Genomic DNA, 123517 nt, shown 5'->3' with positions numbered 1-123517 from the left:
GCAAAAGGTACATTTTAGAGAGCTGTTGAAACAGCTGCATCAACAGAAATAGCAGACAGAGGCAGAGCCCTGCTGAAAGGTCTCAGCCCAAAACTTCAACTGTACTCTATTCCACAGATGCTGCCTGGCCTGCTGAGTTCCTCCAGAATTTTGTGTGTGTTGCTTGGATTTTCAGCATCTGCAGATTTCCTCTTGTTTGAGAAAGAGACAGTAAGGAATTACAATTACAAAATTACAATGTCTAGATGGAAACCGGCCTGCCTAGCAAATTGTGTTACTGTTGTGGCAGGGGCTCACACACACCAGACCAATGCAGGTTTAAAGGTGAAGCTTGCAGAAAATGCAACAAATTAGGACACATACAAAGAGCATATTGGGCATACCAAAACAAATGGACTGCACCGAGAAGAGAAAAAGATAAAATGTTAAATTTCGGTTTCAAAAAGAGCACTAATCTGCATGCTATTGATTAAAAATCTGATAATGATGAGAGCGACACAGGACTGGCTAGCCTTGAGTTTTACAGTGCGAGAACTAACAATAGACAAGCAATATGGCTCACACCAGAAGTGAACGGCAAATTAATTAAAATGGAATTGGACACTGGTTTGGCTGTCAATCTAAAAATGAGTTTGAATGACACTTCAATGATACTGAACTGAAGCTTACAGATTACCAACTAAGAATTTATATAGGATAAAAGATAACTGCTATAGGAATGACATTTGTAACAGTGAAATACAGCAACAACAAACTACATTGAGCTTGTACCGTATATGCTAAAAGCAGGCAGGTCAACATTGTGGGGACGTGATTGGCTGAGCCAACTGCAACTAAATTGGAGATCCATCCATCAAATTTATGCCACATCCTCTGTAAGAGATTCAACTGAAAGCGAATGAAGAAACATACTGGACATTACCACAACTGTCTCCATGCTGAACCCATGAACCTTCTCTCAACAGAGAGCAAACAGGTGTTGGTGTCAACATATGTGCCTCTGGTTGTAAGGCATATTGGACCATGGAAGGTTCATGCTGGTCCAAGTAATCATGCAAGTGTCGAAATCAGTGATCCGATTACAACAGTTTTTGTAGGCAACATATCTGAGAAAGTTTGTGATATGTTAATCAGGCAGTGGTCTGACTGCAACAGTTTTTATAGGCAACATATTTAAGAAAGTTTGCGATATGTTAATCAGGCAGTGGTCTGACTACAACAGTTTTTTTAGAGAATCTATCTGAGAAACTTTCTGATATGTTAATCAGGCAGTTACTGTATTTGCAAAATGTGGCTTGGTTTTAAGTAGGAAGAGAGTTCAAGGAGCTTCAGGAAAGTTGCAAGCACTCAGCTTTTGTGAGTATAAAGAACCAGAATCTACCCTGTGCGCATTAAGACTGTTGCATGCACTTCAAGTGGGAAACCAAAAGCTGCTTGTAAAAGTAAATGCAAAGACCAAAGCCCCGCTGGATGAATGGAAGGCCAAAAGGAAATGAGTCAATTGAAATACAAAAGCAGAGGATTCATCAGATGATGTTGTGGATGAGGAAACCAAGATGAGAGATCAGATCATAAAGGGAGCAATAGAAGGATTAGTAAGAGAAACTCCAGTGAACTAAATGGACCCTCCCAAGATCAAGATGCACAAGCCAGAAGAAGAAAAAGTAAGAAGAAAAGTGTCCAGAGTTGTCAGAACCACTTCCAGCTATTTCAGAGTCAACTCCTACAGCCACCATGGAGGAGGTCCCAGAATCTGAGATTTTTTTCACAGCCACAAGTCTTGCCTGCCAAACAGAGTGACCTCCTTGACACAAAATATGTTATCCCACAAGGGTAAGAAATCCTCCATAGCGAATAAATCTTTAGGCCTGAATGGGACAATTTAAAATTTTCTATGCTGTGGATGTCTGTATAGAAGTTGCATTATATAGTATAATGTGTATATAGTTGTGATGCATTCTCTATTGAGTTGGAGTTTATAGCTAAACAGGGAGGAGTGTTGTGTATTTAATAATCAGTGATATTTGAATAATCTTATAAATATTCTGTTGAATAAGTATTCTTTGTTTGTTTAAGTAATTCATTATGGGTTATATGTAAAAATAAGTGAATTGCGTACGTCATGACTCCACCACGTGATAGTGCACACCTCACTTACAGTACAGAACCAACTAAGACTTGCATCTCTCACCTCCTTGTTTTTCTTCCAATTAGTTTCATGTTTTGGAGTTACAAAATATAACAGTAAGTGAATGAATAGGTGCGATGGGTAACCTTGAGGGGATCAATGAACTCTGGTGATGTTCAAAGGCAGATCTTGGAAGGACAGCCAGATATGGTCCCCAGGATGGAGTAGCCTGGCTGGGCACTGCTGACAGTTGGCCAGGTGGCAGTAGGTGCAGTTGGCAGCTAGAATGGCCATTCATGCCTCTTCCAAGTATAAATTATAGGACAGCACAACCCAGAGCATATTCTTCTTCTATTTGGAAGGGTTAGAGGCAGCAAAAAATTGCAGTAACTTCTCCACTTGCTGGTTCACTCTTTCTGACTGCCTGTTGGTCTATGGATGATGGTGAGTGAATAAACTCACTGAGGTGTGGAGGAGGGACCAGAAGGCTCGCCAGAAACAAGAGACACTATGGTTTGACCCTATGTACTGATGGAAGCCATGGAAGTAAACTATATGATGGAGACCCAGGTCTGCTATCTCACAGCTGATAAAATGTTTGGGAAGGCAATGAAGTGGGTTACCTTGAAAAACCGGTCCACCACTATCATGATAACCATGGCCCCATCAGAAGATGGCAAACCTGTGATAAAGTCCACGCTGATGTGGGACCACGAGCATCGAGTGACCGGTAGGGGCTGCTGGTTGGGGGAATTGAACTGGGCGCCTTGGGGACAGGCGATGACAAACTGATGTACATCTGCGATCATGGTGGGCCACCAAAACCAGCATTGCAGACAATCCAGAAACTGTAATGTGCCTGAATGGCCAGAGGGGCTTGAGGACTGGGTCCATTGGAGTGCCTCAGCGCACATGGCCACCAGCACGTGCATGTGGTTGTCAGGTACGTCAGTAGGAGCAGGCTTATGTTGTTACGCCTGGCAGATCTGGTTCTTAAGATCCCAGGTGATCGGGATGAGGAACTCAGAGGATAGAATGATGGGCTGAGGGGTGATCTCCATTTCTGCTGGGTTGAATTGCTGTGACAGGGCATCCGCCTTCGTGTTCTTGGAGCCCACTTGATAGGGGAGGTTGACGTTAAATTGCTTGAAGAAGAGGACTCAGCAAGCCTGATGTGAGTTGAGTTGGTGGGTCTGTTGAATGGATATGAGTTTCTGATGATCAGTCCAGATCAAGAAGGGCTCTCTGTTTCCCATTAGCCAATGTCTCGATTTCTCCAAGGCCCATTTAGTGGCGAGCAGCTCCCTGTCTCAGACTCCGTAATGACACTGTACAGAGTTCAGCTTGCTCAAGAAGAAGGCACAAGGGTGTGTCTTTCTGGCCGGTCCTCACTGGCAGAGGGTGGCCCTGGCAGCCATGTCAGATGAATCCACTGCTACCACAAACGGTCTGGCGGGGTCCGGATGGCAGAGAATGGGAGTGGTGATGAAACGTCTCTTGAGTTCCCTGAAAGCATGGTGCATGACAGCAAACCATGTTATCTGTGAGGAAGGTGAATTGGTGCGGGAAGTGCGATGGACAGTGATTTGGCTGTAGTTTCAAATGAAATGGCAGTGGAAGTTAGAGAAGCCCAAGAAATCCTGTTGCTGCTCGACAGAGTGCAGTTGGAGCCATTCAGTGATTGGTGTGCACTATCTCTGGGTCTACGGTTACGTCCTGGCATGAAGTCACGTAAGCCAAGAAGGAAATAATTGGGTTATGGAACTAGCATTTTTCTAACTTGTCGTGGAGTTGGTTTTTGAAGAGATGCTGAGGAACCGAATAGATGTGATAGATGTCGTCTTGGGGGTCCTTGGAGAAAATGATTATATCATCAAGATAGAAAAACACATACCTGTGTAGCATGTCTTGGAGGATTTTGTTAATGAAAGCTTGGAAAATGACTGGGCTGCTGGAAAATCCGAAAGGCATTCCCAAGTCTGCAAAGTGACCAGTAGGTGTTAGAAATGCCATTATCCACTCATTTCCCCTCTCCCGCTCCCCCCAGGAGATGCAGATCAGGTTGCATGCACTCTGTAGATCAGTTTGGTGAAGATCTAGGTCCTGAAGACTGTTTTGCATGTGCAATCCATCAAGGGGAGAAGGTAGTGTTCATGACCGTGATTTGTTGAGTCCATGGTAGTCGATGCAGAGACAAAGACCCCCTCCCCCCTATCTTCTTTTATAACAGAATATTCCTTCACTGGCTGGAGACTAGGATGGGCAAATTAATCTGTGCTGTAACACTTTGGGGATTGGCGATGTAGTCATTCATAGCTTGAGTCTTAGGAGGGAAGAGGGAGAAAAGACAACCTAGGGGAGGGGTGGTGACTGGGAGGAGGTCGATCGCACAGTTGTGTGGTCTGTGAGGCAGTAGGGTTCCCTCTTACTGAAGGCAGTGGCAATGTCGTGGTCTTCATGTTGGAGCTTGGTGAGGCTGATGGCTTCTTCTCTCTCCACAACGTTATAAGATGAAGTCAACTGAGGTTGCAGTCAGGTAGGTCCCAACTCAGCAGTGAACTGAATGACCAGGCGAAGTGAGAATCATGAGTCAAATGAGAATCATGAACCAGAGGTAAGCCAAGATGAGAGGAGTTTTGGGTAAGTCGATCAGAAGGTATTCAATAGACTCGTGGTGCTCTCCAATGCTCATACACACAAACTGTGTGCGTGCACTGACTATGTAGTCCTGTAAGGCCATAAACCCAGCACATTTCAGTGGTGAAATCCTTGTATATATTGCAAATGACGGTCCTGTTGTCTCAGGTGGAGGCAGTCCAATTCAGAGCTAGCCCAGTCAAAAGAGAGACAGTGAATGCAAACCTGGCTTGTTCCATAAAATACAGAGATAGCTGGAGCTTATAGTGCAAGAGGCACTGGGACAGGAACATACAGCATCAGGATGGGGAGTCATCGAACCGTTCGGGTACTGGAATTCAGGGCTTTGAGGGTGGAAGTTGACCAGCGCAGGGTTGCTGTATCGAAATGGAGAACTGGTTGAGAGTAGAGAGCAGATAGTTCGTGGTTTTCTGCTGCTTCGTGTGCTCATGTCGAGGATGACTTCCTTTAGGCGAGCAGACTCTGCTGGGTCAATTGCTGATTCCTCATCCTGTCAGGAAAGGTGGAGCAGGCTTGAAAACCACAGCAGTGGAGATGATTTAGCAGTGAGTGATAAACTTAATAATAAATTGCAAAATAAGGGGCCCTGAAACAAGAGAGAACAGGTTCTAAATACCATATGTAGCAAGGGAACTGGAGACTAGGAGCCACTGATTGATGCTGGCTGGTTCGATGAATGAACAAGGGCAGTGGATAACAGCTTGGTTTAAATAGGCTGCAGGTGATTCATTTTACCTGAGTGGAGACTGGGAGGTGCTTGGGGGTGCAGGCCTGACAGAACCATCGAGAATCATAAACTGCCATTATAGAGAACATCCTCATATCAGCTATTACAGTCTTGCTTGGTTCAGCGTCCTCTCACAGTATGTAAAAATGACAGAGGACTGTCAGGATTACTGGACTTGTACGTGTCCAGGACAAACTAGCTGTCGGGAAAAATCATTGCGGACGCTCTCCACCCAGAAAACTGCCTTTTCCAAAACCTCCCTTCTGGAAAGCACCATAGGGTCATTAAAACAAAAAAATTGCCATCTTAAAAGTTCCTTCCCCAGACAATTAATCTGATCAAGCAACCCAGTTAGCCCCCCCCATCCCCCTCTGTGTATTCCAGTCTCTGCATTGCACTGTAAGCACGTAAGCACTCCAAACTACTTTTCATAATGCTGTTTACATTACAGGAAACAGAGAGTGGGAATAAAGGAATCCCATTCTGTTTGGCTGCCGGTTACCAGTGGTGTTCCACAGGGGTCCATGTTGGGGGCCGCTTCTTTTTACATTGTACGTCAATGATTTGGATTATGGAATAGATGAATGCACTTTGGTAGAAGAAATAAACGGGCAGACTATTGTTTAAATGGGGAGAGAATTCAAAGTTCTGAGATGCAATGGGACTTGGGAGTCCTCGTGCAGGATACCCTTAAGGTTAACCTCCAGTTTGAGTCACTGGTGAAGAAGGCGAATGCAATGTTGGCATTCATTTCTAGAGGAATAGAGTATAGGAGCAGGGATGTGATGTTGAGGCTCAATAAGGCAGTGGTAAGACCTCACTTGGAGTACTGTGTGCAATTTTGGGCTCCTTATTTAAGAAAGGATGTGCTGACGTTCGAGAGGGTTCAGAGAAGATCCACCAGAATGATTCCGGGAATGAGAGGGTTAACATAGGAGGAACGTTTGACCGCTCTTGGACTGTACTCCTTGGAGTTTAGAAGAATGAGGGGGGCCCTCATAGAAACATTTCTAATGTTGTAAGGCATGAACACAGTGGATGTGGCAAAGTTGTTTCCAATGGTGGGGGAGTCCAGTACAAGAGGGCATGACTTAAGGATTGAAGGGCGCCCATTCGGAACAGAGATGCAAAGGAATTTTTTTAGCCAGAGGGTGGTGAATCTGTGGAATTTGTTGCCATGGGCAGCAGTGGAGGCCAAGTCATTGGGTGTATTTAAGGCAGAGATTGATAGGTATCTGAGTAGCCAGGGTATCAAAGGTTATGGTGAGAAGACAGGGGAGTGGGACAAAATGGGAGAATGGGTCAGCTCATGATAAAGTGGCGGAGCAGACTCAATGGGCCAAATGATCAACTTCTGCTCCTTTGTCTTATCGTCTTATGGTCTAAATACATAATGGTATTTATGTATTTATGCATGTTTTATTCCATATCCATAGTTCCAACTTTATTTTTATATAATTCTTAATACAGTACATGTAAATATATATGTGGCGAAAAAAGTTGATTCTTGATCCTTAGCACAATTTATCTTCTTTTGCATATTGGTTGTTAGTCTTTATGTACAGCTTTTCATAAATTCTATGGAAGTCATTATTTTTCTGTAAATGCTTTGCAATAGAATGAATCTCAAGGTGGTAGATGATGAAGTATACATGCTTTGATAATAGGTTTAGAAACACAGAAACCCTACAGCACAATACAGGTCCTTCAAGGTTACTTTGAAACTTTGAGCTTCAGGTTTTTAAGCTGAGAAAAGGTGTTGCATGCACTTTGCGCTAGGTAGACTGAAAAGAGGGAAAGCGCATTTTGTAAATTAAAAGAGAGTGCAGGTCTGAGCAAAGATGGATTAGGGATAAAGGATCTGTCATCTTCAGCCTCACCATCATGCTGAGACCAACGGTAGCCTAACCAGCAGCGGCTGGCATTTTCTCTGGCTTGGTTAATGTTATTTGCTGTTGTATTTAACCTTCTCCTGCAAGAAAGACATGGATTACTCAAGATCTTGCAGTGCAATTTATAAACTTGGCTATTTGGGCTGTGACCAAACTTAACAGCAGATCCTCTATTTATTAATAATCCTTTCCCAACCAGCTCGTGGACAAACAAGCAGCCAGACCAGAGCTGAATGGGAAATAAGGGAAAGGGCAGGAAGGGAATTTTCCTGGAAATAGGACTTCACTTCCTGACCCTAGCAGAGAGTTGTCAATAAGGAGGAACAATGGATCTAATTAAACTTCTGGAAAGAGAAAATTCAGTTCTGGGCCTGGCCACCAGATGGTGCCTTCGGATCAGTTTATGTAATTCAAGATGATTTACTATCATTTCCAGTGTAAGTGTAAAGGAGAACAAAATGTTTGTTACTCTAGATCCAATGCATTATAATAAGATAAAGAACTCAATAACAGAAACAATAAATAGAAAAAACATAAGCATGGTGGCTGGATAGTGGAAGGGTGGGTTATTGGGTGGGAGTGTTGATCAGCCTTACTGATTGGGGATAGTATCTGATTTGAGCCTTTATCCCTAGCTTTCCTTACACTTATGTATTTTAACACAGGTGAGAGAGCTATCTTATAAAAGATTAAGATTAGCTCTATTTGTCACATGTGCATCAAAACATTGAAATATTATTTGTGTCAAACCAAATGAGTGCTTGGGGCAGCCCATAAGTGTTGTCACACATCCGGCACCAGGGCTGCATTCCTGCAATCCAGTAAACCGAACCATATGCCTTTGGAATAGGAGAGGAACCTGGAGCACCTGGTGGAAACCACAGATTCAGAATCAGAATCAGGTTTAGTATCACTGGCATATGTCGTGAAATTTGTTAACTTAGTGGAAACAGTACAATTAAATGCATGATAAATATAGAAAGAAAAAATAATAAAATAAAACAATATAGAAATAAATTAATTTCAGGAAGTATATATGTATATATTAAAACGTTAAATCAAAAATAGTCCAAAAACAGAAATAATATAAAAACAATAAAAAAGTGAGGTAGTGTTCAATGTCCATTTAGGAATTGGATGGCAGAGGGGAAGAAGCTGCCCCTGAATTACTGAGAAGAACATAAAAATCCTTCCTGGTGATTGGCACGTGAACTATGGGGATGAAATTTCTCTATTTGCAATATCAGAACCTGTTTTCTACCAGTGTGCATTGAATTGATATTGCCCTTTCACCAGCATCTTAATGATTATAATAAATATAAATACTTTATTAATCCCTGGTGAGAAATTCTTTCACCACAGCAGCAACATTTAAAAACACACTTAGCAGTGTGCAGACATTAACTAATAAAAAAGTACAGAATAATAATATACACAATAATATTTTACCAATTTGCAATAATATGCAACAACAATGAATGAGATAATAGAACAGAGGATACTATACTATCAACACACACAAAAAATGCTGGTGAACGCAGCAGGCCAGGCAGCGTCTCTAGGAAGAGGTACAGTCAACATTTCGGGCCGAGGTGAAGGGTCTCGGCTAGAAACGTCGACTGCACCTATTCCTAGAGATGCTGCCTGGCCTGCTGCGTTCACCAGCAACTTTGCCGTGTGTTGCTTGAATTGCCAGCATCTGCAGATTTCCTCGTGTTTGCGATATTATACTATGATGTGTGTTTAACTGTCACACAGAGACGAACTGTTGTATATGCTTATTACATCTGGTAAGAAAGATTGTCTGTGACAATTCTTAAGACAACGGAGCTGAAATTAGTCTATACAAAAGGTATTCACTGCTTATTCAGTAGGTCATGGGGAGGATGTGCCAGATTGTCCATAACTGATAACAGTTTGTTCAGCGACCTCCTCTCCTCCACTAACTCAGAAGAGTCCAGTTGTGGCTAAGGATGGATACAACTTTATTAATGAACTTACTTAGACTTTTTGCATCACCAGCACCAATGCCGCTTGCCCAACGTAAAGCCACGAAGAAGACTGCACTGGCTACAACAGTCTGGTAAAAGATCTCCAACATCCCATTTCTTCCTGCTTCCTCTCCACAGCCCATCATCAAGGGCACCACCATCCGGGCCATGCTCTCTGCTTGCCGCCACCATCAGGCAGAAGGTACCGGAGCCGTAAGTCCAACACGAACAGGTTTAGAAACAGTAATTTTCCCCCAACTATCACGCTGCAGAACCAGAGTGCATAACTTCACTCACCTCAACTCTGAACTGATTCTTAAAGACTCACATTCAAAGACTTTACAATTCATATTCGCAGTAATATTATTTTTATTTCATTTGCAATAATTGTTTTCTTATGCACTTTGGTTGTTAGTCTTTCTGTATAGCTTTTCATAAATTTTGTTATATTTCATTATTTTTCTGTAAATGCCTGCAAGAAAATAAGTTTCAAGGTATAAATAGTGACATAAATGTACTTTAGCAATGAATTCATGTTGAAAATTTGGGCTTCAACTTTTTCAATGGAGGAAATGGGATGGATACACTTCCCTTCCTCCGCCATCAACACTGTCCTCAAATGTATCTCTTCCTTTTCACGAATCTCTTAATCCATCCTCCCACCACCCTACCAGGGCCAGGGCTCCTCTTGTCCTCACCTACCACCCCACCAGCATCCTCATCCATAATTCTCCTGAACATCCACCATCTCCAATGGGATCCCACCACCAATCACATTGTTTCTCTCACCTCCCTCCCCACTTCCTACTTTCGGCAGGATCATTCTCTACGTGACTCCCTTGTCCATTTGCCCCTTCCCGCTGATTTCCCTCTGGCACTTAGACTTGCAAGCGGAACAAGTGCTACACCTGCCCCTACACCTCCTCACTACCATTCAGGGCCCCAAACAGTCCTTCTAGATGAGGCGACACTTAGCTGTGAGTCTGTTGGGGTCACATAGTGTGTCTGGTGCTCCCGGTGTGGACTCCCACATATCGGGGACACCCAACGTAGATTGGGAGACCACTTCACTGAGCACCTACACTCCGTCCACCAGAAAAAGCGGGATCTCCCAGTGGCCACCCATTTTAATTCCACTTCCCTTCCCCATTTTGATATGTCAATCCATGGTCCCTTCACTATTCCCCATCCCCTTTCCCCTCTCTCACCTAATCTCCTTGCCTTTCCATTGCCTTCCTCTGGTGCTCCTCCCCCCCGCCCCCAACTTTTCTTTTCTCTAAGGCCTTCTGTCCTCTCCTATCAGACTCCCCCTTTCTCCATCCCTGTTCCTCTTTCACCAATCAATTTCCCAGCTCGTTACTTCATCCCTCTCCCTCGCGGTTTCACCTATCACTTTGTGTTTCTCTCCCCTCACCGCACCTTTTAAATCCACTCCTCATCTTTTTTCCCCACTCCTGCCGAAGTGCCTCAGCCCAAAATGTCAACTCTTTACTCTTTTCCATAGACGCTGCCTGGCCTGCTGAGTTCTTCCAGCATTTTATGTATGTCGCTTGGATACACTTTGCACTGGTCAGGAAGCAAGGAAGGATGGTTCACCTCTGAAAAGAGTGTGTGGGTGTGAGAGAAGGTGGATTAGGGGTAAAGATTCTGCCATCTTCAGCCTCACCATCATGCTGAGGCCAACAGTAGCCTAACCAACAGTGGCTGGCACTTTGTCTCCTTTGGTTAATGTTATTTGCTGCTGTATTTAATTGTGTGTCACCTTCTCCTGCAAGAAAGACATGTATTACTCAAGATTTTGCAGTGCGATTTATATACTTGGCTATTCAGGCTGTGATCAAACTTAACAGCAGAGCCTCCTTTTGTTAATAATCCTTTGCCTACCAGCTCGTGGACAAACAAGCAGCCAGACCAGAGCTGAATGGGAAATAAGGGAACGGGCACTGTGAAAGAGAAGTGGGGATAGACAGGAGGGCAATTCTCCTGGAAATAAGATTTTACTTTCTGATCCAATTCATCTATGGATTGTTCTTGGTGCTTTGCAGAGGTGTTATCAATAAGGAGGAATAGTGGATGTAATTAAACCTGTGGAAAGACAAAATAACAGTTTTGGATCTGGCCACCAGATGGTGCATACGGATTAGTTTTATGTATGTTTGTAATTCAAGAAGATTTCCAGTTCAAGTGTGAAGAACAAAATAAGTATTACTCTAGATCCAATGCAACACAAAAAACACAATAACATAAGGAACACAATAATAAAAATACAATAAATATAAAACAGAACATATAAATAGATCACGCAGACACGAGGAAATCTGCAGATGCTGGAAATTCAAGCAACACGCACAAAAATTGCTGGTGGAGCGCAGCAGGCCAGGCAGCATCTCTAGGAAGAGGTATAGTTGACGATTCAGGCTGAGACCCTTCGTCAGGACTAACTGAAGGAAGAGATAGTGAGAGATTTGAAAGTGAGAGGGGGAGGGGAGATCCGAAATGATAGGAGAAGACAGGAGGGGAGGGATGGAGCCAAGAGCTGGACAGTTGATTGGCAAAAGGGATGCCAGACTGGAGAAGGGAGAGGATCATGGGACAGGAAGCCGGGGAGAGAGAGAAGCGGGGAGGGAAGCCTAGAGGGTGGAGATCAGGCAAGGAGTTATAGTGAGAGGGACAGAGGGAGAAAAAAGAGAGAGAAAAAAGGGGGGGGGGAAATATATTAAATAAATAAATAAGTGATGGAGTGTGAAGGGGCGGAGGGGCATTAACGGAAGTTAGAGAAGTCAATGTTCATGCCATCAGGCTGGAGGCTACCCAGACGGAAAATAAGGTGTTGTTCCTCCAGCCTGAGTGTGGCTTCATCTTTACAGTAGAGGAGGCCATGGATAGACATGTCAGAATGGGAATGGGATGTGGAATTAAAATGTGTGGCCACTGGGAGATCCTGCTTTCTCTGGCAGACAGAGCGTAGGTGTTCAGCGCAATGGTCTCCCAGTCTGCGTCGGGTCTCGCTAATATATATAAGGCCACATCGGGAGCACCAGATGCAGTATACCACCCCAGCCGACTCACAGGTGAAGTGTCACCTCACCTGGAAGGACTGTCTGGGGCCCTGAACGGTGGTAAGGGAGGAAGTGTAAGGGCATGTGTAGCACTTGTTCTGTTTACAAGGATAAGTGCCAGGAGGGAGATCGGTGGGAAGGGATGGGGGGGACGAATGGACAAGGGAGTCACGTAGGGAGCGATCCCTGCAGAAAGCAGAAAGTGGGGGGGAGGGAAAGATGTGCTTGGAATGATGAAGTAATGGTAAAGATAGTGGAAGGGTGGGTTAGTGTGTGGGAGTGTTGATCAGCCTAGATGCTTGGAGATGATATCTGGTGGCTTTATCCCAAGCTCTTCTTCCAGTTATTTTAAGGTAGATGTGAGATCTATCTTATAAAAGATTAAGATATGCTTTATTTGTCATATGTACCTCAAAGCATTGAAATATTGTTTGTGTCAAATCAAATTTGTGAGTATTGTGCTTAGAAATCCCACAAGTGTTGCTACACACCCGGCACCGACACTGCGTGCCCACAGCTCACTAAACCTAACCGCACATCTCTGGAATATGGGAGTAGACTGCAGGAAACTCATAGATTCATGGGAAGAATGTAAAACTCCTTTTTGGAATATCTGTGCTCGTATTTGATGTGTGAACTATGGGGATGAGACCCCTCTATTAACAATATAAGAACTTGCTTTCCACCAGTATGAATTGGGCTGCTATTACCCTTTCACCCGCATTGTTTTGCTTTCTCTCTACTGCCCGACATCAAGGACATCCACCATCCAGGCCATGCTCTCTGCTTGCCATTACCAGAAGGTACAGAAACATTGGGTCCAACACCAACAGTTTCAGGAACAGTTATTACCCTCCAACCAGCAGAGTGGAATGATATTTGCAATTTTCCAGTCATCTGACTCCATTCCAGAATTGATTCTTGGAAGATAATTAATAATGCTTTCACAATCTCTTCAGCTTCCTCTTTTGGAACCGTAGGACGTGGTCCATCTGGTCCAAGTGACTTATGTACCTTCAGACCTTTCAGCCTCCCAAACACATTCTGTCTACGAACAGCAACTGCACTCATGTCTGCCCCTGACTCTCTTAAAATTCCAGCATTCTGCTAGTGTTTTCCACAGTGAAGACTGATGCAAAACACTTATTCTGATCATCTGCCATTTCCTTGTTCCCCCATTACTACCTCTCCAGTGTCATTTACTGGTGGTTCAATATTTACTTTTGTCTCACTTTTACTCGTTATATATTTGAAAAAAGAACTGTTGGTATCCCCTTTAATAGTATTGGATAGCTTACCTTCATGTTTCATCTTTTCACCTTTTATGGCCTTTGAGTTGATTATAAAAAGCTTCACAATCCACTAAATTTCACTAAATTTTGCTCTTTTTTTATACCCTCTCTTTTGCTTTAATGTTGTTGTTCATTTCCCTTGTCAGCCACCGTTCCATCATCCTGCCTTTATTGTACTTCTTCTTTGGGATGTGTCTATTCTGCAACTTCTGAATTTCTCCCAGAAACATTGCAGCTCTGCTGCCATCCCTGCTAGTGTCATCTTCCAATCAACCTTGGCCAGCTCTTCTATCATGCCTCTGTAATTCCCTTAATTCCACTGTAATGCTGATAATATCTGACTTTAGCTTCTCCCTCTCAATTGCAAGGTGAATGCTATGATATTATGTTCACTGTCTCCCGGGGTTCCTTTACCCTAAGCTCCCTAACGAAATCCAGTTCATTACACAACACCCAATTCAGAATAGCTGATCCCCCATTGGGCTCAACCACAAGCTGCTCTAAAAAGCCATCCTGTAGGCATTCAACAGAGTTTTTCTCTTGGCATCCAGCATCAATCTGATTTTCCCAATCTATCTACATATTGAAATTCCCCATGCCTATTTCGACATTGCCTATCACACAAGCCTTTTCTCTCTTCTGTTGTAATTTGTAGCCCACATCTTTGCTACTGTTCAGAGGCCTGTATATAACATCCCTCAGGGACATTTTACCCTTGCAGGTTCTCATCTGTACCCAGAAGAATTCTACATCAATCCTATGTCATCTCATTCTAAGGATTTGATTTACATTTTTACCAAAAGTCCCACACCACCCCCTCAGCCTACCTGCCTGTCCTTTTGATACAATGTGTATCTTTGGATGTTAAGCTCCCAAATATAATCTTCTTTCAGCCATGACTCACTGTTGCCTACTATGTCATAACTGCCAATCTCTAACTGCACTACAAGATCATCTAACTTATTCTGTAGACAGTACTGCATGCATTCAGATCTCACACCTTCCATCCTGTGTTCGTCACCCTTTTCAGTTTTGTCCCCTTGTTACACCGGCTCATTCTATTGACTGCAATTTTGCGCTATCGTCCCCATGTCCTTCCTAACACTGCCTTCACTACACCAGCTGCCTCCATTTGTATACCAACAGTATACCAACAGCCCCATCCTCAGCACTAACACTCTATTTCCCATCCCTCTGTCAAATTAGTTTAAGCTGCACCCCCCCCCCCCCCGACAACAGCTCTAGAAAACCTGTCCACAAGAACATAGGTCCCCCTTGAGTATGGGTGTAACCTGTCCATTTTGTACAGGCCATACCTTCCCCAGAAGAAACCATAGAAACCATAGAAAAACTACAGCACAGAAACAGGCCTTTTGGCCCTTCTTGGCTGTGCCGAACCATTTTCTGCCTAGTCCCACTGACCTGCACACGGACCATATCCCTCCATTCACCTCCCATCCATGTATCTGTCCAATTTATTCTTAAATGTTAAAAAAGAACCCGCATTTACCACCTCGTCTGGCAGCTCATTCCACACTCCCACCACTCTCTGTGTGAAGAAGCCCCCCCCTAATGTTCCCCTTAAACTTTTCCCCCCTCACCCTTAACCCATGTCCTCTGGTTTTTTTCTCCCCTTGCCTCAGTGGAAAAAGCCTGCTTGCATTCACTCTATCTATACCCATCATAATTTTATATACCTCTATCAAATCTCCCCTCATTCTTCTACACTCCAGGGAATAAAGTCCTAACCTATTCAACCTTTCTCTGTAACTGAGTTTCTCAAGTCCCGGCAACATCCTTGTAAACCTTCTCTGCACTCTTTCAATATAATATCCATTCTAGTAATATCCATTTTAATTATTTTTTTAAACCATCAATTTTAGACAAGAGATCCCCAATGATCCAGAAATATAAAACCCTGCCCCCTGCACTAGTTTCTCAGCCACGCATTCATCTGCCATATTACCCCATTCTTACCCTCACTGGCATTTGGCACAGGCATTAATCCACAGTCTGCTACCCTGGAGGTCCTGTTTTTAAGGTTTCTACACAGACCACTAAATTCTTCCTTCAGGATCTCTTCGGTTTTCCTACCTATGTCATTGGTGCCAATACGTACTATGACTTCTGGCAGCTCACCCTCCCCCTTTAGAGTGTCATGAACCTGATCCTTACACCGGCATCTAAGAAGCAACGTACCATCTGGGTGTCTCTACCGCATCCACAGAACCTCGTGTCTACCTGAATAGCTATAAAATCCCCTATCATTGCTGCAGTCCTCTTCTCCCCCCACTTCCATTCTGAGCTGTGGCTCCTTCCAGGTAGGTCATCCCCCTCAATGGTATCCAAAACAGTAGCTTATTATTGAGAGGAACAGCCACAGGGATTCTTTGTACCGGCTGCCCATTTTCTTTCCCTGTCCTGACAGTTACCCATTTTCCTGCCTCTTGCTACTTAGGAGTGACTACTTCCCTGTAGCTCCTGTCTGTTTTCTCCTCAGTTTCTTGTATGGGCCAAAGGTCATCGAGCTGCAGCTCCAGTTCCTTAACACATTTTCTGAGGAGCAGCTCAGTCCACCTGGTTATCAATGAGGCTGGAGGTCTCCCAGATGTGCCTCCCACATCTCACACAAAGAACACAGCGCAGCTCCTGGAGCCATCCCCACTGCTCTAACAATGTACTAACAGACAAGAAGCATGAAGAAGTAGAAACTTAACAGATACTTACCTCACCCAAGCCAGATGAGCCAAATCCTCCTCACTCTAACACTGACCCACTCACACAATGGCTGCTCCACTTGTCCCTGCCTTATTTTTATTTATCATTGCTAATGTGTGCGTCCCCCGCACCAACTCAACTGTGACTGCGACTCCCAAATCCCGCAAAATCTTCTTTATTTAATTCTCTTGCTTCCCAGCCTGCGTATCAAGAGGACATGGCCACAATCATCCCGAAGAAATGTTGGAGAAGGATTGGGCATGTGATGAGAAGAGAGGCCAACTCCGTCATCAGGACAGCACTTCACTAGACCCCTGAAGGGTGGAGGAAACATGGGAGATCCAAGACAACTTGGCACCATACCGTGGAAGCAGAAATGAGGACCCTGAAACACACCTGCAACAAAATACAAGATGGCTTAGGGCAGACAGAGATGGAGGACCTTCATTGCCACGCTATGCGCAGTAACTGAGAAAGTCCCTGGCCTGCATGTGGCCTCCTACATTGATTCAAGTACAACTATGCTGCCTGGTAAGCTGCTGTTAGTACAGCATTATAGCAACACTGAAAAAAAAAACTACGAACACTCCTTGGCAAGGTTTTACATATTACATCTACTAATGGCACAGAACATTACAATTGATAATTCCTGAACTGAAGAAGAATGTTTGACCCCAGAGAGAATTCAGCTCTGTCTACTGTTTGAACATCTTGCCACCAGCTGGATATATCTAATTTAAAGGCCAAGTCTCTCTGGCAACTTCTGTTGCAACACAAGGCATGTTTGCTTAGAAATCACAGAGGGTGGATGATTATTAGCATTTGGAACAGGTTCTCCTGCAATTAAAGTCTTCTTTGTCTTTGTTGTGGCCCAGAAGAACATCTGTCGGTAGTATTGGAACTAGTGAGGGTAAGAAGAGGGTCCATGCGAATGTAATCATATCTATTTTCGACTGGATTATAGCTCCAGGTTCCTCTGCATGACAACCCCTCTAGAAATTCACAGGCACTTTGGATGCATGAAATACCAGAGCATTAATTCCCTGCCCAGGAGAGAACATCTGGATAGAGACACAAAAGATGCTGCAGATGCCAGAAACCTTCAGCAACACACACAAGATGCTATTGGAACTTAGCAGGTCAGGCAGCATCTATGGAGGGAAATGAAAGTCAAATGGGGGCTATAATTAGGCCATTCGGCCCACTGAGTCTGCTCCATCATTCCATCATTCTGCTCTCCATTGGACACTAAATTGCACTACATCCAACTCCAATTAAATTCTCGGCGGGAGTACAGAAACAGACGGAATCCCGGACGCCACCATTCAGCTGTTTATTTATGTAACAGTGTTCCCCCCAAGCCACCGGACTACCAACCTACTGCCCTCTGCTTTATTGTAATGCCTGCACTGTTCTGTGTACCTTATGCAGTCCTGTGTAGGTCTGTAGTCCAGTGTAGTTTTTGTGTTGTTTTACGTAGTTCAGTGTAGTTTTTGTATGATTTCATGTAGCACCATGGTCCTGAAAAATTTTCTCTTATTTTTGCTGTGTACTGTACCATCAGTTATGGTCGAAATGACAAAAGAAGTGACTTGACGTGACTTGACTTGATCATGGCTGATTTATTCTCCCTCTCAGCTTTGTTCTCCTGCTTTCCCCTGTAACCTTTGACACCCTTACTAATCGAGATCTTATCAACCTGTATGTTGCAATGAATTCCAAAGATTCACCACCATTCAGAAACTCCTCCTCAACTCTGTTCTAAAGGGATGTCCTCCTACTCTGAGGCTGTGCCCCTTGGGTCCACTACTGGAAATATCCTGTCCACATCTACTCTATCTAGACCTTTCAACATTTGATAGGTCTTAATGAGAATTCCCCCCCGCCCCCCATTCTTTTAAACTCCAGTGAGTACAGGCCCAGAGCCATTAAATACTCCTCATTTGTCAACCTTTTCATTCCCGGGATCATTCTTGGAAACGTCCTCTGGACCCTCTCCAATGCAAACACATCCTTTCTTAGATACAAACTCTTTTGCCAAGTCGTAGGATTTAACAAGGATCCTTAATCCTGTCAATCATGGTTCTACATGGGAAATTCGACATCCATCACTTCCAGAAAGTGGTGGACACTTCAGTGCAGGACATGTGAATGTGCTTTATGTGCAGTGGTCAACAACCACAAATGCGGTGGATCAGGGACAGGCTGACTTTAAACAGCATTATAGGGTACTTAATGGTCCACAGAATTCTCTATATCTGCACCCTGTTTTAAATGCCAGAGGTAATTCTGGGGAGAAGCCACTGAACAGGTAATGAAAGGCTGTAACTTTCATTAAACTATGTAAGTCAGTCAGGAACCTTCAACTGAACACTTTGACTTTCTAACCTTGCAGAGTCGTAAAGTCCCAGAGGCATTGTCACTGACAATTACAGTACAGATACAGGCCTTTCAGCCCATTTAGTCTGTGCTGGTCTGTCACTTCTGCCTACCCCCATCAACCTCCCCATGTGGAGCATAGCCCACCATATCCCTCCCTTCCATGTACTTACCCAAAGATCTCTTAAACATTGAAACCGAACCTGCATCCACCACCTACATTGGCAGCTCATTCCACACTCTCACCACCCTCTGAGCAAATAGGTTCCCCCTTGGGTTCCCCTTAAATATTTCACCTCTCTCCCTTAACTGTTGATCTCTCGTTCTACTCTCATCCAACCTCGGCGGCAAAAGCCTATTTGCCTTTACACTCTCTGTATCCCTCATAGTTTTGGATACTTCTATCAAATCTCCCGTCATTGTCCTGCCACTCCAGGGAAAAAAGTCATAACCCATTCAACCTTTCACTATAACTCATAGTTATAGTGACAGAACTGCTTCTTATTTCTATGGCAATATTGTTTGATGACACAGGTAGGTCCCCAATATCCAGCCCTTAAAATACTGCTACTGCTTCATTGATGTTTCTTGTATACTCCTGGCACGACAGTAGAAATGATACGTCAGGATTGACGTGGTTCTGAAAACATCTGTACTTGATTTTGCAGTCACAGGCTAACAAGTCAATACCCAGTACTGTTTTCTCAGTACTGTTGTTACTGCTGACTTCAGGCCAAGAATTGTTGAGAGAGACGTGCAAACTTTCAACAACGCAAATTCTTCGTCAAATTTTTGTACTCCGTGATTTATTCCTTTTTCAATTTGAATATGATTTTGCTTAGAAATGTTGAGGAAGTGAAAATGATTGGTAAATTAGCTTATTATTGCCACATGTGGAGACCTCACAGCGAGGCCAGCCCGGACACAGGGCTCGAATGGGGGGAGGGCAGTGCCGGTATGCGGTGTCTGTGAGCGTGGCTTTGCATCTGACAGCATCATCACTCCAGCAGTTGAATGATCTCTGGAGCAAATCTCAATGAGACTAGTATTGCTTCTGGAGGTTACGGAGGAACAGCCAAGGGGATTATCACCAGTGGCACCATCAAAGCTATGGGCAAATAGTTGCATTGCCTTGTGTGTGCCTTGAAAAAGGCAAAGGCTAAGGGATTAAACCCTTACAGAAACTCCGGAGTGGAATCCTAAGGTGGATGGTTTACTGCAGCACATTCCAGCAACTCCTGTGGTTGCGCTGGCATCAACTGTATTGGCTCTTCCTATCGGTTGGACTCTGCCAGCAGCATTGGTGGGTGGGGGGGCTCCTGACATCAGAGTAGCCCAAGACCTCCATATCCCGTTGCCCAGGTCTATGGCACTATGGAGAGTTCATTCCATCGATGTCACAAGATATTGGCACAACATGGGAAGTGGTAGCTACCGATTGGCGTAGGAAATGAGTGGCAGGGGCCACTTCTGATGGCAGGAGAGGTCATCGCATCTCACTGGATAACTACCGCCTGCCTCAAGTTGGGCAGCTCCCAGCCAGTAGGGCTCTGTCCTGTCACTGCTTGCCTGGCCTCACTGGGTGCGTGGGGCTCGGAGCTCGCCTCGAGAAGCAAGCTGTGAGTCTGCACCAGGTAGGAGGATTAAAACTATGAAGACACCAGCTCTTCGCCCCGCAAGCTGGAAAATCTGGACCATGTTCCCCGGACTGACTGACAACCTCCTACAGATCAACAATGCTGCCGAAGCAGCAGTCATTGACAGAGAGCTCACTCGGCTGAAAATCGACATTGCCTGCCTCCAGGAGACCTATTTGGCAGCTAGCAGTTCCATGAGAGAGTCCAATTACATCTTCCTTTGGCAGAGTCTCCCTTGTGAAGACCCATGGCAGCATGGGGTTGGTTTTGCAGTGAAGATCTCTGTCATCACCACCATGAAACCACCAACAAGCGGATCAGAAAGGACCTTTGCTCTCTGCTTATTTGGCCCCGTAAACCTCCTGAGCATTTGTGCCCCAACACTTTGTTCTTTACCAGAGGTCAAAGAGCAGATCTATGAGGCTCTGGATGAGGCAATATCCAGAATCCCAAGCACTGAAGAATTGTACCTGCTGGGAGACTTCAATGCTCAAGTTGGAGTTGATCACAAAGCATGGCCTTTTTGCCTTGGCCACCATGGCATTGGCAAGATGAATGGTGGTGGGCAGAGACTGCTAGAGCTGTGCTGCCGTCATGGCTGTGCATCACCAACACGTATTTTCAGGGTAAGGAACAGCACAAAGTCTCCTGGAGACCGTCCACAGTCCCACCACTGGCATCAGTTGGACCTTCAAATTACCAGGCACAGGGATCTGGTCAGTGTTCTTGGCACTCATAGTTAACACAGTGCAGAATGTGACTCAGACCACTCCCTTGTTGCAAGTAGACCATAGTCATAGTCATAGTCATAGTCATACTTTATTGATTCCAAGGGAAATTGGGTTTTGTTACAGTTGGACCAACTGGGAATAGAGTATAAATATAGCAATATAAAACCATAAAAAATTAAATAATAATATGTAAATTATGCCAGGAAATAAGTCCAGGACCAGCCTATTGGCTCAGGGTGTCTGACCCTCCAAGGGAGGAGTTGTAAGGTTTGATGGCCACAGGCAGAAATGACTTCCTATGACACTCTGTGTTGCATCTCGGTGAAATGAGTCTCTGGCTGAATGTACTCCTGTGCCCACCCAGTACATTATGTAGTGGATGGGAGACATTGACCAAGATGGCATGCAACTTGGACAGCATCCTCTTTTCAGACACCACCGTCAGACAGTCCAGTTCCATCCCCACATCACTGGCCTTACGAATGAGTTTGTTGATTCTATTGGTGTCTGCTACCCTCAGCCTGCTGTTCCAACACACAACAGCAAACATGATAGCACTGGCCACCACAGAGTGGGACTAACACCAAAAAGAACCCATCGTTCCAAGACTAAGGGCCGATCTCGCATCAACGCCTGCTGTACAGCGAACTCTGACTGAATACAACAGTTTGCAGACGCCTTTGAAGCCGCAATGAAGAACAGCTCTGGTGACAGTACCTCTATTGAATCCAAGTGGTTGCAACTCCAGGATGTCATCTACAGCTCAGCCATAACAGCATTTAGAAAAAAAAGAGCACAAGAACGCAGACGGGTACGAAGCGCACTGGGAAGCAATGGAGCAAGTGACTGAGGCCAAGAGAAAAGCCCTGCTGGCCTACAAGCAAAACCCCTGCCCCAGCTCACAGGACGCCCTCAGAGTTGCTGGAAAGAAGGTGCAGCCCGACATCATGCTAACAACTACTGGCTGAATTTGTGCAGCAAAATCCAATCAGCTGCTGACAGCGGGATTGCAAGAGGGATGCTTGATGGCATCAAGTCAGCAACAGGCTCTTCAGTCACAAAGACATTGAAGTTGAAAAATGGGGTAGTCCACACGGACCAGAGCGAGCAGCTTGACCGTTGGGTAGAGCACTACCTGGAGCTGTATGCAACCCGGAATGTGGAGACTGATGCTGCCCTGGAGGCACTGCCTGACTTGCCAGTCATGGAAGAGCTTGATGCGTCACCATCAATGGAGGGGCTCAGCAAAGACATCGACTGTCTCACCAGTGGGAAAGCTCCAGGGAAAGATGGAATTCCCCCCAAAGTCTTGAAGAGCAGGAAGCCTGTCTTGCTGCATCATCTGCATGAGCTTCTGTGTCTTTGCTGGGAGAAAGGCCACATCCTGCAAGACATGTGAGATGCCAACATTGTCACACTGGACAAAAACAAGGGTGACCGTAGTAACTGTAACAACTATCGTGACATCTCTCTCCTTAGTATTGTGGGGAAAGTGTTCATCCGCATTGTCTTGGCATGACTTCAGGGCCTTGCATCTAGAGTCTACCCAGAGTCCCTGTGCAGGTTCAGAGCAGGTCTACAGTGGATATGATCTCCTCACTGTGCCAGCTGCAGGAGAAGAGTCGAGAACAGCAGAAGCCATTGTACACAGCCTTCATCCGGAGTCTACCCAGAGTCCCAGTGCAGGTTCAGAGCAGGTCTACAGTGGATATGATCTCCTCACTGTGCCAGCTGCAGGAGAAGAGTCGAGAACAGCAGAAGCCATTGTACACAGCCTTCATTGATCTGACCAATGCATTCGACCTCTTCAGCAGAAGCAGACTCTTCAAACACCTGCTAAAGATTGGCTGTCCCCCAAGAGTGTGCATCATCAAATCACCCTTCCATAAGGACATGCACAGCACTGTCTTCTTCAATGGAGCAACTTCTGATGTCTATCCAGTGAGCAGTGGGTTGAAACAAGGTTGCGTCCTGGCACCGGTCCTCTTTGGAAACTTCTTCTCTATAGTCCTTCACTAGGCTTTCGCAGACTTCATTGAAAGCATCTCCCTTCGCACAAGAGCTGATGGCAAGCTGCCCAACATCCCTCACTTGCGCTCGATGTCCAAAGTTGGAACAGCCCTCATCCTTTTCCTTTATTCTTGAGAGAATAGGGGGTATGCCTGCAGAGCCAGTGTTCTATCCCGGGGGTCAGATGTGGGACTTCCAGGAGACTACCATCCTTCCTGATGGAGGCACCCCTGTGGCTGTCCTCTCTACAATAAGTACTGCGGGAAGCAACAGCGGCCGTGCCTCTGGCATTGACTATGGCCCTGTGGCTAGAGAACTGAGGAGGATGGCAGCAGTCATTAGGGACCATATAGTTAGGGGGACAGATAGGCGATTCTGTGGGTACAAGAAACAAACACAGATGGTAGTTTGCCTCCAAGGTGCCAGCATCGGCAATGTATCTGAACACATCCACAATATCCTGAAAAGGGAGGGTGAGAGGCCAGAAGTTGTAGTACATATTCAGTACATATTGGTATCGACGACATAAGTAGAAAAAGGGAGGAGGTCCTGAAAACAGAAAACAAGGAGTTAGGAAGGAAGCTGAGAAAAAAGACCACAAGGGTATTAATCTTGGGATTGCTGCCTGTGCCACACGACAGTGGGGATAGGAATAAAATGAGATGGCACATGAATGTGTGGCTGAAGAATTGGAGAACAGCCAGGGATTCAGATTTCTGGATAATTGGGACTGCTTCTGGGACAGTTTGCGCTTGAATCCAAGAGGGACTAATATTATTGCGAGCAGGGCTACTAGAGCTGTTGGGAGCGGTTTAAACGTATTATGGCGGGGGATGGGAACCAGTATGGTGGAGCTGAGGATGAGCCAGCAGCTTACAAGTAGATGATGGGGGAATCACGAATGTAAGGCAGGACAAACCAGTGACTGGGTACAAATGCAGATAGAGCAAAGAGTTCAATTGTACCACAGAGGCAAATTTTAAAAGGCTGAAGAATGCAAGATTGAAGGTGCTGTATTTAAATGCATGTAGCATTTGGAATAAAGTGGACAGCTTGTGGTGTAATTAGAGATTGAAAGACATGGAATTACATCTTTAGAAAGAGGTGAATGAGGGTCAGAGAATGTAGAATCTTTGAGGGTGGAGTTAAGAAAGGTGAAAAAAAAACAGATATAGGCCTCCAAGTACAAACGTAATAGCCAAGATGTGGGGTTGCGATTGCAAAGGGAGCTGGAAAAGGCATGTAATGAGGATAACCACACAATTGTAATGGGACTTCAATATGTAAGGGGATTGGGAAAATCAGCTTGGTGTTGGATTGCAAGAGAGGGAAGTTGTTAAATGCCTACGAGATGGCTTTTTAGAGCAGCTTGTGCTTGAACCTACCGGGGAAAGGCTGTCTTAGATTGATGTTATCTAATAACCCAGATCATATTAGGGAACTTAATGTATAGGAACCTTTAGGAGGCAGTGATGAAAATATGATTGAATTCACACTGCAATCTGAGATGGGGAAGCATAAGTCACATGTATCAGTATCACAATGGAATAATGGGAATTACAGAGGCATGGGAGAGGGTCTTGGCCAGGTGAATTGGAGGAGTATCCTGGTGAGGATGACGACACAGCAAAGATGGCCAAAGTTCCAGGAATAGGTCACAGGGTGCAACACCCCACAGAAGGAGTTGTTCTCAAAAGGCAGAGGGTAGGCAACCATAATTGACAAGGGAAGTTAAGGACTGCATACAATTCGAAGAAAGGACATATAATGTAGCAAAAGTGAGTGGGAAGTTGGATGATTGGGAAGCTTTTAAAATCCAACAACAGACAACTAAAAAGCCATAATAAGGGAAAAGATAAAATATGAGGGCAAACTAGCAAATAATGAAAAACAAGATACTAATTTTTTTCAGTTATATAAAGAATAAAAGGGAGCTGAGAGCTGATATTGGACCACTGGGAAATAATGCCAGTGAGGTAGTGATGGGGGCAAAGAAATGGCAGCTGAACTTAATGAGTACTTTGCATCAGTCTTCACTGTGGAAGGCACTAACAGATGCCAGAGGTTATTGAGTGTCAGGGAGCAGAAGTGAGTGCCATTGCTATTGCAAAGGAAAAAGTGCTAGGTAAACTCAAAGATCTTAAGTTGAATAAGTCACATGGACCAGATGGACAACATCCCAGAGTCCTGAGAGAGGATGGTGAAGAGATAACAGATGCATTGGTCATGATCTTTCAAGAATCACTTCATTCTGGCATGGTCCCAGAGGACTGGAGATTGCAAATGTTACTCCACACTTTAAGAAGAAAGGAAGGCAAAAGAAAGGAAATTGTGGGCCAGTTTGACTAAATGCAGTTGCTTGGAAAGTGTTGAAGTCCTTTATTAAGGATGAGGCTTCGGGGTACTTGGAGACTAATGATAAAATAAGTCTAAGTCAGCATGGCTTCTGTAAAAGGAAATCTTGTCTGACAAATCTGTTAGAGTTCTTTGAAAAAGTGACAAGCAGGGTGGATAAAGGAGAGGCAATGGATTTCATTTTCATTAGATTTTCAGAAGACATTTTGATAAGTTGCCGCACATGAGGCTGCTTAACAAATGAAATCCTCTGGTTTCCTTGGCTGCAGAAGTCTAGGGAATACACACTCCGGTCCCGCCAAACCCGTGAGATTGAGATGACTCTCCCATCCCAAATGCCAGTTTGTGTGGATGCTGTGTCATTTGCTACCCTGTTACAAATTAGTGCCACGAACTAACAAGCAGTGCACTGAATTCGATTAAAGGAATTATATTTATGAAACTTAACTAAAGGGTTAGTAAAGAAAAACAAAAAGAAAAGGTCCCATGTTAATTAAGGAGTCAAATGTGACAAGTTGGGGCTCAACGTTTCACCGATATTCACCAATTCTAACTTGATCTCGTCACGTGGCTTCATCAAATCATGGTCTCGCACTGGGTCGAATCCTACGACCTGTTCTCTCCAAGTAACACACATGAAATGGTGGAGGAACTCAGCAGGTCAGACAGCATTTATGGAAAAAAGCACAGTTGATGTCCTGGGCCAAAACCCTTTGGCAGGACTGGAGTAAAAAAAAACTGAGGAGTAGATTTGAAAGGTACCCAAAGGGTTTCAGCCTGAAACGTCAACTGTGTTTTTTTCCATAGATGCTGCCTGGCCTTCTGAGTTCCTCCAGCATTTTGTATGTGTTGCTCAGATTTCCAGCATCTGCAGATTTTCTCTTGTTTGTAACCTCTTCTCTCCAGCATCTTCTGTCTTCATCTCCCACTGAACAAAAGCCCCAAGACCAACCTTAGTGTCCCTCACCAAAAAAAACTTCCTCCAGTTCCATCATCCTAATTGGATGATATACATTCTTCATCATCCTTTATCTTCAACAAACACCCAAACAGGCTGAAAGCAGAACAGACCGCTCTTACAGAACTGCAAAAATGAAATACCTACAGCATAGCAGTCAGAATGTGAACCAGAACATTACACTCTCCCCCCACCAAAAATAGTCATGTCCTCATGACTTTGAAATAATTTGTCATCTCATAATTAATAACACCATTTTCAAAGGAATTTCATGATTTCAGAACCTCCGATCCATTTGGTAGTGACATATCTCACTAGGGGGATAGTTGCAACACTCTGTTTCCCTGGTGCTACATAGGCCAGCCTATCTGGGAATCTCCTGACTCTTTGAGACTTCCTTCTCCCATCATCTACTTCTTTACTTTCAGACACTCCTTGGGATACTTCTGGTGTGCATGGTGAGGCCTCCCCCAGACTATTACTCCTGCCTTCCAGGAAGTCAGATCCCTCTGCCACTTGGCTGAGCTCAGCTTCATTTCCAGTTACTTTAGAGCCCAGCTTCCCTTCATTGTTCAGCTGCAAGCCTGCCTATCCACTGATAGTCCCCTCCATTTCACCTGCCTTAGCGTGAAAGGGGTTGGGAATCACTTCCTCAATTAGTGGGGAGTTAGCAAAAGGTAGCATATACCACACCCCCATTTCCTCATCCTCCGAGTCCGTTTCCCATTCGGGGGTGGGGGCCAGACTAATCCTTCCCATGGTCGGTCCTTCAGTCTCCCCACATTAGTGCAGAATCCTCTTACTAGGTGTACGGTCCAAATCAGGCTCTAGGTCAACACCCTCCTCTTGTCCGAGAGGTAGAAGGTGGTTCTAATGGAGAATCTTGACAGCCCCATTTCCATTCTCTGGTTTCACCTGGAAAACTGTACATTTTGCATCTGACTCTCCACAACATAGGGCGTAGCCACCTAGTGGTCAGCCAAATCATGCATCACAGGTAACCCCAAATTCTTTATGAGGATTCGGTTTCCAGGCATGACCTAACCTTTTGATCATACCTCCTCTTCTTTCCTTGATTCTGCTTGGTAGCTGAGACCTCAGCTAATTTATAAGCTTTTTTCAGCCCCCTTCTCATAGCAGACACATACCTCAGATGTCTTCTGTGGTAGATCTTCCTCACCAGTCCCAAACACAGGACAAGAGGGCACGACTTCAAGCTTGAAGGATGTCCATTTAGAACTGAGGTGCAGAGAAATTACTTTAGTCAGACGGTGGAAAATCTATGTAATTTGTGGCCACAAGCGGCTGTGGAGGCCAAGTCATTGGTGTATTTAAGGCAGATATGTTCTTGATTTAGCCAGGGCATCAAAGGGTATGGGGTGAGGGCAAGGGAATGGGGATGACTGGAAGAATTGGATCAGCCCATGATTGAATGGTGGAGCAGACTCGATGGGCTGAATAGTCTACTTCTGCTTTTATATCTATGGTCTTAAGGTCTTATGGTCAACGGACAATCTCACCCTGCGCCCAAAACATCAGATAATATGGTGAGTACCTGACAGTTTCATTCTGTGTACAGTTGTAGCAGTGGACCAGATGTTCAATATATTGACTCTACTTGTTCTTTTTTCTGATCTCCAAGTTTCTGAGCATGTCTAGCAAAGTCCCATTGAACCTCTTGAGCTGGGGATCACCCTACGGGTGATAAGACATAGTCCTCGACTTCTTGACTCCAAGCATGCTGAGTAACTCATGCATGAGCCTACTCTTGAAATCCGGTCCCCTCAGGAGGTCTGCCTCCCTATCGGCTTTGTCATATGGGGTGGCCACACCTGTTGATATCAACTGGGACATCTCAGTTCTTAACTGTGCCACAAGCTCCTCTACCACTCTCCGGGGTGGGCTATCTGTGGTTACTTCAGTCAAGGGGGCTACTACTGAGGATGTACCCTGCTGACACATTCTCCTCCTCTCTTACTTCTCTGATCAGCTCAGCAAATGAGGGAGGGGGCGGTGCGTCTTACGAGACATTCAGAGACCCCAAGCAATCAGGTCCTGAGACTGGGCACCTTTTGCTATTTGGTCCATTCTTAACTGACTCACCTCAGCCGTTTGAATGGCCCCTGTATGCCATGATCAACTCAGCTGCCTCTCTAGCTGAAAAATGTAGGTGGAAAGTTTCTTCCCCTTCTCCTAAAACACGTTCCTAAACCCCGCCTAGTGCATGTAACCCACAGAGGTAGCAAAGGGGCTCCGTGTCTTTAAGGGTCTCATTATGTCAGCAGGCATTCCCCTCAAACTTTCTATCAAGCACTGCCTTTTTAATTCATCAGAGTACTGCTACTCATTCAGGATCTGAGAGGTCTGCTTTGCCCAACTCTCATACTTCTCCTCCCCCTCAGGGGGTGGGCTGCACTCCAGGGAATATTCTGAGCCTGCGGTAGCTGGGACTTTGAACCTGGGCATCTTGTCATTTATTCAGCAGGGAGGTAAGGGCAGATACCAACACAGAATGCTCACCCCCTCGCTGGAGGACTCATTAGACCTTCCAAATCAGGCCACTCCTTCCCCTTGCTCACAGAAATGACAGCAAACTGTCTTTGAAGTCTCCGCCCCCAGCTACGGGAAACTCAGCTTCCAATTCAGCATGCTCGCCTACACTTCCCTCCTCCAAGAAAGTATGGACAGCCCACAACCCCCTCTGTCCACTGCCATTACATCAGCACTAGTCTGAACTAAAACAAAGTCTTTGCCTGTCATTTGATCAAACCTCCGCTCCATAATCTTAACTGCTCCTACTGCTTTAACAGTACTTGAAGTCCGAATTAACAATTCATTGGGACTACGAATGTCTACCCCACTCAATACACTCGCATTTGTTACAGGTAACCCCATGGATTCACACCCCCACTCAACCCCTGCGACGTCCATACCAACATATCTCACACTTTACCAGACAATTGTTTAGCACAGGCTTAAACGCACGACCCACTGGCTCAACACTCAGGGCAATCACACAGCATGTAACAAAATCGATACTGGATGAGCCCCCACAACGAAACCCACTGGTTTCCTTGTCTGTGTAAGTCTAGGGAAGACATTCTCTCATTCCGTCAAACCCGTGAGATTACTCTCCCACCCCAAACGCCGGTTTGTGTGGACACTGTGTCATTCGCTACCCTGTTACAAATTAGTGCCATGAAATGACAGACAGTACACTGCATATGTTTAAATGAATTATATTTATGAGTCTTAACTTAACTAAAGGGTTAGTAAAGAAAAACAAAAAGAAAAGGGCCCATTCTAATTAGACAGTCAAATGTGCGTGAGTTGGAGCTCAACGTTCACTGATTTTCAGTCATTCTCGGCACCTGGCTTCTTCGAATCATGGTCCCACACTGGGTCGAATCTTATGACCGTTCTCCCCAGCATCTTCTCTCTTCATCTCCTGCCGAACAAAAGTCCGAAGACCAACTTTAGTGTTCCTCACCAAAAAAACCTCCCCCCTATTTCCACCATCCTAATTGGATGGCACACATTCCTCAGCATCCCTTATCTTCAACAATAACCCAAACAGGCTGACAGCAGAACAGACTGCTCTTACTGAACTGCTAAATGAAATAACTACAGCATAACAGTAAAGGTGTGAACCAGGGCATTACATATGATAAAATCCTATGGTGTTACAGTAAATATACTGGCATGAATAGTGGTTGACAGGGAGGAGGCAGAGAGTGGGAATAAAGGGGGCCTTTTCTGGTTGGCTGCCAGTGACTGGCAGTGTTCCTTAGGTGTCAGTATTGGGACTGTTACTTTTCACATTGTTTGTCAATGATTTAGATAATGGAATTGATGGCTTTGTGGCAAAATTTGTGAATGATACAAACATAGGTGGCGGGATAGGTAGTGCTGAGGATGCATTACCATTGCAGCAGGACTTAGACAAGTTGGAAGAATGAACAAAAAAGTGACAGATGGAATACAGTGTTGGGAAATGTATAATGATGCATTTTGATAAAAGGAACAACAGTGTGGACTATTATCTAAATGGGAAGAAGGTTCAAATATGAAGTACTTAAGAGTTCTCGTGCTAGACTCCAAGAAGGTTAATTTACAGGTTGAGTGTGGTAAAGGAGGCAAATGCAATGTTGGCATTTATTGCAGGGGAATAGAATATAAAAGCAGGGAGATAATGCTGAAGCTTTGTTAGACACTAGTCAGGCCATACTTGGAGTATTGTCAGTAGTTTTGGGCCCCATATCTCAGAAAGGATGTATTGTTTTTGGAGAGAGTCTAGGGGAGGTTCACAAGGATGATTCCGGGAATAGAGGTGTTAACATACACTGCTTATAAAAAGTACTTACCCCCTTGGAAGCTTCCATGGTTTATTTTTTATAACAGTGAACCTCAGTGGATTTAATTTGACCTTTTGACACTGATCAACAGAAAAAGATTCTTTCATGCCAAATTGAAAACAGATCTTTACAATGTGATCTAAATTAATTACAAATATAGAACACAAAATAATCGATTGCATAAGTATTTACCCATTTCAAGTCAGTATTTAGTAGATGCACCTTTGGCAGCAATTGCAGCCTTGAGTCTTTGTGGATAGGTCTCTATCAGCTTTGCGCATCTGGACACTGAATTTTTTCCCCATTCTTCTTTACAAAACTGCACAAGCTCTGTAAAATTGCATAGGGATTATGAGTGAATAGCCCTTTTCAAATCCAGCTACAAATTCTCAATTGGATTGCGGCCTGGACTCTGACTCAGCCACTCCAGGACATTAACTTTGTTGTTTTTAAGCCTTTCCTGTGTAGTTTTGGCTCCATGCTTGGGGTGATTGTCCTGCTGGAAAACAAATCTTCTCCCAAGTTGCAGTTCTCTTGCAGACTGCATCAGGTTTTCCTGCAGGATTCCCCTGTATTTTGTTGCATTCATTTTACCCTCTACCTTCACAAGCCTTCCAGGGCCTGCTGCAGTGAAGCATCCCCACAGCATGATGCAGCCACCACCATGCTTCACGGTACAGATAGTGTGTTTTTGATGATGTGCAGTATTTGACTTACACCAAACATACTGTTTAGTCTGATGGCCAAAAAGCTCAGTTTTGGTTTAATCAGACCATTGAACAAACTTCTACCCGAGTTTAGAGTCTACCACATGCCTTCTGGCAAACTCTAGCCAAGATTTCATGTGATTTTTTTTTTCAACCCTTGCTTTCTCTTTGGCTCTGTTCCATAAAGCAGCAACTGGTGAAGCACCTGGGCAACAGTTGTATGTGCAGTCTCTCCCATATCAACCACTGAAGCTTTTAACTCCTCCAGAGTTGTCTTTGGTCTGCTGGTGGCCTCCATCACTAGTCCCTATCTTGCACGGTCACTCAGTTTTTGTGGACAGCCTGCTCTAGGCAGATTTACAGCTGTGCCATATTCTTTCCAGTTCTTGATTATTGACAAACTGAACTCCAAGGGATATTCAGTGACTTGGAAATTTTCTTGTAGCCATCTCTTGACATTGTTTTCAATAACGTTCTTGTTGAGTTGCTTGGAGTGTTCTTTTGCCTTCTTGGTGTGGTTTTTGCCAGCATACTGACTCACCAGCAGTTGGACTTCAGAGGTGTATTTTTACTACAAGCAATTAAAACACCTTGACTGCACACAGTTCTCCAAAAACAGATCTCTATTTAGCTAATTATGAAACTTTTAAAGCCAATAGGCTGCACCAGTGATAATTTGGTATGTCATATTAAAGGGGTTGAATACTTATGTAATCAATTTATAGAGATATGTTTTCACTTTGACACAAAAGAGTCTTTTTCTGTTGATCAGTGCCAAAAAAGCCAAATGAAATCCACTGTGATTCAATGTTGTAAAACAATAAAATATGAAAAATTTCAAGGAGTGGGGTGAATACTTTTTATAAGCATGAAGAGCATTTGGCAGCTTTGGGCCTATGCTCACTGGAATTTAGAAGAATGTGAAATTTAGAAGAATTTCTCATTGAAACCGGCTGAATATTGCAAGGACTAGATAGGGTGGACGTGAAGAGGATGTTTCCTATGATGGGGATATACAGAACTAGAGGGAACATCCTCAAAATGGAGGGGCGACCTTTTAGATTTAGCCAGAGAGTAGCGAATCTGTGGAATGCTCTACCACAGGCTGCAGTGGAGGGCATCCGTGGGTATATTTAAGGCGGAAGTTGATATGATAGTTTCCTGATTGGTCAGGACATCAAAGGATATGGCAAGAAGGCAGATTATGGGGACGAGTGGGATCTGGGATCAGCCATGATGAGATGGCAGTACACACTCAGTGGGCTGAATGGCCTAATTCTGCTCCTATGTCTTATGGCCTTATGGTCTCATAAATTTGCTTATGACACAACTATTGCTAGCAGCATATCAGATGGTGATGAGAAGATATGCTGGAGTAAGATAGATTAGTTGGTTGAGTGTTGTCACAGCAACGACCTCGCACTCAACATCAGTAAGACCAAAGAATTGATCGTGGACTGCAGAAAGAGTAAGAAAAGGAAATCAGTCCTCATTATGGGATCAACAGTGGAAAGTGTAACCAATTACAAGTTCCTGGTTATCAACATCCCTCGGGATCCATCCTGGGCCCAAGATGTCAATGCAGTTACAACGAAGACATGACAGCAATTATATTTTATTTGGAGTTTGAGGAGATTTCATATGTCTCCAAAGATACTCACAAATTTCTACAAATGTACCATGTCGAGTATTCTAACTGGCTGCATCACTGTCTGGTATGGGATAAAGCACTGCGTAGGATTGAAATAAACTGCAGAAAATTGTAAACTCAGTCAGCTCCATCATGGAACAGGTCTTCTCAGCATCCAGGCATCTTCAAGGAGCGACGTCTCAAAAAGGTGGCATCCATCATTAAGGACCCCCATCACCCAAGACATACCCTCTTCTCATTGCTACCATCGGGGAGGAGGTACTGAAGCCTGGAGACACATATTCAGTGATTCAGGAATAGCCTCGTTCCATCTGCCATCAGACTTCTAAATAGTTATTGAACTCATGAACTCTACTTCACCTTCTCTTTTTCTCAGTACTTACTTAATTTAATTTTTTAATGTACTTACTGTAATTTACAGTTTTTTGATTAAATATTGCAATGTACTGCTGTCACTTAACAAATTTGATGACATATGCCAGTAATATTAAACCTGATTCTGATTCTCATTCTGACAATATGGTACAAGGTGTTAATGAGGTGGATTGTGAGGTAAAGAATCCATCTTATCATACCTGGGAACCTCTCAGTAGTCTTATATCAGCAGGGTCCAAGCTGTCCATGAGTCTGGTGGTATATGTTGAGAGCCATGTGTGGTGCCGACTGCTGGACCGACCACCGCCTCATTGCGTCCAAGTTCAGGCTTCGCATTCTGCCCATGAGAAGACCCCAAGGGCAGAAGACTGCAAAGAGGCTGAATGTCTCCAAGCTGAAAAGCAGCAGGGTTGCAGAAGAACTCATCAATGACCTTGAAGGCAGACTGCCAGACACACCACAGGATGACGGGACCAGCGTTGAGGAACAGTGGACGGCCTTCAGAGACGCTGTCTACACTACCGCCCTTAAACATCTCGGACCAGCAACCCAAAGAAACCAAGACTGGTTCGATGAGAATGTTGAAGAAATACAGGCACTACTAACGGAGAAACATCAACATTACAGAGCGCATCAGAACGACCCCACGTCGCTAGCCAAGAAAGATGCCTTTACCAACACAAGAAGAAAGGTGCAGAAAAAACTTCGCAAGATGCAGGACAGCTGGTTCAGCAAGAAGGCTGATGAAATCCAGGGCTATGCAGACAGCCACGACATAAAGCGCTTCTACGATGCGCTTAAGGCTGTATACGGACCCCAGTCCTCCGGCTCCTCACCCCTCCTCAACGCAGATGAGACGCAGCTGCTGACAGAGAAGAAGCAGATTCTGGATCGGTGGGCTGAGCACTTTAACAACGTCCTTAACCGCCCTGCCGACATCAACGACGAGGCCATTGCCCGCCTGCCCCAGGTAGAGATCAACAAGAACCTCGACACCCTCCCCACAGTAGATGAAGTCAGGAAGGCAGTGAAGCAACTCTCCTGTGGCAAAGCACCAGGACCCGATGCAATCCCTGCTGAGGTATACAAAGCAGGAGGCCCTGTCATGATGCAAAAGCTGACTGTTCTCTTCCAGTCCATGTGGAAAAAGGGACAGGTCCCGCAACAGCTGAAAGATGCCAGCATAGTCCACATCTACAAGAGGAAAGGCAACCGCCAGCCTTGCGACAACCACCGAGGCATCTCCCTCTTGTCCATTGCGGGGAAGATTCTGGCCCGCGTCCTGCTCAACCGCCTTCTCCAACATCTTGAGCAAGGTCTGCTCCCAGAAAGCCAATATGGTTTCCATGCTGAACGTGGGACCGCGGACATGATTTTTGCTGCGCGCCAACTCCAGGAAAAATGCCAGGAGCAACACAGCGACCTCTTCGTGACCTTTGTCGATCTAACCAAGGCTTTCGATACGGTCAGCAGAGAAGGCTTGTGGAAGATTATGGAGAAGTTTGGCTGCCCCAGCAAGTTCATCACAATCGTCCGGCAGTTCCACGTCGGTATGATGGTGAAAGTTCTGGATGACGACGAGTCAGAGGCCTTCCCAGTGACAAATGGCGTCAAACAAGGCTGCGTTCTTGCCCCGACTCTGTTCAGTATGGTATTCTCTGCCATGCTGACAGATGCCTTCTGTAACTACGAAGAAGGAATCCACGTCAGGTACAGGACTGACGGCAGGTTGTTCAACCTTAGGCGCCTGCAGGCAGTTACAAAGCTGCGAGAGACTGTCATCAGAGACTTGTTGTTTGCTGATGACTGCGCACTCAATGCCAGCACAGAGCAGGAGATGCAGCGTGAAATGGACTGCTTCTCACAAGCCTGCGACAACTTCGGACTCACTATCAGCACCAAAAAGACCGAAGTTATGTACCAGCCTGCCCCAGGAAAGCCATACCAGGAGCCGCGCATCACGGTGAAGGGCCAGAACCTCCAGGCAGTCGACAACTTCACCTACCTGGGCAGCATACTCTCTCGCGCAGTGAATATAGACGCTGAGGTCAACAACAGGATTGCCAAAGGCAGCGTCGCCTTCGGGAGACTCTGTGAGAACGTCTGGGAGCAGAGAGGACTCAGCCTTACCACCAAGCTGAAGGTCTACTGTGCAGTGGTCCTTACCACCCTCCTTTACGCCAGCGAGACCTGGACTGTCTACAGCAGACACACCAAACAGCTCAACCACTTTCACCTGAGCTGTCTCCACAGACTCCTCCACATCAGGTGGCAGGACAACGTCCCCGACACGGAAATCCTGGAACGAGCTGGGCTCTGCAGCGTCTACACCCTCCTGCTGACAGCCCAGGCCCGGTGGTCTGGACATGTGGTCAGAATGCCAGACAGCCGATTGCATAAGCAGCTGCTGTACGGAGAACTGTGTCAGGGCAAGCGCTCAGTCGGGGGGCAGAAGAAACGTTACAAAGACTGCCTCAAAGCGTCCCTCAAAGGCCTGGGTGTCGACATCAACACGTGGGAGACGCTTGCCCTCGACCGTCCAGCTTGGCGCAGCAAGATCACCACAGGAGCCCGTGCAGCTGAAGTCAGGCGCATCATCGAGGCGCATTGAAAGCGTGCTGTGCGCTAGGCCCGAGCAGCATCCACTGCCACGACAGCACCCACCCACTTGTGTCCCACATGTGGGCGAGCCTTCAGGACCCGGATTGGCCTCATCAGTCACCTCTGGACCCACAGCCACCAATCTCCCATTTGACTTTGAATCCATGGTCATCTTCAACTACGAAGGACGAATAACAACAACAACAACAACAATATGTTTTTAGGCTTTTGTAAATTCTGCCCAATGGGAGGGAGGAAAATGGCCAAGGTGGGCGAGGTGCTTTGATTTTGTTGCCTTCTTTACGAAGGTAGTGAGAAGTGTAGACAGAACTCATGAAGGGGACACTGGTTTCCATGATATCCACACCTCCGTAGTTTCTTGTGGCCATGGGCAGAACAGTTGCAATACCAAGCTGTGATGTGTTGGGATAGGATAATTTCCATGGTGTTGATGGTTAAAAAGACTCATGCCAGATGTCTTTAGCTTACCAAGGAATTAGATGCACTGTTGAACTTAGCCATGTCATCAACACAATTGGATCAGAACAGGGTATTGGCGATATCGGAACCAGAAATTCTCAACCCTCTTAACCTCAGTACCATTGTTGTGCACAGGAGCATGTGATTTGTATGCTTATACTTGGAAGTAATCAATGGATGATGCTGGGGATACTTCATGAGCAAGCTCTGGACGCTTGCCCAAACGGGAGCAACCTGCCACTTGCAATTCCATGTTTGTATGGTTCATGTTCCTCTTCATGTAATAGAAACAACCTTTGGCTTCTGTTTGCTAACAACTCATGTTGCAAGAATGATGGGTTTGTGAGCAATTATTCATAATAGTTGCACATATCTACAAATTACCTGAGCGTCTCCACATTGGTTGGTTCTGGTACGTTAGCAATCGCATCCACTTTGCTCACAGTTAGACAAGCCTCGAGTATCAATTCAATTACACATTTTCCACCAATCATTACAGGAATTGGCACTTACTATTAATTCAGAGTGGTGATGATGTGTATTAGACACAGTGAATAGACAAAGGGTAAAAAACAGAGTGCATTCTGGAAATTGGATTGTTCTCCACAGTCCCTCTCAAAAACTAGAAAGGATGACAGTAGAGTCTGAAAGAGAATTTGAGTTGTTGTGGAGGCTTCCTACTCACTGAATGACCCTCAATCTGAGCCTCCCTCCAACCCACCAATTGCCCCTTCCCCAGTGGTCTAACTGGAATGCCCTCTTCCCATGTTTAGTTTTTTAACAGTTAAAACTGAAAGTTTTATGCACCAGAAACTATTTTAAAGTCCAGCAAATCTTGATCTCTTTTTAACTAATGGTATTGTATACAAATCTGTTTGTGGTTTACCAGTGCATCAACAGCTGTAGTTTTACTTCTCTGCCAAGGCTTGTGGTCTGTCCCTTGAGTCAAATTATATTAAACCCCAAATCCCACCAGGATTGCATTAAAGAAATCCTTTATCTCAATAGATTGGAGGGGGAGATTAAGCAAAGTGTTGAGGGTTTAGTAGAGAACAACACCAAAACAATTTCAGCAGATAAAGACCAGTGAACCTGTACAATGATTAGTTTGCTGCATTGCAGGATTATTCATAATTAAATTGTCCTGGCAATGAACCAAGCCCCTATTAAGTCCACTTTCCACTAGACTACAGCTCATACAATGCCAGAGCTGTTTAATCACCTTGAATCTTTAACCTTTGGCCACCAATTTGCTGTCTCTGTTACTCTTGTTATCAAATAACTTGGTCAACCACAAAAAAAGATCCAGGTGCAAAGTGACTCAAGGTACGTAAAATTATAGAGGGTGGATAGTCAGTCTTTCTCCCAGGGTGGAAATGTCACATACTAGAGGGCATAGCTTTAAGATGAGAGGGATAATGTTTAAAATGTTCTGATTAGTTTATTGTCATATACATGTGAGTTCAATTAAATCCCTTGCTTTTGTGAAGCTTAGAGTAAAATATACATATGGTACTAAGAAATGCAAAAATAAATACAGTGGAGAGCGCAAAAACCAACGAATGGTTCAAAAATTGCAGTGCTGTCTGAGGAACTGCAAACAAGAAAAACTAAAGTGACGACAATGGAATAACTAAGAGACGTAGAACTAAGAGCCTGAGAACACCGGGAAGGGGACTCGAGAGTGGTGACAGGTTCGGAAGTTTGATAGTAGTGGGGAAGAAGTTGTTCGTAAGTTTGGACATGCAAGCTGTCAAGCTCCAGTATCTTCTTCCAGAAGGGAGAAGAGAGTAAGTGGAATGGCCAGGATGGCAGGCATCCTTAACGGTACAAATAGCCTTCCTGATGCAATGCAGCGTGGAAATGCAAGGAAGTGGCGAGTTGCTGTGGACTGAGCAGTGCTTACCACTCTGCTGGTTCTGTCAGTCCAGAGCAAAGGCAAAGTCAAGGTAAACGTATGCAGAGCAGTTACCAGGCTGAGAAGCAGCCTGTCAAGATATTCTCAATAGGGCATCTGTAGAAGTTCAAGAGAATCCCGGATGACATGTTCAATTTTCTCGGATGCTTAAGGAAGTAAAGATGCTGCTGTGCTTTCTTGATCAATGCTACATTGTTCAAAGTTCAAAATTCAAAGTAAATTTAATATCAAGGTACATATATGTAGGTTACTATATACTACAGTGAGGCTCATTTTCTTGCAGGCATTTACAGGAATAAAGCAATAAAATAATTCACCCCAAAAAATTATATATATATATAAACAACCAATGTGCAAAAGAAACAAACTGTGCAATTATAAATAATACTGAGAACATGAGTTGCAAAGAATCCTTGGAAGTGAATCTGTCAGTTATAGAATCAGCTCATCCTAAACCTGATGGCGTGGGACCCAAGGATCCAAGGCTCCTGGATCTCCTGCCTGATGGTAGTAGCGAGAAGGTAGACTGACATAAACACAAGAGATTCTGCAGGTGCTGGAAATCCAGAACAACACACACACACACACACACATAAAATCAGGACAGGTAGCGTCTATGAACGTTTAAGTCCTGACCCTTCATCAGGACTGGAAAAAAAGGAGGAAGGTGCCAGAATAAGAAAGTGGAGGAGGTGAATGAATCCAAACTAGAAGGTGACAGGTGAAGCCAACTGAGTGGGGGTGGGAATGAAGTAAGAAGCTGGGAGTTGATAGGTTGAAAAGGTAAAGGGCTGGAGAAGAATGGATTTGATAGGAGAGGAGAGTGGACCATGGGAGAAAGGGAAGGAAGAGGGGCACCAGGGAGAGGTGATAGACAGCTGAGGAGAAGAAGTAAGATGGGGGCCAGAGTGGGGAGTAGAAGAAGAAGGAAGGGGGAGGGGGGAAAATTACAGAAGTAGGAGAAGTCGATGTTCATGTTATCAGTTTGGAAATTACTCAGATGGAATATGTGGTGTTGCTCCACCAACCTGAGAGTTGCCTCATCATAGAAGAGGAGGCCGTGGACCTATATGTCAGAATGGGAATGGGGATTGGAATTAAAATGGTTGGCCACTGAGAAACTCTACTCTTTGTGAATGGAGTAGAGCAAAGTTGCTCGACAAAAGTGGTCTCCTAATCTCCGCTGGATTTTACCAAAGTAGAGGAGGACACATTGGGAGCACCAGATACAGTAAGTAGACGACCGTAATAAATACACATGTGTGGTGTTGCCACACCTGGAAGGACTATTTGGGACCCAGAATATCCACTCTTCGCTCCTATCAGATTCCTTCTTCTCCAGCCCTTTACCTTTTCTACCTACCACCTTCCAGTTCCTTACTTCATCCTCCCTCTCCCACCCACCTGGATTCACTTATCACCTTCCAGAGTGTACTTCTTCCCCTTGTCCCCACCTTCTTATTCTGGCATCTTCTCCCTTTCTTTCCAGTCCTGATGAAGGGTCTCGGACCAAAATGTCAGCTGTTCATTCATTTCCATAAATGCTGCGTGTCCTGCTGAGTTCCTCCTGCATCTTGATTATGTTGAGGGGACAGACTGGTCCGGATGGTGGATATCCTTGATGATGAATGCTGCTTTCTTGCGGCAGCGCTACATTAAAGTGCACTCAGTGGTAGGGAGGGCTCTGCCTGTGATGGACTCAGCTGTATCCACCACTTCCTGCAACCTTTCCATTCCTGGGATTGTTTTTTCCATACCAGGCCAGTTAGGATATCGCATCTCCACATCTATAGAAATTGTCAACATTTTTGGTGACATGCCAAATCTACACAGACTTCTAAGAAAGTAGAGGTACTGTCATGCCTTCCTCGTGATGATACACACGTGCTGATCCCAAGCAGATCTTCCGGTAAGTTAATGCCAATGAATTTGAAGCTACATCTCTGGTCCTCTAATGAGTACTGGCTCATGGACCTTCAGATTTTTCCTCCAGTAGTTAATATCATTAAGTGACATGGAATAAGAGGTTGTTGTTGTGGCACCACTCAACCAGATGTTCAATCTCACTCCTATATGCTGATTCGTCACCCCTATGATTCAACCAACCATAGTGATGTCATCAGTAAACTTAAATATGACACTGGAGCTCTACTAGCCATATAGTTATAATATAAAGAATAAGGCAAGAGGCTCAGCAGTCATTTGGTGCACTTATGCCGCTGGTGATGGTGAAGGAGATGTCGTTGCCAACCCTTTCTGACTGGGCTCTGAAGCTGAGGAAATTGAAGATCTAGTTGCACAGGGAGGTATCGATGCCCAGAAACCAATGGATTAGTTTTGAGGAGATGATTGTGTTGAATGCTGAGCTGAAGTCTGATGAAAGCATTTTCATTGTCCCTGTGTTCCAGAGCTAATTAAAGAGCCAGTGAAATTGTATCTGCTGTTGACTTATTGCGGCAGTAAGCAAATTCGAGTGGATCCAGGTCACCACCCTCTTGGGCTTTATGAAAACCCTCTTGATGCATAAGATCACAGTTGATGTAAGTGCTACTGGATGTACAATAGAGTTATCAGGAGATTTATGAGGCAATTTTTTCACACAAATAGAGGTGGGTGCTTGGAACACATTGCCAGGCATAGGAGCAAGCAGGGAATGGGGGGATATAAGCTCTGTGCAGGCAGATGGGATTCATTCATTCATACTGCCACATGGTTGGCACAGATATCATGTGCAGTACTCCTTTATGTTCTGTGTTTTAATTCCCTGGATGTGTATAGGTCTGTGGAAAAGACCACTGTCGAAGTTTGAAGCTACCATATGAGGTCAGGTTGGGGAAGGGGGCAAGAAGTTAGTTTTTCACTGTTGTTGATTCACTTAAGAAAACAATCAGGGGATACTGCACAGTCCCTATCCAATGTGAATCTCTTTCTTAAGGTCAAATTGTTGAAAAATAACAGAATCAAGGTGCACAATTTTATAAAAGAGGAATATCTACCCTAATATTTCTCCTATCCTTTAGTGGTCTTTGTTAAATATCCTTTCCTTGACAAACAGTTAGGTGGATATTCAAGAGGCACAGTGGTGCTGCTAGCAAAACTATTGCCTCAACGCTCCAGTAATCTGGGTTCAATCCAGACCTCTGGGATTGTCTGCGTGGAATCTGTACTTCCTCCCTATTTGGGTTTCCTCTGGGGTGCTCCATTTCCCGCCCACATCTCAAATGCATTCACGTTGGTAGTTTAATTGACCAGTGTAAGTTCCCCTTAATATGTACAGTAGGTAAATGGTAGAACTTGAAGAGAGTTAGGGAATATAAAATGGGGCTAGCGTAGATTAACTTTGTTTTATCAGTGTAGATTTGGTTGGTAGGGTGGTATAAACCACAATGTGCCAGGCTTGCTCCTTCTGACACCTCCCAGCTTGCACATGCAGGCACCTCCCAGTCTCCACCCAGCTAATAGGGTTCGCCTGCCGCTCATTCCACACTCATCACCTGCAACCTTTTTAACCCCAGTTCTCAACCACAGTCCTTGTTCATTCACTGAACCAGCTGGCCTCAACCAGTTGCCCCTAGCCTTCACTCTCCCTGCCTAAAATTTACCCTGTTGCCTGTTGTGTTTAGTTTATGTTCTCTCTTGTTTTGTGGCCCCTTGTGCCTTGTTATTTTGTAGTCTATTATTAAAGGTATTGCTCATCAAACTTGTCTTCACTGCTCTGCTTTTGGGTCAAGTCTCCTTTACATCTCCTGACATAATGAAACCTACACAATATCTATACCCCTTCTTTTTCCATATTTGCAAAAACTGCTACAACATGGACTTGACTGGATAAAATTCGAAACAAATGATAAAATGCAAAGTCAGCAATAAACCTTTTCATGCAGTGTAAATGTAGAAGGCCCTCTTCCAGAAATTGCAGATCAGATGAACCATTTCAAAGAAAACTCCCTCAATGACATAATCTTGAGATTACTTACAGGCCCACTGAAGCAAGAAATTCATGTCTGTCCATAGCTATTTTAGAGACACCATATTGGAAAATGCTTTGTACAAGTATTCCTTTATCCACTAGTGATTTTTTTTTTCAATATCTGATTGGAAGAAAATCAAAGATGCTCAAGAATTCTCAGCATGGGAAATGTCAGAGGTGACTCTTCTTTTCAGGCTGTGTCAGTTAAGAGAATTGGGACTCTACAGCTGACGAATGGAATGCTTGACCCCTGGGTTACTGAAATGGTTTATATCCCATCTGCTGCACTAACATTCCCATTGGGAGACATCGGATGACTCACCACAAACTGGTAGCGTGGTTAGTACAACGCTTACAGTACCCGCAACCTGAGTTCAACTCCCACCATTGTCTGTAAGGAGTTTGTATGCACTCCCCATGACTACTTCGGCTTCCTCCGGGCCTCCCACAGTCCAAAGACATACCAGTTGGTTGATAGTTAGATACTTCATTGATTCCAAAGGAAGTTACAGTGTCACAGTAGCATAACAAGTGCACAGATATACAAATATACAAATATTAGAAGAGATGTAAGAAAGAATAAAAAGTAAGTTACCTCAAACAGTCAAATAGTTGCCTTGGTCTACTACTAAAAGTGTTCCTCTGTTCAGCCAAGGTGGCATGCAGAGGGTGAGAAACATTGTCCAGAACTGCAAGTTTTTCCATTGGCTCATTTCTTCTACCACAGCCTCCAGTGTGTCCAGTTTGACTCCTATAACTGAACCAGACTTCCTAATCAGTTTATTGAGCCTGATGGCATCACCCGTGTTGATGTCATTGCCCCAGCACACCACCACATGGAAGATTGTACTGGTGACAACAGAGTGGTAGAACATGTGAAGGAGAGGCCTGCATACTCCAATGGACCTCAGTCTCCTCAGGAAGTAGAGGTGGCTCTGACCCTTCTTGTACGCAGCCTCTGTGTTGGTGCTCCACTCAAGTCTGTCATCCAAGTGCACCCCCAGGTACTTGTAGGTCCTCACCATATCCAGGTTCTCACCCTCAATAGTAACAGGGAGCAGTGCAAGCTTAGTCTTCCTAAAGTCCTTCACCAGCTCCTTTGTCATTACTGATGTTGAGCTGCAGATGATTCAGTTTGCACCATTTGACAAAGTCCTCCACCAAAGCCCTGTATTCATCCTCCCATCCTTCCTTTATACATCCAACTATTGCTGAGTAATCAGAGAACTTCTGCAGATGACACGACTCAGTGTTGTATCTAAACTCTGAGCTATACAGGGTAAACAGGAAGGGAGCTAGTTCAGTCCCCTTTGGGGTCCCAGTGCTGTTTAAAGCCATGTCTGACACATAGCTCTGAGGCTGCACAAACTGTGGTCTGTCAGTCAGATAGTCCATTATTCAGGATACAATTGCATTAAACAGAGCTATTCCCCCAGCAATGAGGGCTGTGTGGTATTGAAGGCGCTTGAGAAATCAAAAAACATGATCCTTACAGTGCTGCCTTACTTATCCAAATGGGAGTAAGCTCTGTTCAGCAGGTAGATGACAGAATCATGGACGCCAATGTGCTCCTAGTAGACAACCTGCAGGAGATTGAAGCCTGATCTGAAGAGAGCCAGGACCAGCCTCTCTAGGGCCCTCATGATGTGTGAGGTCAGGGCCACTGGACGGTCGACATTCAAGGCTTTCCATCGGCCCTTCTTGGGCACTGGGACCACACATTCAGGACCCTTTCCAGGCTGAGACTCTGATTGAAAATGCGCTGCACAACTCCACACAGTTGCTCAGCATACTCCTTCAGGACCTTGGGGTTCACACCATCTAGTCCCAATTCTTTGCCGTGTCTGAGTTTTCCCAGAGCCCATCTCACCTGCTCTGTAGTGAAGGTGAGCTGGTGGAGGTGGGGGCAGGAGGAGGTGAAGGTCAGGATGAAAGCAGCTGCTGTGTGGAGGTGTGGATAATGGGTACAGGGTAAGGAGGGGATGTAGACAGTGGTAGCCTCTGTCGTTCATCCATGTGTCGAACTGGAGAGAGGAGGAGGGAGGAGGGGAGATGTTGGTGCTGAGGGAGCATCGTGTGCCTCGGCACCTGGACTGGTGAGCTGAAGGAGGTGTGAACAGGAGGGCAGTTGTCAAACCTATTGAAGAATTGCTTTAACTCATTAGGTTAATTGGTCATTGTAAGTTGTTCTGTAATTAGGCTGTGGTTAAATTGGGGGTTGCTGGGCAGTACGACTCAAAGGACTGGAAGAGCCTACTCTGTGCTGTATCTGAATAAATCAATAAAAATGAAAGCAAGGCCAAGCTGAGGGATCTCGGCGCTCCTGTACCTGCTGCTTTATTGAGCTTGCTGTGCTCGTGCTTTTCCGGGCGAGCTAGTAGCTGAAATCCTCTCACAATGTGGCCGCTGTACCTCCCAAGGAGGTAAAGGAATGGCTTCTGGCTTCAAGCTTCGTGTTTGATCCTCTGGAACAAGTCTGCACTGATCATCCATTTTCATTCACAGGAAAACCCTTCACTCCATACTGAACCATCAGAGCAACATGATCACAGCTCACCACTTACTGAGGGGTGGCCAAGAACTCATCCCTGTCTGTGTCGGACAAGTTCTGAACAACAAAATAAGGTAATATTTGACTTCAGTCATGGCTCTGTGATGCATCGAAGGGCAAACTTGATAGAGGGCTGAATTGAGTATATTGACTTCACCTGTTGCCAACAGATAGCGTCTTCAGTTTGGACTTCCCTGTGCAATTATTTCTCACCTCCTTATATCAATCACACAACTATTTCTTTTGCTGGTAAAAGTTACACTATCTCAATAAAGATGTTATGTCTGGATACTTATAGAATTAGTATTGCCTGTATCAATGGCTCTTAATTTTGGTTTCTCTCAAAAATATTGGGTTTGCAGAGCATCTTAAGTATTTTTTGAGCATATGGAAGGTCAGCTTTATGGCATGTCTTGTGGAAGATCAACTTTCATTGCATACATTCTTCCCAATACGCTTGGGTATGTGGCTGTCATTAGACGTCTCTTTAATAACATCTTTTGTCGCCAAGAAACCATCCTTTGGTTTCCATATTGGGTTAAGCGCAGCTTTTACTGTGCGGCCAAGTAAAATGGAGGCACCAGGATACAAAGCCAATTAACTTGCTACCTAAAGTGCACATGAGCTGGATTTTAAGGCAGAGAAATAAAGATCACAAGAAAGTGGCAATAGGAAGAGGATTTGATCACTGAGCTCCTTAAGCATGTTCATAAACACAAGATATTCAGCAGATGCTGGACATGCAGAGTAACACATACAAAATGTTAGAGGAACTCAGCAGGTCAGGCAACATCTATGGAAATGAGTAAACATTTGTCAGTTCTCCATATGGCAGAGGGACTAGTTTTTGCACAAACCTTAACGCCAGCACAAAATCCACTCCTTCTCCTTGAAGACTTTAAAAACTTTGAAGAGCTCTCAGCACCAAAAGAAAAGGGAAAAGAACAAAAGGATTTTAAGAGTCCAGGAGCAGCATGATCTTGTTAGGGTAAAGGGTAAACCTGGCAAGTTGAGGGAGCCTTGGCTGATGAGAAATATCGAGGCTCTGGTCAAGGAAAAGAAAGAAGTGTACAGTGCATTGGGTTTAGGAGGTTAGGATTGAGTAAACCCCTTGATAACTATAAAAAAAAGAACCCTCTTAGGATGAAAATTAGGAGGGCAAGGAGAAGGTATGAGGTGGTTCAGGCAGGTAAAGTTAAGGAAAATCCAAGAGGTTCTATAGCTAGAGTACAAGCACAAGAATGACTATGTAAAGTGTAAGTGCCCTCAGAGATCAAGAGGGCTGTTTATGTCTTGAACTGCAGGATGTGGATGGAATTTCTCCTCCGTGTTTACTGAGGAGAGAATCATGGTTGCTCAAGTGATAAGGTAAGCTAGTGTTTTGGAGAACATTTTTATCTCCAGGGAGGAGATATTTGCAGTCTTATGGCACAGTAAAGTAGATAAATACACACAGCCTGACCGAATGCATCTTAGAACTTTGTGGGAGTCTGGGGAGAAATTGCAGAGGCACTTATGGAGAGTTTTGCTTCATTGTCAGCCACTTGCAAAGTTCTTGAAGACTGAAAAGTGGCTAATGCTATTCAAATTGATTGTCATTCAACCATATAAATATATACCGCCAAATGGAACATCACTCCTCTGGACCAAGGTGCACAACACAGTACATATAACAAATGACTCACAGATGACACAAAGTAATTAACACACAAATAAATTAAGAAATAATGGGAAACATTTACGGCACAAGTTAAAAACTGAGTAGTATACACTACTGACACTTCATACGTGATGAGACCTGGTTGGTGACTTGGAGTTCAGTAGTCCCACAGCCTGGGGGAATATGCAGTTTCTGTGCTATCTCATGCCTCATGGTAGGGGATCAAAAAGATTGTTGGATGGATGGAAGGGTTCCAGACAAGATCCCTGCATACACAGTGCTCCGGATAAATATCTCAGATGGATGGAAGAGAGACCTCATGATCGTCTCAACAGTTCGCATAACCCTTTGCAGAGTCTTGCGGTCAGATGCCTTGCAATTCTTGTACCAGATGATGATGCGACTGGTCAGGACATCAATGGTGCTCCTATAAAAAGGGGACGCGGGGAGTAGGGAGTGGAGACGCTACTGTACTTTCTTGGCTAAAGAGGTGGTGTTAAGAAACAAGGTGAGATCATTCGTTGCATGCACTCCCAGAAACTTAGTGCTCCTAACTCTCTCCTTGGAGGAGCCATTTATATGCAGTGAGGAGTGGTCAGCCTGCACCTTCCTAAAGTCCACGATTATCTTCTTTAGATTTGTCCCTGTTGAGACTCAAGTTGTTGTCCTTACACCATACTACCAGCCACTCTGCCTCCTCTCTGAATACTGTCTCATCATCATTGTTAATGCAGCCAGCCACTGTTTTTTGTGTCATTGGTGAACAAGATGATTGAATTTGAACTAGATCTAGTCATACATTGGCAGCATAAACAGCAGTACTACTGCCCTGGGTGGCGGTAGTACTCAGCATGATGGAGGTGGACATGTTGCTGGCAACATGGACTGTTTGTGCTCTTTCTGTCAAGAAGTACAAGATCTAATTACAGAGAGGTGTTGAGACCTAATGAGGGCACTTTATACTTTATACTTAATTGTCGCCAAACAATTGATACTAGAGCGTACAATCATCACGATATTTGATTCTGCGCTTCGTGCTCCCTGAAGTACAAATCGATAGTAAATATTAAAAATTTAAATTATAAATCATAAATAGAAAATAGAAAAGGGAAAGTAAGGTAGTGTAAAAAAACCGAGAGGCAGGTCCAGATATTTGGAGGGTATGGCCCAGATCCGGGTCAGGATCCGTTCAGTAGTCTTATCACAGTTGGAAAGAAGCTGTTCCCAAATCTGGCCGTACAAGTCTTCAAGCTCCTGAGCCTTCTCCCGGAAGGAAGAGGGACGAAAAGTGTGTTGGCTGGGTGGGTCGTGTCCTTGATTATCCTGGCAGCACTGCTCCGACAGCGTGCAGTGTAAAGTGAGCCCAAGGATGGAAGATTGGTTTGTGTGGTGTGCTGGGCTGTGTTCACGATCTTCTGCAGCTTCTTCCGGTCTTGGACAGGACAACTTCCATACCAGGTTGTGATGTGCTCCAGAAGAATGCTTTTTACAGTGCATCTATAAAAATTAGTGAGGGTTTTAGGGGACAGGCCAAATTTCCTTAGCTTCCTCAGGAAGTAAAGGCGCTGGTGGGCCTTCCAGGCAGCGGACTCTGCTTGGTTGGACCAAATCAGGTCATTTGTGATATTGACCCCGAGGAACTTAAAGCTTTTGACCTGTAAAGTTTACCATCCTTTTTAAGATGTATGATTTTACTAAACATTTTGCTGATGTTGACAAACTGCATCTTGGCCTATGAGGCTCCACTTTCCAGGTGGAACAGGACAGAGTGGAGTGCTGAGGCTATGGTATCATCAGATCATCAGTGGACCAATTTAGGTGATAAGGGAACTAAAAAGGGACAATGTGGCAGGAAGATTAATGTGACCCATAACCAGGTAGCAAGGAAAAGCCAGGGAACCTTTGGCCGATTAGCTTGATGTTAATGGAGAAGCTAATGGAGGGAATTCTGAGGGATAGGTTCTAATCAACGTTTTGAGAGACAGAATCTGATTAGGAGTCAGCACGGCTTTGTGCTTCACAAAAATTTCTGTGTTTTCTTTTGAAGAGGTAACCAAAAAGGTATATGATGTTAGGGCAGTGGATGTTGTTTATTTGGACTTTGCAGGGCCTTTACCAAGATCCTGCATAGTGGACTGATCTGGAAGTTGAGGAACCCATGGAATCCAGGGAGAGCTAATTAAGGTGGGTTCACAATTAACTCGGTGGGAGGAAGCAGAGGGTGCTGGGTGAAAGTTGTTTCTCGGAATAGACCGGTGATTAGTAGTGTGCTGCAGGGGTCAGTGTTAGGACAGCGGTTTGATTTGGATGCAAATGCATAAATTTTGATCAGGAAGTCTGTGAATGACATGAAATTAGGAGTGTTATTTATAGTGAAGAAGATTATCATATGGTGATTACAAGGGCATCTCAATTTGTTCGGGAAACATAGAAACATAGAAAACCTACAGCACAATACAGGCCCTTAGGCCCACGATGCTGTACAGAACATATACTTATTTTAGAAATTACCTAGGGTTACCTATAGCCCTCTATTTTCCTAAGCTCCATGTACTTATCCAGGAATTTAATTCAGACAAGTGCAAAGTATTGCATTTTGGCAAGTTAATTCAGGACAGGGCTTGCACAGTAAATGGCAGAGCCCTGAGGAATGCTATAAAGTGGAGAGAGCTTGGGATATGAGTACTTGATTTCCTGAAAGTAGTAACCACAGGTCGACTGGGTGATGAAGGTGGAATTTGATACGCTTGCTGATAAGGCAATGAATACAAGGGTTGGAATGACATGTTACAACTGTATAAAATGTTGGTGAGAAGTGGGATGAAGAGTGGCAAATGGATTTTAATACAGGTAAAAGTGAGGCGATGCATTTTGTAAAGTCAAACCAGTGAAGGGCTTGCACTATGTATGGTAGGAAACTAAGGAGCGTAATGGAACAAAGAGGCCTAGGATTTCAAGTGCATAGTTCATTGAAAGTAGCATCACAGGTAGAAAGGGTCATGAAAAAGGGATTTAGCCCACTAGCCTTTATCAATCAGGGCTTTGAAAACAGGAGTTGGAACTGTATGCTGTAGTTGTATAAGTTGGCAAGGCTGTACTTTGAGAACTGTGAACTTTGGTTACCCAGTTATTAGAAGAATGTAACTAAACTGGAAATAATGCAGAAAGGATTATGAAGATGTTGCCAGGACTACAGGGTTATAGGTGAGTTATAGGGAGAGAACGGCCTGGCTAGGTCTTTATTTCTTGGAAAATAGGAGAATGAGGGATGATCTTATAGAGGTTTTGATAAACATGAGGGGCAAAGATAATGTGGATGATAGCAGTCATTTTCCCAGAGTAGGGGAGTCCAGAACAGGGGTGTATAGATTTAGAGTAACACACCCAAAATACTGGGGGATCTCAGCAGGTCAGGCTTTTTATTCCTTTCCTTAGATGCTACCTGACCTGCTGAGTTCCTCCAGCATTTGGTGTGTGCTGCTCTGGATTTCCAGCATCTGCAGAATCTCTTGTGTATTGATTTAGGGTTAAATGGGACCTGAGGGCGACTTCTTCACAAGAGAATGGTGAGTGTATGGAATGAGCTGCTGGAGGAGGTGGCTGAGGCAAATACAATAGTATAATTTGAGAAACACTTAGATAGATACATACTATGGTGGGGCTTCGAACAATATTAAGCAAATGCAGGAAATTTGGACTAACTGAGAGGATACCGTGGTCATCATCGACACACTGGGCTGAAGGGCCTCGATTGTGCCGTATTGCTCTATTACACTAAAAAAACACAAGTCTGTGGGAACAATGAGAGGAAATCATTAACCAGCATCTGATGATCTCTGATAATTCTGTGCTCAGGTGAAGGAGATTAAGAAATAGTACAGACTTGTTTAAAGTCTTGATTTGCCTGCTCTGTATATACTGTAGTTGATGGGTGTGATCATTCCTACAACAATATAGTATTCATTTTAGTTTGCTCACATTAATAGGTGCTCAGCATCCATATGTGCATCTGGAGAAATAAGTGAATATTGTTCAGAATTTCACACCTTTTGGCAGTTTGTTTGCACATTTATATTGATTGACTATTGATGAAATCGGAGACAGGTTCAAACCTGATGAAACGTAGTAATAATTATTCTAGAGGAAAATAATGGGCTTGTTCTCTGGAAATAAACCATTAAATCTCTGTTGCACCCCAGATGGTTCTGATTGTTTCGGTGTTGTACAGCTGTATTTACAGAGAGTATCATCAACAGTTTTGTTTTTGCTAAGTCCTATAAAATCTGACACACATTTCACTAGAGGTCTTTCTTGACTGTGCCAAAGGAATGATATGTTGGCAGAATGTTATAAATACGCTCAACAAAGTAATGAAAACTTTCACTGACTTTTGATTTCCCATTTTCTGAATATTGATTCACTTCATTTCCAGACATTTTCATACTGAGGTATCATAAACCCTCTTCACTTCTGATTTAGAACTGCGTGTTGTGATTCCGCATCAGCACCATCCCACAAATAAAAATAAGATAAAGAGCTAACTAATCTCCTTTGATTTATTGCTTGAAGAAGGTCAGGGAGAATTCCTTACTCAATATCCAGATAAGCCACAGCAGAAGTAGTGAGGTCCTACAGAAGGTTTGTGATTATGAAATTGTAGCAAAAATATGACATTATCTCAAAACTTTATTTGATTGCTAAGTTAGTTGAAAAATTAAATCAGTAATGAAATACAAAATCTGAACCTCTGGTATCTCATTTGAATTCATACATGGGCTGTGGAAAACCAACATGAATTGACTATTTCTAAATGTAGATGAACTGAACACACTGATGAGGGAGAGGGAGAAGTGGAGAGTCCGTCATCGTGCCCGACACCGGCTCCCTAGGCCTGAGTCGACGTAGTAGTAGTAGCCTAAATGTGGTTGAGAAGGTGGTGATGAGCTAACTTACAGAACTATGGCAATGTTGAAGCAAGATTGCAAGACTTTGCCAGTTTAATGGACCTTATTATAAATGGAAATATTTAGAAATACTCAGGTAATCTTCAAAAGTACAGCACCAAAACAAGCTATTGTAGTTCAACTCATCCATGTTAACCCTAATGCCCAACTAAATTAAAAGCGTTTGTCTGCATTAAGCCTGTATCCCCCTACGCCTTTCTTGTCAACATCATAATCATGTCTACTTCAATTACCTACTCATGCACATTGTTCCAGACACTCACCACCTTCTATGTGAAGAGCTTACTGATTTCTTCCATTTCATCTTAAAGCTGCGCCTTCTAGTTTTAGACTTCCCCTTTCTTGGGGGAAAATTAAGTTCTGACTTACTATCCTACCTATGCCTCTCATAATTTTATAACCATTGATAGTGTCATGCTTCAGCCTTCTGCATTCCTGTGAGAAAAGTCCCAGCCTATCCACTGTCTCTTTACAATAGTCCTCCATTCCAGGCAACATCCTAATGAATCTCTTTTGCACTCTCTCTGTTGTTACCACATTCTTCTTGTAGTGTGGTGACCAGAACTGCACAGAATACTCTAAGTGTGGTTTAGCCAATATTTTTCTAAATGCAACATGGCGTCCCAACTCTTGTCCTTTTGTTAAAGGACTTACTAATAGTCCATTGAAACAATGTTTGCTGCTCTGCCTTCATAAATTTACTTTGTTCCCTTTGGATTACAGTCATAGACAAAAGTAGACAAACTTACTATCATACAAATTAAAATGACATTGTGAACATTTGGATTAGTAAATATCTGGTAAGCTTTGCTAGGTTTCAGGAAATCCCAGCAGTATCAGTCAGTAATAAGAAGGTTACTAATACGTTACTTATTGAACGCCGCACCTTGATCACTCTAACACGAGGAAATCTGCAGATGTTGGAATTTCAAGCAACACACATAAAAGTTGCTGGTGAACGCAGCAGGCCAGGCAGCATCTATTGGAAGAGGTACAGTCAACGTTTTGGGCCGAGACCCTTCTTCAGGACTAACTGAAAGAAGAGCTAGTAAGAGATTTGGAAGTGGGAGGGGGAGGGGGAGACCCAAAATGATAGGAGAAGACAGGAGGGGGACGGATGGAGCCAAGAGCTGGACAGGTGATTGGTAAAAGGGATATGAGAGGATCACGGGACAGGGGGCCTACGCTCTGTCCGCCAGAGAAAGCAGGATCTCCCAGTGGCCACACATTTTAATTCCACGTCCCATTCCCATTCTGATATGTCTATCCACAGCCTCCTCTATTGTAAAGATGAAGCCACACTCAGGTTGGAGGAACAACACCTTATATTCCGTCTGGGTAGCCTCCAACCTGATGGCATGAACATTGACTTCTCTAACTTTCGTTAATGCCCCACCTCCCCCTCGTACCCCGTCCATTATTTAATTATATACACACAATCTTTTTCTCTCTCTCCTTTTTCTCCCTCTGTCCCTCTCACTATACCCCTTGCCCATCCTCTGGGTTTTCCCCTCTCCCCCTTGTCTTTCTCCCCAGACCTCCTGTCTCATGATCCTCTCATATCCCTTTTGCCAATCAACTGTCCAGCTCTTGGCTCCATCCCTCCCCCTCCTGTCTTCTCCTATCATTTCGGATCTGCCCCTCCCTCTCCCACTTTCAAATCTCTTACTAGCTCTTCCTTCAGTTAGTCCTGATGAAGGATCTCGGCCCAAAACGTGGACTGTACCTCTTCCTAGAGATGCTGCCTAGCCTACTGCGTTCACAACAACTTTTATGGGTGTTGCTTGATCACTCTACTTGTTTATGTAAATTGCCTAAATTCCAATGGGTTTCTGCATGAATTGAAATATTTATCATTGCATCCATATGTAATTCATCTGTGACTATCAGCACAGACATCCAGAATATAAATACAAATTTTCCTGGCAGCAGGCCATAATCCTTTACCTTTAAGTTTATCTAACTTGTCTCACTTTCTAACCAACATGTAAGATTAACTCTTCAGAGTCTCGGTTTAAACTCAACAGTTCTACAAGAACAGATTGCACCTTTCAATTGAAAACACAATGAGGTTCATCCCGTAAAACAAAGCCCTGACAGACTTAAACTTCAGAAAATAAATGAGGTGTTCCAAGCAGAGCCTGAGTAAATCATGTTGCATCACTATAGTCTGCCTTCATGGGCAGGAAAAGTTTCAAGCAGGGGTTTTCAACCATTTTTATGTTATGGAGCCTGACCATTAACTGAAGGATCCATGGAACCCTGGTTTGGAGGAACATGGACCAAATGTGGACAAATGAGACTCGTTTAAATGGGCATCTTAGTTGATGTGTTGTCAGTACCTCCAGCTGAACTCTGTCTTTTTGTGTGTTTTCCCCATAGCCATCATTCTGCGATTTTGTATTGCCATGTGCTCTTGTTTGTTTTCATGCCCCATGTGCTCCTGTCCCCGCCCCTGCTTTACGCCAGCCCCTGTATTACTGTGTCTCTCACCTGTTTCTCATTATTACCTGTTTTGCTGCCACTTGTGTCCCATTGTGCTCCACCTATCATCTGCCTCTCTGTTTATTGCTCAGTGTATTTCAGTCCTGTGTTTTCACCCATTTGTTGCCAGATTGTGCCAGTGAGTTTTCCTGAGCCTTTCCAGCATTTACATCTGAACTCTGTCTGTCTGTCTGTCTGTCTGTCTGTCTGTCTGTCTGTCTGTCGGTCGGCTCTGCCTGTTTCCCCATTCTGGTTTTTGGATTTCTCTGGAATTTTTGATCTCTGCCTGAACTTTGATGCTAACTTTGTTGCCCCTTCTGGATTTGCCACTTAGTAAATGTCACAGTGCGCACAGTACTTGTTCTGCAATTGGGTCTCTGCTTCAGTGTCCTGACACATGTTTGAGTAGGACCAAAGGGCCTGTTTCATGCTGTATTGCTCTATGACTCTATATCGTCCACAACTTCTGCATTCCATAACTGCACATCTGTAGTATCTGAAGAATTGGATACGTACCTTTAGAGGTGAAATTGGTTAGTGAAAGGAGGTTAAAAAAATATAGCCACCAAAAGAACCTCTGGAGCTGATGAAGCTACTTGAACGGCTGTCATTCATCCAAATACACCCACCCCACCCACCAAATCATTTCCAACTGCAGCAATGATCCTCTACAATATGCTTTACCAGTTGGATTTTCATCCATGTGTTTTTGGCTTCTGCTCAGCCAAAAATATTTCATTCCTGCTGCCTCAGGCAGAAGTATAAAAATAACAGGCAAGTGACATGTCTAATTTAGTAAAAGCCTTCAAAGATATGTCAAAAACAGTTAGCAAGCAAGGCTGGACAAAAATTACATCAGGAGATATTAGAACAAATAATGTGGAAATATGCATATTAAAAGAGAATGGAGCGATTGAGGGGAGTTGAGGTTAGCAAGAAACTTCAGAGCTTTGGGATGAAGAAACTGCTGGTGGTCATGGAGCAGTTACAATTGGAGTCGAGTGAGAGGACAGGATTCAGGGAAGGTGTAGGTTCTGGGGAGTTTTGTAAGGACTGCAAAGGTAACAGGGTAGAAGATGGGTGAGGAGTACAACTGAGGTGTGAGAGGGAGATGGAAAGGTTCAGAAGTCAGCCAGAGAGAATGGTATGACCATGAACTCTCTCCTGCCTTCACTGCCTCCCCCTGCTGGCCACCATGCTGAATAACCTGTTTGATAACGCAGAATATAGAATATTGAACAGCACAGTTCAGCTCACGTTGCCTGTGCTGACCACAATGCTAAATTAAACTAATCCATCTGTGTGCACATCATCCACATCCCTCGATTTCCTGCATGTTCATGTCCACATCCAAAAGTCTCTTAAATATCATTATCAAGTTTGCTTCCATCACTTCACATGGCAATCTGTTCAAGGTACTTACCACTCTCTGTATGGAAAAATGCCCCAGACATCTCTTTTAAACTTGCCCCTCTCAATTTACATCTATGCTTTCCAGATGTTCTTTTATCTTGAGAAAGCGACTGTACGTCTCAGAATTTTATACTCTTCTGTCTGGTGGCCCCTCAGCTTCCCACACTCCTCAGAAAACAGCACAATTTAGTCCAACCTGTCCTTAATAGATAACATCCTCTAATTCAGCCACAATTCTGATCAACCTTGTCAGTATCCTCTTCAAAGCCTGCACATCCTTCCTTTAACTTGGTGACCAGAACTGCACAAAATCATCTTAATGCTGCCTAAACCAAAGTTTTATACAGGTGCAATGTGATTTCCATAAGAACAAAAGACTCTATGACCTAGGAACAGAATTAGACAATTTGGTCCATCGAGTCTGCTCTGCAATTCCAGCATAGCTGACTTAATATACTTCTCAATCCCATTCTCCTGTCTTCTCTCCATAACCTTTGACACACTTTCTAATCAAGACCTATCAGGCTCTGCTTTAAATATAACCAATGACTTGGCTGCTACAGCTGTCTGTGGCAATGAATTCCACAGACTGACAGCCCACTAGCTAAAGAAATTCCTTCTCATCTCTGTTCTAAAGGGTCATTCCTCTCTTTTGAGGCTGTGCCTTCAGGTACTAGAGTCACCACGACAGGATTCCACATCTGCACTATCTAGGCCTTTCTATATTCAATAGGTTTCAATGTGATTCCCCCTCATTCTTCTAAACTCCAGCAAGTACAGGCCCTGAATCATTAGACACTCATCATTCACATGAACCTCCACTGGACCCTCTCCAACCTTTTCTTAGATAAGGAGCCAACAGCTGCTCACAATACTTCATGCAGTCTGACTAATTCCTTACAAAGCCTCAACATTACATCCTTGCTTTTATATTTTAGTCCTCTTAAAATGAATGTTATTATTGCATTTGTCTTCCTTACCAGTGACTCAACCTGCAAGTTAACCATGAGGCGAATCCTAAACAAGGACTCCCAATTCCCTTTGCACCTCTGATTTCTGAATTTCCTCCCTATTTAGAAAATAATTTATGCCTTATTTCCCTACACTACACTCAGTGGCTACTTTATTAGGGAGCTCCTGTGATCTTCTGTTGTTGCAGTCCAACCACTTCAAGTTTCAACATTTTGTGCTTTCGGAGATGCTCTTCCACACACCACTGTTGTAAAAGATGGTTATTTAAGTTACTGTTGGCTTTTGGTCATTGCGAACCAGTCTGGCCATTCTCCTTAGACCCCTCTCATTAAAAAGGCATGTTCACCCAGAGAACTGCTGCTCACTGGATTTTTTTTTTATCTTTGCACCTTTCTCTGTGAACTCCAGAAACTATTGTGCATGATAATCCCAGGAAATCAGCAGTTTCTGAGATAATCAAACCACCCTGCCTGGCACCAACAATCATTCCCTGGTCAAAGGCAAATCAAATTTCTTCCCCATTCTGATGTTTGGTATGAACAGAAGAGAAAATGAAAAGATTCCAACATCGACCCCTGCAGAATACCATTAGTCACTGGTAGCAAACCAGAAATGGCCCCGTTTATTCTCACCCTTTGCCTCCTGCCAGTCAGCCAATCTTTTACCTGTGCTAGAACCTTTCCTCTGATACCATGGGCTCTCATCTTCTTTAACAGCCTCATGTGTGTTACCTTGTTAAAGACCTTCTGAAAATCCAAATAAACAGCATCACTGACTCTGCTTTGTCTATCCTACATGCTACTTCCTCAAAGAATTGCAACAGATTTGTCAGGCAAAACTTTCCCTAAATGAAATCGTGCCTGCTTTATCATGTGCTTCCAAGTACTCCAAAACTTCACGCTTAATAGTGAAGCCAACATCTTCCCAGCTACTGAAGTTAGGCTAACCGGCATATAATTTCCTTTTAACTGTCTCCCTCACTTCACAAAGTGTGAGCAACATTTGCAATTTTGCATTCCTCCAGAACCATTCTAGGATCTAGTGATACTTGAAAGATCATCATTAATGGCTCCATAATCTCTTCAGCTATCTCTTTCAGAGCTCTGGAGTGGAGTCCATTTGGGCCAGCTGACTTATATACTTTCAGACTTTTCAGCTTCCAAGTACCTTCCACTTAGTAATATCAACTACACTATTACTAAGTATAGTTGCTATTACTAATTACACTGATACTCTCAAACTTCTGGCTTACTGTTGGAGTCCTTCATAGTGTAAACTAATACAAAATACTTAAGTTTGTCTGCCATTTCTTTGTCCCCCATTACTACCTCTCCAGTATCATTTTCCAGTGGTCCAATATCCATTTACTCTGTGTGTCTGAAAAAATTTTTGGTATTCTCTTTTATATTAGTGGCTAGCTTACTTTCATAGTTCATCTTGCTTCTCATTATGTCTTTAGTTACCTTCTGTTGGTTTTTAAATTCTATAGGGTTCCACTAATTTTTTGCTACTTTATATGCCCTCTCTTTTGTTTTTATGCTGTCTTTGATATCCCTTGTCAACCACGGCTGCCTCATCCTCACTTTAGAATACTACTTCTTTGGGATGTATCTATCCTGCACCTTTTGACTTGCATCCAGAAACTCCAGCCATTGCTGTTCTGCTGCAGTCCTTGCTAATGACTGTTATGTTTTGTAACTTCAAAACATTAAGTTATTTCAGAGGAGGACACAGGAGTCTGAAAAATGGATGTAACTTTGTCTTTTAAGTGATGTATGCATGTATCACGTCGTAGCATGGTGACATATGCAAGTAATGCATTTTTACATATAACCCGTAACTAATTGTTTAAATGAAAAAGAATGTTAAATCAAACAATATACTACATATATACATTACTCAAATATTATTGAAATGTCAAATACACAACACTCCTCCCTGCTTAGCTATAAACTCCAAAAACAGAGAATGCATCTCAACTGTATTCACAGTATAATATATAATAGAACTAGTATATGCAGACATTCACAGCATAGTAAATGTTAAATTGTCCCATTCAGGCTGAAAGATTTAATCACTGCACAATCTTACTCTTGTGGGATAATGTCCTTCTTGATGGGAGTGGGGGTGGGGGGGGTGGAATCCCTCTGCTTGGCAGTTAAGATTATGGCTGTGAATACAAGCTCAGGTTCTGGGACCGGCTCCATGATAGCTGTGGGAGTTGACTCTGAGACTGTAGGAAGTGGATCTGACAGCAGTGGACACCATTCATCCCTTTTTCCTTCTTCGGGTTTATGCATATTGATCTTGGGAAGGTCCATTTAGTTCATTGCAGTATTCTCTTATTAACCCCTCTATTGCTCCCTTTACGATCTGATCTCCTCTTAGGTTCCTCATCCATAACACTATCTGACAAATTCTCTGTTTTTGTATCTCCATTGACACTTTTCTTTTTGGTCTTCCATTCATCCAGCTGGGTGTTGATCTTTGCATTTACTTTTACAAGTAGCATTTTGTCTCCCACTTGAAGTTCCTGCAATAACAATGCACACAGAGTGGATTCTGGTTCTTTATACCCGTAAAATATGGATATTTGCAACTTTGCTGAAGCTCCTTGAACTTTCTTCCAGCTGGAAACCAAGCCACCTTCCAGTCAAGGTAGCACCTGCGAGCCACACTCCCACGTTTGACATTACTGAATTGACCATGAAACCATATACTTCACTTCTTTTATGAATTTGATGTCTGTTTTTCGTCTTGATTGTGATTCTAGAACTGCAGGAGCCTGTAATTTGCAGTTTAGAGATCGTTTGGGTGCTCCAGTGCTCTGCATTCTCTGAGAGGATTCCGAGAGGCAGAGACAGTGTGCACGAACCTTGTGGTGAGGAGGCTGTGGGATGGGGCACAAACTGATGTTCGACTCCATTTCACTGATTAAAGCTTTCATTGTTTGCCGATTAAAGCAAGGAGGGGGATCGAAACATTGAAGTGAGTACGGAAGGTGAGCACCGGCTGCCTGCCTTTTGATTGCTGATGGGATCGCTCCGTGGCTGAAGAGGGGAGATCGCCTTTTGATCACTGGTGGGATCGCTCTGCTGATGGAGAGAGGAGAGGCTGCCACTGGTACCAGGCAAATTTTACCCAGGTTTTATATGTTTTGGATATGAATATGACATGTACTTGGACTGTGCTGTTCTTTTCTTTCTTGGTTTTGTGGCTATCTGGCAAAGAAGAATCTCAGAGTTGTATACTTTGATAATAAATGAACCTTTGAACATTTCGCAGGTATCTGCCTGATTAACATATTAGAAGCTTTCTCAGGTACGTTGCCCATGTCACTTTCATGATTCCTTTGAGCAGCATGGTCCTTCCTTGGTCCAATATGCTTTCCAACTAGAGGCACAGAGGTAGGCACCAATACCTGTTTGTCCTCTGTAAGGCAACAGTTCATGGTCTCCGGTATGGAGACAATTGTGGCATCATGTAATTCACTCTCAATTGGCTCCATTGTAGGAATGTGGCATGCAAGTGGTGGATGGATTTCCAATCAGATTGTAGTTGTCTCAGCCACTCACGTCCCCACAGTTTTGACCTCCTGTTTTTACCACATACAAGATCAATGTGGCTTGTTAGCTGATGTATTTCACTGTCAGGGATGTCATGCCCACAGGAGTTATCTTTTTTCCAGTATAAGTTCTTAATTGGCTATCTGCAGGCTTCAGTTCAATACCTTTGAAATGCCATTCAAATCTCATTTTGTGGAATAATTGCAAGCAGCCAAACCAGTGACCAATTCCATTTTAATTAATTTGCCATTCACCATTGGTGTAAGCCATATTGCTTGTCTGTTGATTATTTTCACACTTTAAATCTCAAGGCTACGTAGTCCTGTGTCACTCTCATCATTATCAGATTTTCTTATCAACAGATTAATGCTCTTTTTGAAACTGCAACTTGACTTTTTAGCATTTTCTTTTCCCTGTGCTGTCCATTTAGTTTCATCTGCCTAACATGCTCTTTGTATGTGTCCTACTTCATTTTATTTTCTGCAAGTTTCATCTTTAAACCTGCATTTGTTTGGTGTATGTGAGCCCCTGCCACCATGGTAACACTTTGTTTGGCCTGGCTGGTTTCTGCTTAGATGCTGCAATTTTATTCACGCTCACCTTCATTTCTGACTACAAATCAATAGTATCTCTATCTGCAGTTTCCATTGAAACAGTGATTTCCACTGCTTTTTGAATGTAAGTTGTGCCTGTTAGGAGCCAACTTTGAATGTTTTCTTTTAAGATTCCACAAACTGTACAATCTCTTAGTACATCATTAAGCCCACTACTAAACTGAGCATGCTCAGAAAATCTCTTCAATTCAGCCATGTTCAATGAAATACACATTCCTTCTTTTTGATTCCTCTTGTGAAATCTAAAGCATTCTATGATCGATGAAGGCTTTGTTCCAAATGTTCCTGTAATATCAGGAAAGCTAATTTCTGCAGGTTTGATTGGAGCAGTCAAACTTTGAGGAAATTGAATGTCCTTAAATCCAATGAATTCAGCAAAATTGGCAATCGCTTCTCATTGGCTATTTCATTTATTTCAAAACACTGTTCCAATAGCTTAGTATATATGAGCCAATTACACTCTGTGTAATCAAACTTGTCAGTATTTCCAATCGCAGTCACAAGGAAATCTGCAGATGCTGGAAATTCAAGCAACACACACAAAAAATACTGGTGAACGCAGCAGGCCAGGCAGCATCTATAGGAAGAGGTACAGTCGACGTTTCGGGCCGAGACCCTTCGTCAGAACGAACTGAAAGAAGAGATAGTAAGAGATTTGAAAGTGGGAGGGGAGGGGAGATCCGGAATGATAGGAGAAGACAGGAGGGGAGAGGTGCCTGACCTGCTGCATTCACCAGCATTTTTTGCGTGTGTTGCAATATTTCCAATGTAGCCAGCCATTCCTGATTTTTCAGAAATGATTTTTATCACCAGGTATTCACTCTTTATGAACCCATGAATTCTTCTGTTTACAGCCTTTTTTAACAAAAAACTTAAACATGTCTTCTCTTCTGAAGAACATGTGCCTTTTGTAGCTCAACCACTCCTCATTGTGTTTTATTTTATTTAGAACACCTCGCTGCACTTTAACTGTTGAGTAGCCATGTCAGGTTCATTTTAAAAATACCTCGTTGCCAATGTTATGTTTTGTAACTTCAAAACATTAAACTAGTTCCAAGCTAGACACGGGATTCTGAAGTATGGGTGTAACATTGTCTTTACTTTATGTGAGGTGTACATGTATCATGTGGTAGTGTGATGATGTATACAATTAATGTATCTTTTACATATAACCTGCAACTAATTGTTTAAATGAATAAGAATGCTTAATCAAACAATATACTGTATAATATACACATTACTCAAATATTATTGAAATATCACTGAAATAACAACGTCCTCTTGCAATCAACTTTGGTCAGCTCTTCTCACATGCCTCTGTAATTCTACTGTAAAATTGATACATCTGATTTTAGCTTCTCCCTCTAAAGCTCAGGGTGAGTTGATTTTCTTACTCTTCCACTCAATGCTTTTGCACCATTTAAAAGTCTTGGCTAACATCAATGCTTGGAGTAGAGGGTGCTTAGAGAAAAAAAAAGTATGTTGTAAATGCATTCATGGCCAATAAAAGTGACTGTCTGGAAATTTATCACTGGTTAGCTTACGATGTCACTGACCTCTGTGACAGTTCCATCAAAATAAATTCCATAGCATGCATTTAACAAAGAAGGATGAATTTACTGGGAGTTATAATAGATCAACAGATAATAGATCCAAACAGTCTTTTGTATGGTACATCATAAAGAACAGCTATATTGTATTCTAGATCTGCCGCTAGACATTGAAGTCCCCTCCATTTTAGGTTTGACTCTGCCAGCACACATCAAAACCCTTTGTTTAGGTTCCTTTCTCATTCAGGTATGTTCCACATTTACAGTGCCCAAGCATCAAAAGGTAGGAATCAGAAGCTGATTAATATAATTGAGCTGTGTCTTGGTCACTAATGGAATATGTAGTAAGGCTGAAAGAACTGATTGGGCAACTCCCATTCTGTAAGGGTGCAAACTCCAACAAGATTTAGTTTCTTTTCTCCCTCTGTGTTTGATTACTGCCAGATCTTGTCCTGACAGGAAAATTGGTTCTGCTGGGAACAGAGCTTAGTTCATCTCACGTGGTCACCTTAAAGTATTGTTTGGAAAGAGATTGGAGAAATATCAGATTTTTGATCAAAATGCAACAGAATTTTGTTTTCGGATAGCAAACTTAGATCAAGTGCCAGATAACAAGACCTTGAAATTATTTTGATAAACAACAAAAATTAATCATTTGTTGACCCACCTTAATACAGTATAATCATTTAATACTCATTGGGGCTATTTTGGACAGTGTCACCATAATGTGGGGGAAATATCTCAATACTGTTTGCTAATTTGCATCACTTCTGCAGACTGCTTGTCCTAATTGTACTGTTGAAAGGCGGCACACAGCAGCAGCACGGCAATGATTTTTAGAGGAAAAACCATTACGGGCACGACCCACCCTGCAAACTCATTTTTCCAATAGCCCTCTTCTGGAAAGAGATATAAGGATATTAAAATGAAACTTCACACTATCTTAAAAGTTTCTTCCCCCAGGCGCTTAATCGGATCAACTATTCTAGTTAACCCTCCTCCAACCCATCGATCTATTACGCCCATCACTGACTGCACCGTAAACACTTTAAACTGCTTTTTATAATGCTGTTTACTTTGTAAATATATGCTGGTATTCACATATTTATGCATATTTTATTCCAATTACAAACTTCAACCTTGAACTTCATTTTTTATATAATTCTTTATTTAGGATGGTGGCGAATATTGGTAGCTTAGGTTGAGGCCTTTGATGTTGCACAGTTGGCTGAGCTTGGACATTAGTTTGTAGACGTTTCCTCTCCAGTTGTTGGTGTTTCTCTCGTGGATTGCTCCTGTTTAGATAGGTCCCCATTCACTTGCCTCAGTCCTGATTGGCTACCCCTTCAGTTGTCCTTTGAACTCCTTTGGCTTGCGTTTTTTGGTTCTTTGGGTTTGTAAATGGTGTCTATTTCAATAGGTTTGTTTACTGAGGTATCAGAAGAGAGCAACGCTTCTAAAAATTCTTGTTCCCTGCTTCGTATTTGCCTATGCCATAACCTTTGCAATGTTCTATTTCTTCTTGGTCTTCGTGTGTCAAGATCAGCGATAGAGGATCATGACTCTGTGCCACCAGTTTGTGTTCCCGTAAATTATATGAGAGATTACAGGCTGTCTGGCTGATGCTGTACTCGTTGCAGTCTCCACAGGTGATCCTGTACACCACATTGATTTTGTTATTTGTCTTTAATGGTACCTTGGATCTTGAGACAAGCTGCCTTAAGGTCGCCATTGGTTTGTGAGCAATTGCGATGCTGTGAGGTTCGAGCGGTCGAGCTGTCATTTCTAAGATATTCTGGATGTTGGTCAAGGTCGCATGTTTCAATACAGGTTGAGTATGATCTTCACGACTTTCTCTCTTTAGTAAGAGCCTCCTGATGAAATTCTGTGGGCAACCTTTGTTCTGGAGCACTTTGAATAAGTGCTCCTTTTCCCTGGCCCAAAGTTCAGTGATGCTGTAGTATGTTTGTGCTCTCTTAAATAAGGTGCAAACGCAGCTTTTCTTGTGGCCGGCTGGGTGATTTCTATGGTAGTTCAGTCCTTGGTCCGTGTATACCCTTCCTGTAGATGGATGTCTCTAATGTGCCCTCTGGCCTTGTTGAATATTACTTATTGTTGCATATCACACCCAGACCAACACACCACAGCAAATTTCTAATACATCTAAGAGTATATGCTGAATAAAATTGAATCTTGACAGCAGAAATCAGTAGGAAGCTCGAGGATTGAGAAGCTTTTGAAAACCAACAGAACACAGCTAACAAACCAATAAGGAGAGAAAAAAATGAAATATGAAAGCATGCTGGTCAATATAAATGAGGATACCCGAGTTTTTGTTCAAATATATATAAAGTGTAAAAGAGAAGCAAGAATAGATATCAGACCACTGGAAAATGACACTGGAGAGGTAGTAATGGGGAACAAGAAATGATGATGAACTGAATAAGTATTTTGCATCGGTGTTCACTATGGAAGACAACAGCACCATGCCAGAAGTTTAAGTGTCACAGAGAAGAAGGGAATGGAGTCACTATTACTAATGAAAGTTGTGGAGGGTGGAAGATTTGAAGGAAGCTGAGTCCTAGTGCAGGATTCTTTAAAGGTTAACATGTAGTTTAAATTTTAGTAAGGAAAACAAGTGTAATGTTAGTTTTCATTTTGAGAAGACTAGAATATAAAAGCCAGGATGAAATGCTGAAGCATTATAAAATATTGATCAGTCCATATTTGGAGTACTGTGACAAGTTTTGGGCCTCAGATCTAAGGAAGGATAAGACCATAAGACCATGAAATATAGGAGCAGGATTAGGCCATTTGGCCCATTGAGACTGCTCCACCATTTCATCGTGGCTGATCGATTTTCCTCTCAACGCCAATCTCCTGCCTTCCCTCCATAACCCTTCATGCCCTGTATAATTAAGAACCTATCAATCTGTGCCTTAAATATACCTAATGCCTTGAGCTCCAGAGCCATACATGGCAATAAATTCCACAGATTCGCCACTCTCTGGGAAAGAAATTCCCCCTCATCTCCATTCCAAATGGACATCCCTTTATTCTGAGTGTGTGCCCTATGGTCCTAGACTCCCCCACCATCAGAAACATCCACTCTTTTGAGGCTTTTCAACATTCGATAGGTTTCATGGAGAATTCCAGTGAGTACAGGCCCAGAGCCACCAACTGGTCCTCATATGATAACCCTTTCATTCCCAGAATCATTCTCATGGACGTCCTCTGAACCCTCTCCAATGTCAGCACATCCTTTCTTAGATAAGGGGCCCAAAACTACTCACAATTCAAATGAAGCCTTACTAGTGCCTTATAAAGCCTCAACATTGCATCATTCCTTTTATATTCTAGTCCTCTCGAAATGTATACTAACATTGCACTTGCCTTCCTCACCACCAACCCAACCCGCAAGTTAGCCTTCAGGGAACCCTGCACGAGGACTCACAAATCTATGCTTTTATTTCTTCTACCAAAGTGCATGAGCATACACTTCCCAACACTGTATTCCACCTTCCACTTCCTTGCCCATTCTCCTAGTCTGTCTAAAGGATGCTTTAGCATTGGAGGGTATCCAGAGAAGGTTTACGAGAATGATTCCTGGAATGAAACAGGTTAACTCATGAGGAGTATTGGATGGCTCTGGGCCCGTACTCACTGGAGTTTAGAAGAATGGGGGGGACGCTAATGAAACCTATCCAATATTGTTAAGTCTACGTGGAATGGATGTGGAGAAAATGTTTCCTGTAGTGGGAGAATCACAGGTTCAGAATAGAAGGATGTCCTTTTAGAACGGAGATGAAGAGGAATTTCTTTAACCAGTGGGTTGCGTATCTGTGGAATTTATTGCCACAGATGCCTGTGGAGGCCAAGCCATTGGGTATATTTAAATTGGAAGTTGATAGATTCTTGATTAGAAATGTTATGGGTAAAAGTCTTTATTCTATGCCTTGAGGTATTATGGCCGAAGTTGGGCAGGTTCTATATCCTAGTAGAGGGAGGAGTGGACTAGGAGCATGTGGATAACATTCAAACGAATGGACAAGATCAATGAAAGCTCCTTAAATTCCAGTACCTGCAGTCTTTTGTGCTCCCCCCCACCCCCCAAACCCAATCCCATCCCATGCAACTATTTTATGATGGCAGTGTCCAGCACGCCACCAGAGTTAATAATAGTAGGGCATTTCAGTTATTAACATTAACTGAGGCAGAAATGATGTGAACAATATGGATTTAATAAAACACATTTCAGAGAACTTTTAATTGAATGCCCAACAAGCCCAATGAGAGAGAAGATTTCAGATTTAGTTCTGGGGAGTGAACCTGGCCAAGTGCAATGTGAGAACGGTTTGGTGTTTGCAATTGTATTCAACTAGATTTGGTATAGTGGTAGAAATAGGTTTGATGAGGAGGTTTCTGTTTACCCCTCTACAGCCCATCCCCCCGCAGCTCCTCCCCTCTTACCAGTCGCCCTCTGTCTCTCTCCAAGGACACTGGGGAGCCAACAATCTCAGACACATGGTGTGTCACAGCTGAGCAGGTAAAGAGCGAGCTCAGCAGGCTTCACCCAGGCAAGGCCGTGGGCCCGGATGACATCAACCCAAGGGTACTCAAGGTGCGTGCTACTCAGCTGGGTGCAGTCTTTCAATACATCTTTAATCTGAGCCTGAGCCTGGAGGGGGTCCCTGTGCTGTGGAAAACATCCTGCTTAGTTCCACTACCCAAGAAGACAAGTCCCACCATGCCCAATGACTACAGACCAGTAGCACTGACCTCACATGCTATGAAGTCATCAGAAAGACTGGTCCTGACAAACCTCTGGACCATCATAAATCCATCACTGGACTCCCTGCAGTTTGCCTACCAATCACATACTGGAGTCGAGGACGCTGTTATCTTCCTGTTTCAATGGGCTCACACCCATCTGGATGAGCCAGGCAGCACTGTTAGAATCATGTTCTTTGACTTCTCCAGTGCTTTTAACACCACTTGACCTGCTTTATGAGGGAGTAAACTCACGGAGATCCACTAATGTCCTGAATTGCATACTACCTGTCCAGACTGTGTATCAGATATGTGGTTAGCAGCACAGGGACACCTCAGAGGATTGTCCTGTCCCACTTCCTGTTCACTGCCTACACGTCGGACTTCAAATACAAATCAGAGTCCTGCCACCTGCAGAAGTTTTCGGACGATTTGGCAGTTGTGGGCTGTATCAGCTGGAGTCAAGAGACTAAGTACAGAAGAGTGGTGAACAACTTTGATGAGTAGTGTGGGCTGAATCACCTGCAGCTCAACATCACTATGACGAAGGAGTTGGTGGCGGGCTTCAGCAAGGTAAAACCACCCTGCATTGCCATCTCCATCAAGGAAACAGATGCGGAAATTGTCCGGGACTACAAATACCTGGGAACTCACCTGGGCAATAAACTGGACTGGACTGAAAATACAGGGGGTCTGTCCAAGAAGGGACAGAGAAGACTGTACTTCCTGAGAAAGCTCTGGTCATTCAACGTCTGCAGAACTAAGCTGCAGATGTCTTACGACTCAGTGGTGGCCAGCATTCTGTTCTACGCTGGAGCCTGCTGGGGCAGCAGGGTGAGAGCAGCTGACACCAAGAAGGTCGATAAGCTCGTCAAGAATGCAGGTTCTATCCTGGGGGTGGAACTGGATTCCCTGGTGGTTGTACCTGAGAGGAGGATCCTGTAGAATCATTATGGACAATCCCTCTCACCCTCTCATACTGGACAAACAGAAAAGCACCTTTAGTAACTGGCTGATTCCACCGAGGTGCACCACTGAATGCTACAGGAGATCCTTTCTCCCTATAGCTAAAAGAGGCTACAACTCCTCCTCCTTAAGTATATAAGTACATGGTTTCATTGCACATCTGTATTTTGCACTATCACTTTTTAACACATATTTTGTATTTTTTTTCTTAGAAGTATATATTTCAGACTGAGCAACCTTGCAACAATAACTTCCTTTGGGATAAATAAAGTTTCATCTCATCTTACAGAAAGAGCATGAAAATGCTCCAGAAAATGCTGTAAACACTCAGCAGGTCAGATAACATTGGTGGGCAGAGGAACAGAGTCAATACTGAAGACTCTTTCTGTTTGATTTGAAGTGCTAACTCTGTTTCTTTTTCCCATGATGTTGCCTGGCCTAATTCCAGTACTTTTTGTCCTTGTTTCAGATTTTCAACATCTGAAGTGCTTTCTTTAGAAAACTTTCTCAGGTCTGGCAAGGTTAATGATTAAAAAAATTGGCTTGAGAAAAATAATTGTAGAGCGGTTGGAGACGTGTAGGGAGTTCAAATCATACTCCATTCAGTCACACTTGTTGAACCATTCTGTTTAGGACAATGCAACAATGTTGGTGGGACAATTACCAATGTTGGCGGCAAGGTTCTCGTGACCATGATCTGAGTCATCAGGGAGACGTTGAAGCAGATAATATAAAGACCTTTTTTCATCATGATAAACAGGCATTCTCCTGGAGACCCTATGGGTAGGGCATTCTAAACACAAAGTACATTACATTTTTATACCCTTAAGATCAAAAGTAAGAGTAGGTGATTCAATACAATTTCAATAGTTATAATGACATTGCTTACTTCCATTATTTTGGATTGACAATGCTTCTTTTGAATTACATATTTACAGTGGAGGACATCTCTGAACATTCAAACACCTTTGATGGAATGAATGAATTCGTACAGATGGTCTAAAAGCTTCTGGTCCCAAACACCTAAAATTAATGTTGTCAGGGCTGTCTCTCTGAGTGCATAAATATTCCAAGTATTGATTTATCAACTATAACTGTGACCATGTTTTCATGCTATGTAATAATATCAGTCTGGTCTGCAAGTTTGAACTCAGTCACATTGGTACAAAATAACTTAGACCATGTTGTCTGGTTTGATATAGGCCAATTAACATAACTCCACAATGCTTGGCTGATGCTTACAAAAATTTCTCATGATCACTTCACTTTTCAAACCATATCTCTTAGCAGCCAGCCCTTTGCCGTGGGCTAGCAGCCTGTGCTCTGTAAAAGGTGTTATTTGTTTGCAAAGCTGTCCTTTCAGCTTCAGACTGATTATTGTTTGCAACTTACATTAAAACTGTAGACTAGTTCTTGTTTGAATTAATATCTGCTACATTCATGTAACTTAAAAAAACAAGGATCAATCAAAGACTGAGAACTGTGATCTGTTAACAGTAAGGTATGGCTAACAACTGAGTTTTTTGAGGAAGAAGAATAGATAACATGCCAGATGATAGAGTTCAAGGGTGTTAACGAGATACTAGAATGGCAAACAGATCAGAAAAATAAGAAGTCCTTGAGCTCCAAGGGAAAGTGACAAACCAAATCCAAGACTGCCTCAGTGTCAGGGTGCAGCCTTAATAAATTAGTAACTTGAATGATGTGTCCAATGTGTTTGCAAGGCCTCAATTCTAGTTTCCTTACTTTTTGTGATGTATAACAATAATGCAGATGTAGGAGAAATGGTGAAGGGATCTGCTGATAATACTGAAAAACTGCCTGCTTGCCTGATAGCAGAAAGAGAGCTATGGAATATTAGATTAGATTATGAGAACACTCAGTCCTCTTTTATTGTCATTTAGAAATGCATACATGCATTAAGAAATGATACAATGTTTCTCCAGAGCGATATCACAGAAAACAGTACAGACCAAAGACTAACACTGACAGATCCACATAATTATAACATATAGTTACAGCAGTGCAAAACAATACCATAATTTGATGAAGAACAGACCATGGGCACAGTAAAAAAAAGTCTCAAAGTCCCGAGTCAATCGACTCCCGAGTCCCCAATAGCAGGTGGCAAAAGGGAGAAACTCCCTGCCATAAACCTCCAGGCACCGTCAACTTGCCGATACCTTGGAAGCACCCGACCACAGCCGACACTGAGTCCATCCGTCCGAAAACTTGGAGCCTCCGACCAGCCCCTCCGATACAGCCTCCTGAGCGCCATCCTCTGCCGAGCGCCTTCAACCTCTCCCCGGCCGCTGAAACACGCAAAGCCAAGGATTTCGAGGCCTTCAGCTCCGGAGATTCCGGTTACCACACAGTAGGAGCGGCAGCAAAGCGGGCATTTCAGAAATTTTCCAGATGTTCCTCCATGCTCTCACGTCTATCTCCATCAAATCAGAATTGTGCACGGTCCCCTACTCGACAGATAACAGATACTTATCACCGAAGAGGCCGCGCGGGCTGCCTTTGCGCCACCATCTTCTCCCCCCTTATTGCCTTAGATTGCTGTAATGGTATTACATGGCTTATTAAAAGATGCAATTGGCACATTGAAACCATTACACCTTATTCATATCTATTAGGTGAATACAAGCTTAAAGGATGTAATTTAAAAAAATCTTCTTAACCATAACAAATGCTGATGTGGAGCTTCGACCCAAAGTGTCAGTAGTTCTGTTCCTCGTATAGATGCTGCTCAACCCACTGCACTCCTCCAGCAGATTGGCCGTTGCTCCAGATTCCTGCATCTGCAGTCTCTTGTGTCTCTGCTTTAATCTGATCTTTAGGGGAGGAAATTTATCAACCTGCCCTGATATGGTCTAACTATTTCCAGATCCAGTGGTTAACTTTAATTACCCAATGAAAGCCAGTCCTCCATGTCATTTATTAGTTAACTATAAAGAAAACAATGTTGCAGAGATAACCAGACTGCCACATGGTCTCAGAGACAAGGAAGGCAAATCTTCACTACCAACATCTGGGTCTGTTAAAAGTAAGGTATATTTTCCAGCAGTTATTTAAGCATGGATTGACGTACACTTTCTAGCCAATGCCCTGAGTCATCAATTAGATTACAGAGATTCAAAGATTAGCTTTATTTGTCACATGTACATCAAGACATACAGTGAAAGCATCGATTGTGTCAATGAACAGCACAGACCAAGAATGTGCTGGGGTCAGCCAGCAAGTGTTGCATGCTTCTGGCACCAACATGGCATGCCCACAAATTACTAACCCTACCCTGTACATCTTTGGAGTGTGGGAGGAAACTGAAGTACCCAAAGGAAGCCTACGTGGTTACAGGGAGAACGTAAGAACATCCTTAAGTATATCCTGTCCCACTAGCCGGTTAGATTCTGAGAAACTGCGCTGACACAGAAATATACCTTCAGGAGGGAAACCTCAACATGGACTCTGGATAATGAAGAAGCCTGAAGGTATCAGACTTGAGAGTACCCGACTAACGGAGGGAATGAAACACTTGCAGAATGCTTGTCAGCCACCTTATGGATCACTTAATGAACATACAATAAATCTATGTATATAAGCTATCTTACACATTTGTATTTATTGCACTTCTTATCATTATTGTGTTCTTTACCTTTTATAATTTTTTGTGGTGCTTTGGATCTGGATTAATAATTATTTTGTTCTCCTCTGCTCTTGTGTGCAGGAAATGATATTAAACAACGTTGAATGAATCTTTAATCTTGAATCTTATGAATATTGTCACTCTATATATTGAACAGTTCCTTTATGCTGGAGGGAGTCAAATTTAATGCTACTATCTAAAAAAGATAGCTAAAATAAGAAACCATACAGTAGTTAGGTTAACATCAGTTGTAGGGAAAATGCTAGAGTCTAACATAAAGGATGTGAAAACAGGACAAATTTGAAAAAATTATAGGAATAGATAAAGTCAACATGGATATATGAAAGGGAAATTAGACAAAGCTACGGGAGACTTTAGTGTATGTTACAAGTGGAATAGACAAAAAACTAGTGGACTTTCATATGATCTCAAATTAAGTTCACATAAGAGATTAGTGTGAAAAATTAATGCATGCAAGCAAGACCGGTGATACAGATTACAGAGTAGGACTAAATTATTGTTTCTTGGGATGGCAATTTGTAACCAGGGGTTACCAGAAGCATTAATGATGAGGAAACTGAATGTTATATTTCTAAGTTTGTATACAAAAGTACGGTCAACTGGGCCTACTGTATATTCTCTGGAGACAGTCAGTAGAGAACAGAACCAATAGGGAAAAATAACCAATTTAAATTTATCCTGACGAAAGCATATTTGAAGAAGAGGAGAATAGCATAAAGGAGAAAAGGATATTTATCAATATCACTTGAATTGGAAGCCAGGAAGAGGCACGTGGCCTTAGGTTCATGGGAATAGGATTGAGGGAGAAGCAGCTAGGTGTTTGAAAAAGGATCTAATGCTTTCCTAGCACATATGACGCATAAACTTTTCTTGGGCTCTCATCAGGGATGATGCCTAGGCATGTCTAGTCTGGTGGTATATATACTCTGCTCCTGTCGTCCGTCCCTCCTGATTGGTTATTCCTCAACCAGTCAGGCTTCCACTATCCCACCTTGTTTGAAATCATATTCCAGTTCTTACTTAGAGCGAGACCTTTGTCTTTGTTGAAATATTTATTCTATATTCTTATTTCAATGACTTCCTTCACCAGGCAGTCCCAAAAGCCATTGGCGTGGCACTGTAGTCTGTGCCATCAAAGTCAATCCGCTGGTCATAGTCATAGTCATAGTCATACTTTATTGATCCCAAGGGAAATTGGTTTTCGTTACAGTTGCACCATAAATAATTAAATAGTAATAAAACTATAAATAATTAAATAGTAATATGTAAATTATGCCAGGAAAGGTCAAGGACCAGCCTATTGGTTCAGGGTGTCTGACCCTCCAGGGGAGGAGTTGTAAAGTTTGATGGCCACAGGCAGGAATGACTTCCTATGACGCTCAGTGTTGCATCTCGGTGGAATGAGTCTCTGGCTGAATGTACTCCTGTGCCCAACCATTACATTATGTAGTGGATGGGAGACATTGTCCAAGATGGCATGCAACTTGGACAGCATCCTCTTTTCAGACACCACCGTCAGAGAGTCCAGATCCATCTCCACAACATCACTGGCCTTACGAATGAGTTTGTTGATCCTGTTGGTGTCTGGTACCCTCAGCCTGCTGCCCCAGCACACAACAGCAAACATGATAACACTGGCCACCGCAGACTCATAGAACATCCTCAGCATCGTCCGACAGATATTAAAGGACCTCAGTCTCCTCAGGAAATGGAGACAGCTCTGATCCTTCTTGTAGACAGCCTCAGTGTTCTTTGACCAGTCCAGTTTATTGTCAATTCGTATCTCCAGGTATTTGTAATCCTCCACCATGTCCACCCTGACCCTCTGGATGGAAACAGGGGTCGCCGGTGCCTTAGCTCTCCTCAGGTCCACCACCAGCTCTTTAGTCTTTTTCACATTAAGCTGCAGATAATTCTGCTCACACCATGTGACAAAGTTTGCGACCACATATTTCCACGGTTTCTGGAAGGATTACCAGGATCTTGAAGAAATACTGAATAACTAGCACCCACAAACCCTGAAGGAAGCTCAAATCCTAACTTATGCAGGTCAAAATTGAGCTGGCACTCAGGGTGGCAGGTGTTTACAGGATTCCCTGTGAATGCAGAGCAGCATTTATCAGTCAGATGGGACACATAGCGGAAACCTGATTCAAGGTGCATAGGAGGTGTATCCATTTGGGTTACCCGGAGAAATTGGCAGCAGCAGAACATTGTATAAGAACAATCACAGGATTGACTTTGTCGGCACAGAACTACTGTGCCATGCCAATGGCCTTTGGGTACCCCGGTGAAGGAAGCCATTGAAATAAGACTATAGAATAAGAATTTCAACGAAGATGAAGGCCTTGCTGTAAGCAAAAACTGGAATATGATTTTAAACAAGGTGGGACAGCAAAAGCCTGATTGGTTGAGGACTAAGCAATCAGGAGAGATGGATGACAGGAGTTGAGTATATATACCACCGGACTAGACATACCTTGGCATCATCCTTGAGTTTATCAATGAAAGGTTGGTTAAAGTCGATATCTGGTCTTGGCTGCAAGCCCAAGAAGACTTTATGCTGCAACTGGGTGCTGTGGATAAGCTGAGCTTAGTACGGATATTAAAGGAGCTGGAGATAGTACAGTAAATGTGAGTTCAGGGTGAGGACAGAGGGGAATATTAGAGCATGTTCATTGTCAGGTGGAGTATATCATATCTACAGACACCTCACTTAGATCGGCTGAAATCAACTAGTCCATACAATGTTCATAATTTCACTTTCATCCTCTTCAGGGAAGCTTTTTATATATTGAGCTGACACATTGAAATATATACCTGAGTCTTGCATAGCTCTGTCTCTACCTTTAAAATCGGCAATTTTGCTCTTTCTCTTTCTCTCCCACATCTTCTGTTTTGGCCCAGAGATAACATCCTTGGCCCCTAAATTGGAAAGTGAAGAGTTCATGCTCATTACCAATGTATCCCAGAGGATCAGAAAGACTACATATTACATGGAGCATTAAGCTGTTTTCACAGGTGAATGTAGAAGATGAAGATTGGAGGCTCTTCTGGTAAACTGCTCAGCATTTCTTCCTTAATCAATATCCTTAAAACAGTAGCTAGTCTAAAAAATTTTCTTGGTATTGTCTTTTATGCTTTGCTACAGCCAAACAAGCTGCTGCATCTTCCTGCAACAAATTATCAATTAAAAAAACATTTGTGTGAAAGCACTTTGAAATCAAGGGTCATAGATCAACTTTATTCTTCATATATATTTACGTGTACTATACAGTAATTTCCTGTGGTGTGCTGGGGCAACGTGCAACAAACAGCAGAAACATATATCGATTATAAAGAGTGAGGAATTATATTAATTAAAGTTAGGTGTTAAGTACAGATATGGAATAAAATGTGTCTAAATACATAAATACCAGCATGCATTTACAATGTAAACGGCATTATAAAAGTGGTCTATATCTGTGGTGTTGCTAATTCTTTAAAAAAATGTCCACAATTTGATTTTTGTGCATAAGTTCCTTCTTAGCTGATGTCCAAATTACACAGACATACTTCAAGTAATACAAACTTTATGATGTTAAATGAAAAGGTCATGAACTCTATATTTCTTGTTAAGGAACGTGTATTAAACGTGTGTGGGCCACATCTGCTGTGTATACAATAAGAAACAAGAGTGACTAGAGCTGATGGGTGAAGCAAACCATTTTCTTTCAGCTCAGCAATCCGAGGCAAAGACTGAAGGTGACTGGCAAATAAAGTAACAAGGATGAGAATGTGGCATAGTGATCAGCGAAGAAGGTTAAATCAATTATAAAAGGATCTAGATCAATTGGGAAAGAGGGCCAGTGAATGGCAGATGGAATTTAACCTGGAGAAGTGTGAAGTGTTGCATTTTGTGAAGTTAAACCAGGGCATGACTTACACAGTAAATAGCAGGGACCTGCTGTGTATTGCAGAACAGAGAGACCAAGGGGTGAAAGTTCGTTGTTCTCTGAAAGTGGCAATACCGATTGGCAGGTGGTTAAAAAGTTATTTGCCATACTTGCATTCATCAGCCAGGGTGTTGAGTACAGGAGCTGGGACAGCGTGCTTCAGTTGTACAAAACATCGGTGAAACAGAACCTGGTGTATTGTGCGCATTTCTGGTTGCCTAGCTACAGGAAGTATGTGTTTAAGTTGGAACGATTGAAGAAAAGATTCACAAAGATATTACCAGTACAGGAAGGTATGAGAGTGGATAGGCTGAGGCACCTTTCCCCAGCACAAATGAGGCTGAAAGGTGACATTAGGGATGATTAAAAAATCATGAGGGGCATTGATAAGGTGAATGGTCATTGATCTTTTTCGCATGGTAGGAGAGGCTAAAGCTAGTGGGTAAAGGTTTACCGTGAGATGGGAAATATTTAAAGGGGCTAAGAGGAGTAAGTTTTTCACATGGAGTGTGGTATATGCATGTAATGAGCTGCCAGAAGAAGTGCTAGAGGTAAATTAGGTAAATTGCATTGTTTAAAACAGGGGTCCCCAACCTTTTTTGCACGGCGGACCGACCAACCAAGGGGGGGTGTTCAAGTAGGGTTAAACTCACCTCAACATGTCTTTTATAGTTAGGGTTGCCAACTTTCTCACTCCCAAACAAGGAACAAAAGTAGCAGTCAAATCCCGGGACACTTGTGAAAGACTACCATGACCATGAAGCCTTGTGCAGGCACTTGTGTGCGCATGCGCACACGTGCCGATTTTTTTCCCCACATATCGGTTTTGGCTTAATCTTCCCGACTACACTGTACATACATTATTTCTATTTTATATAGGCTGTGTATTTATCATATCATTCCTGCTTTTACGATATGTTAGTGTTATTTTAGGTCTTATGTGTTATTTGGTGGGTTATTTTTTGGGTCTGAGAACGTTCAAAAATTTTTCCCATATAAGTTAATGATAATTGCTTCTTCACTTTACGCCATTTCGGCACGAAAGGCTTCATAGGAACGCTTTACCTTAGCGGGGGAAATACGGGACAAGGGCGGTCCTGTATGGGACAAACCAGTTTAGCCCAATATAGGGGATATCCCGGCAAATACGGGACATTTGGTAACCCTATGTTCAAGTTCAACAGTGCGTGATAGGGAATGAGGAAAGGTGCAGCTAACTCATATTGTTTCCTTACGGGCCGGTAGCTCATACTCTGCGGCCCAGTGGTTGGGGACCGCTGGTTTAAAAGATACTTCAACATGGTTTAGAATGTTATGGGCCAAACATAGGCACATGGGACTAGTTCGGTTTTGCATTTTAGTCTGCATAGATAAGTTTGGTCAAAGGTTGTGCATCCATGCTGTCTACCTCTGATTGCTACATAAGTCCCTTTTAGTAAGTGTGTGCTTCAAAGATTAGCATCAAGATATACAGTGAAATATGCTGTCTGCATCAATGAACAACACAGTCCGAGGATGTGCTGGGGGCAACCTGCTGTGTCCATAAGACCTTAAGACATAGAAGTAAACTCCTTCCCTTCTTAAAGAATGGAGTGACATTTGCAATTTTCCAGACCTCTGGAACCATTCTAGAATCTATTGATTCTTGAAAGATCATTACTGAAGACTTCACAATCTCTCCAGCTTCCTCTTTCAACACCCTGGGGTGTAGTCCATCTGGTCCAGGTGACATCTACCTACACACTTCTCAGCTTCCAAAGCACCTTTTATATTATTGCCTAGCTTACCTTCATATTTAATCTTTTCTCTCCTTGTGGCTTGTTTACTTGCCTTCTACTGGTTTTTGAAAGCTTCCCAGTCCTTTACCTTCCTAATAATTTTTGCTATATTTTATGCCCTCTTTTTAGCTTTCATTCTGTCTTTGACTTCCCTTGTCAGCCATAGTTGCCACATCCACTCTTTAGAATACTTCTTCATCATTGGGATATATCTATCCTGTGCCTTCCAAATTGCTCCCAGAGACTGCAGCCTTTGCTGTTTTGCCATCATCCCTGCTGGTGTCCCTTCCAATCAACTTTGGGTAGCTTCTCTCTCATGCCTTTTTAATTCCCTATACTGCTCTATAATACTGATATATTCAATTTTAGCTTTTCCTTCTCAATCTGCAGGGTGAATTCTATCAAATGATCTCCAACTCCCAAGGGTTCCTTTACCTTAAGCTCCCTAAGCAAATCTGGGTCATTACATAACACCCAATCCAGTATTACCTTTCCCCTAGTGGGCTCAACCATAAGCTTCTCTCAAAAGCTATCTCATAGACATTCTACAAATTCCCTCTCTTGGGATCCAGCACCAATCTAATTTTCCAAATGGATCTGCATATTGAAATCCCCCTTGATTATCATAACACTGACTTTTTTACATGCCATTTCAATCTACCATTGTAATTCATATCCCACATCCTGACTACTGCTTGGAGGCCTTTATATAGAGTCACTCCAACCCCTCTGCCTACCTGTCTGTCCTTTCGATACTATGTGTATCTGTGGATGTTAAGCTCCCAATTATGATCTTCTTTCAATCAGGACATAGTGATGCCCACTACGTCGTACCTGCCAATCTCCAACTGCACTACAAGATCATTTACCTTACTCCATATACTGCATGTATTCAAGTTCAAATATAACATCTTCAGTCCTGTATTCATCACTCCTTTTGATTTTGCCCCCATGTTACAATGTAACTTATCCCAATGGCTACAATTTTGCTGTATCATCTGCCTGTCCTTCCTTACAGTCTCACTACACACTGCATCTACTTGTATACCATAAGACACAGGAGCATAATTAGGCCATTCAGCCCATCAAGTCAGCTCCGCCATTTCATCATAGATAATCCTAGATCCCATCCAACCCCATGCACCTGCCCTCTTACCATTCCCTTGATGCCCTGACAAATCAGGAATCTATCAACTTCCGCTTCAAATATACCCACAGACTTGGCCTCAACTGTAATCTGTGGCAGACCATTCCACAGATTCACCACTCTTTGGCTAAAAGGTTGCCCTTCAATTTTGAAGCCGTACCCTCTCGTTCTGGATACTCCCACGAGAGGAAACATCCTTTCCTCATCCACCTTATCTAGTCCTTTCAACATTCGGTAGATTTCAATGAGATCCCCACACGTTCTTCTAAATTCTAGTAAGTACAGTTCCAAAGCTGCCAAGCACTCCTTATATGTTAACCCGTTATTCCTGAATCATCCTCGTGAACCTCCTCTGGACTCTCTCCAATGACAACACATCCTTTCTGAGATATGGTGCCCCAAACTGCTGACAATACTCCAACTGCAGCCTGCCTAGTGTCGTATAAAGCTTCAGCATTATCTCCTTGTTTTTATATTCTGCTCCCCTTGAAATAAATGCCAACTTTGCATTTGCCTTCTTTACCACAGACTTGGAGTGTTGCTGTAAATTAACCTTCCGGGAGCATTGGACAAGGACTCCTAAGTCCCTTTGAACCTCTGATGATTGAATTTTCTCCCCATTTAGATAATTGTTTGTACTATAGTTCCTTTACCAAAATGCATTATCATACATTTCCCAACATTGTATTCTATCTGCCACTTTTCTGCCCATTCTTCCAATTTGTCTAAGAATTGCTGCAATCATGTTGCTTTCTCAGCATAACCTACCCCTCCACTTGTCTTCGTATTATCCACAAATTTTGCTGCAATGCCATTAGTTCCACTATCTAAATCATTAACAAACAATGTGAAAAGTAGCAGTCCCAATACTGACCCCTGAGGAACACCACTATTCGCTGGCAGCCAACCAGAAAATGCGCCCTTTATTCGCACTCACTGCCTCCTGCCTGTCAGCAATTCCTCTAACCATGCCAGTGTCTCTCCTGTAATGCTATAGAGTATTATCTTATTAAGTGGCTTCATGCACGGCAGCTTATCAATTGTTTTCTGATAACCTAAGTAAATGATACCAACTGCCTCTCCTTTGTCCATTCTGGTTGTTGCTTTTTTGAAGAATTCAAACAGATTTGTCAGGCAAGATTTCCCTTTACAGAAACCATATTGAATTTGACTTATTTTATCATTAGTCTCCAAGTACCCCAAAACCACGTCCTTAATAATGGAGTCCAACACTTTCTCGACCACTGAGGTTAGGCTATCTGGCCAAGAATTTCCCCTCTTTTGTTTTCCTCCCTTCTTAAAGAGTGGAGTGACATTTGCAATTTTCCAGTCCTGTGGACCATGCCAGAATCAAGTGATTCCTGAAAGATCATGTCTGATGCATCTGGTACCTCTTCAGCAACCTCTTTCAGGACTTTTGGATGTAGTCCATCTGGTCCAGGTGACTTCTCCACCTTAAGATCTTTGAGTATGCCTAGCATTTTTTCTTTTGTGATAGCAATGGCACTCACTCCTACTCCCTGATACTCATGGACCACCGTCATACAGTTAGTGTCTTTCACAGTAAAGACTGAAGCAAAGTACTTAAGTTCATCTGCCATTTCTTTGTCCCCTATTACTACATCACCAACATCATTTTCTGGTAGTCCAATATCAACTCTCATTTCCCTTTTACTCCTTATATAACTAAAAAAACTTTTAGTATCCTGCTTTATAATATCATCCAGTTTGCTCTGATCCATCTTTCCATTCTCTTAGCTTATTCAGTTGCCTTTTGTTGGAGTTTAAAAGCTTTCCAATCATCCAACTTCCCACTCACTTTTGCTATATTATATGCCCTTTCTTTGACTTATATATAGTCCTTAATTTCCCTTGTCAGCCATGATTGCCTACCCCTGCCATTTGAGAACTTATTCTTCTGTGGGACATATACATCCTTCGCCTTGTGAGCTATTCCCAGAATCTTCAACCACCTCTGCTCTGCCATCATCCCCACCAGTATCTGCCTGCAATCCACCTGGGCAAGCTCTTCTGTCATGCCTCTGTAATTTCCTTTATTCCATTGCAATACTGATACATGTGACTTATGCTTCTCCCTCTCAAATTGCAGAATGAATTTGATATGATATAATATGATCACTGCCTTCTAATGGTTCCTTTACGTTAAGCTCCCTAATAAAATTTGGGTTATTACACAACACCCAATCTTAGATAGCCTTTCACCATGTAGGCTTGAGCATAAGCTGCTCTAAAAAGCCATCTCATGGGCATTCAATCCTCTTTTGCTGTCCAACACCAACCTGATTTTCCCATTCCCCTTGCATATTGAACTCCATCACAACTGTGACATTACCTTTATTACATGCCCTTTCTAGCTCCCTTTGCAATCTCAACCCTACATCTTGGCTACTATTTGGAGGCATATATATAGTCATAGTCATAGTCATACTTTATCGATCCCGAGGGAAGTTGATTTTCGTTACAGTTGCCCCAACGAAGAATAGAGTATAAATATAGCAATATAAAACCATAAATAATTAAATAGTAATATGTAAATTATGCCAGGAAATAAGTCCAGGACCAGCCTGTTGGCTCAGGGTGTCTGACCCTCCAAGGGAGGAGTTGTAAAGTTTGATCGCCACAGGCAGGAATGACTTCCTATGACGCTCAGTGTTGCATCTTGGTGGAATGAGTCTCTGGCTGAATGTACTCCTGCGCCCAACCAGTACGAATCCCATAATGGATTTTTACCCTTGCAATTTCTTAACTCCACCCACAAAGCTTCAACATTCTCTGACCTTATGTCACCTCTTTCCAAAGATGGAATTCCATCTCTTACCAACTACCCATCCTCATCCCTATCATTCCAGTTTCAACCTCCTGCAAAATTAGTGTAAACCCATTCCAGCAGCACGAGCGAACATGCTTGCAAGGATATTCGTTTTCCCTGGATTCAGGTGTAACTCATCCTTTTTGGACAGGTCATACCTTCATCCGAAGGGATCCCAGTGATCCAGAAATCTGAACCCCTGAACTCTGTGTCAATTCTTCAGCAATGTATTTATCTGCCAAACCGTTCTATTCTTATCATCACTGGCACATGACACAAGCGGCAATCTGTGGATCTTTACTACCACAGATTACTACACTGGAAGTCCTGTTTTTTAGATTCCTACCTAACTCCCAATATTGTCTCTTCAGAATCTCCTCCTCTTTTCTACCTAATTATGTATGTATGTGTATATGTATGAAATCACTATGTACCATGAATTCTGGTTGTTCACCCTCCCCATTTAGAATGTTGTGGATCCGATCCAAGACATCCCTGATCTTGTCACTTGGGAAACAAAATAGCATCTGGATCTCTCTATTATGTTCACAGAATCTCCTGTCTGCTCCCATAACTATGGAATCCCCCATCATTACTGCAGTCTTTTTCTCCCCCCGCCCCCCCGCCTTCCCTTCACAGAGCCAAACTCAGTGCCGCAGACCGCTTGCTGCAGCTTCTCCCTGGTAGGTCATCCCCTCAACAGTGTCCAAAGCGGTGCACTATTATTGAGGGCAACGGCTGTAGGGTTACTGGATGCATGTGTTGTTCTGGATTTCCAGCATCTGCAGATTCTCTTGTGTTAATGATTTACTACTCCACTGCAAAGTCTCTTCGAGGTATGTCTACCCTGAAGAAGTTTGAGTGTTCTCTTCAACATGAGTTCAGAATCAGAATTAATATCAGTGGCATCCGTTGTGAAATTTGTTAACTTTAAGGCAGCAGTACACTGAAATATATGATAAATATATTTTTATGAAGAGAAAAAAACTGATACGTTAAACACACACACACACACACACACACACACACACACACACACACACGCATATGTCTTAAATACATGGTTACAGTATGTATTACAAAATAACAGAAATAAAAAAGTAGTAAGGTAGTGTTCATGGGTTCAATGTCCATTTAGAGATCAGATGGCAGAGGGGAAGAAGCTGTTCCTGAATCATTGAGTGTGTGCCTTCAGGCTTTTATACCTCCTTCCTGATGGTAACAGTGAGAAGAGGGCATGCCCTGGGTGATGAGGATCCTTAATAATGGACACTGCCTTTCTGAGGCACCACTCCCTGAAGAAGTTTTGGTTACTATGGAGGCTAGTACCCGTGATGAAGCTGACTAATTTTACAGCTTTCTGTAGTTGCTTACAATCCTGTGCAGTAGCCGCCCCCCCCACCCCCACCCATACCAGACAGTGATGCAGCCTGTCAGAATACACTCCATGGTACACCTGTGGAAGTTTTTGAGTGTTTTAGGTGACAAACCAAATCTCCTCAAACTCCTAATGAAATACTCCTCACACTCACATAGCTGCTGCTTTGCCTTCATTATAGCTGCATCAATATGTTGTGACAAGGATAGATTCTCAGAGATATTGACACCCAGAAACTTGAAATTGCTCACTCTCTCTATTTCTGATCCCTCTATGAGGATTGATTTGTGTTCCCTCGTCTTACCATTTCTGAAGTCCACAATCAGCTCTTTGGTCTTAATGACGTTGAGTGCTAGGTTGTTGCTGTGACACCACTTGCCAATGATAACATCACAAAGGGGGCATGTCCTGGGTGCTGGGGATCCTTAATGATGGATGCCGCCTTCCTCAGGCACCGCTCCTTGAAGATGTCTTGGATACTACAGAGGTTAGTACCCATGATTGAGCTGACTAATTCTACAAGTTTCTGCAAGTTACTTCGATCTTGTGCAATACCACCAGCTCCCCCCCCCCACCCTCCTTATCAGCTGGTGATGCAGCCAGTCAGAATGCTCTCTGCAGTACATCTGTGAAGTTCTTGAGCGTGTATCCAGTGCTCTCAATGCGGCCTCCTCAACATTGGTGAAAACTGATGTAAATTGGGTGACCACATCCACCAAGAATGGAATTTCCTGATGGTCAAACACTTGAATTCCTTTTTCCCATTCCCATTCCAACATGTTGGTTCCTGGCCTCCTGTTTTGTCACGATGAGGCCACTCTCAGGATGGAGGAGCAACACCTCATATGCTGTCTCGGTTGCCTCCAACCTGATGGCAAGAATAACAGTTTCTCCGTCCAGTAAAATTTACCCTCTCCATTCTATCTTCTATTTCATACTCTGGCCTCTTACCTCTTTGCCTCACCTGCATAGAAATTCCTCCTAATGACCCTCCTTCTTCCCTTTCTCTCATGGTCCTCTCTCCTCTCCTATCAGATTCCTTCATTTTGAGCCCTTTACCTTTCCCACCCACCTGGCTTCACCTGTCATCTTCTAGGCAGTTCTTCAACCCTCTGCTCAACCTTTTTATTTTGGCATCTTCCCCCTTCCTTTCTAGTCCTGAAGAAGAGTCTCAGCCCTAAACATCGATTGTTTATTCATTTCCATAAATGCTGCCTCATCTGCTGAGTTTTTATAGTATTTTATATGTGTTGCTCTGGATTTCTAGCATCTGCAGATTCCCTAGTGTTATCTACCTCGTTATGATTGTGCACGTTGTCATTTATTAGCACTGCACTTTCTCTGTAGCTTTTACACTTTGTTCTGCATTGTTATTGTTTTACCTTTCTCTCGCTCAGTGCACTGTGTAATGATTTGAACTGTGTAAAGAGAGTGAATCACAAGATTTTCACTGTATTTTGGCACAAATGGAACTGAGTGAAGCAGGCTGTTATGCTTTTATTGAGGTTAGTGTATAAGAGGGCAGTCCAGCTGAAATCGTGCCCTATCAGAAATATTTTTCCATGCTTGTTATGGTAAATATTTAAGAACACTTTATCTTTTGGCACTACAACTTGCAATTTTTTGTTATAGACTTCTGATCTTGTTTCCATGACAATCAGAGAATTGCAGAATTGAAAGAAACCATTATTCCTGTACATACTCTTTAGTAAAGTTATCCATTTGATCTCACGTGAGTGCTCCTGCCTATGTCTGGTTTCATTCCTTTAATTTCTAATGTACCCTTTGAATGTTATTGTTGGGTTTGTTTCCACAGTTCACTCAGGCAATGTATCCAGGATCATTGAGCTCTCTATTTTCCTCATGTCACAGAGTCATAAGTTCATAGAGCTATAAAGTACAGAAAAGAACCCATCAATGCAATTTGCTTATGCTGGCCAAGGACCCTACTTGAATTGGTCATAATTGTTTGCCTTTTCAGTCCCACTTGTCTGGGATTTGAACCTTTCGATCATAAACCAGTGCAATTTGGCATTTAGATCAACCAAGATATTCTGCTCCAGGTTATACTCTGACTAGGAACATAGTAATGGAATCATGTAGTCATAGAACACAGGAGCAGACCCTCAGGCCCCACTGGTCCAGGTCAACCAAGAAGCTCATCCAAGTTAGTCCCACTTGTCAGTGTTTGGCCCATAACCTTCTAAACATTTCCTAGGATCTCAGCAAGTCAGGCAGCATTTATAGAGCGGAATATACAGTCAATGTTTTGACTGATAGCTCTTCATCAATACACTTCCTGATCTGCTGAGTTCCTCCAGCATTTTGTGCTTGTTGCTTTGGATTTCCAACTTTTCCGATCCGTGTAACTGTCTAACTGTCATTAAAAGTTGTATTGAATGATAAATTTTTTAAAAATAAGTAAGGAATGCCTTTCATCTCTCAGGACCTCCTAACTTGTTTGCTATCCAATGAAATATTTTGGAGTACAGTCACTTTTGTAATGTTAGGAAACAAAGTGGTCAATTTCCACAAATGAAACTTCATCAAACAACAGTGAGGTAACAACCTGGTAATCTGTATTGGTAATGCTAGTTAACCAATGTTGACCAAGACTTCATGGGAGAACTTGTCTGCTTCTATTTTTGTACATACAGCCAATCAGCGGACAGCAGGGAAAAGAAGAATGGATATGCAGTGTGTAAAAGCAATCGGACAATGATAGTGGTAGATTTTAACTTCCCCAATATTAGGTGAGATTACTTTGTTTCTAGGACTTAGATGGGATGAAATTTATAAAATGCATTCAACTGATTGTTTTGAAGCAGGATGTAGACAGTCCCAATCAGGAGGGATGTATATTTGACAATCTTAGAGAATGGGGAAGACAAGAGGTTAAAGTGTCTGTGCACAAACCTTATGGGAAAAGTGACCAGAGTTCATTACGTTTCAAGGCAGTCATGAGAACTATAAAATCAGAGCACTAAATTGAGAGAAAGTGGATTTCAATAGAGTAGGAATGGGCCTGGCAGATGTTGATTGAGAGTAGCTGCAAGGGTGGAGTTGGAGGGGTGGAGGGAATCAATATCTGATGTCTTCATGACAGGAGGGCTTGTGTCTGTGATAGAGCTGGTTGCATCTACAACACTCTCCATCCTCCATACAGGTGGTGATGCAACTGGTCAGAATGCTCTCCTCTATATATCTGTAACTACTGATGAAGTATAACCACTGGCCTGCCTTCTTCATAGATCCTTTCAGTGGTGCACTGTAGCAATCAATGCTTGGACCTTTGTTGTTTTGTTTCCTCCACAAATAGATGGCTTGGATGATAATGTAGGTGATATGATTAGTAGGTTTGTAGACAACACAAAAATTGGAGGAGTCATAGATAGTGAAGAAGGTTGTGTAAGGATAAAATGGGCCATAGATCAAATGGGAAGTTGGGCAGAGTGGTGGCATAGGAAATTTAATACACACAAATGTGAGATAATCCTTTATGAGGTCAAATTCTGGTAAGACATACAGTATAGTGTAAATAGCAAGGACCTTAGCTGATGTACTGAGTGACTTTGAAATGTGAGTTATATGATTAACAGCCATTCCAATGATAGCAATGAACTGGGTTGATTTCACCAGTGCGCTTTGAACTCTATGTCATAGCCTTTGACTTTGTTTCGGCTGAGTGTGAACTGCAGTTTTAACATCTGCTTGTGGCAAACAAAAACGTATCGCAATTTTGCTTGTCCTTTCCATTAACAAAACAATTTTACATACTGGTTTAAATTTCCAAGTTTTGCGAGATTAACTTGACAGGATTCATTACCTCTTAGTTCACATCCCAACTTAATTTGTAAAACACAATCTGCAAACGCAGCAAATTTGCAATGCAAGAGCCAACTTTCTCTGAATTCTTCCCCCAAATGTACAGCTTTCAGCTATTTCTACAGGCTTCAGGCTGGACAGACTTTCCAGTTTTAATGCAACATCTTTAAACAATCCTTCATTCATCTTGTACAAAAACATATCAACATACCATTTTCCTCTAATCCTATCTTTGCTTCAAGTGTTGCTTAATTTATTTCCAGAACCTTTTTGATTTTGTTTGCCAGTTTAAAAAAAGAACATGAAAGCATAGTTCCAGGATTTCTCAAACACTGCCCAGCTAAGGAAGAGTATTTTTAAGAGCAGATGTTACTGTAATGTCAGAAATATTGTCCTCAATTTGCCATAGTGTTCAGGCAATCTACTTAAGTGATGTTGACTATGGGATAAATATTGGCAGACTAAACATCAGCCAGGTTATTCAAAATAATGAAGTGGAATTTTTTATCATCATTCTCAGAGAGTTTTGGTTTAGAGTCACAGAATAATAGAGTTAGATAGCACAGACACAGACTGTTCAGCTCAACTGGCTTCACTGACCACCCAACACCCATTTTTACACCAGTCCAACTGAACCCATTTTACTCACCCCACATATGCCCATCAAAACCTCTTCAGCTTCTACAACTCATCTGCACACAGGGGGCAATTTGTACTAGCCAATTAACTTACCAACCCACGTATTTTTTGGCTGTGGGAAGAAACCAGGGCATGTGGAGAGAAGCCCACTGTCATGGGAAGAATGTGCGCTCTCCATGTGAATGGTGTCAGAGGTCAGGAATGAACTTGGGCTGCTGGAGCGGTGAAGCAATCACTCTACTGGCTGCTCCTCTGTGTCATCTATGTACGTGTATCATGTAAAAGGCAACTCTTCCTGCAGATTCCCAGCAATAGACTGGAGTGTTGACCAAAATATTTATATTCAAGGCATTGAAATGAGAACTGAATCAGAAGCCTTGTGATGCAGATACGAGCATCATCACTGAGTGCTGTGTTATACTAATGACCTTACTATGGAATTGGAAGTTATTTTGTTGTGGATTTGTGTCAACCTAAAACAGATTGAGGGCTGTTTGACAAACACAAGAAAATCTGCAGATGCTGGAAGCTACACGCACAAAATGCTGGAGGAACTCAGCAGGCCAAGTGGCGGCTATGGAAAAGGGTAAACAGTCAATGTTTCGGGCTGTGACCCTTCTTCAGCACTGGAAAGGAAGGGGAGAAATCAGAGTCAGAGGCCCTTCAGAAAGAGAGAACTCTAACTTCTCCCCTTCCTTTCCAGTGCTGAAGAAGGGTCTTGGACTGAAACGTCGACTGTTTAGTCTTTTCGTAGATGCTGCCTGGCCTGCTGAGATCTGTTTATACTTGAAGGACCCTTACAACCTGTACGTGGAAAGCACATCATTTTTATCAATTCAACTCTAACTAGTCCAGTTAAAATGAGACTTTAAAATGAGACTGGGTCTATTGACTTGCACACCTCTCAGCTGATATCCCAGGAATAGGCCCCGGTCAAGTTTATTTGTATTGTAAAGTCTGTAGTGGAGAAACATGAGAGAATTGTGCTCTCGGGAGAGGTACAGAACAATACCATGGAAATATGCTACAAGGCAAGACACAGAGGCCACATTCAGATGCTGATGAAACTAGTTCAACAAAGCAAAGCAAATATAATGCAGAAACTATTAACTCTGTCTCCTGGGGAAGTTGGGGTTACACTTTGAAAACAAAGTATATTCAAATCAACAGATTTGACACTGAAGTTTAAAGTAGAACGTAAAATGCTCTGTTAAGTGCTGTACCATCCCTCCCCCACCCCACCCTACCCATCCAAACAGAATTTCCTCAGTTACAGATTCTTTGAGGCCTGGATGGCATAGATTAACCTTATTTGTTATTTCTGGAGTTTCAGTTTGAAGTATGTCAGGAGATTGCAGCAAGTTCCACCCATAGGGCCACATGGAGCATTCCAAGGCCCGCTGAATTATGTTTATATTATATTTCCCACATTGTCCCATCCAGCATTCCTGAATCAAATGCAGCACATTGAGGTTAAATGCCTCACTATGGAATTAGAAACTTCAATAACCCATTCTTATGTAGAAGACTTGGAGAATAAAACAAGTCCCAACCTGAGAAAACTGGAAGTACTCACCAAGTAAGGTGGGTGTCACAAAATAACCAAGGTGATGTTTTAGGTCGATGAATTTTCTTCATTAGAAGAATACTAATCGCTCATCAGAACTCATTCTGGTAAGTTTTACGAAGTGTTTGATAATAACCCATGGGATTCTATTTGTTTTATTAATTATTTTCCCAAACCCATAAAGCCACCTGCAAATATTTGTGCTCAAACTCAAACTTTCTTGAACCTTTTTCAAAATGCTTCCATTACTTCTCCTCTTTCTTCCTAAAATGTGTCACCTCAGTTTTTTTCAGTGTCCATTTTTCCTGCCAGCCCATGTTCTTTTGAAGTCTACTGTTATTTTTATCACTTGGTGTGACACTTCCAGGTTTCCTACTCATTTGTATAAGGGGCTTTTCTCCTTAATTTGTGTCAAAAGCAACAGGTAAACTAAATCTCAGATTCAAAAGCAGACATTTTCCTATTCTGATAACCGCACCTACATTTACTGCCCTGCATTTGGCAAGGTTTTCCTTCTCTTTAAAACAAGAGAATAATACTTGCACTTCCCCATCCTTGAGCACCACCCTGGATTGAAGTCTGATTGGAAGCTGGTGGGCAGCGTGTCCACAATTCCTATTTTTTCCCTCTCTTGGTAACTACAATGAATTCATCCAGACCAGCTGTTTCATCTACTTTGTATCTTCAGCCTCTTTGTATTAGCTCTACACCAGTTTTCATTATTATAACCATTTAGATTTACATGTTGTGGGATTAATGATTTTTTAAAATTTTTTAGATTATAGGATCTGTGCATTGCTTGTAAAGTCTGCTTATCCCAATCCACCATCTGGAGAGTGATGGTGAGCTACTTGAAATCCTACGCCCCTTCTGGTGAAGGGAAGTCTGGGCAGTGCTGCTGGTGAGGAAGTTGCAGGATAGCGTTGATGAAGGAACAGCAATTTACTTCCAAGGCAGAGTAATAGTCAAAGAGAAATATAGCACAGAGACAGGCCATTCTGCCCACTGTATTCGTGCTGACCCTCAATCACACATTTGCATTGAATCTGCATTCATGTCGTCATTTTATTCTTCCCCGGCAAATACAGAGGGAGGCAACCACTTGGCTCATCCTGTCAAAAAAAGACTGATTTATAACCATTTGGAATAGGGTTCATACCCCTGCAGGTCATGACTCTTTGTTCACCTCTGAGAACTGTTTCTTGCCCCATTCACCCCCATCAAGCAGTGAGTCCCAGACTTCCTACACTCTGGGGAAACACCTCCCCTCCTTTTCCCTCTAACTCCTGCCTGCCCCATCCCTGTTATTGGAAATCTATTCCCCTCTTCTAATCCCCTCATCATTTTATGCCCCTTGATTGTCTCCCCTCAGCCTCCTCTTTTTTGGGGAAAAGAACCCCAACCCTCCCTGATCTTCCCCCACAGTGTTCATGTTCCAGTGTTGGGACAGAGTCTTGGAGAATCTGCAGTGTTGGTGTTCTCATGCAGTTGCCATCTTTGTCTTTGATGGTGGAAGGTATCACAGACTTTGGAGGTGAAGTTAGAGTAGTCTCTGAGTAACTACGGTGCATTTTGTAGATGGTGTACACTGCCATCATAATGCAGTGATGCAGGAGAGATTGAATGTTTAGGATGATTGATGGGGTGACGTCAAGCAGGCTGCTTTGTCCTGGATGGGATTAAGCCAAGAGAACTGCTTTTGCTACTGGATATTGTGTGCAGTTTTGGTCCCCTAATCTGAGGAAAGACATCCTTCCCATAGAGGGAGTACAAAGAAGGTTCACCAGATTGATTCCTGGGATGGCAGGACTTTCATATGATGAAAGACTGGATCGACTAGGCTTATACTCGTTGGAATTTAGAAGATTGAGGGGGGATCTTATTGAAACATATAAAATCCTAAAGGGATTGGACAGGCCAGATGCAGGAAGATTGCTCCCAATGTTGGGGAAGTCCAGAACGAGGGGTCACAGTTTTAGGACCGAGATTAGGAAAAGCTTCTTCACACAGAGAGTGGTGAATCTGTGGAATTCTCTGCCACAGGAAACAGTTGAGGCCAGTTCATTGGCTATATTTAAGAGGGAGTTAGATATGGCCCTTGTGGCTAAAGGGATCGGGGGTATGGGGGGAAGGCTGGTACAGGGTTCTGCGTTGGATGATCAGCCATGATCGTACTGAATGGCAGTGCAGGCTCGAAGGGCCGAATGGCCTACTCCTGCACCTATTTTCTATGTTTCTATGTTTCTATAAACTGTAACCCCATATGCAATGTGCAGTTTGCTCTCAGGTTATGAACACCTAACATATGTTCATCCTGTAGATATAAGCAAACATTTAGGAGGCTGATGGATGGATTTGTCAGCTGCTGTGGAACTGCATAGATATTCCACTGAGGACATCTTCAGCTACGGATGCCTCCAGAAGCTAGTGTCCACCATTAAGCACTTCATCATCCAGGACGTACTCTCTACTCATTACAACCATCAGAGTGGAGGTAGAGGAGACTGGGGACACACACTTAGTGTTTTAGGAACAGATTCTTCCCCTCTGCCATCAGATTTCTGAATGGTCTGTGCACCCTTAAACATGAATTCATTACTCTTATTTTGTGCTATTTATTTTTTATTATTGTTTCACTGTAATTTTTTATCCCTCACACTGCACTGCTGCCACAAAACAACGACACCTGACAGAGATAATAAACTTGATTTTGTTTCTAAATATTGGTGCACCTTATAGAGGAATCTGAATGGCTGTGTTAAATTCCCTAATTTAACTATACATTGCCCTTGGTTGACTGATGTTTTTAATTAAATATATTGTCCGTCAGCTACGTTTCCAACTTGTGAACTGTTTGTTCGGAACAATTCTCAGGAATAGAACTCTGTTGGATGCCGGGGGTGAGCTGTAAAGATATTTTGTTCAGTAATATGACATGTCAATCAACAGTGTAAGGGCAGTAAAATCATCCATTAAGTATGGGACAGGCTGAACTTTGAACATGGTAAAGCACTCAAGCAAGTACAATAGCCTGGGTATTATATAAATAACTATATAATCTCAATTAGCAACTTTTAATAGCCATCTAGATAAGTACATTGATAGGACAGTTCAAGAGAGCTAAGGGCCAAACATGGGCAGATAGGACTAGCTCGCCGGGCAATGCATGCTGTATGAATATGTCGATATGACCATAACTAATCAAACAATACTGAAGCCTCCAGGATGATATCAGGGAAAGTTCCAGAATGGCTATTTTGACACTTAACAAGTGATCATAGTCATATTTCTCAGTCCTTATTGGGGCAATTTAGCATCCAGAGCACCTCTCCTCTTTACAGTACGGGAAAGATTCTCAAGGAGAGACTTTCAGGAGATTTTACCATGAGTGGCTCCCAGCGGGTTTCCTGCTGATTGCCCGCATTTTTTGAATACTGAATACAACAAACATACTGCTGAAGTTACTCAGTGGGCCAGGCAGAATCCGAGGGAGGAAAGGAATTGCTGAAATTTCATGTCGAAACCCTGCATCAGAATTTATTTGCAGAATAGTGACCTGCTGCATCTGCAGCTTTGGTCTCAGTGTACATCATTCAAAGTTATCCTGATATCAAAGACGGTGATGAATAGGCATATCGGAAAGAGGGGGAAAATCTGACTGAATGGTGCCACAACAACAACCCCTCACTCAACGTCAGCAAAAAGAGATGACTATTGAAAACAGGAGGAAGAAACCAAAGATCCATGAGCCAGTCCTCATTAGGGGATCAGATATGGAGAGGTCAGTGACCTTAAATGGCTTGGCATTATCATATCAGAGGATCAGTCCTAGGACCAGCAAGTCAGTGTCTTTACAAAGAAGGCACAATAGCACTTCTACTTTCTTAGAAGTTTGTGCAGATTCATCATGTCATCTAAAACCTTGGCAGACCTCTATAGATGCTCAGTGGAGAGTATTCTATAAGATCATAAGATGTAGGAACAGAATTAGGCTATTTGGCCCATCAAGTCTTATCTGCAATTTCATCATATCTGATCCAATTTTCTTCTCAGCCCCAATCCCCTGCCTTCTCCCCATATCCCTTCATGCTCTAGCCAATCAACCTCTACCTTAAATATTCTTAAGGAATTGGCCTCCACAGTTGTCTGTGGCAATGAATTCCACAGATTCACCACTCTCTGGCTAAAGGAATTCTTCCTCATCTCCATTCTAAAAGAATGCCTTGCTATTCTGAAGCTGTGTTCTCTGGTCTTAGACTGTCCCACCATTGGAAACATCTTCTCCATATCCACTCTACCAAGACTTTTCACCATACAATGGGTTTAGAAAAGTAGAAACATAGAAAATAGGTGCAGGAGTAGGCCATTCGGCCCTTCGAGCCTGCACCACCATTCAGTATGATCACGGCTGATCATCCAACGCAGAACCCTGTACCTGCCTTCTCTCCATACCCCCTGATCCTTTTAGCCACAAGGGCCATATCTAACTCCCTCTTAAATATAGCCAATGAACCGGCCTCAACTGTTTCCTGTGGCACAGAATTCCACAGATTCACCACTCTCTGTGTGAAGAAGTTTTTCTTAATCTCAGTCCTAAAAGGCTTCCCCTTTATCCTCAAACTGTGACCCCGCGTTCTGGACTTCCCCAACATCGGGAACAATCTTCCTGCATCCAGCCTGTCCAATCCCTTTAGGATTTTATATGTTTCAATAACATCCCCCCTCAATCCTCTAAATTCCAACGAGTATAAGCCTAGTTGATCCAATCTTTCATCATATGAAAGTCCTGCCATCCCAGGAATCAATCTGGTGAACCTTCTTTGTACTCTCTCTATGGCAAGAATGTCTTTCCTCAGATTAGGGGACCAAAACTGCACACAATACTCCAGGTGTGGTCTCACCAAGGCCTTGTACAACTGCAGTAGTACCTCCCTGCTCCTGTACTCGAATCCTCTTGCTATGAATGCCAGCATACCATTCGCCTTTTTCACCCCCTGCTGTACCTGCGTGTCCATTTTCAATGACTGGTGTATATGACACCCAGGTCTCGTTGCACCTCCCCTTTTCCTAATCGGCCACCATTCAGATAATAATCTGTTTTCCTGTTTTTGCCACCAAAGTGGATAACCTCACATTTATCCACATTAAGTTGCATCTGCCATGAATTTGCCCACTCACCTAACCTATCCAAGTCACCCTGCATCACCTTAGCATCCTCCTCACAGCTAACACTGCCGCCCAGCTTTGTGTCATCCGCAAACTTGGAGATGCTGCATTTAATTCCCTCATCTAAGTCACTAATATATATTGTAAACAACTGGGGTCTCAGCACTGAGCCTTGCGGTACCCTACTAGACACTGCCTGCCATTTTGAAAAGGTCCCGTTTATTCCCACTCTTTGCTTCCTGTCTGCCAACCAATTCTCTATCCACATCAATACCATATCCCCAATACTGTGTGCTTTAAGTTTGCACACTAATCACCTGTGTGGGACCTTGTCAAAAGCCTTTTGAAAATCCAAATATACCACATCCACTGGTTCTCCCCTATCCACTCTACTAGTTACATCCTCAAAAAATTCTATGAGGTCACCCCTCATTCTTCTAAATTCTAGTGAATACAGGCACAAAGCTATTCTTCATATAACAAGCCATTCAATCTTGGAATCATTTTCGTGAACCTCCTTTGAACCCTCTCCAGTGCCAGCACAAATATTCTAAGAAAAGTGGTCTAAGACTGCTCAGAATACTCCAAGTGAGGCCTCACCAGTGCTTTATAAAAGCTCAACAATGCATCCTTGCTTTTAGACTCTATTCCTCTCGAAATGAATGTTAACAATGCATTTGCCTTCCTCACCACAGACTGAACTTGGAAATTAACCTTTAGGGAATCCTGCACACAAGGACCCCCAAGTCCCTTGGCACCTCATATTTTTGAATTTTCTCTCATTTAGAAAATAGTCTATACTTTGATTTCTTCTACCGAAGTGCATGACCATATGCTTCCTAACATTGTATTCCATCTGCCACTTCTTTGTCCATCCTACTAATCTGTCTAAGTCCTTATGTAGCCTCTCTACTTCCTCAAACCTACCGGCTCATCCACGTATCTTCATATTGTCCGCAAACTTTGCAACAACACCATCAATTCCATCACCCAAATCATTGATATATGATGTAAAAAGAGGGGGAGGCGTGGCTTTATCGGTAAGAAATGATATTAAATCATTAGAAAGAGGTGACATAGTATCGGAAGGTGCAGAACCTTTATGGGTTGAGCTAAGAAATCGCAGGGGTAAAAGGACCCTGATGGCAGTTATATACAAGCCTCCTAACAGCTGCAGTGATGTGGACTACAAATTACAACAGGAAATAGAAGAGGCTTGTCAGAAGGGCAGTGTTATGATAATTGTGGGGGATTTTAACAGGGGAGTGGATTGGGAAAATCAGGTCAGCACTGGATCTCAAGAGAGAGAATTTGTAGAATGTCTGCAACATGGCTTTTTGGAACAGCTTGTTGTTGAGCCCACTAGGGGATCGGCTGTACTGGATTGGGTATTGTGTAATGAACCGGAGGTGATTAGAGAGATTGAGGTGAAGGAACCGTTAGGAGGCAGTGATCATAACATGATTGAGTTCACTGTGAAATTTGAAAAAGAGAAGCCGAAATCTGATGTGTCGGTATTTCAGTGGAGTAAAGGAAATTACAGTGGCATGAGAGAGGAACTGGCCAAAGTTGACTGGAAAGGGACACTGGCGGGAAAGACAGCAGAGCAGCAGTGGCTGGAGTTTATGCGAGAAATGAGGAAGGTGCAAGACAGGTATATTCCAAAAAAGAAGAAATTTTCAAATGGAAAAAGGATGCAACCGTGGTTGACAAGAGAAGTCAAAGCCAAAGTTAAAGCAAAGGAGAGGGCATACAAGGAAGCAAAAATTAGTGGGAAGACAGAGGATTGGGAAGTTTTTAAAAGTTTACAAAAGGAAGCTAAGAAGGTCATTAAGAGGGAAAAAATGAACTGTGAAAGGAAGCTCGCAAATAATATCAAAGAGGATACTAAAAGCTTTTTCAAGTATATAAAGAGTAAAAGACAGGTGAGAGTAGATATAGGACTGATAGAAAATGATGCTAGAGAAATTGTAATGGGAGATAAGGAGATGGCGGAGGAACTGAACGAGTATTTTGCATCAGTCGTCACTGAGGAAGACATCAGCAGTATACCAGAAACTCAAGGGTGTCAAGGAAGAGAAGTGTGCGCAGTCACAATTATGACAGAGAAAGTACTCAGGAAGCTGAATAGTCTTAGGGTAGATAAATCTCCCGGACCAGATGGAATGCACCCTCGTGTTCTAAAGAAAGTAGCTGTGGAGATTGCAGAAGCACTAGCAATGATCTGTCAAAAGTCAATAGATTCTGGCATGGGTCTGGAGGACTGGAAGATTGCAAATGTCACTCCGCTATTTAAGAAGGGGGCAAGGAAGCAAAAAGGAAATTATAGACCTGTTAGCTTGACATCGGTGGTTGGGAAGTTGTTGGAGTCGATTGTTAAGGATGAGGTTACAGAGTACCTGGAGGCATAGGACAAGATAGGCAGAACTCAGCATGGTTTCCTTAAAGGAAATTCCTGCCTGACAAACCTACTGCAATTTTTTGAGGAAATTACAAGTAGACTAGACAAAGGAGATGCAGTGGATGTTGTGTATTTCGATTTTCAGAAGGCCTTTGACAAGGTGCTACACATGAGGCTGCTAAACAAGATAAGAGCCCATGGAATTATGGGAAAGTTACATACATGAATAGAGCATTGGCTGATTGTCAGGAAAAAGAGAGTGGGAATAAAGGGATCCTATCCTGGTTGGCTGCTGGTTACCAGTGGTGTTCCACAGGGGTCTGTGTTGGGGCCACTTCTTTTTACGTTGTACATCAACGATTTGGATTATGGAATAGATGGCTTTGTGGCTAAGTTTGCTGATGATACAAAGATAGGTGGAGGGGCTGGTAGTGCTGAGGAAACAGAGAGACTTGCATAGATTGGGAGAATAGGCAAAGAAGTGGCAAATGAAATACAATGTTGGAAAATGTATGGTTATACACTTTGGTAGAAGAAATAAACGGGCAGACTTTTATTTAAATGGGGAGAGAATTCAAAGTTTAGAGATTCAATGGGACTTGGGAGTCCTCGTGCAGGATACCCTTAAGATTAATCTCCAGGTTGAGTCCGTGGTGAAGAAGGTGAATGCAATGTTGGCAATCATTTCTAGAGGAATAGAGTATAGGAGCAGGGATGTGATGTTGAGGCTATATAAGGCGCTGGTGAGACCTCACTTGGAGTACTGTGTGCAGTTTTAGGCTCCTTATTTAAGAAAGGATGTGCTGACTTCGGAGTGGGTTCAGAGAAGATTCACTAGAATGATTCCGGGAATGAGAGGGTTAACATATGAGGAACATTTGACCGCCCTTGAACTGTACTCTTTGGAGTTTAGAAGAATGAGGGGGGACCTCATAGAAACATTTCGAATGTTGAAAGGCATGGACAGAGTGGATGTGGCAAAGTTGTTTCCCATGATGGGGGAGTCTAGTACGAGAGGACATGACTTAAGAAATGAAGAGCACCCATTCAGAAAAGAGATTCGAAGAAATTTTTTTTGTCAGTGGGTGGTGAATCTATGGAATTTGTTGACACGGGCAGCAGTGGAGGCCAAGTCATTGGGTGTATTTAAGGCAGAGATTGATAGGTATCTGAGTAGCCAGAGCATCAAAGGTTATGGTGAGAAGGCGGGGGAGTGGGACTAAATGGGAGAATGGATCAGCTCATGATAAAATGGCGGAGCAGACTCAGTGGGCCAAATGGCCGACTTCTGCTCCCTTGTCTTATAGTCTTATGGTAAAAAGAAGTGGTCCCAATACAGACCCCTATGGAACACCACTAGTCGTCTGCAGCCAACCAGAAAAGACACCCTTTATTCACACTCTTTGCCTCCTGCCAATCAGCCACTAGTTTATCCGTGCTAGAATCTTCCCTGTAATACCATGGGCTCTTAACTTGTTAAGCAGCCTCATGTGTGGCATCTTGTCAAAGGCCTTCTGAAAATCCCAGTATACCTCATCCAATTCTCCTTTGTCTATTCTGCTTGTTATTTCTTTAAAGAATTCCAACAGATTTGTTAGGCAAGATTTTTCCTTTGAGGAACTCATGCTGACTATGGTCTATTTTATCATGTGGCTCAAGCTCCCTGAAAACACATGCTTAATAATTGCTTCCAACATCTTCCTAACCACTGAGGTTAGACTAATCGGTCTATAATTTCCTTTCTCCTGCCTCTCTCCCTTCTTGAGTGACATTTTGATTTTCTAGTCTGCTGCAACCATTTCAGAATCTCGTGACTCTTGAAAAATCATTACTAATGCCTCCAAAATCTCTTCAGCCACCTCCTTCAGAACCATCCGGTGTACCTCATCTGGTCCGGATGATTTATCTACCTTCAGACCTTTTACTTTCCCAAGAACTTTCTGCCTAGTAAAGGTAACTTCACACATTTCTGATCCCTGACACTGGAAACTCTACCATACTGCCGTTGTCCTGCACGCTGAAGATTGATCCTAATTAGCTACATCCCGGCGTGGTACGGAAGCACCAATGCCCAAGAATGGAAAAGCCTACAGAATAGTGGTGGTTCCTTGAGGTTGTCATAGCTGGGGAAGGTAGTGGGGATAAGCTCCCTCTATCTATTAAATACTTCTGATGGCTTGCACCCAAGTAACCTCTGACAACCAAGTTCAACTCCTGGCCTTCATGTGCAGCCTAGCTACTCAGCCCAGCAGATCTCCTGACAGGAAAAGGGGCAAAGATGGGTTATTGGTGTCTTAAAACCAGTCACTTCGGGCAGATAGGGCTCATCAGCCATGGTTGGCAGCTCATCTAGGAGAAGGAAAACTCTGATCTCAAACCTCTACTGCCTTTCGGCTATACGCACTCATGGGAAATGCTCCAAGAGAAAACAAAAGATATTGGTAATATTTTTATGTTTTAGAAACAATCATTAATGGTCAGCAAGCCCTTGTATACAAATTGGACTCAGTGAGAGTTGATAGCTATCACCAGAGTGGCATGGATGTTACTTGCGATTTCTCAGTTTAGGCCTAAATGTTTGCCCTGGCTGCTGTAGAACTTCTCTGGGGGGTAAGTAACCAGTACCTCTTCCTACCTTTCTAATTCAACAAGACTTTTGGCACGTGGATCTCCAGGACACTAGTGTTATCCCCTTTCCCTACCCATCTCCTTAAGAGTCTTTCACTATTTTAATGACCTTGAGTGTCCAGCGAACAGTATTCTAACCCTCCTGCAATAATTTTTACAATGGGCTAAGATATTCAGAAGAAATCTTGAAGACAAATGCATGTTATGTATTGATGCCATTGAGGCGTTCTTCCAGATTACTCACAATTATGTCCAGGGGATGGAGGAGAATTCATTTCCAATCCCTGGCCACTCCAGGGGATCTGGAAGAGCTGATGACTGCTTTTCAATAGCTCAGAATTTCTGCAGAAATGAATGGCCACCGAGACAAGTTAATCATTGCCACGTGTGGGTGATTACAAGAGGCATGGAGCCACTTAACAAGCTTTGTAGGATTTTCCGTTTGAAGCTCATGGTTTGGAAACAATGCATTGGTGTGACTCAGGTCTGTAATCAATTAGTTTCTGTAGTGCTGTGAATTCCTGCTTCACGTGGTATCCAGGTTAAATATGTTTATTTATATTGACCTCCGACTTATCAAGCTTCAACTATGTCAGAAAGAAAACAAGATTGAGTTAGGCTTCCACTGGGAAGGAGACTGGAGGAATTTGCTCTGACCAAATCATCTCAAAATAAGCACTAACTCCTGTGACAGGCACAGATGCCCTGACTTTTCTAAACTCCTTTCTTAGGACAGCCCTTAGGTACTTGGATACCTATTCACAGAACCCCTGCAGATAAGTTTTCATGTTTTATCACAGTTATTATTGCACAAATCAGATAAATGTGATTTTTAATAACTGTAAGAATAATACAAGCAAACACTATATTGTATCCAGGAGAATTAAAACAAGCTGCACTCTTGGCCTAATTGTCTTAACACCCTCTTTGCCTTCCCACTGTATTTTCTTAATTTTGTCTCTTAACTCAAACTGCATATTGGTGAGCTGGTTATTGGAGAGTAATTGCTAGCACTGTCATTGACACCTTCCAGCACCTTGCTCGTTACTGCGATTAAGTTGTCTGGGCCGCAACTGGCCGGGTTTAATTTGTACTGCTTTTACACGAGCTGGTTAAACCTGGGCAATGTTGCATGTTGTTGGAATGATGCCAGTAACTGACTTGGAGAAGTTTGACTGGAGGTTCAGCTAGCTCTGAGACATGGGCCTTCAGTAGCACTGTTAGGATGTTGTCTGGCCCCTGGTTCTTGCTCTATCCATTGCCCACAGTTGTTGCTTGGTACCATGTGGAGTAAATTGAACTGGCCAAAGTCTGGCTTTCTGTAATTATGTGGATCTCAGGAAGAAGTCAAGGCGACTTAACTACTGGCCACCTCTGGTGGAATATGGTTGAGAATGCTTCAGCCTTACAGTTAACACTTGCACGTTCAGGCTGTCGATGATATGGATGTCTTTGCAGATTCACCCTCCCGGTAACTGAAGATTAGATGCAGTAGAATCTCAGAGCTTCAGTCTATTGATTGTGAATCTGCTTCTGCTGCTTAAATTACATGTTATTCTGCGTTGTAATTTCACTAGTTTGGAAACACCAGCATATCTGATTGAACCGGCTTTGATCTCTAGCGTTAATTGCAATGAGCCAGACCACGAGGTTACAGATTGTGGGGTGTATATTTTGCACAAATTGTGGATTGTTCCTCATAGATGCCAGTTTTGAACAGTCAGAGCTGTTTTAAGTCGTAGAGAGATACAGCAAGGAAACATCCTATTGCCCGTCAACAACTACCCATTTATTTCCAGGTTATTCTTCCCACATTCCTGTCGACTCCCTCCAGACTCCACCATTTATCTATACATCTGCGGGACGTCGGAGGAAGTCAGAGAACCAGGTCACAGAAAAAACATGCCAACTCCACACAAACAGCATCGGAGGTCAGGACTGAATTCAGATCTCTGGCACTGTGAGGTAGTGGCTGTAGTAGCTGTGCCACTATGTCGGAGACTATCCCATTCAGCACGATTGTTGTGGCTCACAACACAGAAGTAATGTGAGTATGGTAGCATGACAGAGGCTAAGTACCCTTCAGCTTCCTGTCACCCCATGTAAGGCACATCAAGAAAGAGATGGAGCATTATCCACCAGCCTGCACAAGGATAAGTCTTTCACTCCTTGGAGCAAAGTAGCCTATTACGTCAAAGTTCAAAGTAAATGTTATTATCAAAGTACATATATCTAACCATATAAAACCATGAGATTCATTTTCTTGTGGGCATAATCAATAAATCTATAGAATAATAACTATAACAGGATCAATGAAAGACTGCCCAACTAAGATGTTCAACCAGAGTACAGAAGACAACAAACTGTGCAAATACAAAAAAGAAGAAATAATATTAATAATAAATAAATAAACAATAAATACCGAGAACTTGAAAGTGAGTCCATTAGTTGTGGGAACATTTCAATGATAGGGCGTGAAGTTGAGTGAAGTTATCCCTTTTGGTTCAAGAGCCTGATGGTTGAGGGGTAGTAACTGTTCCTGAACCTGGTGGTGCAAGTCCTGAGGCTCTTGTACCTTTTTCCTGTTGGCAGCAGTGAGAAGAGAGCATTCCTGGGTGGTGGGGGTCCCTGATGATGGATGCTACTTTTCTGTGACAGCTTTTCATGTAGATGTGTTCAATGATTTGGAGGACTTTACCTGTGATGGATTGTATCATATCTACTATTTTTTGTAGCATTTTCCATTTAAAGACATTGGTTTTTCCATACCAGGCTGTGATGCAGCCAGTCAATTTACTCTCCACTGCACGTTTATAGAAGTTTGTCAAAGTTTTAGATATCATGCTGAATCTCTACAAACTCCAAAGGAAGTAGAGGTATAGGCGTGCTTTCCTGGTAATTGTATTTAAGTGTTGGGCCCAGGACAAGTCCACTGAAATAATAACTCTTAAGAATTTAAAGTTGCAAGCCCTCTCCACCTGCAGTGAGGACTACCTCATAGACCTCTGGTTTCCTTCTCCTGAAGTCTTTAATCAGCTCCTTTGTCTTGCTGACATTGAGTAAAAGGTAGTTTTTATGATTTTCAATCTCCCTCCTATATGCTGATTCATCACCACCTTTGATTCAACAGCGATGTCATCAGCAAACTCATCAGCAGTGTCATCAGCAATTTGACATTGGAGCTGTGCCTAGCCACACAGTCATAAGTGAAAAGCAAGTAGAGCAGAGGACTAAGCTTGATATCATTTCATGAGAGATGGTAATATTCAAGCCCTGGCACAACTCTCAAGCATCCTTTATTGATTCAAGTTTAGTCCGGAATTGCCAGTTAGCCTGTGAGATGACTTTCTGGAGATCGTACCTGGACCTGTTCTTTGGTCACTAGACTTGATTGTCTCTGATTGGACTCTCAGCAGATTTCAGATCTCATGGTTCATTCAGATCTTCTGATTGGGGAAGGAAGACTCTGAATGAGTTGATACATTATCTACCATTCATCCCTCATTACTAGTACATTAGAGTAGGCTATCTATAAAAACCAGTGACCTGCTAAGACATCTATGTTAGCACGTCTCATGACCACAGCTTCTGTCAGAATAAGAGCAGCAAGCACATAGGAATTCTACCAGCTCCAGGTTGCTTTTTGAGTTATCTATCATTTTACCATGAAATGAAAACACTTTTCTTTGAATTTCAGAGTTAAATTCTGAAGATTCAGATATAGATTTGTTAATCACATGTACATTAAAACATACAATGAAATGTATCATTTATTTTAACAACCAACGCATCTAAGGTCGTACTGGAAACAGCCTGCAAGTGTTGTCACAAATGCCACTGCACGGCTACTGTTGCGTCTGTGCTCAACTACATGTCAATTAAATAAAGGCACGCATGCAGGAGATGGCTTTAACTGGTGTATTCACATTGCAGCAAGAGCAATAGAGAGAGCGAGAACAATGTGCATGTTTAGACAATAATGCAGGCGCTGAAAACAGATCAATATGTAGAGCTAGAGGGGTGTGAGTTCATTGCTCTAAAAGAAATAGATCCACACATTACATTTCCTCTTCCTTTAGATTAATGGAACATAAAATTGCATATGTGCAAAACGTTCAATTTCTCTTTCATAAACCCGGATTCCAAATAAACATGCTTTCACAAAAACATTCCCTAACTAACTTCGCAGTTCTAAAGATTCAGTCTTTTAGGTGGCACTCTGTTTCTTTCAGAATAGCACCTCTGGACCTGTTGAATGGAATCAGGTTTGGCAGGTGCCTTGTCGACGATGACATTTTCATTGCATCTCTGGATCTGTGGAGTGGCATTAGGTTTGGGAGGTGCCTTGTCTAAGACAACATTCTTGGTTCCTAGTGACATGATCCTCATTGAGAGGTAAGTCCGATGACTGTAATGTGTCCATCTTGCTGGATGCAGTTGACTCAGGTGTGTCCTTCAGTTGAGCATCCAGTATCTGGTCCATATGACATTGCTATGTCTGATCTCCAACTTCCAATGTATAAATCAGTAGTCCAGTTCTTATAGCTATTCTACTGGGTGTCCACTTGTCTTCTTGGTAATCACGTGCTAGAACCTCTCAAAACTCCTTGCTGATTCACTTTGCAACAGGCAGAACTGTTTATTCTGTACTTCCCTCTGGAAATCTGGTTTCAGGAGGTCTATGTGAGGTCTCAGATTCCTGCTCATGAACAACATTGAAGGTGTTTGATTTGCCATTGCATGAACAGAGTTCCGATACATAAAAAGGAAGTTGTCCACCTTGTGTTGTAGACAAATGTCGTCCTTGTCCATCATTTTAATGGACGACTTGAAGATTTGGATAAACATTTCAGCTAATCCATTTGTTGCCGGGTGGTGAGGAGCTGACTGGAAATGTCTGGTGCCATTTTTCTTCATGAACAGTTGGAGTTCTTTTGACATATATTGTGGTCCGTTGTCACTCACAATTTGTTCTGGTAAGCCATTTCTGGCAAAGGTAGTCCTCAGAGCGGAAACAGTCCTTGCTGAGGTGGTTGACTTTATTGGTGTAACCTCTGGCCACTTTGAGTAAGCAACCTCAGTAATCAGACACATGGAGACCATCAATGGCCCAGCAAAGCCAACAAGTACTCTTTGCCATAGTGATGACAGCCACTCCCTCAGGTGTAATGGTGCCTGTGGGGGTGTATTTTGAATTTTTTGGCATCCAGAGCAGTTTTTAGCCAAGTCTTCAATCTGTTTATCTATTCCCAGCCACCACACATAGCTCTGGGTGAGACTCTTCATCTTGACTGTATCCAAGTCCTTCATGAAGATTTTCTAACAGTCTGTTGTGCAGTTTAGAGGGAACTGCAACAGGAGATCCACACATCAGTGTTCTTTGATATACCGATAATTGGTCTCGTCTCACTGAGATCTCTGGAAACAGGGTTACCATGAGCTGGCCGTCCTTGCATGGTGATGTCATAGACTTTTGACAATGCTGGGTCATACCTTGTTTTTTGGAATTTGTAACCAGCAACTGGTCTACCAATACAGTGTGGAAGACTTCTGTTGGGTCATAGTATGGAGACTTTTCTTCTTTAGATGCCAGTAGCGGAGGATGTGACAAGCCGCTAGCATTGCTGTGTGGTTTTGTACACTTGAACATCATAAGAGTGGGCACCTAGGAATAATGCCCAATGTTGTAACCAAATAGCAGTCATCACCGGAATTCCTTTCCTGGGATTGAAAATGGATAGCTTGGGCTGGTGATCAGTCACTAGTGTAAACTTCCATCCATAGAGATAGTGGTGGAACTTCTTTATTCCCCGAACTAGACTAAGGGCCTCTTGGTCGATCTGTGCATACTTGCATTCTGCGCTCATCAGTGATCTTGAAGCAAATGTAATCAGGCGTTCAGATCCATCTTTCATAATAAGTGTCATAACGGCTCCAATACCATAATGGAAAGCATCGTACACTAGTCTGATGGGCAGGGGTGGGCCATAATGGGTGGGCATTTCATCAGATGTTATTAGTCTCCTTGTTTCCTTGAATACTTTTTCACATCTTTCTGACCATTCCCACTTTACTCCTGTCTGTAACAATGTGTTCAATGGATGCAGCGCTGTAGCAATGTTCGAAAGAAATTGGTGGTAATAGCATACAAGGTCCAAGTATGGCCTGAATTGTGACACATTTTCTGGTTTGAATGCCTCTAGCATGGCTTCAATCTTCTCTTGTAACTTATGTAAGTCATGCTTGTCAATGACATGTCCACATTATGAGATTTCATTCTTGAAAAACTCACATTTCTCTCTCTTTGAGCACAGAGCATACTCACTCAGCCGTGTAAGCACTTTACTAAAGTTCTGGAAGTGATCTTCATCATTTGCCAGTCACAATTATGTCATCAAAGTAACATTGCCTATTGGTGCCATATTGAGAGCTTTGATTGAGTGCCAGTCCAGTTGGATTTTTCTCAACCATTCACTTCTCAATACATAAAGCACTAAGTGTTCTGCTTGGCCTCCATATTTCACATTTACTTTCAGTTTGCCTTTAGGAGACACTTATTTTGCCTGTGTAAGTCTTTAGCATCATTGAGGCTTTCTCTTTATAGTCAGCGTCTGGAATTATGGATAAAGATTACCCTATATCCAGCTCCATTTTCAGTTTTACACTGGGCACATCTATTGTGATCGAGATGATTTTGTGATCCTCTTCAGTTATACCTTACAATTTAAGGCGTGTCAGTTCACCTTTGTCAGACTCTATGTTGTCTGATTCTGTTTTACGTTCAGTAACTTTATGCATTTACTTAGTTTTGTGTTTGAGACTTTTCACTTAGTTGTACTTTCAGTCTGCCTTGCATATTCTCCCTACGTGACCTTGTCTGTGACACTTTCTGCAAACTTTTTCTTTGAACCAACAGTCATTTACACCATGGGGGGATTTGTCAAATTGATAACATCTTTGGTTTTTTTGCACCATTCAGGGGTATTTTGTGCATTTCACATTCTAACCTCCTTTTCTGTAGTTTGGCTGTGTCATTTGCTGCAGTCTCTAATGATATTGCAATGGTCAATGCCCGTTCTAAGGTTAGGTGTCTTTCGGATAACAGCTTCTTTTGAGTGTTTTGACTATGCATGCCACATACAAGCCTGTCTCTTAATGTATCAGAAAGTCCATCTCTAAAGTCACTGTACAGGGAAAGTTTGCAGAGTTCTGCAATGTATTCACAAATGCTTTCATCTTTTGACTAGTTCCTTTTGTAAACTCTAAATCTTTCAGCTATTGCCAGCGGTTTTGGATTCAAGTGATTTTGTAAAATTGTAACAATTTCATCAAACGTCTTGCTTGCTGGCTTTTCAGAGGTTACTAAGTTGCATAAGAGTCTGTACATTCTTGGGCCCATTAAGCTAAGAAGTGTAGGGGCTTTCTTTTGCTCCTCCACACTGTTTGCTTCACAATACAGTTCAACCCTCTCGATGTATGACTCCCAGCCTTCATTAGCTCTATCAAATTCATCAACTTTTCTGACTGAAGCCATCGCCATGTTATTTTCATTTTAAATTCAGTGTGTCTTTCACACATTCATTTGTTACCATCCGTGACAACTTTCTTATGCTGTTTAACTCTTGTTGTTTCATCTCATAACTGTTGGTGCAGTTTGTGATATTTTCTGACATTCAGGTTTGTCTTCATAGCCAATTTTGTTGTGTCTGTGCACAACTGAACATCAATTAAATAAAGCCATGCACACACGAGATGGCTTTATTCAAATGGTGCATTCACATTGCAGTGAGAGAGAGAGAACATTATGCATGCATAGACAACAGCGCATGTGCAGACAACAAATCAATACATAATTCTGGGGGGGGGGGGCTGGCGTCATTGCTCTAAAAGAAGTAGATCCGTACATTACAGCTACAATGTTCAACAAAACAACACAAGCAACAACAGCAAATCAAGCCCCCTTCCTCCATACCAGCCAGCCGCATATAGACAGTCATCCAACCCCAAGATAAGTCTTGACTTCAGGCCTCCAATCTTCAGTCTTCAGGTTTCGGTCATCAAACTTCAATTTCAGGACTTCTGATTGACTTCAGGCATTGATCTTCAGTATTTACCCCTGGACTAGCTGATGATGGGATTCCAAACTCCAGGTTCGAACTCTGGGTTCACTGACTTACCGGCCCTTATGCCCCCTGCTCACATAGACATCCAATCCTGACACCCACTGACCTGAGCTAGCCCAACATCCACAGATGTCTTTCATGACCTGTCCAAGTCATTGACCTCCTAAAGTAAAAAATCTGTGGAGTGAAATTATGGGCCTACTTTCACTCTACAGGCCATAATAATTCATAACAAGGAGGTAGCTTACCATCATCTTCTCAAAGACAAATAGCAATGGAACTAGTTTCCGTACTTGTTAGGGATGCCCACATCAGTTGAACAAATGAAAATAATTTAGCCACACATTGGGGGAACTACTACCATGAAGAATTTCCGCAGCAATGTTCAGTACTACGTTCCTTCATGCAAGATATAACTCCAAGCACCAAAGAGTTTGCATTGATTCCCTTTTACCTGAGTTTTACCCGGGTTCATTGCTATCACACTTGTTTTAATGCTACATTGGTGTCAAGGATAGTGTCCTTCATCTCACCTCAGGCACTGGTTAGACCAAGACTATATTGAGTTTAGGAGCCCAACCATCCTGGAAAAACCAAACTTTCAACACCTCTAAGTTATTGATAACATAGAGTATATAAAATAAAATGGTAGAGCACGGGAATGGGCCTTTCAGCTCACAGTGTTGTGCCGAACCAATTTAATTAGTAATCAAATGGCTAATTAAACTAATCCCTTCTCCCTACACAGGGTCCATATCCTTCCCTTTTCCTCACTTTTTTGTGCCTATCTAAACATCCTTTAAAAGTCCTTAATGTATTTGCCTCTACCTCCACCCCAGGCAACGCATTCCAGGCACCCACCACTCTGTGTAAAAACTTTCCCCACATGTCTCTGTTGAAGCAACCCCCTCTCACCTTAAATGTATGCACCCTGGTATTAGACATTTCATCCCTGAGGAAAAGATACTGTCTGTCTACTCTATCTATGCCTGTCATAATCATATAAACCTCTGCCAGATCTCTGTTCAACTTCTGCCGTTCCAGAAAAACAACGCAAGTTTGACCAAACTCTTGTTATAATACATACTCTCTACTACAGGCAGAATCCTGGTAAACCTCTTCTGTGCCCCCTCCATAGCCTCCACATTCTTCCCATAATGGAGTGAGCAGAACTGTATGTAATACTCCAGATGTGGCCTAACTAGAGTTTTATAAAGCTACAATATAACTTCCTGACTTTTGAACTCAATGTCTTGACTAATAAAGGTAGGGATGCCATATGCCTTCTGAACCACTCTGTCAACTTGTATAACTGCTTCAGGGAACTATGAACGTGGACCACAAGATCCCTCTGCTCAACAACACTGTTAAGGATTACGTCCTTTACAGTGCACTCTACATTTCACCTACCAAGGTGCAACACTTCACATCTGGCCAGCTTAACCTGCATCAGCCATTTCTCCACCCATAAGTGTAACTGACCTATATCCCACTGTATTCTTTGCCAAACTTCTATGCTATCCACAACACCAATCTTCATATCATCTGCAAAATTACTAATGCCCCCATCTACCCATCTACAGTACTGTATATATAGCTAGGATGCCTAAGTGTCATGATTTTTAAAATTTTTTTTGCTGCAACACTACAGTTCAATACATAAAATTACTACAGTACTGTGCAAAAGTTTTTGCACCCTAGCTATATATATATGTGCCTAAGGCTTTTGTACGTTTTCATCCAGGTCATTTATATACATCAACAGCAGAGGTCCTAGTATCGATACCTGCAGATCACCACTAATCACAGATCTTCACCAAAATACCACTTTGACCACTGCCTTATGTCTTCTATGGGCAAGCCAGTTCAGAATCCAAATAGCCAATTCATCATGGATCCCATGCATTTTAATCTTCTGGATGATCCTCCCATAAGGGACCTTGTCAAAAGCCTTACTAAAGTCCTTGTAGACAACACAACCAGCACTACTTTCATCAATCAACTTTGTCATCTCATCAAAGGACCTAAGACATGTTAATAAGACTTGATTTGCCCAGCACAAAACCATGCTTGGTCTCCCTAATTAGGCCATGGTTTTCCAAATGCTTATAAATTCTATCCCTAAGAATCCTATCCAGTTACTTCCCTACCACTGACATGAGACTCACTGGTCTATAGTTGTCAGGACTATCACTCACTCCATTCTTGAATAATGGAAAGAGAGGACATGAAGATGTTGGTCAAGGCCCCAGCGATCTTTTCTATTGGCTCTCTCAATAACCTGATGTATATTCCATCAGCCCTTGAGAACTTGTCCACTTCAATGCTTTTTAAGAGACCAAAAACTGCCTCCTCCCTCAAAAATGCCCTAGCATAACAGTACACTCAGTACTGATCTCCCTATTCTCCACATCCTTCTCCTTGGAAAGTACAGATCATGACAGACCTCACCCACACCCTTTGCATCTAAGTAAGTATTTCCCCTTTTATCCTTGAGCAGTCCCACCCTCTCCCTAGTTAGCTTCTTGTTCTTGATTTATGTCCAGAATGCCTTGGGAGTCTCTCTTATCCTACTTGCCAAGGACTTATCATGTCCCCTCCTAGCTTTCGTAATTCCCTTCTTGAGTTATTTTCTGTCTTCTTTATTTTCTTCAAGGATTATAAAGAATTATAGTGGAAAGCACTTCCTGTTATTTTTCCGATTCTTGGTTGTGTTTTAAGGCACTGTTTATGCTACTCATTGTGGAAAGGATGTTTGTATTGTTGGGTACATGCCACTATTATGACTGTAGTGGAACAGCATTTCTTCTGCTACTACTAGGATGTTGGCTGGAGATGTAGTCTCCGTTCCATCCTGTGCTCACAGTCATTTCTTTACATCATGAGAAATTGGACTGGCTCCTGAGGTGGGTGGAACGATGATAAACTGAGCACATCCACCTGAACATGGTTGGAAATGCCCTAACCTCGCCTTCTCACTCATATACTGGAGGTACTGGAGGAGAGGGTACTGAGGTTTAATGCTCCTCTTGTCCACCACCATTCTCCACCAGATGCAGCTTAATCGCACAGCTTCGAACTGTTTGCTGAGAGTAGGATCACTTAGGTCTGACTACATCTAATCCAGTGTCAGCTCTATTTTCAGTCTGCCTAGTGCTACCCCGAACATCTATATCTACTCCTTTCAGTGAAACATGAGTTTGCCCCTGACATGATGGAAATGCCACAACACTATTCACATGTTGTGGGTATTGCTCGCAAGTGCAGTTTGTGGCAGAACATAACTTTGCCATTGATTCACATTCGGATTTATTTATCACACGTCAATGGAAAGAAACATGTAAAATGCATCATGTGTGTTAACAACAAACACATCTAAGGATGTGCTGGTGGCAGCCTGCAAGTGGCGTCACACATTCTGGCACCAACATAGCATGCCCACAATGCTCGGCAGAACAACACAGAACACAACAAGCAACGAAACACCAACAGCAAAACAAGCTCTTTTTTCTCCCTTCCACTCCCCCCACCCCACAGCCCACACACGAACACATGTCTCATTGGTATCTAATTCTGAGTTGTTTGATTTAATCTGAATAATTCCATTTAGCAGAATGACTGTGGCAATCTGTATGATCGAGTTTGTTGCCGTTGTCCACCAGTAGTAAGTCCAATGCAGGGCTGTGTGGAGATCTATCCTACCATTGCTATTGTGGACAAATGTCGGGCAGTGCTGGATTCCCAAAGGGACATTTGTCAGCCAGATGAGACGTCACGACTATCTAGAAAAGGTCAGGAAGTTATTTAGAGACCAAAGTCGAAGGATGTTCCAGTGATTGCTGCCTGAAAAGAGCCTATTGTGTGGAAGCCATCAGTAACTTTATATAACCATGTTCATCATGACTGATTTTCTGTGTTAGTCTCATACAGCTGAATATGCACTTATCAGGAAAGACCACCCCGCCCTGGCCGTCAACTCCATATCACCATTTAAATCAACTTTGTTGATTGACTTCCTCAGGCTGTTGCTCCCAATCTATTGGGGTCTGATATACTCTCTGGTAGTCTCTCTGGATCTTAGCAGTTGATGAAATTAACAGGATCCAGTGCTGCGTTGGGCACTGAGGAATTTATCTTGGTATCAAGCCTACAGCAAAAATTATTTGCTCCAGCATTTGGGTGCAGCAGTCAGCGTTTTGCCTGCAAAATTCATTTGGATGCAGAGAAGTCTGCTGCAAAATGGAAAAGTTGGAAGAGGGAGAGGGGTGGGAGTATGATACTCAGCTGGACACTACATGCTCTAAGAGTGTTAAGGGAATAATTTTCTTCCTGAACATCAGGAATGAGCAATGTCTAATGGGTCTGTATTTCAGTTAGAATGCTCTTCCCTTCTCCAGTCACAACTCTTAACTTCAGGGAAAGGCTAGTGGACACACTGCCAATAGCTGTCAAGGCGGCTACAGACTGGATAGGGAGGAGATTGCTGGAGGGCTTAGACCGGGGTAGGCAACCTACGGCCTACTGGCCTGATCAGGCCCGTGAAGGTATTTTGACCAGCCCACGAGCAAATACTGGGATACTATGCTATCCAGCCCTCCAGCAATTTTTCCTTATTCTGAGTGTTTCACACGACCACACTGATGGAGATGCATGGTGTCTTGTTACACTGGCCCCAGGTTCCATTTTGTTCCAAATCAAACACTGGTATATACGAATGATGGGAAGGCAGACTACCTTATTAATATGTATTAGATACATATGATTGTGTAGCCAAGTTTCCATCAAGCTCAATATATAAGTTTGCTGATGACACAACAATTGTAGGCCATACCTCGGGTAATGATGAATTTGGGTACAGAGAGGAAATTAAGAACCTGGTGGCATGGTGCGAAGACAATAACCTATCCCTCAACGTCAGCAAGACGAACGAATTGGTTGTTGACTTCAGAAGGAGTAGCGGACCGCACAACCCAATTTACATCGGTGGTGCGCAAGTGGAACAGGTCAAAAGCTTTAAGTTCCTCGGGGTCAATATCACAAATGACCTGACTTGGTCCAACCAAGCAGAGTTCACTGCCAAGAAGGCCCACCAGTGCCTTTACTTCCTGAGAAAACTAAAGAAATTTGGCCTGTCCCCTAAAACCCTCACTAATTTTTATAGATGCACCGTAGAAAACATTCTTCTAGGGTGCATCACAACCTGGTATGGAAGTTGCCCTGTCCAAGGCCGAAAGAAGCTGCAGAAGATCGTGAACACGGCGCAGCATATCACACAAACCAATCTTCCGTCTGTGGACTCACTTTACACTGCACGGTGTCGGAGCAGTTCTGCCAGGATAATCAAGGACACAACCCACCCAGCAAACACACTTTTCGTCCCTCTTCCCTCTGGGAGAAGGTTCAGGAGCTTGAAGACTTGTACGGCCAGATTTGGGAACAGCTTCTTTCCAACTGTAATAAGACAGCTGAACGGATCCTGACCCGGATCTGGGCCGTACCCTCTAAATATCTGGACCTGCTTCTTGGTTTTTTGGCACTACCTTACCTTCCATTTTTCTATTTCTATTTATGATTTATAATTTAAATTTTTAATATTTACTAATTTTAACTATTTTTAGTATTTAATATTTGTAATCCAGGGAGTGTGAAGCGCAGAATCAAATATCGCTGTGATGATTGTACGTTCTAGTACCAATTGTTTGGTGACAATAAAGTATAAAGTAGATAATCTCCGTGCACGTGCAGGTTTTCAGATGGGATCGTTCAAATTTGTAAACAGAAACAGCGTCACTGTGTTTTAACTAGAAATCCACGCTAAGTATCCAGATATTTACATGTGCTACGATACTTGCTGAATAACTCGCGTTTCAAAATAAAATCGAAGAAAAAAATTCCAATGGCAGTTAATGCAAAAAGCAGGAAGGTCGACACTGAGTGCAAAAATTTCCAAGACACTTGGACACTAGATTACTTCTTCATCGAGCAAGCTGGGAAACCAGTTTGTCTCATTTGCCTAGAAAATGTTGCTGTGAAGAAGGTGGCAAATATCAGGCGACATTACGAGACCCACCATAGTGTCCCCATTCCAACCTCACTCCTTCCGAACGCTCTGCTCTCCACTCCCTCCGCACTAATCCTAACCTTATTATTAAACCCGCCGATAAGGGGGGGTGCTGTTGTAGTCTGGCGTACTGACCTCTACCTTGCCGAGGCACAGCGACAACTCGCGGATACCTCCTCTTATTTACCCCTCGATCGTGACCCCACTAAGGAGCACCAGGCCATTGTCTCCCACACCATCACCGACTTTATCCGCTTAGGGGATCTCCCATCCACTGCTACCAACCTTATAGTTCCCACACCCCGCACTTCCCGCTTCTACCTCCTACCCAAGATCTACAAACCTGCCTGTCCTGGCCGACCTATTGTCTCAGCTTGCTCCTGCCCCACCGAACTCATCTCTGCATACCTCGACACTGTTTTATCACCCCTTGTTCAATCCCTTCCGACCTATGTTCATGACACTTCTCACGCTCTTAAACTTTTCGATGATTTTAAGTTCCCTGGCCCCCACCGCTTTATTTTCACCATGGATGTCCAGTCCTTATATACTTCCATCCCCCATCAGGAAGGTCTTAAAGCTCTACGCTTCTTTTTGGATTCCAGACCTAATCAGTTCCCCTCTACCACCACTCTGCTCCGTCTAGCGGAATTAGTCCTTACTCTTAATAATTTCTCCTTTGGCTCCTCCCACTTCCTCCAAACTAAAGGTGTAGCTATGGGCACCCGTATGGGTCCTAGCTATGCCTGCCTTTTTGTTGGGTTTGTGGAACAATCTATGTTCCGTCCCTATTCTGGTATCTGTCCCCCACTTTTCCTTCACTACATTGATGACTGCATTGGCGCTGCTTCCTGCACGCATGCAGAACTCGTTGACTTTATTAACTTTGCTTCCAACTTTCACCCTGCCCTCAAGTTTACCTGGTCCATTTCTGACACCTCCCTCCCCTTTCTAGATCTTTCTGTCTCTGTCTCTGGAGACAGCTTATCCACTGATGTCTACTATAAGCCTACTGACTCTCACAGCTATCTGGACTATTCCTCTTCTCACCCTGTCTCTTGCAAAAACGCCATCCCCTTCTTGCAATTCCTCCGTCTCCGCCGCATCTGCTCTCAGGATGAGGCTTTTCATTCTAGGACGAGGGAGATATCTTCCTTTTTTAAAGAAAGGGGCTTCCCTTCCTCCACTATCAACTCTGCTCTTAAATGCATCTCCCCCATTTCACGTACATCTGCTCTCACTCCATCCTCTCGCCACCCCACTAGGAATAGGGTTCCCCTGGTCCTCACCTACCACCCCACCAGCCTCCGGGTCCAACATATTATTCTCCGTAACTTCCGCCACCTCCAACGGGATCCCACCACTAAGCACATCTTTCCCTCTCCCCCTCTCTCTGCATTCCGCAGGGATCGCTCCCTACACAACTCCCTTGTCCATTCGTCCGTCCCATCCCTCCCCACTGATCTCCCTCCTGGCACTTATCCGTGTAAGCGGAACAAATGCTACACATGCCCTTACACTTCCTCCCTTCCCACCATTCAGGGCCCCAAACAGTCCTTCCACGTGAGGCAACACTTCACCTGTGAGTCGACTGGGGTGATATACTGCGTCCGGTGCTCCCGATGTGGCCTTTTATATATTGGCGAGACCCGACGCAGACTGGGAGACCGCTTTGCTGAACATCTACGCTCTGTCCACCAGAGAAAGCAGGATCTCCCAGTGGCCACATATTTTAATTCCACATCCCATTCCCATTCTGACATGTCCATCCACGGCCTCCTCTACTGTAAAGATGAAGCCACACTCAGGTTGGAGGAACAACACCTTATATTCCGTCTGGGTAGCCTCCAACCTGATGGCATGAACATCGACTTCTCTAACTTCCGCTAAGGCCCCACCTCCCCCTCGTACCCCATCTGTTACTCATTTTTATGCACACATTCTTTCTCTCACTCTCCTTTTTGTCCCTCTGAATATACCTCTTGCTCATCCTCTGGGTCCCCCCCCCTTGTCTTTCTTCCCGGACCTCCTGTCCCATGATCCTCTCGTATCCCCTTTTGCCTATCACCTGTCCAGCTCTTGTCTCTATCCCTCCCCCTCCTGTCTTCTCCTATCATTTTGGATCTCCCCCTCCCCCTCCAACTTTCAAATCCCTTACTCACTCTTCCTTCAGTTAGTCCTGACGAAGGGTCTCGGCCTGAAACGTCGACTGTACCTCTTCCTAGAGATGCTGCCTGGCCTGCTGCGTTCACCAGCAACTTTGATGTGTGTTGCTTGAATTTCCAGCATCTGCAGAATTCCTGTTGTTTATAGTGGAAATTTTAACAAGTTTACTGGGCAAGCAAGGAAAGATGAAGTTGAGCGAATGAACGCTAGTTTTGGAAAACAAACATTATTTTTTGTCATGAAAAGTAGTGAAAATGAAGGAAATACCCATGCCAGCTACGAAGTCTCAAAACATATTGCAGAAAAGATGAAGTCTTTTACAGATGGAGAGTTTGTCAAATCTGGATAGTGTCTTGCTCTTGGAATCAACAAGTCTGACACCCAAGCTTTCAAGCAACAAACAGCATCAAGTTTCACGTTGATTTATTGACTGTTTGCATTAAAATTTTCTTTTTTATTATACTTAATTTACCACCATTCAATGCATCATGTTCATACGTTTTATGTTTAAAGATTCTTTGTGTTCTTTTAATAGATTCAAAAGATGTCTTGATTGAAATAGATTGCAACTAAACTGAATTCTTTGATTACTAATTGACATCCTTGGTTAAGCACAAATGATTTTCTAGCATGTGTTATTCATTAATTTGAGACAAAACATAACTAGATGTATTTAAATGGATAATTCCCATATTTCAAGTTCATATGGCATTTATCTGGCCCATTAATACGTGATCCAGCCCACAGAGGCAAAAAGGTTGCCAACCCCTGGCTTAGACAGAGATTTTTGCATCCTTCTTGGATTGTTTTCTCTGTGTCTCTCTTGTGATTCAGTTCACAGTTACAATGCACCCAACACATTAACACTATTGTTTTTACAGCTTTCCATAACCTGCTTACATAACCATTCTTTTCTCTCTCCCTAGCTATTGGGAGGCCTATAATGTAAATACTATCTTATAAGTTTAATTCAGAATCACATTCAGGTTTATTATGAGTGAAGTGACATATGTTTCAAAATTTATTGTTTTGTGACAGTGGAAAACAAAGTTGTTCCTAAAATATTTGAGTGTGAGTTTTCGGGTGTCTGTACTTTTCTCCAATGGTAGAAATGAGAAGAGGTCTTGTCCTGAATAATGGTTGTCCCCTTCTTGAAAGGCCGCATTTGGGAGATCTCCTTGATAGAGGGAAGGCTTGAGCTGGTGATGGAGCTGTCTGAGTCTATGCAATCTCTTTCATCCCTGTGCAATAGTGCCTCCATACCAGCTGGTGGTGCAACTAAGCAGAATGCTTGCCACCATAAATCTGAAGATTAGATTAGATTATGAGGACATTGTCATTTAGAAATGCATGCGTGCGTTAAGAAATGATACAATGTTCCTCCAGAGTGATATCACACAAAAACAGGACAAACCAAGAAGAGGAGTTCAGTGGGTAATAAAATGGACAAGTTCACGGCGCTAGCCAGGCGTCAGAAAACATTTTGGGAGTGCAGTGTTATGTGTTTTACTGGAATGGGGCTGCATGAGGATATACCCGATCAAACTTTCCATGGAGGGCTTCCAGACTGTTCGGGCTGACTGGAAATGCACTGAGAGCTGTAAGCGTGAAGGAGTTGGGTGCTTACTGTTCTGATTAAGAACGGATGGTGCAATCCGGGTCATATTAAGATCGAGGAACGTGTTTGTAGACCGGATATTGAACTTTTTGCTGTTGGACCTGGCCATATTCCACCGAGATACAACACTGGGTATCACGGGAGGTTGTTCCTGCCTGTGGCCATCAAACTTTGCAGCTCGTCCTGTGGAGGGTCAGTCACCATGAGCCAATAGGCTGGTCCTGGTCTTATTTCCATCTGGCATAGTTTGCATTTTGTTGTTTGATTGTTTGTGGTTTTTGTATTGCTATACCTACGCTCTATTCTTGGTTGGTGCGGCTGTAATGAAACCGAATTTCCCTCGGGATCAATAAAGTATATCTATCTATCTATCTATCTAACAATGACAAAAACACATAATTACAACATATAGTTACAGCAGTGCAAAACAATACCATAATTTGATAAAGAACAGACCATGGACACGGTAAAAAAAAGTCTCAAGTCCCAATCGACTCCTATAGTCCCCGATAGCAGGCAGCAAAAGGGGAGAAACTCCCCTGCCATAAACCTCCAGGCACCGAAAACCGACAACTGCCGATACATTGGAAGCACCCGACCACAGCTGACTGAGTCCGTCCAAAAACTTCGAGCCTCCAACCAGCCCCTCCGATACAGCCTCCCAATCGCCATCCTCTGCCGAGCACCTTCGACCTAGCCCCGCTGGCCAAAACAAGCAAAGCCGAGGACTCAGAGGCCTACTCCTCCGGAGATTCTGGACCACACAGTACCAGCAGCAGCGAAGCGGTTCAGAAATTTCTCCAGATGTTCCTCTGCTCTCTCACGTCTGTCTCCATCAAATCAGAATTGTGCATGGTACCCTACTTAACAAATTACAGATATCATTCCGGAGTGGCCGCACACGCTGCGTCGCACCGCCATCTTCTCCTCCTGATTTCCGAAGCAATATTTGCATTAGTCCTCAGTGGCATACCAAATGTCCTGAAACGCATAATAGTTTGCCATCAACAATGTGATGGGCCCAGGATCCTCCATGATGCTGACATCAGGAACTTAAAGGTGCTCACCCTTTCCACTACTGACCTCTCAATGAAGACTGTTGCAAAATCTCCCAGCTTTTCCTTCCTGAAATCCACAATCAATTCCTTGGTCATGCTGATGTTGAGTGCAAGAGCTTGAGTTTGAGATGAAATGTCTACTATGGCTGGGTAGGTGGCATTGTGTAGAAATTTAGATGTGACTGAGATGATTGAACAAGAGTTAAGTATACAAAATGCTGTTCAGCATGCAATTGATGTTGGGCAGTTTTGGGATTTTTTTTCTGCACTCCATCAGAGTCTAATGGGAAACCTGACAGAGGTTTATAAAATTATGAGAGGTATAAATAAGGTAGATATTTAGAGTTTTTTTTCTGGGGTAAATGTCATATCTTAAAGGGCATAGCTTTCAAGTGAGAGAGGGAAAGTTTAAGGGAGAGGTGTCGGGTGATATTTTACTTAGAGTGGCAGGTGACTGAAAATGTGTTGCCAGGGGTGGTGAAGGAGGCAGACATGATAGAGGTGTTTTAGAGGCATTTAGATGGATGCATAAACATGAAGGAAATGGAGAGGTGTGGATCACGTGCAGGCAGAAAAAAATTACTTTCATTTGGCATCATCGTGGGTACAGGCATTGCGGTCTTCAGAGTATGTTCAATTCATGTTTAATTGCCACTTAACCATATATGAATACTCATGAATACAGCCAAACGAGACAACATTCCTGTATTCTTCTCTTCTCTGTTCTATGTACATAAGGTGACATTTCCTGCAAAATGCACACTGGTTGCCTCTCAAGCTGAGAAAGCATCCACACAAATTGTAGCAGCTGGAGCCACTTTCTGAAATATCAGCCTCCAGGATGCTCGACGTGTCCAGACGAAGGTTTTCCTAGGACTTGCAGTCCACTCATCACAGCTATCCTTTCAGTCAAATTAGAATCTTAAAATAAACTGCTCAGAAGGATGTAATTGATTTTAACTAGATCAGAACTAAAGTTACTTATCTATTTTCTATCCAAAATGAATCAAAGAGTCCAGTTAAGCATATGGGCATAAGTCATGTCTAAGAAACATCATTCAGAATAGACAGAAAGTACCTGATTATTAAATATCTAGGTACTAGGCACTTACCCTGGAATTGTTGGAATTCCGCAGTTCCACTCCTTTTAAGTTGCGTGTGAGGAACTGCCTTCAGTGAATTCTTCCTGTCAGCATACCTCGACCTTCAACCTGTTTGAGATTTGCTTTGTTGGTGATCTAGCCGGCTATGTCTCCAGGCATTGTGTCAAGCCCTGATGTGCCTCCTTAACATTAAGCTTGTCACAATTTTATAAACCCTCCGATGTCTGTTCAGAATGATGTGGTTACAGCTCAAAATTATCTCAGAGTCTACTGTTTGGGTCAGATGTTACCCCCCCTCACTGCCCCACCCCCAGGTTGGATTAGTAGTGGAGTGACTTGGGAATTTAACTTTATCCAAGGCAGATCAAGAATCCCGGGAATGCTGGCAGGTAAAAGTAGCTTGCAAGACTCTATCTGTAAGGTGCTTTGCTTACAGCTGGTGGGCTTCTGTACAGCAGGTGAAGAGCTGAACGCTCTCCCTGTGGCCTCATGGGTTCTCCCAGGGTGTATCAGTTTCCTACCGCCTCCTGAAAGCAAACAGTTGCCAAGTTAATCGGCCACTATAACTGCCTCCAGTGTGTGGCCGAGTGATAGAACCCGCAGGGTGGGGTGGGTGGGGGAGTGGAGGTGCTGGGAGGAGCGGATAGGGAAAAAAATGGAATTAGGGTAGGATTAGAGTAAATTGATGCCTGATGGTTGGCACAAACTCAGTGAGCTTAGTGGCTTTTTTCCACGCCCAATAATTCTGACTCTCTATGACTGCTTAACAGCTGCTGCAAACCTATATTTCCCAATCCAAGCACTTGGACTAATCAAATTCCCTATGTGAATTCTTGACTAGAAAAAGGAAGGAACTCCTCAACATTTTTTAGAGGCCGGTCTGATCAACTGTTGGCATGTGCATACTTCTTCTATGGGTGGGCCTGATTTGACTTGGCTGACATTGATCTGTCATGCTGTTCTTCGGTCTATGCTTAAGCAACAAGATAAATAGATAATGTATAAAAGATTAATGAGAGCCAGGAGCAAGGGAATAATAAATTGTGAATAGGAAAGAGCATATAAGAGAATTGATTGCAGATAGTAATAAAAAGTCTACAAAAATCTTTATTATTAAAGGAAAGTAAACAGTTCAAAATGAACAAGCAGTCTTCAGTAGAAACAGAAGAGTTGAGGGTCAGCATGACAATCTCATGAAAGTAAATAATAGATAAGCTCTGAGTTCTGAAATGCTATTATGTGCTGTTCAATACTTCTCTATGGTTACTGGGTAAATGTATATTATTAATTAAATCATATTACACTTATTAAAAATTATATGATCTCTCACCAAATTGTTAATGAACTAATTAACAATATACTGGAGGGAACACCCCCAGCACATATCAATTATGTTGTCATGGCAATGTTTTATTAGCAATTTTATGAGCTTTGTAGAGACATGATCTGCAAGCCTGGAAACAAAATTATTATTTGCTAGTTGGGCTGTTAATCAAAATGAAATTCAACTGAACATAAACTGAGTTTTCCACCTTTAATTGGTTAAAACATTTATGTCTACAGAGTACAGGAAACAGTTTGGTAATAAATAGGAAATATAACAATTAACTTACTAGAATACTTTGAGAAGTCAGCTATATTAAAGTAGTGTCATCATAATTCCTTTCATTGAATATCTGGAGTTTGAGTTGACTTTTTATGAGATTCCCTTTATGAGTTATACATGTAAAAGATACATATATCAAAAAATGATTTCATATGTAAGAGCTGAGATGAAGAATAAAATGGCGATACTAAGTAGAAAGGCAGGGTTAAAAGACAAGTAGTTCATTGAGTATTTTGAGGAGGTGATTGAGCTGATCAGTTAGGATAGGGCAGTGGATGATGACGATGTGGATTCTAGTAAGTCATTGGACAAGGTCTCTCACTACAGGCTGATACAGAAGATTGCAATGTATGGGACCCATGGAGCCTTGGTAGATTCAATTTAAAATTCCCTTTGCTATAGAAGGCAAAATTTAAAAGTAAATTTTATTATCAAAGTACATATATATCACCATGTATATCCCTGAGATTTATTTCCTTAAGGGCATATTCAACAGACCTATAGAAAAGTAACTCTAACAGAATGCTGCTTTTCAGTGAAAATGTTAGTTGGGAGGGTTTTACTCATGATGGACTGGGCTGCATCCACTACTTTTTGTAGCATTTTCCATTCAAGAGCACTGGTGTTTCCATACCAGGCTGTGATGCAGCCAGTTATTATACTCCCCATAGCCCATCCACAGAAGTTTATCAAAATTTTAGATGTTATGCCGAATCTTCGCAGACTCCTAAGGAAGTAAAGGTGCAGCTTACTTTCTTTGTAATCAGTTACGTGCTGGGCCAGAACAGGTCCTCTTAAATGATAACTCCGAGGATTTTGAAGCTACTAATCCTTTCCACCTGTAATACTCTGATGAGGACAGGCTCATGAACATCTGGTTTCTTTCTCCTGAAGTCAATAATCAGTTATTTGGTCTTGCTGACATTGAGTAAGAGGTCGACGTTATAACATCACTCAGCCAGATTTTCAATCACACATACAGTAAGTGACAGATTGCGGAGTACATACTCTGTGGTTTTAAGTATGTCCTGTTTAATTTTTATCCACCATTTATATTTTGCATAGTATGGAGATATTTGACTGAGAGGTACATCGGTCAGGATGGCACTGATTGAGGTTAGACAACTTCGAGAGCCAGTCCTTGATCTTCATTATGTCCATCCATAGGCCCTTTACCTGTGGGGAGAAGCAGAGTATTTTATCAGAGCTGTTCTCACCTGTGGGAATCTAGAATTTTGGTGCAAGCTTGAGGAAATGATTGAAATTCTCCAAATGCACCCTAAAGATATATGTACAAATGTTGCTAAAAGCAAAGTGTCCAAAGAATATGTGGGACAGTATGACCCAGGGGGTGCAGGGTTGGTACATGGCAACTACTGGGAATGCCAGCAATGCAAGAGAGATATTGCTTCTTTAAGGGGGAAGTGAGGCAGCGCCAGGAGGGAGGTGAGTGTAACTGCGAATGATAACGGCAGTCATTCAGAGAACTGATGAGTCAGCCCTGGATTATGCAGAACATAAATATCAAGTGTATGAGGATTATTCACGGTTGGATAATCCAGGGAGGGATGACCCAGTCTTCCTGAAAATTCTGAAGGAAGGCCTGAGCTCAGCCCACCAGGAAGTTTTGGGGATAGCAGCGGGATTGACCTACTCCGTAATAGCATCATGGGCCAGTAAGATAGATCAGAGGAGGGGGAAAAGCAGTCATAAAGTGGCTATAGTGAATGTAGCTGCTGTGACGTCACAGAGAACTTGCTTTGTGTGCCAGCAGCTGGGGCAGGTAGCAAGGAACTGCTGCAGTAGATGTGGAAGGGTAAAGGAGATGATTTGTTACAGCTGTAGCTTCTCAGGCCAAGGTTGCTGGGAGGGTCCTGCAAAGAGAACAGGGTGTGAAAATCACTCACCAAAGCAGGCAGAATCCACAGCAGTAACTTTTATTTCCGTTTTGACTGCTGACCAGGTTATAGAGCTGGTGAGATCAGACAAATGGCCTACAACTGCCTCTATTGCCAGTGGTGGTCATCCACGCGTGTACACAAGATGTTTAGTAGGTGGCCAGCAATATGAAATATTAATGAACACGGGGTCATCAGTTTCAATAACTGATCTACTTTTCCCACGACTTGAGAGGTGACTTACATTGTCTGTGCAGGAGGTGGAGAGAAGTCAGCCCCAGGTACTTGAGATTGACAGAGTGCAGCTTCCTGTAGATTTTTGGGTGTGCCCAAACAATGAAGGTACTGGGGATAGACACACTGGGTAAGGCAGGTGTGATCATAGATTTAGGGAAAGGAGAAATAACATGCACAAGACAGGGAGAGCGAACATATGTGACCCACAAAGCAGCTAACATGGCCCAGAGAGAGACAGCAGCCCCAAGCAGGGAGAGGAGACAGGGTGATGTGTGAGAATCATGTCCGCAGGTCCCAAGGGGAGGGGCCAAGTGCAGTCAGGAGCTGTTAGAAATAGTGTGGCTATCTGAGGAGGTAGCAGTGATTAAAGGCTCACCAGAAAGGGGATAGTAAGGAGTAGAAAGGGAAGGAGTGGGCAGACATCAGTGCGAGGAAGGCAGCGGAAGAACAAGAAGCAACAGAAATTACAAATGTACAGGAAGAAACTACAACTGCCAATTCAGCAAGATTACATGGAGATGTGAAGGATCACTGTAACCAGGGTAAAACACTGAGGGATCGAGCAAAGCAACAGCAACATA

General features: G+C 43.0%; 1 long non-coding RNA gene across 1 annotated transcript; it reads right to left on the bottom strand.

Moving 5' to 3' along the window:
• Nucleotides 1-29837: 29837 nt before the first annotated feature.
• Nucleotides 29838-115536, bottom strand: LOC140198602 (uncharacterized). Its single transcript, XR_011886213.1, has 3 exons — nucleotides 115413-115536; nucleotides 74593-74697; nucleotides 29838-29983 (listed from the first exon to the last, which is right to left on the bottom strand). It is a non-coding gene; the product is annotated as an uncharacterized lncRNA (long non-coding RNA).
• Nucleotides 115537-123517: the final 7981 nt, after the last annotated feature.

The sequence above is a fragment of the Mobula birostris genome, chromosome 6 (assembly GCF_030028105.1).
Source record: "Mobula birostris isolate sMobBir1 chromosome 6, sMobBir1.hap1, whole genome shotgun sequence".
Lineage (NCBI taxonomy): Eukaryota > Metazoa > Chordata > Chondrichthyes > Myliobatiformes > Myliobatidae > Mobula > Mobula birostris.
Note: the sequence above shows the minus strand (reverse complement) of the source record. Positions and strands in the feature narration are given on the sequence as shown.